The sequence below is a fragment of the Pelmatolapia mariae genome, linkage group LG7, assembly GCF_036321145.2.
Source record: "Pelmatolapia mariae isolate MD_Pm_ZW linkage group LG7, Pm_UMD_F_2, whole genome shotgun sequence".
Classification (NCBI taxonomy): Eukaryota; Metazoa; Chordata; class Actinopteri; order Cichliformes; family Cichlidae; genus Pelmatolapia; species Pelmatolapia mariae.
Genome location: NC_086233.1, coordinates 3340869 through 3476515, shown reverse-complemented (window position 1 = coordinate 3476515; position 135647 = coordinate 3340869). Strand labels below are relative to the sequence as shown.

At 40.2% G+C, this 135647-nt stretch overlaps 10 protein-coding genes across 10 annotated transcripts; all 10 read right to left on the bottom strand.

The window, feature by feature from the left end:
- Positions 1 to 14993: 14993 nt before the first annotated feature.
- Positions 14994 to 18730, bottom strand: LOC134630332 (troponin I, fast skeletal muscle-like). The gene is made up of 6 exons (XM_063477534.1): positions 18653 to 18730; positions 17268 to 17354; positions 17034 to 17162; positions 16292 to 16381; positions 16031 to 16204; positions 14994 to 15071 (listed from the first exon to the last, which is right to left on the bottom strand). The coding sequence occupies exons 1-6, from the start codon at positions 18728 to 18730 to the stop codon at positions 14994 to 14996; spliced, it is 636 nt and encodes a 211-aa protein (XP_063333604.1).
- A 1500-nt stretch (positions 18731 to 20230) lies between these two features.
- LOC134630331 (troponin I, fast skeletal muscle-like) lies at positions 20231 to 24106 on the bottom strand (the record flags this gene model as incomplete). Its single annotated transcript, XM_063477533.1, has 5 exons — positions 20231 to 20305; positions 22481 to 22654; positions 23300 to 23389; positions 23840 to 23968; positions 24053 to 24106. Coding segments are annotated over 5 exons (522 nt in total), but the record flags the coding sequence as incomplete, so codon positions are not given.
- A 4645-nt stretch (positions 24107 to 28751) lies between these two features.
- Positions 28752 to 30056, bottom strand: LOC134630370 (troponin I, fast skeletal muscle-like). Its single transcript, XM_063477589.1, has 6 exons — positions 30049 to 30056; positions 29876 to 29915; positions 29621 to 29749; positions 29208 to 29297; positions 28920 to 29093; positions 28752 to 28837 (listed from the first exon to the last, which is right to left on the bottom strand). Exons 1-6 carry the CDS (start codon positions 30054 to 30056, stop codon positions 28760 to 28762), a joined length of 519 nt encoding a protein of 172 aa, XP_063333659.1. The 3' UTR covers positions 28752 to 28759.
- Positions 30057 to 34949: 4893 nt separating this feature from the next.
- Positions 34950 to 38746, bottom strand: LOC134630369 (troponin I, fast skeletal muscle-like). Its single transcript, XM_063477588.1, has 6 exons — positions 38615 to 38746; positions 37985 to 38021; positions 37085 to 37213; positions 36778 to 36867; positions 35272 to 35445; positions 34950 to 35180 (listed from the first exon to the last, which is right to left on the bottom strand). Exons 1-6 carry the CDS (start codon positions 38620 to 38622, stop codon positions 35103 to 35105), a joined length of 516 nt encoding a protein of 171 aa, XP_063333658.1. The 5' UTR covers positions 38623 to 38746; the 3' UTR covers positions 34950 to 35102.
- Positions 38747 to 49104: 10358 nt separating this feature from the next.
- LOC134631894 (troponin I, fast skeletal muscle-like) lies at positions 49105 to 51295 on the bottom strand. Its single transcript, XM_063480459.1, has 5 exons — positions 51251 to 51295; positions 51010 to 51138; positions 50787 to 50876; positions 49760 to 49936; positions 49105 to 49185 (listed from the first exon to the last, which is right to left on the bottom strand). Exons 2-5 carry the CDS (start codon positions 51130 to 51132, stop codon positions 49105 to 49107), a joined length of 471 nt encoding a protein of 156 aa, XP_063336529.1. The 5' UTR covers positions 51133 to 51138; positions 51251 to 51295.
- A 9515-nt stretch (positions 51296 to 60810) lies between these two features.
- LOC134631893 (troponin I, fast skeletal muscle-like) lies at positions 60811 to 62644 on the bottom strand. The gene is made up of 6 exons (XM_063480458.1): positions 62599 to 62644; positions 62429 to 62465; positions 62221 to 62349; positions 61952 to 62041; positions 61470 to 61646; positions 60811 to 60958 (listed from the first exon to the last, which is right to left on the bottom strand). Exons 1-6 carry the CDS (start codon positions 62604 to 62606, stop codon positions 60863 to 60865), a joined length of 537 nt encoding a protein of 178 aa, XP_063336528.1. The 5' UTR covers positions 62607 to 62644; the 3' UTR covers positions 60811 to 60862.
- A 3257-nt stretch (positions 62645 to 65901) lies between these two features.
- On the bottom strand, positions 65902 to 75264 carry LOC134630368 (uncharacterized). The gene is made up of 4 exons (XM_063477587.1): positions 74636 to 75264; positions 74469 to 74549; positions 73200 to 73384; positions 65902 to 72717 (listed from the first exon to the last, which is right to left on the bottom strand). The coding sequence occupies exons 1-4, from the start codon at positions 74709 to 74711 to the stop codon at positions 71836 to 71838; spliced, it is 1224 nt and encodes a 407-aa protein (XP_063333657.1). The 5' UTR covers positions 74712 to 75264; the 3' UTR covers positions 65902 to 71835.
- A 6359-nt stretch (positions 75265 to 81623) lies between these two features.
- Positions 81624 to 103065, bottom strand: syt8 (synaptotagmin VIII). The gene is made up of 9 exons (XM_063477529.1): positions 103023 to 103065; positions 102481 to 102681; positions 101076 to 101239; positions 99971 to 100066; positions 99638 to 99805; positions 99315 to 99482; positions 83937 to 84054; positions 83149 to 83282; positions 81624 to 81884 (listed from the first exon to the last, which is right to left on the bottom strand). The coding sequence occupies exons 1-9, from the start codon at positions 103063 to 103065 to the stop codon at positions 81624 to 81626; spliced, it is 1353 nt and encodes a 450-aa protein (XP_063333599.1).
- A 6708-nt stretch (positions 103066 to 109773) lies between these two features.
- Positions 109774 to 117753, bottom strand: dldh (dihydrolipoamide dehydrogenase). The gene is made up of 14 exons (XM_063477586.2): positions 117624 to 117753; positions 116476 to 116551; positions 116094 to 116173; positions 115908 to 115976; positions 115297 to 115366; positions 114619 to 114719; positions 114386 to 114529; positions 114004 to 114105; positions 113674 to 113864; positions 113349 to 113519; positions 112750 to 112939; positions 112181 to 112318; positions 110750 to 110839; positions 109774 to 110591 (listed from the first exon to the last, which is right to left on the bottom strand). The coding sequence occupies exons 1-14, from the start codon at positions 117660 to 117662 to the stop codon at positions 110526 to 110528; spliced, it is 1527 nt and encodes a 508-aa protein (XP_063333656.1). The 5' UTR covers positions 117663 to 117753; the 3' UTR covers positions 109774 to 110525.
- Positions 117754 to 133706: 15953 nt separating this feature from the next.
- On the bottom strand, positions 133707 to 135281 carry LOC134630330 (nuclear factor 7, ovary-like). Its single transcript, XM_063477532.1, has 2 exons — positions 135020 to 135281; positions 133707 to 134737 (listed from the first exon to the last, which is right to left on the bottom strand). Exons 1-2 carry the CDS (start codon positions 135279 to 135281, stop codon positions 133707 to 133709), a joined length of 1293 nt encoding a protein of 430 aa, XP_063333602.1.
- Between the last annotated feature and the right edge of the window lie 366 nt (positions 135282 to 135647).

Genomic DNA, 135647 nt, shown 5'->3' with positions numbered 1-135647 from the left:
AACACACAGGTTCACAGATGTCAACCACTCTGGGATTCCTCATATAGTACAATTTGTTTGACTAACATAAAGATCAAAGCTAAAACAAAAGGCAGTGAAATAAACATGAATGTGTATAAGGTTGTTTTGGGTATGTTAAATTATGTATTTCAGCTACATACCATAAACACCAGAGAGAGAAGCCACAGGTGCCTCGCATTATCAGGCCCTAATTTGAGATTTGTTTCGGAAGGAGTTAGGACTCAGGGTGCGTTCATGAAAGCGTGTTCATGGTAATGCGTTCACTGACACGGACACTAGGCAGCATTCTCCACCACAAACATCACAAACAACAAGTACTGAAAACAAGCCAGTGGGTGTGTCTGTATGGGTTTTTCTTTTCTTGGTTTTCCAAGTTGGGATATAGTCTTTTTTGAAGTCCTCATCTTAGGAATAGTTACTGGTAAATATTAGTAAGTCCAACAGAGGGGGGATGTTACTGCTTTCCATGCAGCTCAGATTCCACTTAACTCAAACTCTGGACCCATGATCATGTTCATAAATCAGTTCTGTTTGAAGAGGTAAAGTTGTGTACAAAATACTCAGATAGGCTCTGATCAGCTGGGGAAAAAAAGGCTAATGGCATCATAATACTTTTCATTCTGTTTAAAGAATGAAATCTGAAGTAACTTATTTCGAGAAATTAACCTGGGTTATTTGTCTCTTGTGTTTCAAACAGCACAAGAACTGACTGCTTTGCTGTATTAAAGAACCGGACTGACTCAGTGACATGTGGAGGTGGTAAATTTAAACCATTTGCATCGTTTTCTGTTTTTGTTCAGTTGTGCAAGCTCCAGGCCTTTATGGGCTTTAGTCAGGATGGCTTTTACTGCACTCAGACCCCACTGAGAGCTTAACAACATGTATGAGAGTAGTGATAGCGCATTCAGGTAGAGGAATGCAGCCTCATTAAAACAGCAGTAAGTAGAAACAATGCATTCCTGCAGAGTGAGGTGAAGATAAACCAAGCAAGTAATATCAAGCTTGAGAAAAGCATTAAAATACACTCAAAGAATCAAGAAAATATATAAAAGTTCTATAAAATATGAAATCAGAAATATCAGTTCAGTGAACATCTCATAAAACTAGAACATTTTGTAGCTCAGGTTTGGTCTCCACCAGCTACTAAAAACAACATTCATGATATTTCTATGACAGAACCAAACCAAAAAGAGGACTAGAAATATCCTAAGAATGCATATACAAGCCATTCTTACCCCCAGGTGCAATAATGATGCTTTGATGCGTCAGTTATTTGATTCACCACCAGCTGTGACGATATTTGCTCCCTGGAGAATATGGTCTTGTTTTAGAGATCTAAGAAGTCCATGTTTGGAGGTTGGAAGGATGGTAAGTTGCTGGTTTACCTCCCAAAAGGCCATTGTTTGTGGCACGTTAGGACCAAGGTGTTTTGCAGAATTCTTTGCTTTTTTACTGCATATTATTTTTCTTGCCATCCACTTGCTTTTAGTCGCTGGTTAGGTTTACACATGAAAACCACTTGGTTAAATATTGCATTTTTTGGTAAAAAGGCCACAGTTAAGTCATGGCAGCTGCCCAAGCATTAGCTGGATACGAAGCAACTGAGAACTAGCATGAATACTCAAGAGATATCTCATGGACTAACGTGATTAGTCAAAAAAAGATGTGCATTATGGGAAATTATGAGATATTTTCAGTCAAATTTAATTGAAATAATGGGCACACAACAAACTGAAAAAATGTTCTCCAGAATCATTTATTGCTTAAGCTGTTAGTTGTGGCCTTTACACAAAGCAAAAAGCATTCAAACATCAAATCAGTGTAAAGAGGTTGCAAGCATGAAAACCTTTGGCACCTCTGAGGAGCCACACTCGACCCTCACGCGCTTGTCATAGCTCATGTTAGGTCCATGACTGTTGGCACACTTCACGCCCACACGACATTGAAAAGTGTAGTTACTGGGCCAGATTAGGTCCAGATGTGTCTGCTATCTCGGAGATGTGGCAGTCACTGCGACGTTTTCAAGGCAGAAGCAGCACAGACACATGTGATCAATGTAATGACGGGTCCAAGGTGTTACAGCGTGCTTCCTTACAGTTGTGTGTTCCATGCATGGCAGCACATCACCCAGCTGCATCACAAATTCCTTATAAAAAAAGAACATCTAAACTCGTCTTTATAAGCTTCAACAAGCCAGACCACAAATTTCACACTGCTTGCTGTGGTCTGGACTCTCAGCAGGTATTTAGTTGGATTAGGGGTGTAATTAGTGGTGAAGACCAAACTTATTTTGCAGGTAACTGGATCAGCCTTTAACAACCGAAGGATTTGTGGCATCTTGCTGATGGTGCACATTTTGTTCCAGATGTAAATCCAGAGGCAAAACATTATCTGTTATTATAATACATTTAGAAGATTGTATATTAACTGTCAGACTGTGTTCTCATGGAAAATTACATTTGTCTGAAAGGAGTCACTAGTGACGTGCGATGCCACTGATTTCCTGTCTGATCTGATACCAAGTAAAATTCCGGCTTGTATCAGCGATACTGATCCGATACAGATACTTTGTACAAAAACTTGATGTGTTTGGAAAATCTATTTTTAAAATTAGTGTATTTCAAACTCTTTGTAATGAATACAAAACATTAGATTTCATCTTATTAAATATTTTGAGTTGTATTTTTATTTTTAGAGTGTACGCTGTATATTTTAAAGATACCTAGTCAATATAATGGCTTCAAATACTCTACAATTTAAACAAATACGATTCTATATTTTTTAAAGCTGCGGTGAATTCCCATCATGTAAACATAGACACAAAACTCTAAGCCTGGACTAAGTCACTTTCCAAAATTCAGCAGTGTTACACTTTGCCAACAGCTCCACATTTTCTCCCTCCGTACCTGGATAGTGCCCGCCTGCAGCAACGTTTGATTCCCCCTTGCAGCACCTGTCGCTCTCCTCCTCTTCAGTTTGCCTCATCATGAACTCATCATCATCATCTGTGTTATAATTTACTTTTGTTTGTGTTTGACAAGGTTTGTGTCACAAACTGCATCTTGGCTGTTTGTGGAGCTGAAGTAGGGCCACACATGATTCTGCTTACGATCATCATCTGACAATCCCAATAGTAAAGTTACTTTCCACTGTGTTCCTGTTAATGATAAACTACAAATTTACCCCAAATTACTTAAATGTCGATATTTTAATATGAGAATCAGTTTAGTAACGGAAGAATCCATATTTCAGTATGGATCCACACACCACAAGGCCTTGTTTGCAAAAAGCAAAAAAAAAAGCCTTGTTAATGTCACAAACCATTGACAACACCCAGGACTCCTCACTGTCAAGAGATTGTTTAATGTTAGAAATCTCCTTGTCCATCCATCCAGTATTTTCAAACAGACTGATTTAGATTTTCGATGACGCCAAGATGTGTCATTACGCTGATGCTTTATATGTTATGTCTCACCATGCTAAGAGCACAATCACTCAACAAAATTCTACTTTGATGCCAAATCTGTACTACCCCGTTCATAACTAAATAATCACTAGATAGCAGTACCATCCACCTAAGGTGTGTGAAGGCTTAGAGTTAAGAATGTGGCTGGTTTAGGTGACAGGTAGATTTGTGCAAAAGTCCCTGTAGCTAGTCGCCATCACATATGCCTAGAGACAAGCCCACAATCATCTGGGAATCACTGATCACTGTGGAAAATGCGTATTCCCCAACCAGTTGGCGAGTTTCACAGCGACTGCCATCATCTTCAACAACCACTAGCAGCAGGCTTGCAGCCTGTGGATACCAGGAAGCCGCCAACAGGTCTCCAGATGTGTGTGATTCAGGAACTGAACTGAACCTTTTCACTGTGTTTCTTAACAGGACGTTTATAGTCTTTAGCTTATTACAACTTTCAGCACCACTTATTAAAAGATTTATGTGTAGCCTATGCATATATTTGAGGTCGTATTTATACTTTTGAGCCAAACTTGTGAAGCCAATTTTTTCTTTTTTTCATGGTTGCAGGTGGGATTACTCAGAAAGTTATGAACAGATTTGCACAAACAAAATTACCAGAGGTTCTCAAGCTGGTGGCCTGTCCTAACACGGCACTTAACCATCCAAGTCCAAGTGCATGTTTACACATTCTCTAACAAATCTACATCTAGATTTAGAAAAATCTAGTTTTTATGCATTTTGTGGCTTAGCTATGAAAGCGGTGACACACTCTCCTCTCACATATTTATCAAGAACAAAACAATTTTTACCGCAGCAGCTCTCATTGAGGAAGCATCGTAGATCCGTGCTGGGGACCACATGTGGACCGTGCCGAGTCCAGCTGAACTGCACCCGTGCCCATCTTTTCAAATAGTTCCGGGCATTGTTTGATTATCCTCGAGCAGGCACAGCATGCAAAAATCACACGAGTCAAACAAACTGGAGGCTCAGATGGACTGCAGAGCACCCAGTCACCCCAAAAGTTTATGTGCATCTGGGAATTTTTGAAAGGACAATAGCTTAACGAAGGCATATAAAACTCAAATAGATAAAACCGGGAGACTAATCTGGAACAAAGTCTGGTTTCATGTATGTTGAAGGAATGCTAGGCTTCACACTGCTCTTGGTAAATAGATGTGTTTAATAAAATCAGCAACCAGCAAACTTTGGGCTCAGATAGCACCAATAATAAGAACAAGTGTACTTAGTGGAGGGGTATTAATCAGCTCAAGCATTACAGTTTTGCCCACGTGCTTCCTTACAACCTAATTTAGCTTTATTTCCTCAGTTTAAATATCCATAGTATCTACAGCTGGCATCTCTGAAAGGCAGCAGTACAGTCTGAAATCAGATAAACCTTGTTCTGTCTGCTCTGACTGACTGATTTACACCAGTTCAACAGTCTGTCACATTCACAATATAAAAAATACAAAAACGTCCTTCTCCTCATAGAAGTGAGTGGACTGCAAAACTGCTCAGTTCAGAAAAGAAATCCATCACCTGCCATCCAGTTATGACAACTAGCATGCAGAGAGGCTGTGGGCAGCTGTGGGAGGAAAAGGAGAACTGCTGCTCTCCATCTGAAGTGAAGCCATATGGGATCCAGGACAAATGGGAGAAAGTTAATGGGGTTTTGAGCAGGCACTAAATGTAACAGTGCTCCTTGAACTTTTACGACGACCTCCGGCAGGCTGGACATAATAAACCCAAATGACTTTACAGCCTGGGTCAGTTATTAGGACCTGCTTGGGTTACAGTCACGAGGCCTGTGGCGAGACGACCTGCTGCTGAGCGATATTTCTGATTCAGCAGAGTGAGGAGATGGAAAATCACCTCAGTAGTTTTTTTTTTAATATGCAAGAGTGAGTGATGGCTGCAGGAAATAACGTGAACTGAATTTACTTAAAAAAGAAAAGAAAAGAAAAGAAAGGTGGCAGTAACAGACACGGTGCAACAGGAAAGGGAGCAGGAACTCACACCTTCAGCAGTGTTTTCATGCAAGTGCAGTTTCATTTCAAAAATGTTCGAAGAAATCATTTAAAAAACCTTTAAACTGATCACAGAAAGACTGTTACAGAGAAAGACGATTATTATGATGTTTTTATCACGTGCTCCTGGATGTTTGGGTCCCAGCATAATAAACACATTTATGTTAATCGATTTTTATAATGTGGGAAGGTTACAAAGAGAAACATTTCAGCCTTATGTCTCCATACTGGATTAATGCTGACACCCAATTAAAATTGTATATGTCAGCACACTGCATGACCAGGTTTCCACTCCTAGCTACGTTCTCTCATCATGCTGCCATCATCTTTTAAATAAAAATTCATGATAATAAATGTCCTTTTTCCATGTGACAGGGAGGTTTTACAAGTATGAATCCCTGTGGATTAAAAAGTCATGCCTGAAAGAATAAAAATGTTCTTTCTGCAGACTTAAGAAAAGCACACCAAGGTGACCTTATATTGGCGTGGTGCAATTTCCAGTGAGATCGATCACATTCCCAAATCATTTAAGCTCACCCTTCAGCATCATTTTTAAACATACAAGTTAACTGTTGCATATTTTAACCCAGCGGTTTTAAAAAGGTTTTGGCCCAAAGGACACAAAATATCAATATCAAAATATGAGTACACTTGTATTCATATCCAGCTAAAATAGACACCACATTATCTAACATGGCTTCAGTCTGAAGGCTGTACTTCTGACAGCTAGTTTGTGGCATGATGTCTGCACTGTGAGCACTACTGTACGCTGACAATTGTCTCCCTTTTTGAAATAACTGTTTTTAGAGGGGATTTTTGGTGCTTCTTTAGCTTGCTTTGCAGATTGGTGGCATTAGCTCAGACCTTCCCAAAGTGTGGGGCAGAGCCATTGCAGGGGGGGGGGGGGGGGGGGGCGGTATGAAAAGCGAAAAAAAAAAACCCCCAACGTTTGGACACTGCTAGCACGGGGCGCCCACACAAACGCAAAGCAGGAGATGAAGCATCGCTGAATATGTTTCCAAACCAACTTCATTCTAAGCCAAAGACTAGAAAATATGGTGAAGCACATCTTCCCTTTGGCTTCACCTGCACAAGTGCCGAGGTAGGTCTTCCCTGCAGAATTGGTCTTCCCTGCGTCGGGAGCAGCGCTGGGCTCTCCAAATCAGGGACAAACAGTATCCCACATTCTTGATCTTTAGTTCACAAACACTTGTTGTAATGACTAACTACTCCTGACATTTTGAAGATGTTAGCTCTTTATACAGTAAAGTTACAGCGGGATACAAATAACATCAGGCTGATCCTGCCACGATTTGTTCCCCCGGTTCAAATCACGGACAAACAGTATCCCACAGCTGTTTATGTTTTTAAACCCATTTTGCACAGAGAGGCATTTTTTGAAAAATGTATTGATAGCAATGTTGAATATTATTACACAGGAAAACAACAACTACACGTAAAATAATGACACCGTGACGCCTCTGCCTTTCTAAATGGAGGGACAGTAACTGCGTGTGTATATGTAAGCGTGTAAAACCTGCAGACAGTCAGATTAACAGTATTTTGTCTCTATCTGCCATTCTGCAATTCATCTCATGTAAACAATAACATGGCGCACAGCGTGACGTGAAAAAAGGCACATACCTTTGTGACGAACTCTGTATTCCTCGTCCACACGTAAACGCAAAAAAGGAGTTTTAAAAAAAATCTCCGTTTTCGGTGATTCGAAACACCGTTTACGTGCGGACGAAAGGTTTTCAAAAATACCCTTGTAGGTGTGGACGTAGCGTAAAAGAGTTAGTAGTTTATTTTATTACTACCTGTAATTTATTGCTGATTACTCGTATTTGCTTACTAAATGTTTGAGTTGTGAAATAAATCGCAATGGAGCAAAATGTGGCTGTTTGTGGTTGGAGGATGTGTTTGTGCGTGTGCGTGCACGCGCGAGAAGGGGGGGGAGGCGCGAACATTTTTCTTGTAAAACAAAGGGGGGCCCAGCAAAAAAAGTTTGGGAACCACTGCCTTAGCTGATGATGACAGATGGATGCTGTCCAGGTAATGCCACAGGACAGGCAGCGAGCGCATGTGCAGTTTTTCCTCCTCTTTTCTTTAAGCGGTGGATTTTCTGGTGGTGAACCTCTTTTTCCTTCTGAACCTCCACATTTCCAAATTGATACTCACAAAGTACTGATAATGAACCTTATCAAAGTTTTTTCTGAAACCTATCTGAATCACTTGATACTTAAGTAAAACAAAAAAAGACAAATCAGTCTCCTGAAAAACAGGTCTGTAATCTGCTGTCCTGCCTCATTGTGCACTCAGTATTTCTACACCTAGTGTGTCACAGCACCAACAGTGAGGCACATCCTTTGTATATATTTCAGACATCAACAGCATCTGACAAAACACCCGTATTTGATGTGACAGACTGGGAGCAGGTTGGTCATGCTGGGTGGCTGCACCTTACTCAGCTCTCTTCATAGATCCACACACTCATGAAACAGTGATTTCGAGCAGCTCAGTCTGAGACTTCTTAACCTTTTCAATCAGTCATCACTTTTCTGATTTCCCACCCAGATTTCTTATGGCGCATACTTCTTTTTTTTTTGACCTGGGAGTTTATGTGGACTGGCTTGCTTTTGGAGTCTGCCTCAAGTGGACATTAGAAAAACTGCAGTTTTTGGCACTTATGAACCAGCAATCTAATTTCTCTAACCTTTGGGTCCCTTTGAGTCTGTAAAGTAACTACAAAGTATCTGATGAATATAATGGGGTTAAATGAACATCTATTCTTTCTGATGTGCTGTAAAAATAAAACAAACAGGGAAGACTCAACTAAGTTAGTTTCCACCCATGAACAAAAGCAAATAGCAGAAAAGTAGAACAGAACAAAGAAAGACATATGCACATAATACAGGCACAGCTTTGAATTCTCATATGAAAAACAGGCCGTTTGCATTGAGTCAACATTTAAAGTCTGTCTGATCTAAACGGCTGCAGAGCCCTCGCACTGTTGAGCTTCCACTCAAACCAAAAAGCGGTGCAAACACGCCCTCTTTTGACCACAAACCTCCATCTACATCAGCACCTCAGATCTGAGCTTTTTTTCAGCTGTGGGCAGGAACAGCACAAAAATCATGGATTTGCACGATGACTGAACGTGTAAAGCGCTTTGGGGTCCTTAGCGACTAAGTAAAGTGCTATACAAATACAGGCCATTTACCATTTGACGCATGAAACATGGCCACGGCTAATGAGTGCTACTAGCAAAGTGTGGTTTAATAAACCAGCTCCACTAAACACCAGTGCAGATGATCAAGGAGACACCTGTGTGTGCGTGTGTGCTTTTAAGAACTGCATTTAAACAAAAACTCATGCTTTGGAAGATTGGACTGTGCAAGGATCTGCATCAGACTCGTGGCCTTAACTTAGGAAATTCTGTGTAAAATGATAAAGAACACCAACTATAAACCCTTATTTGATGTTACGATGAACTATTAACCCTTGGATGTACAACCTAGCAATACCTACACTCTTCCATGAGTGAGGTCAATAATGACCCTAAATACAATCAATGCATTTTGCTATAAACTCGGTGTTTATTCTTCAAAATCTTTAAAACGAAGAGTTGTAATATTTTCATATTTGAGGTATTCCTCATAAAACATGTTTGTGACATGAGGCCCTTTGCATTTTTATTTAGTTTTTCATTAATTTTAAGAAATTGCAGTTTTTGTATCACTTGTATCACTTTTGTATGCTTGCTCTGCATATACTGCAGAAGCTGGGTCTTCCCTCTGAAAGGCACAAGTTGTTCATCCACTGTAACACAATCACTGAGGATGAATTTCTGCCTGCAGTTGACCAGGAACAGGCTGTAGCAGAAAGCTGCCATGTGGTTTGTTTTCAGACGGTAGGCTCTGGTCCTCCTGTCATCAAAGTGCAAGACGGGCGAATATCTTCAAATCTTTGAATTGACATAGTGGCCTTGTACAATGGGTTATGCAGAGGACTCCCAAAAAACACACCGACTGGTACATCCCAGTTCTTCTCACTTCCTGCAAGAATGGTCAATCAAATGAAGGCCATGAGCTTATGTTCGATTACATTTTTCTACTCTTTTCCCCTGTCTGTGGCTACTCTTCATCCCCCCATTTTTGTGCATGTCAGCACCTCTTCTATTATATTATCAGACATGAACATCTTCCACCTTCCAACATCTATTAGGGAGACAGTACTAAACCCAGGTGCAAGCCCTTGCAGACTATTCAGAATATTGTGGCTAGAGCAGTAAGAGGGGCTCATTCTGTTAGACACAATGTCCATTTCCTCTTCAGAGGACTCATCAGAGGACTCCTCTGTATCTGACTGGCCTTGTTCAGTGGGGGGGACAAAAGTCTGGGTCCTCTATATCTGAGATGTCAGTCTTCATCCCATCCGTCCTGGATCATTTGTAGGGGAAGGTCCACAGGGATCCTAGCTGGCCTCATAGCAGCCATGTTACTGTCACGGTACTGGGCCGTGAGGCCCAGTGTTTGAGTTCTAATGCATATTTTTGTATCCACATGTTGTAGTTTAACACATCTAGTTGTTTTCTAGTTTGTTTAGTCCTTGGTTTCTTAGTCCTTTTTGTCATCTCTCCCTGGTCCGTGCGTCTACCTGTCATGTTTCATGTCTGTATGGCTCTTGTTGTCAAGTTCGTGCCACGTCTATGTCTTTGTGTTTCCTGTTTTATTTTGGAAGAGTCTGTTCTTTGTTCATTGTAGTTAGTGTTACTCTCCCCTGTATTGTCATTATGTTTCATTCTAGTCAGCTGTGTTCTCATGTGTCTCCACTTCCCCTGATCACCTCATGTGTGTATTTAAGTCCTCAGTCTTCCTTTGTTCGTCGCCGTGTCGTCTGTTCAACTTCCCCCATGTTATGCCAGGTTTCAGGACTCTGTGCTGGTCATGTCCATGTTACTTGCGTGTATACGTTTCATGGTTCTTTGTTGTTCCAGCACAGAGTGCTGTTCATAGTTGTCTCTGTCATGTGCATCATTGTCACCCTGTCTTAGCCTTCCCTGCTGTCTGAGTTAAGTGTCAGTTCTTAGTTTTCCCAGTTCAGCTTCTAGTTTATTCTTGCCTCAGTGCTTTCTGTTGTTTGCCATCAAACAACAGCCCAAATAAAGGCTCGCTTTTCGTTTCAAGTTCAGTACAGTCTCCTCGTCTGTGTCTGCACCTGGAACCTCACGCTCCCACACACGGTCTGCCCACTGCAGACCGTGACAGTTACTTTAGATATTAAAAATAAACATCAGAAAGGACAGTGTTTGAAATGCACAAAAAACTATAAATCATGTATGTTACTGTGTAAAAATGAATTCCTGATCCATCAGAAGTGTAAGTGGGTCAGTCAGAGTTGCTAAGAATTAAAGGTTCATAGAAGATTCCACAGGAACTGCTTGGGGTCATTTTTGACCCCACTTGTGGAAGAGTGGGGTAGTGATACAAAAACTGCATTTTTTTTAAAAAATTAATGAAAAAAGAAATAAAAATGCAAATGACCTGGAATTTGAATATATTACAACTTTTCATTTTAAAGATGTTGAAGAAAAACAACCCGTGGCCCCACATGTGCATCTAAGGGATAAAGAAAAAAAAGATGAACTGAGACTTCCGTTTTCATCGTCGCTAATCTTGAAGCCATGAGATAACGGCCGTTTCTCAATTCTCAAGTATGCGAGAACGCGAGCACGGACTCGTGATATGTACAATTGGAACACCAGCGTACGTGATGATGTCACAGGTCCAGAGTTTTTACTGCCGTCCCCTCTTAATTTAACTGTGAGTAACATGTTATGAAGCTTAACTTTAATCACAGCCAAACCGGTTTACTCAGGAACAAATAAAACACTGAAATAAACCAAACATTAACATTTAGAAGTGATCTAAGTGACTTATATATCATTTTTAACCTCAGTAGTGAAACCTCTATTAATAAAAATAGTGTACATGTACATACGTGTACATACCTTAATAAAAACAAGCAGGTGAGATGTTAGAACGCTTTTAGTTTTATTTTAGTGGACATTTAATACAATAGACAGCTGCTGGGGTTTGTTTAACCTGAGTAGCGAAAAGACCGCGGGTGGGCGGGTTGAAAACGATGTGCCGGGAGTCCGCTGTTCTGGACGAAATGCATTCTGGGATATTTAGCTGTACCAAGTCCACACCGATGCATGCTCGATAAAACGGGCGGAGCGAGAACACATCCGGGACTTTTTCGCGTTCTCGGCTTGATGCGTACTTCGAATTGGAACAGTACTTGGTCTCCGACTGATGACGTATCACGAGTACACGAGAACGCAAGTACGCACAAGTACGCATATTGAGAAACGCCCAACATGTCGCCTCACTGTCCCTGTAGCCCACAAGATACAGGATGGTGTAGTTAGAGGACACCTGGTGGACAGATGGAGAACGGAAGAAAATCCAAGTAACTGCAGGGCTTCAGAGAAATGAGGGTGCTGGAAAGCTGAAATGTGGGTGAAAACAGGACGAGGAGCAACACCTCACCGAGCGGCACTGTTGTACTTTGTTTTACAGCTTCGAACGGTGTCATGAGGAGCTGCATTTATGTTTATGGGGTTTTTTTTTTTAATTCTCTATCCATGTGCGTTCCACAATCAAATGCTAAAACAGTCACAGTTACATAACGGCAGACAGATGTCATCGGAAAAGCAGCTGCTTGAAAGCACTCAAACTAAATTTAAAAGCAGGTGTCAGTCGCAGCCCTGCAGGCCGGTGATGGAGGGGAGACGCTGCAATTTTCTTTTCTTTTTTTTTCTTTAAGGAGTCTTATTGAAGTCAGATGATTCAAATATAACTCGTAGGCATCTCCTTCAAATTCCCCACGAGTCTCAGGGGATAAAGTTAGCCCCTCAAGAAACCAAAGCCTCGAGGGCCCCGGCAGGCTGGAGGCAGAGCTCAGAGCACCATACAAGGAGTGTGAGGGCATCTGAGGGAGGGTGGGGCGTATTTTCAACCAGTGAGATAAATCATTAAAGTCTCAATGGAGTGTTTAACTGATTGATGGCTGTGCATGACTCTTATTTTTAATCAAATTTACCCTTATTTAAATTTACTTCACTCATTTTTTATGAAAAAAAAAATAAAAAATAAAAACGCAACAACAGTCATGTCAAGGCACTTTAAAATATCCTATAAAGTTAGACAGGAAACCTGAATGATCAGACAATTTGAGATGAGGAAGAACTTTGTGTTTAATAAGAAGTAGTTCTCTTAATATTTTTTAAATACACTCAAAACAGTGCTGATCCATTATCAAACTTTACCTTCACATAAAAACATGACAAACAAGGTATTTTGAGCTGGTACACCTAAAAACATCCATCAATTTACTCTTACTTAATTGCAGCAAATGCTGGATGAAAATTTGAGTGGCCAAAAACTGCAGTTCTTCTAATGTCCACTTGAGGTAGACTCCAAAAGCGAGCCAGTGCACTTAAACTCCTAGGTTATAATTTTACAGCAGAAATAAAAATATTGACAGTTTTCTAATAAATACATAAGTAAAATAAAATAAAAACCTCTCCCTGAGTAATGCCAGCAAGGCTTTAAATTAGAATTTTGGCTGCTTTGATTGACAGTGTAAATGTTTATGCAAAACACTTTTTTAAATGTGTTACAGTTAAATTTCAGCATTATTAAGGATTGTTTCGAGTAACTACTGGGTGCTGTTGCCTGTTCAGCTGCATTAAAAGACTCTACAGAGAATGGCTCAGTTTCTCCAGGATGTACATTTCGCTTCTCAGTAGTTAAATATTTAATATCAAATAATGTCATATTATAAAACGCTATCTACACAAAATACCTTCTTGTCTTAATATTGTCTGATCATTGTGGCGGCTACATCCCTTCTACATCCCTGCAACCCATAAAGCGTTTTATGTTTCCAGGTCATAAAAATATTAGAAATACTGAAAAAAACAGATACAATGTCAATAAATTAACTCACTAGTTTAATTTATTGGTTGCTTCAGAGATGGACTGCTGGGCCTTTGTGTGATGAAACAAAGATGGACTGTTGTTAGAGGAACAGTTGTTGCCATAATTTGCACTTTACAGGTGGTGGATGGGGTTCTTCCTTGGGACAACAGCTGCTCTCTAATAACACTGAGGAACAAAGGAACTCCACCACTTACATACTGACAAGGCTCACCTGTTAAATGGAAATAATTCCAGGCTCATGCAGTTGGTTGAGATAGTGTTGATAGTGTTTAATGCTGTCAAGAAGGTCTGCTCTAGAAATCCTGTCTAGAAATCCATATTTCACACTTTTGTCTTATAAGCCTTGGTGCTGAATGCAGAAATCTAGATCTTTGATGCTGTTTTTCTGTAACTGTTTGACCCTTATGGTTATGTAAATGTAACATTTCTTCTCAATTTAGCTTCACAAAAGATTTGAATCACATCAGAAAATGAGGTGATTCAAAGCGATTCAACAAATGTCTGAAGAAGTTCCAAAAACGTTCAAGGACAAAGACAGAAAAAGAAATTGCTGGTACTGATGGACCTGATGCTGGAAATCTAAACACTCAACAAATAAACTGCAGCTAAGATAAACCAAAAACTCTTCCCATTATTATTTTTTTAAATAAAAAACTGTGCTCATACAATTACAGTGCACCATGAAAATATGATAGATGCATTAATGGTTCATAAATTACACAACAGAGAGCAACGGTTGCATTTAGCAGCACTGGTGAGAAATCTAAAAACCAAACTTAGGTGTCCTATTCTGACTGTATGGAATCTGAATTATTCCACAACTTATTTCATAAAAACAATAAAATACAACCTCATAGCAATTAAAACTATTCCCAAATAGATTTATGAAGAAAAAGCTCAAATCGTTGGTAAAAATCAGATTGTGCAGATTAGTTACCATTTGAACCAAGATTTCTTTGATCATGTATAGAGTAGGCTTGTTATAAGAATTCATTTTAATTTGAGGACGTTTAGGTTGGATAAAAAAGATAAGACATAAAGGTGGGAATCAGAGTTTCTTCCTGGCATCATGGTAAAAGCTTTAAAACAGATTCAGACAAAGATTTAAACTTCAGCATCTACAGTGATCCTGTAAATATGATGATGATGAAAGTTGGGCAAAAAAAAGACAAAAACAGCGTGATTTTCTCTGACACGTGATTTTATTGTGTATAATGAACATTGTGTGCGACTGTTTCCCCGACTGTGTGGAGTTGAAGACTTGGTGTTGGTGTGTGAACCTTCCCCTCCCTCCAGACTACGACAAAGTGCAAAATAACAACCCTCAGGTAAATTCAGCTCCCCGCCTCTCAGATTTGCTAACCTGCTCTTCAGACCTGTGTGACATAAAGCAAACGCGCTCTTCCACCAGCACAAATAAGACACATGGAGTTCATGTAAACAGAAAAACAAAGCAGAGCAGCGAAACATTTAGGAGGCCTCGAACATCTTCTTCCTGTCAGCTTTGTCCTCAATGTTCTTACGCCAGTCACCCACCGCTTCTGTAGGCTGCAGAGGACGGGAAGCAGAGAGTTAGTTCAAACAAATCGGGAATTTAGACATCTTAGTTTTATTAAAAAGAGAGACGATTGAACTTAATCAGCTGATTTCTGCACTTTGACAGCTGACACATGGAAATCGGGCCTTACATGCCCAATAAGGGCTTTTAACCCCAGTTACCTTGAAGTCATTGTCCAAAATTATGAAGTGTGACTTTTTTTTTTTTAAATGTTTCTAGAAGTAGAAAAATTCTGTAATACTGTAAAGACTGAATGATGAAATAATTGACAGGAATTAATTTTTTTTTGAAAAAGCAGTCTTTATTATGCTACTCCTAATAATTTTAAAAAAATTAAATATTAATTTCCTGAATGAGTTTTAATTTGCATCACAAACTGTGAGATTTATTCACGTTTTTCAGGAAAAAAAAAACACACCAAAGATGCAGAAGTCTCCAAAACTTCCTCCAAAAACTTGTGGACCAAATATGATTCAGTTGTTAATTACAGATTTAAGAGAAATTAAGAAAAAAAATGAATGCTTTTTAATTTCATCTGTGAGCAAATGTGTGGGATACAAGGCTCCAGTGCTAGTTTCTGATCAGAAGTCCAAAAACGTTCTCTTCCAGATTGCTGCCAAGTTTCCCTGGGTGTGCATATTATTTTTGGCTGTGTAAAAATTGATTTATGTTTGAAATCTGCAATATAATCTCAGCCTGGAATTCAAAGGCCACGGTGTATCGTCTAACCGTGTGACGCTTTGAGGTCCAACTCACCAACAGTTTTTGGTGCACGTCAGAATTATTTTGTCATGAATGCCAAAACTTTGGAGAACACTTGTAACATTATATATAATATTCTGATAGTGTAGGGTCATCACATTGATGATAACCCTCCATCACTGCTGGAACTAAAAGTGCAAACATGTCGATTTATCCTGACAAAACCACCCTCTGTCTGTGAACTCACCTCCTCCTTGACCTCTTTCTTGACCTGCTTCAGGTTAGCCCTCAGGTCCATGGTCACCTTGTGTTTGGAGCCCAGCAGAGCCTGCAGCATGGTGTCAGCAGACATACGCACTTTCTTCAGGGCAGGCTTCTTCACTCCTCTCAGGTCCACAACTTTGATCTTCAGGTCTTCAATCTATGCACAGAAAGAAAGTGTTATATTTACCCTTCTTTACTTTTTAGAGGCCACTCTAATCCTGTTATGCTCCCAGAGGAAGATTACCTCTTTGTCAGCCTTTTGCACCTTGGCTTCGGCGTCGTACCGCTCCTCATCGATCTTGTCGATGGCGGCTTGAAGCTTCTTGCAGAGTTCCTGTTGATGCATAAAGAAACCCCAGAAGATGATCTTCCCACAGCTTTAGAGTTATACAGCCTTCCCTTTTTATATCAAAAGTGCTGTTAAAGTAACAAAACCAGTGAGTAAATCATTTGTTTCAAGCTCATATAAAGTTTTAAACTACTTTTGCTTCTAAAAGTACACAAGACGGGAAGAGACATGCAAGTTACCGCATTGCTAGCAATGCTGATCAAAGCAGCTAGGTGCTAAAGGATGCACATTCCTCTGGCAGAGGAGTGCTAATGTTAGTAGGTCACTCAGTGCTTCACTTAACACTTTCAGGTAATTTATCTTTATGATGAATTACAGCAGCAAAGTTCAGGCTAGCTTCTCTGATGCTAATGAAATGATCCAAAGATCATTTCATTAGCATCCTTTAAGTGTCCAGTTTCCATGCTGCATTATGGTGGCACTTAAATGCCAAAATAATAATAACATGCATGTTTCTACTCAAAACAACAACATAATGAAATAAATACAGTAATAAACAGGATAAATAAATTAATTAAATGAATACAGGAAAAAAAGGCTATTACAGTAGCTGATTGTTTCCTGAACTACTAAAAGAAACATTTTATTCTTTTTTATTCTTTCTTTTTTCTCGGATAAACCCTGATGTCTCTCTCACCATCAGGGCGGCCTGGTCTCCGCTCAAGTCTGGAGGAGGACAGTGCTCGGCCATGTAGGCCTCTTTGGCCGTGTCGGTATCCTTTTTCTCCTGCTCGATCCAGTTCATAGCAATCTGCAGGATCAAGCTCTGCAGGACAGAAATCATCATCAAACAAGTCTCGTGTTTAATGGTCTGCACTCAAACATACTCAGCAGCAGAAAAACTCAATATTTTTTCATAATCCTTATTTACCTTGAGATGATGCCTGCGGCTGGAAGTCATCTTTTTCCTGTTTGAGAGGAAGTTGTGATCATTAATAGTTGTAAAGGTTACATTTTTCTAATTCACATCTTTTTTGGATCCAGATATTAAACATTTAAAGGGAGCATCTTTAAAAGGAGGCAGATTTCTGTGCATATATAAATGAGGTATAGTGTGCATCAATCAGACAGGATGTTCTTCGCACTTACTCAGACATCTTGGTGGTTTTTCGGGTTCACAACCTGCAGTAAGACAAACATAAAACTGAGTGACTGGAGGAAACGTTGAGGTCTTTCTGACCCCTGCTGAACACCAGAGATGTTCAGATAATCAGTGTGAGGTTCTCTGAGATCAGCATGTTCTGCTGCTGTGATGGAGATGGATAGAGGGGAATATTTGTGCCGTAACGCGATCTGAGGCCACAGCTGAAGAGCAGCGACGTCAACTGAACTAAACTGGGCTGGCCGGGATCGTGTGTCACGTCTCTGCGGTTTACACGTGATCGAGTGAAGGATTAATTTGAAAAAATCTGCAGTGGAATATCATTAACTAACATGACATCATGAACTAACTGACAGTAGCTAACCTTTAGTAACTATCCATAGTGTCTCTGAGGTACTCTGACAGCATGTCTTCATGACCAATTAATGTCACTTTTTGATTAGAAGATTAGGTTAGACATCTTTTTTTGTTTGTTTGTTTAGGCAAGGTATATATATATATACACAAGATTAATTAATGATTCAAGTGTTGTTCAGTTTTTAACTTTATACATAAACATTTTCAGGGAACCAGAAAATATTTACCAAACCAGAATCAGATTTTTGTAATTCCAGGCCTTCTGATCAGCTCATATTTCTGTTGTACGCACATCCAAAAAGTCAATGAACACTTTGAGGCAAAACAGCTAAAATCAGGTCTTTGACAAGACTGAGGCAGAGCAGCTGAACACGTCATATAAATTTAGGTTTGACAGAAAAAGGTCAAATGTCACCAACAAATGTAAAGAAGCCACTTGGATTGAGTGAGGAACAGTCAGAGCTGTAATCCTGCTTTAAATCATGTCTTTTCTAAACACAGTCGTTTTGAGACGTGGCTGCATGCAGCATCTTTTTATTCTATCTGATAAAATAGAAGATGCTGCTCTCAGAGAAGCTCAAAGATGATGGAGATAGAAGAAAAAGAAAAAAGATAAAATAAGGAAGATTTCTCACCTATTGAGAGGAGGAAGAAGAGGACAAGACACACTTGGTGGAAGAAAAGGAGACACTGCCAAAGCCACAGACAGTGAAAAATGAAATAGGTATATATGGTGGTTTGCGATGCCTCAGCAAAATGCCCAGATCCTCTTTATGGAAATGGATTCCCAGGCAGACCAATAGGCCTGCGAGCTCCTGAAATACACCCGGCCCAGCCCTGCTCTGCAAAACGCCCTCCCTGTGAGAACCCTTCATGCCTCCATGCTGTGTTTGTGTATATGGAATAAACTTAAAGGAGCATGAACAGAACACTTTTTATGTCTTCAGAAGGCTTTGGACAGATTTAATATATGTTTTGATCTTTAACTCAAAAGGAGCATTTTAAGCCCTGCAGCATCACAACAAATGGAAATCTTCAGCTTTCCTGTAAAACCCAACGTTAAATTATTATGTGTTTCCTTTTTTACTGTTTTATGTATTTTGTTTAATTATTTAATTTGAATTTTTCTATGAAAAGTGGCCAAAATTTCAAATAATGAGGACAGTGTATGTGTTTTAAAGTTTAGGCTGCAGATTCCTCTAAACACCCAGGTTTACAAAACAAGTGTCTATTATTGGCTCCGAATGACGTCATTAAGCTTGGCTAGCCCTAACAGGGTCATCACAAAGCTCTGCCTTTGACCAAATAAGCACCGCCCACCTGCTGATCAAAGCTTTTGTTTGAGATTCACAGCCAATCAGAAGAAAGTTCCTAAAATGAGGGGCTACACCAAGCCCAGCTTAATTTAAAGAAGGATTATTTTGAGCCACAAATTACACAAAGCTACGCTAACACAGTTTAAAAATAAAAACATGGAAATGCTTCCAACATGTGAACATTTCTGCAACATGATTTTTTACTTGCAACAGGGTAAGATGAGCTTACTTTAATAATCTCAATAGTCTAAAGTCTAAACTGTTTGGAATCAGATGTTTTTTCTTTACATGCAGAAACTGTTTGAAAACTAGAAAGACGAGATGGTTGAATCGTTGCTTCTTTGTGTGGAAAATATCTAAAAATGATTTTTTTTGCTTGCTCTCTGAAAACATGATGTTTTGGGTTCAATAGCAAAAGCTGCTTGAACTTTTGTAAATGTTATTGTGCATTTAGAAATGTAATTACTTTTTTAAAAGAAGTATCATTTATACAGGTTCCATTGTTTGCTCTCTTAACTATCAGACTTAACTATCAGTTTTATCGTCTTTATGCTGCAGACTGGAAAAGTCATGTCAGAGAATCTCTTCTCTCACCTGAAAATGAGTTTTCCTCTTTCAGAACGAGCCCAGGTCCTCTAAATGTTTTTTTTCTAATAAATTTGTCAAAAATCAAATTTCTTTGAAGTGTCAGTGTGAAAATGTTAAGGAATCAATTTAAAGGGCATTAAAGTGTTACTAAGTGGATAAAAGTAGCAACAAATTAATCCTTATTTCAAAACTTTTATTGCTAACGATTCCATGAAAAGCTGTACATTTTGAAGTGACGTTTCTCTGCCAGATGTTTTAACGACGACGAAGTTAAATTCACTTTGTTTTGGTTCAGTCTCTCTGACGCGCAGGGGTGACAGTGTGACAAAAACAGCCAAAAAATCATCAAGAAACTGTCTGAACTTTTGTCCCTGAGGGTCCAGACGAGACCAAGAGACACCTTCAGTCACTCAGACCTCAGTCTTAAACGCCCCCGCCGCTCTCCACCATCTCCGCCGATCCAGGCGGCTTTTAGGAGCTCTCGAACATCTTCTTCCTGTCGGCCTTGTCCTCGATGTTTTTACGCCAGTCGCCAACGTCTGCAGGCTGGAAAGAATGAGGAGAACTCGTCAACACCTCAAACTGAGACCAAACATTTTATATTTTCTATATTTTATGCTTGAACCTTTAACGTTTAACCTCCTTGGTTGAAGTAGCAGAGCTACTAGTAGCAGAGCTGTTGTCACCACAGTTGTGACAACAGCTCTGTATGTTTGATTTCACACACATGTATTTTTGCTCCACATCCTCCTGAGAAACTTTTATCTATTTTCATCCAGTAAATTACTCTGACTTAACTTTGTCAAGCTAATTTACTGATTTTATATCTCAGTATTTTCTATTTCATCTTCAAACCTTTTTTTAGACGTGCTCTTTAAGCAGTGATGGGAATAACGGCGTTACAAGTAATGGCGTTACTTTTTTCAGTAACGAGTAATCTAACTAATTACTATTCCTATCGTTACAACGCCGTTACAGTTACCAACAAGAAAATGCGGTCCGTTACTATTTTTCAACAAACAGACGGTTGAGGCTGTGTTCAGCTTACCGCATCTTATATCAGTTGCACGGAAGTAGCTGACTACGTAAGTAATCTGGACGCTACAGCTTTAAGCAGCTGCGCGCTCCCGCGGACGGTAATCACGATCACTGTCTAGCAAAACACCTGCAGCTCAGGGGGCAAAACAATCGCATGAGTGCTGCTGTTTGACTGAAGCAGAAGAATAAAGTAGTCGTGGTAAGTCAATCACACGACCACGTCAAGATGACAAAGCAACAAGGTGACATATACCAGTTTTCAAATTGTGTTGATAGGCCACGTAAAACCAGAGTCATGATAAACAAGATATATGCGGCGTTTTTTCCTCAATAGTTTCGTCACGTTTACTGTCTGAGGACAGCGCTAGCAAGCACTCTGCTTATGAGCAAAAAACCCCCCCCCAAAAAACAGAAGTTTTAGGAGTGACGGAGAGAGAGAGAGAGTTTTGAGATGTGAGAGATTTGTGACGTTTAGCGTGTTTGGAGTGTGTGTTTAATGAGTTGTCTTGTGTAGTTAGTGTGTAGTGTTGTGGATAGTTTTGTGTTGTGTGTCAGAACAATGAGGCGACTGCTGTCTCCAGGTAGAAACAGGAGTGATACACCTGCTGCTGTCAGACCTGCAGGTATCAGGCTGTGATCTTCTCCTTTATAGTGGACAGAAATTATGTTTTTGGAGTGGCACAAATAATTTGTGTGGCATCTTATTGATGCAGAACAGCTGATTGTTCTGTAAATAGTTTGAAATGGTTATTTTAAAAAAGGGTAAAAGGTAAATGGCTGCAAATAACTTTGTTGTTTGCAAAACTTGTGCATAGGATTTTAAAATTGACAATTTATATTTGCATTTAAAGTTATGAAATATGATTCATTAAAGATGTTTGTGGTTGTTACAGTAAAAATATAACTTTTTCTACTCTGATTTTATGTTTTTTGTCTGATGTTAGATCAATTGTGTTAATACAGTATGTCAAAATGAAAACATGACTGTAAATTCAGACACGTGAGGTTGTGCTGAAAACAATGACACCGAACAAGGCAAATAAATAGTTTTTAAAGGTGAAATGTGGAGGGAAAATCAAAAGTAGTTCAAATGGCCAGTTATACCCTGGACCCCAGAGGGTTAAATGTTTTTTTAAAATAACGCAATAGTTACTTTTCAAGTAATTAATTACTTTTGGAATATTGTAACTCAGTTACTAACTCAGTTACTTTTTTGAAGAAGTAACTAGTAACTATAATTAATTACTTTTTCAAAGTAACTTGCCCAACACTGTCTTTAAGTAACTATTTGTACTATTGCAAAATATTGGCTAACTGTCGTTTTATTTTTTTATTTTATTTTGTGTAGCAGAAATCTGATTTCACAGTTTAGAGAAGAGAGGAATCATTTAAATTTAGATAATAATTAAATTATTTCATTTAAATAATGAAATCACTCGAGATCCACTGTATTGAGCTTCTGGGCCAAATGTGAGGCGTGATAATGACGCAGAGAAGATCTGCAAACCTGCTGAATCAGCGTTCACCTCAGATCAGTTCCTATCACGTGGCTACGCTCTGTTTCTTTCGATGAATTCGGTCCAGTGAGCTAAACTGAATCCTGAAGTTGTTTAAGCTGCAGCAGTAGGACACAGTGATGATGAAACAAGCCGATTTCCTTACTGTGAAAACCTCATGTCTCACCTCCTCTTTCACCTCCTTCTTGACCTGCTTCAGGTTGGCCCTCAGGTCCATGGTCACCTTGTGTTTGGAGCCCAGCAGAGCCTGCAGCATGGCGTCTGCAGACATGCGCACTTTCTTCAGGGCGGGCTTCTTCACACCGGCCAGCTCGATCACCTTCAGCTTCAGATCCTCAATCTGGAGGTCGACAATCGTTCGTTAAAAGCTGGAAAAGCAGCCAGTCAGAGCCGCAGGTACTCCAGCTTCCTCCCACACTCCAAAGACATCCAGGTTTCTAAGCTGGTGTGAACCATTCACGTGAGTGTGAATGGTTGTGTGTCTCTCTGTGATGGACTGGCGACCTGTCCTGGTTGTAACTATCACCCTATGAAAACTGGGACGGACGTCTGCCCCCTACAGTCCTGAACTGATTTAGCAGCTAGGAATATAAAAACCATTTTAAACACATGAAACATGTTCCAGCAGCACACAGCTTACTGAGTTTCAGACTTTTATGAAAATCAAAAATGCCCTCATATCAAACTTACGCCTCCTTTTTCCTTCCAGCTCTTTCATACTTATCCAGCTGCCTCTCAACATGCATTATAATAGTTACAATTCATACTTTTTGAGTAAAAAAGACCTGCTCACTGTCAGCGGCAGTCGTCACTCAGTAGTGTTAAAGCCTCTGATTCTGATATTTAGCACTGAAATCTACACCTACCCAGTCGAGAATGATCAAAGGGACTAGATCTGGAAATAAAGCATGCACACACGATGACATTAAGATTAAAAACATCTGAAAGTAAAGTGAGTTTTCCATAATCTCGCTCAAACTCTCACCTCTTTGTCTGCTTTCTGCACTTTGATCTCGGTGTCGTATCTCGACTCGTCGATCTTGTCAATGGCGGCGTGAAGCTTCTTGCAGGCGTCCTTTTAAAGTGCAGAACGAACGCTTTTCATTAGCAGTCAGCATGGATGTTCACTTTGGAGGTATTTATCTGAATTCCTCTATTTTTTATATATTTCATGTTTATTTCTCTTTTACCTCATAGATGTGGTTTCTAGCTAAAACATGAACTTGTAAGAAATAAATGGTTGGCATCAGTACATTGCATTAAAATACTTTTGTTTTGAAAATGATGAAGTTCAGTTAAATGTAAAATAAGGTCACATAACTGCTTAGAAAATATTCATAGCTTTTTAATCATGGACATGTAATGGAATGTAAGATTTAACCGGCTCATAACACAAATGTTTCACCTTCCTCTGATGTCCTAAACTCAACTTTTTACAACTTGCTCCACTACAATAAGGAAAACTCCCCGATGTTTTCTTGTGGTCATAAGAAAGTGTAAGCATATGACACAGTTTTGTTCTAACCGTAAGGGCAGCCAGGTCTCCGCTGAGATCAGGAGGTAGGCAGTTCTCAGCCAAGTAGGCCTCCTTCGCTGCTGCGATGTCTGTCTTCTCCTGCTCGAGCCAGTTGGCGGCGATGTGCAGCATCAAACTCTGCAGGAAGACGAAAATATGCAAAGTGAAGAGAAAGCCTCCAAAAATTCAAAGGTTTTAGAAAACAAAAGGTTTAAGCCTCACCTTCAGATGATGCCTGCGGCTGGACGTCATTTTCTTTCCCCTGTGAGACAGAGATTAGAAAATTACCATCAGAGCTGAAATGACCGACTGTAATTTTTCTGCATTCTGGTAACTCAGTTCCTTATTTTACGCAATACTTTTCTATGTCTACAAAATCTGCTTCTGCGCGAAGCTATAGATGTCATGGATCGCTGACCCAGGGTTGGGAGTTTGTTTTGAGTTTTCTTTAGCTTTTAATTGTGATAATCTTTCTCACATTATTCTGTGCTGGTTTCAGTTCCAAGTGCGAGCAGCTGACCTAGAGTTTGTCTTAGAGCTGTTTGTGTTCTGGTTTCATACGTTCTGGTGGTACTGCAGCATTTCTTGGTTTCAGACTGGTTTATTTGTCCCTCGTTTTTCCCGCTTCGCTTATGTTTCTGTGTCAAGCTCATATGTCTTCGTCCAGGTCTCACTGTTAGGTAGTTCCTGTTTTATTTTGATAGTCCCTTGTCCTGTGTGTGTCATGTTCAGTTGGCTTGTTCCCTCGTTATCCTCTGTGTGTATTTATTGTCTCAGTTGTCCCTTCCCTTTTGTCATGTTCTCCCTTAAGCTGTGCGCCTCGTGTGTTTCGTGGCTAATTTCTGAAGTTCTGCAATAAAGCTGCTTTTGGAGTTTACATTTTGTCTGTGGAGTCCTGTGTTTTGGTCCTAAACCCGTCTGCCACACAGCAAACCTGACAATACAAATCCACCTGTCAGCACCTCTCACTCTTACTGATAAGTGCTATTTTTCTAAGTCTAAAGTGCTTCATGTGCAATCATCTTAAAGAAGGTGAACCAGAAGCAGGAGTAAGAAGAAGAAGAAGATGGGGGAGAGACAAAAGGAGGTAAAGAAGAGGAGGAAGGAGAAGGAGGAGAAACACAGAAGAAGGGGAAGACTTGGAAAAAAAGATGGAAGGCAAGCAAATAAGGAGAAAATGAAAAAAGTAAAATTGTACTCACTCAGTCATTTTGGCTGTTTGTGATCTTCACACCCTGCAGAGACAGAAAACACTCGTCAGTCAAATGCGAGGAGTGAAAAGTAACAGAACCCTGACTCTGCCTGACTCACAGCTCAGCTGGACACGCCTGTTATTGATTGGGTGCCCTTTGACCTCCAGCGAGAAACACGATGCGCTTTACTATCATGGAAAATCACACTGCCACAAACCAGCTAATTTTGGACAGGCGGGGTCAGGCGCCCAGGAGCACTCGACAGTTGTCCCCTCTGAAGACATTTCTGCCTGGAATTTAAGTTGTTGGAGCGAGCCAACGATCTGAGCACTAAATGTCACCGGCAGATGAACCGAGTGTGGCAGCGAGTGCGCAGTGAGAGCAGCTAACAGATTTCAACATCCTGCAGCCATGCCAGGCACCAAAGTGTGTGCCCAGGTCACCGTCTGGAGAATGAGGCTTTTTTAAAAAGACATATAACAAATAAAGTCTGCATCCATCATCAAAATACAAATCCTCACTTTCACAGCCCAACCTAAAAGACACAAACTGAGTCCTGTGAGCTAAGAGTCACTAATTTAGTCACTCAAATCATTTAGGACTGATTATAGAAAAACACGACACATTCCTTAAACTTGGAGGAAACGTGCAGGAAACGACTCTTCTTCACCTCTAAATAACACCATTTTCTCCATTTTTTTCATGATGGTATGATCTATATGATCTATCCTGATTTGATGTGATCTCTAAATGATTTGAGGAATGGCAGGTCTATAATATCCAAAAACTCCAACCAAATCTGTGTGCAGATTTAAGCTAAAGTGGTAAAACAAACGCATCTTCGAACATTGTTTCAAGCCTCAAATCTTGACAGTTTCCTCAACAGCGTGCAAGCTGCAAAGCAAACATCAATAAAAGCTCTGCAACACCAAAATCCACATTTTAACCCTTCTGCATGTCCAGTATCGTCCGCTGTCTGAATAGCCATCGTAAGTGTCAGCTCCAGCTAACTGCTCCTTCTCTCTCTCTCTAAACACAGCATCAGAGGTCAGAGGTCACATCTGCAGCAACATCTTTAAAAACAAAAAAAATTAGTCCTTTGTGCTTAAAAAGCCTCTCCAGAACGCCCGGACGCCCCACCTCTTGAGCAGCCCTCCCTGTATTGTTCCCTGACAGTGAGTGAAGCTACAGGAGAAATTCTCACCTACTGAGCAAGACGAGGAAGAAAAACAGGGAGGGAGACACCACTAAGTCTCAAACAGTAAAGATTAAACAGAGTATATAGGCTATGAAGTGCTGGCTCAGCAGGAAAGCCAGCCCTCTTTATGGTAGCAGAGCTACTTCAGACCAATGGGTCATCAGGCTCCAGAAATACCACGAGGAACCTCATAAATTTCTACTTGAGGAAGTCGCCTCCCTGGATGGGAGGCTGGACGGGAGGCTGGACAGACGCTATCAGGTTCCCACCCACAGAGGCCAGCGGAGGGACGAAGCAATTGTCACACAACAGTCAAACGGAGTGGCTGACATAATTCAATCTCACTGATTCCCACTGAGCTCTGAGAACAGCATGTGAAGCTGTTAGACACAATCAAGTTCAGCTGTAGTTAAAATGAGGCTTCAGCACCAAGTTACTCTTCACACACATGACATCACTGATGTCCTGTCTAGGGTTAAGGTTAAGGGTTAAGTGTAGGGGTGAGGGGGAGAGGGAGGGTGAATTAAATTCACCCCTTTTTAAAATGTTAATGCCAAAATGAAAGTACAACTGTATGTCAAAGGTAACATCCTGTAATTTCAGAAAATGTCCCTATAAACTGTGTGAATGTTGCAAATCAAAAAGAACCATCTCCCTCGATGGGTCACCGGTGACGTGGTGAACGTTAAGAGGCTAAATACAAAATTAAATCATAAAAACTGACAGCCAATATAACTTAAAATCAGCTCTTTGAGCAAAGAGGGCTGTGGATTTTGTTCCACACCCTTGGTAGAGTCAGTGTGCCAAATACAGAGCAAACAAAAACAGAAAAACTACAACAAAACTAAATCTGACGAAATGGCATCAAACAAAGTCTGACTTAAGAAGACAGTTTAATACTGATGAGTTTTATGTGCTTGAAGCCATAATGCTGATGGTCATTTTGAAATTTGGACATATATTTTGTAAAATTTTAAAAAAGTCATAAATAAAAATCTAATATTTAAATGAAACAAATTAATGTGTAAATGTAAGTTAAAATGTATAAACATTTATTGTGAAGCAGAACAACTAATTTGGCATCATTTTGGCTTTTTCCTCTTTGGTTACAGACGGAAATCGGAAGAAAATTTCCTTCCTTCAGTTTTTGGTGGATTATATTACAAATAAAAAAAAATAAATTATATAAGCCATATTATTATCCTAACTGTGAAATAATATTTGATGGTAACTTAGTTTTTGCAGCAGACTACTTCAATTTAATAAAAGTATGTCTTAATATTTATGGTTACCACATATAGATGCAACACCAGTATAATACTAATGTACTACACTGTGCTACTACCTATGATAAGTACATTAATAAGCACTAATATTTCAATACGAATGTACTAAAAGTTCGATTTTGTTTTGACTATCCAAATATTAGTATTTGAGGGGTTTTTTTTAAATGCACATTAAGTTTGAAATTCATCACACCAGGTCGCTGCCTATGAGAGGGAATCAGGAAAGTGAAAGTAAGACAGGGAATGTAACTTGACCAATCATCATTTTGTTTCTGGTCTTTATGTTCTGTTTCTATCACTGAATGCATTAATGATGACTTATTGTTATTATTGTGGATTTATTGTTAATAGAAGCTGAAATCAGTCTGACTGATTGCATTCTTCCTTAGAACTTTAAATCAAAAGAGAAACATTTGAAAGTTTAGAAAAAATCAATTTCTGATGTTTAACACAACTGTTGTTAGCTGTTCCCCTCTCAGCCATGACATTTACAAATGTAAAGATATCTAAACATACCTGATACACCAAATATGTTGGGAAAACCTACTTAATTTATATGAGACGTACAACATGAGTTATTTAACATAAAAACTGTAAATATTGTAAGAAATAAAGACAAATTTAATGCAGTGGTTAAACAAAGAGTGATGAAGGTCAAAAGAGTAACAGCACTCACCATTTGTAGAACTCTGTGTGGCTGCAGCTTTATTGGTGATCAAATATGATTTGATTACAAACGATTGATCAATAAATTCCAGATATGACGAAAAAAATCTGGCAGCAAAAGTTGAGTCTTGAGTCAGATAGTTGAGTCTTCTAGGACTCAAACTAAAAAGAGAAGATGTAAAAGAAGAAAACGGAGCCAGCAAATAAAGGATGAAAAGGCTCTCTACTGACATCTGGTGGTTCAACATCAGCACAACACATCTCAGTTTTCTAACTGCCTATTTGGAAATGTAAGTTATGTTAAAGTCGTCTTACACCTGGAAAAAAAAAAGCTTTTTCTGGTTTAGATTTCTGATTGAACCTGATTGAACTCAGGAGTAAGTGAATATACAACAGCCTGTATAAATTAGCCCAACTTAAATTAGCCGTTAAAATAAAAAAAGACCGCCTTGAAAAAAAGTGCAGCTTCACAGCATTGCCTTATTCCAATAAGAACATTTAATTGCACTTTAGAGATCAGATGCAACAGTGATGAAGAGCTGTAACATCCCAGAATGAGCAAAACAAAAGTTGGATGAGAAAGTCTTTAAGAGGTCTCAAACATCTTCTTCCTGTCAGCCTTGTCTTCAATGTTCTTGCGCCAGTCGCCCACCACCTCAGCAGGCTGCAGGACACAAACACAGCCCACCATCAGCGACAGTTAACTGTTTTTAGCTCTCTTAAACAATCAGCCTGCAAACACTCACCTCCTCCTTCACTTCCTTCTTGACCTGCTTCAGGTTGGCCCTGAGGTCCATGTTTACTGTGTGTTTGGAGCCCAGAAGAGCTTTAAGCATGGCGTCAGCACTCATACGCACTTTCTTCAGGGCAGGTTTCTTCACTCCAGCCAGCTCGATGACCTTCATCTTCAGTTCATTGATCTGAAGTCAAAAGGAGAAGCTCAAAGGCTGAACAGAGCAGATAAACACAGACCCACGCAGTATACTGCAGCACAAAATCTGCTAAAAGGAGGACAGATGCACACAATACTCGACCTCTTTGTCGGCCTTTTCCACTTTGACCTGGGTGTCGTATCTCTCCTCATCAATCTTATCAATGGCCTGATGCAGCTTTTTGCAGACGTCCTGTCGAGAATTAAAAAAAAACCAGATGCAGTTGTTGTCATATAATCAGCCCATCATGTAAGAGTGAGGTTATAGGCCAGGGGTAGGCAACTCCAGGCCTCGAGGGCCGGTGTCCTGCAAGTTTTAGATGTGTCCTTGATCCAACACAGCCGATTCAAATGGCTAAATTACCTCCTCAACATGTCTTGAAGTTCTCCAGAGGCCTGGGAATGAACTAATGATTTGATTCAGGTGTGTTGACACAGGGTGATATCTAAAACCTGCAGGACACCGGCCCTCGAGGCCTGGAGTTGCCTACCCCTGTTATAGGCTGATGTTCTTACCATCAGAGCTGCCTGGTCTCTGCTCAGGTCGAGGGCGGCACAGTTCTCTGCAAGGTAAGCTTCTTTGGTGGCGATGATTTCAGCAGCTTCCTGCTCGAGCAAGTTAGCAGCGATTTGCAGCATTAAACTCTGAAAGAGGACGACAAAGAGCTTCCACATTATTACTGCTGTATGTTGTACTGTTGTTCTTGATGCTGCTTTATTTACTTTTGGGGCCACTTAGATGCAGCGCTGATAATCTTAACAGAGTCTTACCTTGAGATGATGCCTGCGGCTTGACGTCATCTTCTTTCCCCTTTAATTCATAAAGACGCGACATATTTAAAACAACATTCAAGTATTGTGATGTAAACTCTTCAGAAAATGATGAATGTGATATCCTGATTGGCTCTTTCAAAGTGTTTTACATAGAATAAACATATACTCACTCAGACATTGTGGCTTCCTTCAGGCTTCTGAGTCTGGTAATAATTGGAAAAAATAAAGAAGAAAATGAAAGCAAAGATTTGAGACAATGTAAGTAAAAAAAGATTATATTCAGTAAATTCAGTGAATTTATTACCTCCACCAAAGAGGTCATGTGTTAACCATGGGCAATTGAAACGTGACAAAAGCCTTATAACTTCTTACATGTGTGGTGTGTACCATACCATATAAAAATCTTAGATGTCACACCACATATGACCTCTAACCTCTTCTTCAAGGTCAATAGATTGATCTGAAGATCAAAGTGATAATAATCCAATATAGAGCTGTTTAAAACTACGTTTCCTGCTGCCTCTGTTTGTACTGACAGCATTAGGAATATAGGGAAATATGGGAATTCTAAATCTATTCCAATTATAGTTTAAATCCAAATATCACGTCACCTCTGACCTCATCTTTACACACACATCTGCCTCGTCTTTATTTTTACTGCACTACAAACTCCATAAAGTAGATTTAAAAAGAATAAAGAGAACAAAATGAATGTGAACAAAAAACAACACTATTCCCAAAAAAGTAAACACTGCCCAGAGAGTGAGCTGAGGTTTGGGTGCCTGTCAGTTACCAAAGATGGTTTTACAGGCTGAATCGTGGGATGTACTTTTCACAGGACTCTGTTCTCTGGACAATGACATACAAGCCACGCTTTTCTAAATTTAGATTTGCTATTAAAATGCAACTTGGTGTAGAAATATGCGTTAAAAACAATAAGTACATCACAAATACTTTTAAAGTTCAGTTTTGTTCTGCTCTTTTTCTGATGTCTCCCTCTGGAAACTTCCCCCGACAGCCTCCACAGGAGGTTTGTGCATTTTTGGTCATTTAAGAATAGAAACTTCAGGGTGAATCTTGTGCCAGCTGGACCACTGCTAATCCTGGCTCAATGTCAAAGGTCAACCATCACATGTCGGAGAGAAACGCAATCCAAAGGGACGACATTGAGATGTGAAAATTATAAAACTATTAAAAAAAATAATTTAATTGATATTTTCTGTCATTTGATCCCAGCTGATTAACTTTAGGACAACACCTGAATCAGACTGCTGCAGGCTTTTACACGTGTAGTTTATTAACTTTCACATTTTACTAATTATTTTACTGGCAGAGAAAATCGCTCATTATCTCTGTGCAGCGACATTTTCTCTTTCCTTTTGCCTTTCAGGTGAGCTCAGGTGGATGTGCTGGAAAGATAACGACGGTCTTGCACCATCTGATTTTTCTGTTCTTTGACCCCGCAGGCTGATAACTGTTTGAGTCGATTTATTTACAGATTCTAATGCAGTTGAATAAAACTATATGTGCATTAATCACGAGATTTAATACCATTTTAATAATTTTAAAAAATAAGAAGAAGCTTAATTGTGATGTTCAGTGTGAAAATGAGATAGAAATGTCTTTTAACCACTTTGGAAAACTCATTTTTGAAACAATAAATCAGTTTCTTGTTTATTTATAAATATGGAAATCTAGTTTGTTTTTTTAATCTTACAGTAGTTTTATGTAGATTTTTGAGACCATTGCACATAATGTAAGGGTGCAAGATGGTAAAACCATAATATATAAACAGGAAACCTCCAAAAAAATATGAAAACGTTACTCACTACCTCAGTTATGATTGAAAAATTCAGTAATTCAGGTAATTCTGTACATAATAATTTTCTTGTTGAATACATTCATTCAAGATTTATATATTGAAGGTTTTTTAACCTGTTATAAGATTAATCTGCACCAGACTCACTAAATTCTATTTCCTGTGAGGATCAGCTTCACTTTAAGCATTAAGTAAAAGAGTTTCTCACCTACAAAGTGATGATGAGGAGGCCGGCAGAGACTGGCTGAAGGGCTGGGACGCAGTGAGGGAGTCACTGATTAAAAAGCTAACTCTGTGGGGTATATATGGGCTTGGACGGGGGTTTGGCTGTTCAACTTTTATGGCCATGAGAAACTCTGAGACCGAGCAGGCCAATCAGCTCCTGAAATGCCTTCATCCTTTGACCAGTCACCTCATAAATAGTCAATCCAAGGCGGTCAGCAGTCCTCCTTGGGACAGGTCAGGCTGACAGCTGGACATGAGGCACTATGCACAGGGAGATAAGGAAATGATGAGACTTAAATCATACTTAATATGACTTAAAGTTTGGGATAATTTCTAGTTTAGGGCATTCAACAATCAGCAAAACCAGCTGTGACAATGTCAAGAAATCAAAAGCGAGGGGATGCAAAGAGATAAATTAAAAATAAAATAAAAAAAGCATTTATTTTGGGCATCAAATTAAAGCATTAAATATTTGAAATGGAGTCTGTCCACACGGGCTTCAACCTTCACTATGTTTAAGCACTTTCTTGTGATGTAAATGCCGGATATATCAGAGATTCTGGACGTTTTTTGCAATTATCTACAAAATGAAACAATGCACTTAAACTGCACATACACCCTTTGTCATTAGGAGTGCGTTGCCTTAATAATTCAGAGATTTGTGCAGAAACATGCTCTAAAATACAATCAGAACTTCTGTGATCCACAGTATCCGCTGCTGTGGTATGAAGTTCTGGATGCAGACATTGTAAAGACCTAACTTGTTTTTTACATTTTTAAAATACTCACGTTAGATTGACAGCAACTGAAAATAAAAAAGAAACTGCAATGAATAGAAACAGTGAACATTTTCACATATAAGGCAAAGAAAGACAAATATGATAAAAACTGTGACTCACCTGAAAGTGTCCATTTGAATGTGGTTTTGTAATCAACACAAAAATCCAACATTTTTAGTAAAAACAACAAAAAACAAAAACAAAGAACGTCTTAAAAACAGCAGGAAGTTACCCATCCTGTTCAGTCAGTTAGCATCATAGTCAAAAAACCAAAGCCAAACTCAAGTGTTTCAGAAGTCATGGATCAGTCCTCCCAGATCTGCTTTGATAGACTGAAAATCCTAATTTTACTTTTATTTGAAACATTTTGACTGGATACATTTTTATGAGTTGATGGCGTTTGCAGAGGACTGCAGATAGAAAACTTTAAAGAAGTCCAGTGCAGGAAATCCTCTGCTGACCCCGTGTGGTCAGAGATGTGTATTATCTGTTCTTCATCGTGTTAATAGAGATCTGAGAAAAATCTCAGATGTGACTTAAACTTAACTGTTTATTTAAAGAGCCATACCGAATATTTATAACCAGCATTCATGGCTGACTGAGGAGTATATATATAGTAATAATTAAGAATAAACACGCTACATGAACAAGTATTTTTTAAAAAGTGTAGAGGTCTGTCACATGACCACATACAACTACATTCTGCTATATATAAATACAAAAGGGAAGCTGTATTGTAAATGCAGTATGTATATGCAGTATGTCTGCAGTTCTATAGTGTAATGTTCAGATGTATAAAAAAAATTATGAATTTTAATTTTTCAATTCCAGAACTCATTTCTTTTTCATTATTGTTATGTTGTCTTTTTGTCAGTTTTTGTAGACTGTAACTAAAAATGGTCATACAGAGGTTTTATCTAATAAATGATAAGTGTAGAGCAAGTTTCCAACATAGCCCAGACTGTCGTGGTTAGACCACAATTCTACACAGTGTGAGATAGTGGCGATAGTGTATTAGGCCCAACATTGTAATTTTGAGAAGAAGGGATCTGATTTAAGGAAAATGTGGGTGTTAAAAGAAAAAAAAACTTTACAAAAATAATAGTTTTCTTATCAAATAACCAAACTTTGCAGAGATGCATCAGTCTTACTAGACCACAGACAGCACTGCCTGCCATTTTTTATGGCAATAAAGTACTTTCTTGCCATAAAAATATAAAATCATTATATTGTCACAAGCCTTCTTCAGGTTAAAGTTTAGCTAACTGGAAGTATATCACATTTACCTACTGAAGGCTGTCTGGCTAAATGGGAATCTACCCAACATCGGGAGACAACTGTCAGGTCAGTTTATCTGATTCATTGAGAAACTGCTTCTCAATCCTGGAGTTGTCTTGCCTCTGGTAAATCTAGCTTTCCTGCTAACACAGACATTTTTGCTTTTGTACATCAGAAACTGTAGCATTCACTAGAGTTTGCGTATTCTGTTTTTAACAATGCAACTGTGGTCTGATAAAATCAATTCAATATTGCAAAGTGTGGGATTCTAGGTTACTCCTTTGAACATAGAAGAGCCCTAATCCACCCAGCGTAGATTCACTGTCCATCTTTATATACAGTCTATAAGAGGGAGGGGCCTGTATTTTCTAAAACCTATGAAGTGTGAATTACAAAAGGAAAAGATTACATTCACTTTTCACAGCTCCCTGAACACACTATAACCCCTTCTATATAGTGATAAATGGCTTTTCCAATTGCAAGTAGTCGGCATCACTGCTACACTAATGATGCCATAGGAAAAACATGGATATTGTGTCTTGTCCCTCACTGACATGCACAGCACTACAAAGAGCACCTTCAAACAGGACTCGTTAACAAACAGCTGCAAATTTTTGTTTTCAGTTTTTAAACTTTTTTTATGTAAAACTTCACTTCAACATGTCGTCATTACAGAAAAAAATGTGCTTTGGTTTCTGTTCCAAATCAACATTTGCTTTAATCATGGACAAAAACACAGAAAGACAAGCTCAGCACTGTAAAGTTTGAAAACAGTGCACTGTGCACTCAGTTTGCAGTGTTGTGCATCACTAAGTTAAAGACAAAATATCCAACGACAGCAGGGGTAGGAAATTAAATACATTTATTACAAAAAGTCTAGGAGCAGGAAGGTGCTAAAAGTGAACATCTGTACAGATGGAAACAGGAAGTTACACTAATGAAAAAGGTTTAAGCAGCTTTTACCCTTTCAGTTTTATAAAGTTATACAAATGTACAATAACAAAGCAGGCTGAAACTTACAAATTTAATGAGAAAAGGGGTTTTTCAATTCAATGAGCAATGCCAGAAATTCCATAAAAAGTGCAATCATCCCAGAACAGCTACGAGAGCAGCGAGCAGTTCTTTAGGAGGCCTCGAACATCTTCTTCCTGTCAGCCTTGTCCTCAATGTTCTTACGCCAGTCGCCCACCGCCTCTGCAGGCTGCAGGAAAAACAGTGACAGTCAGAGACAGTCAAGACTTTCTAGCCTCCTAAATTAATCTTAAATTAAAATATTAAATGCAAACACTCACCTCCTCTTTCACCTCCTTCTTGACCTGCTTCAGGTTGGCCCTGAGGTCCAGGTTAACTGTGTGTTTGGAGCCCAGCAGAGCTTTCAGCATGGCATCGGCGGACATGCGCACTTTCTTCAGAGCAGGCTTCTTCACTCCGGCCAGGTCGACCACTTTGATTTTCAGGTCATCGATCTACGAGCGACCAAGCAGTTTAAAGGTGAAACCAAGTCGAAATCAGAGCAGTGGGGACGCATTCAGAACCAGCGGCGAAACGCTGAAAACGCTTTACATTTTGCATGCACCCTACATGGGTGTTTTATCTGTAATGTGAGTTTATCACATTAGTAGTGTAGGAGGGGCTCTGCTTATGAAAACTAAACTACCACTGCTACTCAGTCAATGATATTTCCAGAATGTCTGATTTATTTATTGATTTATTTTAATTTGCTGATTACACAAATATCTTTGGCTCTGTGAAAAATTTGCAACTCCTCCTTTTGAACCTGATCAACTCAGAAATTAAAAAATGCATAACATAAATTAATTATCAGTAAATTTGAAAAACACACAATTCAAAGTATTGTATGTAAAAAATAAATCAAATTTAGATACTTAAATAAAGTGTTAAGATAGAGTGAAATTAAATGCCTGGGTGTGACGATAAATGACAAAATCTGCTGGAAATTAAATATACAATGTATTTTGTTGTTACTTTATTATCCATATTTAAATGTTAAAAATAAAACGGTTTTATCAATAATCAGTATTAATGAGAAAAAAATTATCTCTCAAACGCTGCTTCGCTCATAAAATGGACATGTCATGCATCTAATTGTAGAAAATATCAAGAATAAAGAATAAAGCAGACATCATGCACAAAGAGAAAGAATTTGTGCTCATCCAGATAACTTCAGGATTTAACCTTGGTGCTCAGTATTACTATAACCATGGTAACTTACACTGCAGATCTAACCTGCTCTGTAGGAGGTAATGTTCTAGATTTGAGACTAATAGGTATGAAATAACCACAGATCAGTCAATTCTGACTGAAATAACATGATTTCTGAAAGACCCTTGAAATATGGAAAGAAATATGGATTTCATGTGCAACAATTTATGATACTAATTTGGGACATCTGTTTATATTTGTTGAAATTATATCAAATTTGTATGTAGATCAAGCATAGAGTTCAATTTGTTCTTTATATGTCGTCTCTATTGACCCCCAGAACATTAAACAGCTGTAGCTGAACAGATAAAAACTAAAATTGTCTTTAAGACTCAGCTTCAAATAGGCTTTTAATACAGTAGCCCTACTCCAATCTTACCAACCTGACTATTACAGGGAACCTTTGTACTTGATGCTTTAACTCTTGTGCGATTCTTGTGCAAGAAAGAAGGTGAAAGAACAACCTGCCTTCCTGTTTTGTTTACAACTATATCACACTGAGTGATTTCAAGATTAACACGTTCTGTGGATGTGAAAAGCTGTCAGTCTGTTCTGTAGAGCAGGTGGAAGTGTACCTCTTTATCAGTCTTGCCCACTTTGATCTCCAGGTCGTACCTCTCTTCATCAATTTTGTCGATGAGGGCGTGCAACTTTTTGCAGGTTTCCTGAACGAACAGACACATGCAATGTTTTGTTACTTAGGACTCAGTTACAAATATCCTCACTAAATGAATATTATAAATAAGAGCTGACAAGAATTCTGAAATCCTCAAATAAAAGAACCATCATCTGCATACAATGAAATAACGATATAGGGAAAATAAAGAAGGATATTCAGAATGATTTCCATTCAGCAGCTTTCAGTTGAGCTTTGACTCTCACCATGAGAGTTGCCTGGTCTCCACTCAGCGCAGGAGGGGGGCATTTCTCTGCCATGTAGGTCTGCTTAGAGGTTGCAATTTCCTGTTTCTCCTTTTCAATCCAGTTCGCCGCGATCTGCAGCATCAAACTCTGCAGGACAAAAAAAAAGTCAACAAGTCAGTAGTAATGAACCGTTGAGTGCAAAAATGAAACCTGAATACTTTAAAATGTTCAGCAGAGGGAAACACCTTTGGCTGTATAGAGGTCTATGAGAAACTAGTCTTTGAGTCAGTTGACCTGTGACCTCAGAAAACACTTTGCTGTTGAGTTTATGGTTTATCTGTTACTTTTAACACTTGGAATATAGCATGAAGTTCATTTTGTCAGTTTTGTCATTTTGTCAATCGTCATCAGTATGTAGAAAGATAATAAAGTAGGGTTGGGTTCATGATATATTGGCCTGTATTTGCCAGTATATGAGTATGTATGTATGTATAATGACGGATAAATGAAAATTAAAAAAATAAATAAATAACAAAGGGACAGGACACAAAAAACTATGCAAACAATGTTGCATAGTCTGTCCACCAGAGGGCGCTGTGTAATTAAATGTTGACAACAGGTGCTTGGAAGACCAGAAACCCCACCAGCTGATCTGAGCTGAGTTGGGGAGCGCACAAAGGACTGATCTACAACTTGCTGTGACAATAAAGAAAGATTACTTTTCAACTGCATTGTCATATTATCTTACTAGCTCATAAATAACTACACATAAGCATTAGGTAACCCCATTTGCTTAACGTAGTTGACGTTACAGTATCTGCATCCATCTTTTATTTACAGTCTATGCAGAGAACATGCCAACTTTCTTTTTAAAGTAATAAAACAGTTCAAAGCTCAGCAAGACTGCAGGCGACATACCTTCAGATGATGCCTGCGGCTTGAAGTCATCTTTTTTCTGTGAGGAGTGAACACAACAGTCTCTGTCACAACTGTAACAGCAGTAATTCAAACAGCTGTACAAACACAGGTAGAAAGAAAATTACATGAAGTTTTTAAAGTTTTCCCTCCTAATTTTCTTCTTTGCACTTTCATTTCTGATCATTTTCTTTCTTTAGCCTGTTTGACCTTTCCTCATTCCTTTTCCCTGTTTTAGTAATTCCTCTAATTTTCTCCTTTATTTATTTCCTTCTTTCTGCTCTTTCCTGTATTTTACTTTTCATTCTCTCCTCATTTTGTTCTCTTTTCTGCTTTTGTTATTTCTTCCTTTTTTAAATTCCTCCCTTTTTTCTAAATCCTCTTTTTTTCTGTTTTTCCTTCTTTTTTGTCAATTTTTGCCTTCCTTTCCATTTTTTCCATCCTCCTTTTTCTTCTTTTGCCCTCTCCTGCCTTCTTTTCCTCTATTAACGTTTACTTCCTACGTAAGATCCATAGTAATCTTATGTTCTTAACTTTAAGTCTTAACTCAGCATTTTCATTTGATCCAGTGAAGTCCAGTAAAATACTTGCTCTGCTAAAATCACTGATATATGATGAAGAGACAGCACTTACTCAGACATGGCGACGGTTTCTGTTCTTCACAATCTGTTTGGAGAAAGAAACAGAAGAAAAACTCATCAGGATGGAAACATATGAGACACCTCCTTTGTATGAAATGTGATCTATTCAGCCAGTTGATGAGCAGCTGAGTGATGACAGAGCTAACTTTGGGGTTGGGGTCAAATGTGGCCACTGACGCCTGCGATAAGCTCCTTTACAGGGGTTCATAACTAAATATCCTTGGGGAGTTAACACTTCAATTCCTTTCCCAGAGAAGAATCTTTCCAACAGAATGTGCTGCGGCAGCAGCTTCGCGGCCAACACCAGCGGGTAAACACACCCCAAAAACAAGCCCGTCTCAACAAGGCAGCCGGTCCCAGAGTCAAGTTTCAGAAGATATATTTAATGAAAATAACACACAGGTTTAGTTTTCCAGCTGAAATATGACACAAAGAAGCTAATTTAAGGCAAGAAGGTTTACAGTTTTAGGCTATAAAACTTATAAAACTGTAAAACAAGAAGAAGAAAAAGGCACTTTTATATTTGTGCAGTCCACAAATCAAACCGTAAAACACTCAGAATCAGCTCCATGCTTTACCAATCAATATACTTTTAAAAAAAGTAACAAATAATTACATTTTGTGATGCTTATAGCAGAGTGACTTCACAGCTTGAGAAATGTTTAACAGTGGAGCACAAATTCCCTAAACAGTCAAAAGGTTTTTATATGATAAAAAAAAAAGGAAACTAATATCCATCATAACACCTCATTTTTTTCCATGTTTTTTTCCTTCCTTCCTTCAGGACATGTAGGAACACCCAGACACAGAGCTCAGGTTTAAAAACCTTTCAAGTCAAGTATAAAGGAAAAACTTAGCCATGAAAAGTAACTCCATGAGTTTTTGTATTTTTGTCCCGTCTATAGCTCCACATGCAAAGATCCTGATCTTTAAAACTCAGTCAAACAACAAAATACAATAAAATGTACTTTGATTTTACTTTTAATGCTTCATAAATTGTTTTTACAGAGAAACATTCAGAAAAAGAACAGATATTCCCAAACATAAATCTGTAAGACGTATCGCAGTAATAACTGTTCTGATTATTTTAGGAAAGAAAAGTAAACTCGTTCCATAAAATGCTTTCCAGTAATTTCAGCAACAGAAAACTCTTACACTAACCTTGAAATCAGTAGAAATATCCCAGCTTTGTTTTTGCTTTCTAAAAGAAATTAAACATCTAAAAAAATAAACCTAATGAAATAACTAAATAAAGAATGACTTCTGCAGATTGCGTTCATACATCTAAATTTTATCAAAACTTTCCAAAACTGCCAAATGTTCCCAAAATATAGAAAACTTCATAGAAAGTCAAAATCAAATGAGAGCATCGTTCAACCTCTGCAGCGCTGCTCAAACACACAACGTTCAGATCACCCTGGTTCATGTTTCCCTTCAGTTATTAACAAACCCCAGAGGTCAGGACTTTCATCACCTTAGCGCTTTCCCCCAAAAGATTCCACACAGCAGTGGTTTCATATCCGTTTACCAGCTCTGTACAGACATGCAGAGAGAGGAGGAGGAGGAAGATAGGGAAACTGGTCTCACCTACGACGAGATGGAAAGTCCAGGAGGAGGGCAGCAGTGGCCAGTGGCAGTGGGAAGAAATCATCCCAGGGGTGTATATATACGAGGTATCAGATATGGATATGGTGCTCCTGTTTATGGAAATGCAGAATCCTCAGACCAATCGGCCAGCAAGATCCTGAAATATCATCAACCCCTTCCAACTTCACCCCATAAATCATGGTTTATTGAGGAGGAGCCTGATTTCATTTTAGGACTTTGCTGGGTGCCACCGGGATGCTATAAAAGGGAGGAAGAGAAGGATGATGATGATTCACATTTGATATGAAACTATCAGAGTCCAAATATTTCATTGGGTGATCATGGGACTGCTGGAAATAGAGGGGCAGTAAAAACATTTTTGGCTTGTTATTGAACTGAAGATGCTCAAATCCAAAAAGTTGGTAAGAAGTTGTGGATACATAGACAAAACAAACTTTTCAGGCTGGTTTTCACTTTTGAGTCATTAATTAAAGGGTGATTTTTCTCTTTTTTTACATCACTACAAATTCTTAAGCAGCCAACACCCCTTAGTTCCATTTTATTCCTTTAAAGACTTACAGGTCCAACATGATTGCTTAAATGTGTCAAACCTCTCAGGATTCAAGGAGAAAGGTCTAAAAATGCATTGAATTCATTCTTGTGAGTAATTTACATCAAAATGTAACTGTATCTATATCTATGTGATAGTCAAGAAGTCACTTTGTCTTCTGGAGTCCTAAAGTGTCAAACATGGGTGTGCCAACATTGGAAACATGAGCATTTTATCACTAATTAGAAGGAGCATTTCTCACAAAGCACACAACCTTTGAAGCTGGCATGAACTTAAATCCCAGCATCTCCATGTTGTCACCTTCATCTCCACAGCTGCCTGACTCGTCTGAACGCAGGACGGGGCTAAAGCCTGGTTTTCCCGGCAATGACAAAAAATAAACAATTCAATTTAATCCTCAATGGACCAAAATAAAGATGCAAACATTGCTAATGTGGGATGATATCTCTTGTTTCAGCTTACCTTCATGTAACTTCCGAAGATGGATCACATGAAACCAATTCCTAAAAGCCAGAAGGGATGTGTTTTTAGTCTAAAAACTAAGTTTCTAATGGATAACTTAACCTGAGCACATAACTTGAAAAAGTTGTGAAAAGCTGATCTGGGATTCTACCGGCGATCAAACTGAACGCTGCGATGAATGAAGAGCGCTGGACCGAGCGGAGTTCAGGAATTGGCTTAAAATAATCAAACAAACAGGAAAACTTTGATATAACTTTTAAACATTGCTCCAAACAAAGTGCTTAACAAGCTCACATTTCTGCAGACTATAAATACCACATTAATGACTTGCTGGCCTGCTTACTGTTTCATATTGGACCTCTTATCTGAGCTATGGCTCTGCCTTCAGAAAGGCTTCCAGATCTTTCTCTGGCTGCAGAAGGGCCATGTGGATCAAGTTACGTGTCTTAGATTGAGATGGAGGTTGTTTTTTTCTTGGATGACATAAAGTCGCATCAAAGCATTTTACCTTCGCTATTTTTGACCATTTACAAACGATGGACACAGCTGCCAGGATGGGAAGCTTCAAGCTGAGCATTTTCACCATCACTGGAGACATTATAAAAGATGCTGGTGGGACACAGCAAACAAATTTAGATCATTCTTCAGTCTCAGTGCTTTGGTGCATTTCAAGATGGCTCTCTTTTTTGACCTAGAAACTGATATTTTAGACAGTTTGTGCTTTTCCCTTTCTTTTCCCCCTCTTATCTGAATACCATAAAGTTGGTTGAATATACTTTATTTGTTTATTTTTTTCAGCTTTCTGTCATTTCTTTAAGTTGTCTTCATGAATATTCTTCAGACTTCTAGAAGGACATTCAAGGCTCTTCGTTGGATGTTTCTGCCTTCTGCTCTGTGCTGTCAGGATGCTCCTGCTGCTCCAGTAACATTAAAGTCTGGCTCTGGGGAGGCCGATCCATGACTGATGGTGTCCCACTGTGTGTTTCTATCCAGCTTTTACTGCACTGGCAGTGTGTTGAGATCACTGTCATGCTGCAAAATCAAACTGTTGCCAATCAGATGTTTTCCAGATTTTATTGCACGGTAAATCTGACAGTGCTCTTCTGTTTTGTTCATTCCATCAGTTCTGACACGATCACAGACACAGCTGGCCGACATGCAGCCCTGAACCATGGCAGAGCCTCCACCATGCTTTACATACAGTATGGCTGTAGTCATTCTACCTCTCTCCTGACTTCTTCTCCACATATTGAACCAAAGTGTTCACATTTTCACTAATCTGTATTGGCATAAGTCAGCACTTTCTTCCTGTTTCCCTCCCTTAAGAATGGCTTCTTGACAGTCATCCTTCTACTGAGACCATTTCTGATAAAGATTTGATGAGCAGTTAAAAAGCTAAAGGGCCAGATGACTCTCTCAGTTACTGTGTCAGGTCTTTGCCATGTATTTTTTCCTGTTTCTTAAGGACATGACTTTCCAGTGCTGTTCATCGGCAGTAGATAGTTTTCTAGGTCTGACACTTCTTCTGTCCTCCACTTCTCCAGTTTCCTCATTTTTTAAGGGCACACAGCGCTCCATGCTGAGATTTGCCCATTTTTACTTGCTTCCACAGCCAGCATGCACCTCTCTTGTTTAGCCTGGTTAAATCGCAGTACTTAATCACTACTTTGTTTTGGTTTAGGAGCAGTTGGAATCATGCAGTGGTAAATGAAACTTGTACTTTACGTCCCATGTACAGACATATGTGGAAAAAAAAAACAATACAGCATTCTCTGATTGTAGTTTTAGAGTTTTAATAAATATTGTAAATTAACAAAATAATTAGTAACTGAAGCTCTAAAATGTAGTGGAGCTGTGAGACTGACCAAATTCTAAAAAGAGCCTTTTAGGAAATCAAATAAAAGCATAAAAAAAACCTGTCATTAGGAACAGAAGCACAAACTGAATTGCTTTGTTTGTTAAATTTTCACTGGCGATCACCTCAGGCCCACGAACGAATGTAAAAGAGTCTGCAGAGCCAAAAGCGTTCAGCAGATCAGACTATAGTCTTATAAGCTGACGGCTGAGGAGGAAGGTGCTGACGGGTCTGAGTGATGCACAGATGATGAAGAGTCATGCTGGGAATGCAGCATTAAGGGGCAACATTTGGGCTCAGGTTTACGGTCCCGTCACAGAGACCAGTAGGTATTTTCTATGAAAACACACGACCTACAACTCGAGCTTCAGGAACGCTCCATACCTCCGGTGTGACTTTAGAAACTCAAGTGAAGCGTGCTGCCTTTCCTCACTATGTGAAAGTATTAATAACTATATGTTTATGTTTACACGCAGTTTGATACATGCTCCTGATGCTTGTAGTAGTTTGCTCGGAGTCATCCACCATCTGTGTTCATGTGGCCTCCTGCAGGGATGGTTTGCAGTTAGATTTACTGCCTGTCACTAAGGCTTTCCCAGTGTTAAAATACCATGCATCTATCTAAAGGCATCTCGCAACCAGAGAAAACTGCTGACAGCGATAACATTTGGAAAGTGTGAATAGTTTATTATGCTTTGTTTGTTTCTACTTCAATTTTACAAGTTAGATTTACTAAATCACTGATTGGGCAAAACAGATGTAACAATTTTTCATGAGATATATACAAAAAATTTTTTTTATTAATACACATAAGACAAAGCCAGATGCCAGGTCATCCTCTTCAGCATATAACTGCAGTGTGTTAGCTGCACACTAAAAAGCCTTGTCCCAAAGGGAAGAAAAACCAAACCAAAGAATAAAAAATAAATCACTACGTTGGTGATAAAAATGCTTTTTTTTTTAAATCAGTTTCTTTCTTTAGAATAACTTTAGACTTTCAGGCTCAGGCAGGTGATGCTTGGTTTATACTTCTTGTGGCAGTGATGAGAGAGATGGACTGGAGCGATTAATGATGCCAGCATTCTGCTCACACCCCTATAAGGAGACAAGCCCAATGCTTAGGCTGGACCGGAAACTCAGCAGGTGTGTTTGGTCTGGTGTCATTTTCCTTCAACTCACTCACCTCCAGCCTGACCTCCTTTTAAACCTCCTTTCTGTCCCTTCAGATTGGACATGTCGGTCCGTGCTGGCTGCCGGCAGGATAAAGGACCAGACACAAAGTACAGTACAAATGCTGCCAAAAACTCACCAACACTGGGAGGTAAAAACAACTCCACCTCACTGATAAAACCACACAATCCTAAAGGTAAATTAGCTTTCTGGGTATACGGAATTAAATTAAATTGAAGAAAGTACATGTGGTCACCCAACAGTGTGCAAGATGCTCCGGTGACAACGCACCGAGGAGCATTTCTCACTTTTGACTGTAATTTAAAATTGCCACCCGATAAGTGCAATGTAACACTTTAGCACCACGGCTTGTCACAGTAATTTTTGGAGGAGCTGAAGTATGTGACATTGAGAGCAGCTGATTTCACTAATTAACAAGTTTGATTCAGAGAGGAAGAGCTAATCGGTGGGATCGGCTGCTGCTGCGTTGGACTGGAACTCAAACCTGCAGGTTGGACTGCATTACGCTCCACAGATGTACCACGAGCAATGCAGATGCGTGATTAGTGCATGCAGTGTTTCAACTCAGTATTTATCTGCCATCTAGTGGACATAGTTTATAATCTTCCCAACGCACACAGAGTGGGCCAGTCCAAAAAAAAAGGATGACATATAGTATTTCACATTAATGATAATATCAAAGCTCATTCTAAACCTGTGGAGAAACTGGCACAGGTAAAAATAAAGGAGGGCCTTTGTTTTTACTTGATTCTTATTCTCATACTTAAAAAGACACATGAAATGCCAATAAGTGCTTAAATTATATGGAAATTTGCAGAAACAGATGAATGTTGTCTTTTGCAACACTAGTGCCTCAAGAGAGGCATTTTAAAGATGGCCAAAACTTACATTCCTGCGTTTTAATCATGGATCGAACCACGGCAGGTTTCAGTCATCTTTGGGGTAGAGTTGGACTTCATGTTGGCTACATCCATCTTTTACATACAGAGAGTGATCACAGACTGCAGCCTCCCATAAATTAGCATTGGACACTACTGAACCTTGGTTTTTAATGACACTACAGTTAATAGCTGTTATTCCCCTGTTGTTACAATATATACATGCATGCAATCCATATCATCTTTGTCAAAATCCATTGGATTCTACCAACGCTGAACATGGATGACAATCTTTCATCAAGACAGTGTCTGTTATGTTAAAACAAGCCCTCAGATTCTCATCCATCTCTTACCTCTAAGTCCTGAAGACACTTATTCATGTTCAGGCCTCTGAGTATGACAGAGATTATGGTTCCCTTCCTGAAGGTGAGAAGAAGGATGTACTGTGAGCAGCACTTTTCTGTGGGTTACTGCAGGTCAGCATGGAGGAGACTGTAAACGCTCCTCTCCTTGTCTGTTCTCTCATTTCTAATTCTGGCTGGTGTGAATCTAAGTGTAGAGGCAGCTGTTATCTGAGGATATGATGCAGCCGTCAGCAGAGGTCAAATATAACCTGCGGTAACACTGAGCAGTGAGATGCCAAATGCACAAGACATTGTTGACGTGTCAAGTGGAGGAGAAAAGTGGATTAATAAAATCCAATCTCCAAGTGAAACAAAACGATTTTCTGACAGGAGAAACCTACACAGTAGTGTGAAATAGAAATTTTCCACAGGATTCTTTTTAGTCCTGTGAAAAACTAAATCCACCCTTACTCCTTCATTAGGAAATAAGAGAGTACTTATCAGCCAGGTGCTGTTAGTTAAATGCACTTGATTAACTGATCATCACCAACTATCAGCACCTCTCCAAAAGCAGAAGTTTGGCAGTTTGCAGGTTTGGAGCTTTCAGGTGTGTGTTAACACAATAACACAATCATGTCAGGAGTGGACATGCCAGCAAATTCACCCCAAGGTCAGAAACTGTGGAAAAAGAACCCTAGAGGTCCAGCTCAGTCTCTGCAGGCCTCAGTTAACATGTTAAATGTCAAAGTTTATGGCTTGTTTGGAAAGGCTGCTGGGAGGAAGCCTCTTCTCTCGAAAAAGACTCAAGACTTCTGGAGCAAGACAGGACCAAAGTGGAGATGCTTGGTCATAAAGCACAGCAGCACATTTGGAGAAAACCAAACACAGCATATCAACTATTCACACAGAGGGGGATTTATGTTTGTCTACCTTTTTACACTGTAAAGACCAGTGGGCCAAACTTTCCCCACAATAATGTGAAAGACTGAGAATATGGACAAGGAGTCCACTGCATTATTAGTTATGTCTAAATAAAAGCTTTTCTGGGGGGAGTGAATCAAGCATTATTCAATGAACTAGTGACTCTGAAGCTTTCTTTCTGTCTTTTTCCTAATTGCTCCATCGAAGGAGTAAAATTATTGCAGTTTTCATACACGGGGTCTTCTGCTCTGTGCTCATACTGTAAGTATCACAGTGTTTTGCTTCCTGCTGCCAGGAGTGACAGACATGAGAGGATGGATTTAAGGTGTGAAATCTGGTTACGATTTAACAAAATGCCACACGTGTCTGTACAGGACTGGGACCACCTGCACCTCCAGGTTTCAGCTGAAAGTTGAAACCAGTACTCCCAGTGGCATCTGCATGAACAACCTTTTATTTGTTTATTTTACTACCATCAAACTACATGAAGACTTTTAAATTTATGGATATTTTTGACTTCAGCGTACCTTTGCGGAAAAGCATGCTGTGTCACATCTAAGTGATCGAATCTGCAAAGAAAGGAAAGAAAATCAAGTGATTTGGGGGGAAAAAAGCTTAAAATCTAAAAATAGTAAGATGTGATTTAAACGCTCACCTTTTCTGCTCTGTGGAAAATAAGCCAGACTTCTTCATTTATAACAAAAACATTTAGGATTCAGGTTTTGGAAGTCAGCTAATTAAATATATGCAGTTATTACTCACTTTCTAAATATTACTACTATTTCAGCCTTTTCCACAAGCAAGCCAACAGCTTTAAGCATCATAATTCAGTGTTGTTTCTTCCATAAATTCAAACTAGGCAACTTTTTATAAAACATCACATTACTATAATTTTTAAAGTGTACAGGTAAAAAATAGCTCAGTTAGTATCTTACTACAATAAAATAATTAAATAAAATTAACCTCCAGTGTTTTACAAACTCAGGAAAACTGGGAACAAGATGAGCATGAAGCTTTTCTATTTAATGTGACAGCAAAATGATGTTAAAACTACATCACATTTTGTTTTAGAAACATGAAAATGCAAAACCATGAAGTGATTTAGTACTGTTACAGTTCTCCAACGTAGGAAGCACAATTATTCTTCTACACTGGCCTTGTGCCTTATTTGATCCATTATAGGCTGTCAGGCAAATGCAAGCCTTCTCAAATGAGTTATTTCCCACAGGTTCTATAAGAACTATGGATAAAGACATCGTAATGTTACAAACCGGCTCCCAAAGTCCTGTTTTTGATGGCTCGCCCTCCTATCTTTTTAAAACCAGACGTCACAACTGAGGGATGCGACTAAGAAACCATAACCATTTTTATACTGCTGTCCACTGGCGGGGTCCATAACTTTCATAAAGAGCATAATGTTACTTTAAACATGACTAGGACAGAAGCAACTGAGCCCACAGTCTCATTAGCAAAAGTCTGGAGGGGGTTCGCAACCTGTTTAAGGCGCTTCACATGGAAGCTACATGTGTGGCGGGGGGGTCTTCAAATATTTGCACTTGCAGACAACAATCAACTGTTACATTCACAAAGCAACTAGGCAAAATAATAAATGGATGAAATGAATTAATAAATGAAAGTGTATTACAGGAAATTTGTGTCCTCACACTAACATGCTGGCAGACAGAATAAGAGATGTAACTTGTGGGTCTGACAAGTTTTCCAGACTAGTTTTAGGTTATAATGAATGAAACATTAGGTCCATTTTATAAATTATCTCATTATAAGAGACAGAAAAGATAATTGTCCAGAATATGCTCATTGGCCACGTCAGTCTCAGTTATCAGACTGACAACCAGCTTCCCAACAAGACTTTACAAACCACTAAGTGATGTAATGGTGTCTGTCCATCTTTTGATATTTACAGTTTATGGTAACAGGTCATGTCAGACATGGCACGGTTTGCTTGGACTGCTCGAGATCTAATGGTTCTTGGACAGCTAAGTGGCACGAAACACTTGACTAGACGTTCTACAATCTACATCAAACAAGGGAGAAGTGAAGGATTGACCAAATGAATGTGTGTAAAGAGCATGTTGTAGTGTTTCATTTATTCATGCTGGGCCAGTTAGAATATGGGTCATGATTTATTTGCAAAATATGCGTCCATTGCATTTTGATTTTAACCTCAGACACTAACTAGAGTTTCAGGAAACGTACATCGTAGGCACATTAGTAAAAGCAAAAGGAGAAAAAAGTAGAATTGATTTATCTGACACATACTAACTGTAACACAGTACAAATATCACAGTACAGTTTCAATACAGGCTAAAGCATGAAGGAAGCTTAGTGACGAGTATAATTCAAAGTGAGATATCCAAAAACTACAACCATGCTTCACTGGCATCAGTGCATATCACAGATTTCCTACATTTCACTGCACCTTAACACAAGCTTAAAATTAAAGTAAAGGCCATTTATCACATACTGTACCAAAACAGAAGCTTAGTAAGCACCATAATCTTCCACCAAACATATGCCTTTAGATGATGTTTACTAAGATCAGGATCTACAGATCAAGTAAAAATTAAAGGGGAAATGCATCACTTTGGATTAAAACCCTTCAGTTAACAAAGACAGTAAACCTGATTTCTGTCCTGAAAGTCACCCTCGCATTTAGCTATCAAACATCTTCTTCCTATCAGACTTGTCTTCAATGTTCTTACGCCAGTCTCCCACATCACGCAGCTGCTTGTCCTGCAAACACAGATGATGCTCTGTTAGTCCAGACTGAAATCAGATGCAAAAAGGCTGCTAATCAAGAACAAAACTATTTGTTTTGATGGTTTTTCTGCCCCCTTGTGGCCAGAAAATGGATTGTTACAGTTTCTGAAGATTAAGTCCTCGTCGATGTTGAGAAGAAACTCTAGCTCCTAAACCAGGGGTCTCAAATCTGCAGCTCCAGAGCCACATGTGGAGCTGCTGTAGATGGCTCCCTGTGGACACCTTAGTATTGTAGGTCTTAGTATTGTTAATTAAGACCTGCTGTGCTGTAGAGCCCACTGAGGAACTCTGTGATCCTGTTTCGCTGAGTGTAATTCTAATTTGACTGTGCTGGCACTCAATCCTTTAGCCTAAATATGGGCTAAAAGTAACAACAGCACAAAGATAGCAAAAATACTAATGCTCTAGCTTCAACCAGTGGGTAAAGTAGGCACACTCCTCTTTTTTCTGTCTGTGGAGTTACTTCTCATCGCTGATAAGGACTTAGACCTCACAGGTATCTGTGATTTTACTGAGTGAGGACCAAATGAACCAGGTAGCTGCTCACCTCCTCTTTCACCTCCTTCTTGACCTGCTTCAGATTGGCCCTCAGGTCCATGTTGACAGTGTGTTTGGAGCCCAACAGAGCTTTGAGCATGGCGTCAGCAGACATGCGCACTTTCTTCAGCCGGGGTCTCTTGAACTTTCCTCTCAAATCCACAATCTTGATATTGAGGTCCCTGACCTGAAGGAGGATTCTGAGGATTACTGACCTGACAGATTAAATAATCAATCATGAAGCAAACAGCAGTGACATGCAGGGTGTTTGGTGCTGAATTCATCACCAAGTACCGCTAGCTTTAAAACAGTGTTGTTGGGTAATTAAAATGCTGACAGAAAAGCTACAGGAAGGAATAAGGATGTGAAATATTTCCAGTTAATGTTGCTATACGATTCACGGCAACTGCAGGCCTCACAAGAAGGTTTGTTGTGTCTTCCATCAAAGTCTCGAGAGTGTGGAGGAGAAGTCAGAAAATGGTCAGTTACTCAATGAAAGCCTGACAAGCATCAGCCTAGCAGCAAGATCAGTATCTGCTCCTTTGAGGAGTAACGGGCAGAGGACACAGGGAGGAGCCCTAAAAGATGACGACTACATGTGCATGTTTCTGGCCTGTGTACACAGAGCAGTGCCACCCAGATGGACTGCAGAGCCAGCATGCATGCACAAGCAAATGTGACTGCATAATATTATATTTGAAGTAAGCAGTTTTGTAATGTACTTTTTCCTTAGTGTCAGACGTAAATCCAAAAGATGGGGAAGCTTCTATTATGAAAATAACCGAAAAGCAACTGAAAATGACCGAAAAGGTTAAAAAACTTGAAGTCAGGTATGTGATACTTGTGTTCAGAATACTTTTTTGGTCTTTTTTTGTTTTAAGGTGCTCAGGAGAAAATACAAGAATTCATTTGATTGATATTAAAATATAGCTTCCTATGTTTGTTGCAGTTTGGTTAAAGACATATACAGATACAGTATCTCTACTCGGTGCAAATAAAGACAAAAGGCCAACCTGGTGCAATGAAAAGTGTCTCACCTCATTCAGCACCATGTCCAGTTTGAACTCTGTGCAGTATCTCTCATCTTCACTGATGGTGATCTGCTCATGAAGCTTCTGGCACAGTTCCTAAAGTCAACATAGTGATAAAAGTTTTTTCTTTTTTAGATGCTTCCAATTTCAAAAACCCACAAAAGAAATAAAATGCAATATGAAACATGTCAAAAGCATAATTGTTTGAAACAGTGCAGTTTCTTCTCACCAACAGCTCGTCCCTGGAGTACGGCAGCTCGACAGGAGGACATTTATCTGCCAAAAACGTCTCTCTCTCTTTGGCCTTCACATTCGCTTCAGCGTCCAACAAATTACCTGCCACCACGAGCATGCAGCTCTGAGGAGATTACATCATCACCCCATGTCAGGTAAGAGGAAGCACAGGTAAGCAGATGGGCATGTGTGAGGTATTTTGCACTGTTATGCTTATCAGTTAAAGTTAATCTTACCTTCAGGGTGTGCTTACGCCTCGCAGACAGCCTTTTCCTGCAGACGGAAACACAAATTATAAGGTTACAAAATGCAAAGCAACAAAGTCAGTAAACAAACTCCAAAAGAGCCGGGCAATCACGAGGGAGAAGACACATGGGACTGACAGGAAACAGCACTATTTATACACAAAAAGATAATCAGGGTAGACACAGGAGGGTGACAAGATGCAGTTGAAGATGACCAGTGACAAAGTGGCAGGAAGTGGAAGTAAAACTGAATACAAAACACAGAAGATTAAGGTATTAAAATACAAAATCGGACAATCAGGAAATGAAAAACAATTATAATGAAAGGAAAGGACAGACAGAGGATGTAAAGAAGAGCATGAGTCAGAGGGAAATAAAGCAGGGATTAATTAAAGTCTAGAAATACACAGTAACTAGAATTACACAGAATACCAAGGAATAAATGAAAATCAAAGATAAAATAAACAAAACTAAGAGCTTTTAATATTAAACAAGAATTAAAAACTTTGGAACCATCCAGGGATCGTGGAAAACACATGCATGTCTCATTAGTGACCCATAAATAATTTAATAATAGAGTAATCAGTGCAGTTATGATGAATGCAAGCTAAATGTCACACAATGAATAAAAATAAAATCAAACAGTCCTTGTGAGGGAACCGCTTGTTCCTTTGCACACTGGCTGGTTACACAAACAAGGAAAATAAACTTACATGATTTGCAGAAAATAGTAAAAATTTTACTCACTCAGCGGCCATGTTTGCTGGACGATCCTGAGGTTACCTGACAAACACAAAACAAGACTTAATGCTTTTTATTTGAAACAATTTAGATACAAATATACAAATATATACATTTTAATGTCCTTTCCAGCAAAATGGTGACAGGGACACAATAAAAAGCAAAACTAGAGAAAAACATAAGTCACAAAGGATAAGGAGAGAGCAGTAGTCTGGAGCCACCACCTGTTAAACCATCCCCTGTCTGGGTGTTATCTTTCATATTTATACCACAAGGTTTAGGATTGTGTTTATGGGAATTTTTGACCATTTTTCCCCAAGTACATTTCTGAGGTCAGACACTGACGCTGGCTCACACTCTGCTCTAATTCATCCCAAAGGGCTTCTGTCGGGTTGAGGTCAGGACTCTGTGCAGGCCAGTCAAGGTCTTCCACACCAAACTCTCTCATCTAATTCTTTATGGACCTTGCTTTGTGCACTGGTGAGCAGTCATGTTCAAACAAAAGCTGTTCCCACAAAGCTGGTAGCATAAAATTGTCCAAAATGTCTAAGGGATTGACCCAAACGCCTGAAAAACACTCCCACACCCTAATCCCTCCTGTACCAAACTTTACACTTGCCACAGTGCAGTCAGACAAGTACTGTTGTCCTGGCAACTGCCAAATCCAGACCAGTCCATCAGATTGCCAGACAGAGAAGCATGGCTTATGGAGGTCACACCTCCATTGCTCTAAAGTCCAGTGATGGCGCACTATACACCACTGCTTTCAGCGCTTTGCATTAACCTTAGTCATGTGAGGCTTGGATGCAGCTGCTCGGTCATAGAAACCCATTCCATGAATCTCTCTACACACTTCTTGAGCTAATCTGAAGACCACATAAAGTTTGGAGCTCTGTAGGGATTTAACGCTGCAGAAAGTTAGGTAGATGAGTAGAAGCACCTATGGTAGAGGTTGGCAACTTGTGGCTCCCTCATGAGCCACAGGTTACAATTAGGGTGAACGGTAATCCTATTACTATTCATACTATATGTAGTAATACTTAATGTATCCTCCCCAGTTACATCTGCAAATCTGTCACCTGCGTGTGCTGCTCTTTTTCTCACGTTCTTTGGTAGGAGGAGCTAAAATGGCTCTTTTGATGTTGGAGGTTATGGACACCTGACCTAAAGTATTAATTCTCACCAGGTTCTCGAGTTATCATGATCACCAATCTGGATGTCCACGGGGTAACAACTATACTCCAAGCCTTTTAGACTGAGGGGTAACTTGCCAAAGATAACCCAAGCAAATACAACATGAAGTTTTTAAATGATGATTTCTTTTATTAAAGGGAAAGAAAGCTGTCCAAACCACTTTTATGACATTAATATCTTCCCATTCAAGTATTATACGCAAACACTGTGTATCAGCATAAGCACCTCATACCAACTTTCAGTTTTCAGGGGCTGATTATTTAGAGACCTTTTAGTCACAGAGTGGACCACGAACTCCTCTTTATACTAAAGTATTCTAAAGTCAATTTAAATAAATGTGAGGTATACTGTCCAACAGCTGAAACCTGGCCTACACTGCCTCATGCAACAGGATAATAATCAAAGATAATGAGGAAATAATCATAAAGAAGAGTGGGCCAAAATTCCTCCACAACAATGTAAGCGACTGATAAACTCATACAGAAATCTATTATTTCCAATTATTTTTTGCTAAAAATGTACTTTTTTTACAGGACTGCAGAGAGTCCTGTGAAGACATTTTCCCTTGGGAGTAAATAAAGAAATGAACGCCCATTTTCTTTGGTATATTAACAGCATTGGCAACAGTGGCAAAGATCTAAGAATAGCACAGTTGTGTTATCTTTCCATGGAGCACTAACAAGGCAGAGTTTCAGCGTACTTGTTTTATTAAACGGACAAAGAATAAATCTTTGGAGCACTTTCAAATGTGGCCTCAGAAAAATTCATGCAGCTTTTCTGCTGACGGGTGGAGGAACGCTTCCTTTAGTCAGGCTGCCCGCAGCTGTCCACTGTTTGCTTTATAAAGAACTGAGGGTGAACAAGGAAAAGCCATAACCCACATTTTTATTTCAGTATTAAACCACATCATGTTTAAAATCATATCTCCGTTCTCTGATGCTGTCCTGCACCCACATTCACCTATCTCATATTTCATGTTTGGACTGTGTGAATTCTATCTTAAGACATCATGTTAATTCCAGGAAATTTCATGGAACGGCACTTTGTAACCCAGGACGTGTTAATGCCTCAAAGGAACCATGCCGCTATTTCTAGCAGCACAGCTCAAGGGATACAGGTCCAGCACTGCGAAGGGAAACTTTGCCATGACATTTGGTTTGTTGTCTTGTGCCTGTGCTTTCAGCACCACGCGCAGGTCAGATTTTTACTTCACTGTAGCATGCAATAAAAAATGAATTTGCATAGATTTTGGAACAGATTACTACAATGCTAAATCGATTTTATGTTAACTAACTAAAAGTCAGTGTTATAACATTGTTATAAGGGTCACAGTGTCATAACAAGCATATAATACCAGCACCACACCTCTAAAATAACCTGAACAGACGTGTACTTTTGGTGTGATGTTAACAGGACATGCTAATATTAGCATGATAATAAGATAATGACCTTTACAACGTCCAGCATATGAAATAAAGAACATTGAGGGGTTCATGACTATCCTTCCACTTCAGCAACCTCTCTATAAAAAGACAACTACTTTCTCCTTTGCTTCTAAAAGATTATCCCTACCATAAGTGTATCATGTAGCATGCTTTATAACATCCACCCACGTCTTCTTCTGTTTGTCCAAAGTTGGATATCACATCTTAAGCAAGGGTATTCTAGACATCCCTCTCCCCTGCAAAATTTTTTGGTCCCTCCTGGGCAACCTTGAGCCATTCCCAGGATAGATGAGACATGTGATACCCCCAGCTCAGGGTCTACCCCGGGGTCTCCTCCCAGCCGGACATGTCTGTAAAACCTCCAACGGAAGGCACCAAACCACCACATCTGACGTCCTTTTGACACAAAGGAGCAGATGTCAAAGCAACCCAAGTTCCAGGGCTGAGCTCTTGTAGCTGTCTCATTCTTTTTCATTTGTCACTAACTAGAGCTTATAACCATGGGTGAGAGTTGGAGCATAGATCTGCCTTTAAAGCAAACGTTAATTGCTTTACAGGTCAAGCTTTTCACCATAATATTCCTGTCAAACTCCTGCATTTCTTCTAATTCCAAATGAGTCAGCCTTCCCATCGGACACTCTACATTGCCATCACTTACAAGCAAGACCTCAAGATATTAAAACACCTTAACAGCAACCCAGCCCCAGAGGGAGCAATCTGCAGTTTCAGGAGAGAACCAAGGCTTCATACTTGGAGATGCTGACTTTAACACTTGGCTGCAAGATGTCGCAGTGGGTGCTAAAGGTTGGGGCCTGATAAAGCCAACAGAACCACGTCAAGTGGGAAAAGCAGAGCACGATGCCATGTCTCCATACTTGACATGCTACTCACCAAGGCCCAGACCTTTAAGCCTTTACTGTCTGAGAATACAGGTAGTTGTCTGAACTGTAAACAACCCCAAATTTTAGGGTTATTTTGTCCATTTACAAGCCATACCTAAGACACAATCTGTCAATTATGATGCTGCATAAGCTTCACTTCTGGAAATGTACCTTCTCCCTTTATTATCGTCACAGATATTGGTACATAGCTAGAAAACAGTTGCTTAGGCATGTCTGTGGATGGCAGTATCAGTCTGTCAGCCCATATATTCAGTTATTCTGGCTTTTCTTCCAATGTGACATCCCTGCTTACTAATCACTCATCTTATCAACAACTTCAATAACTTTGTTGAGCCTCTGAATTTTCATCTAGCCCAACCATTAGGTACTTGGAAGTTCATGACATGTAAAACTACTGACATTTCCATAGTATCAGCTGGAGTTTTTGTTTAGTTTGCAAATAGATCCAAACTCCAGGCAAACAAAATGCAAACTATCTGCAGAGTTAGATATCAGTGGACGGGTAAACCAACCCTTCAAGTACCAGCCACACGACACTTCTAGACATCCTCAGAAGTTAGACGGTCACTGCCTGAGCTGCTTGTAATGTTTAGGAGATGTGATGGAGGAGAGGATTAAGACTATTTCTGGAGCCACAGCTGTTCCTGACGTCTTCATTGTACAGGGGAAAAAAAAGAGGGACAGCAGGCTCGCCTTAAAAGAAAAGACGAGTGACAACCACTGCAGGCATCCTAACGCACATAACTGACCAGGAACACATGGTCGTCATCTGTAAGCCAATAAGAAGCCGGTGAGGGGGGTATCGCCGGGACTGACGGGGTATTTTAAGACACTCAAAACTCCGAGGGCACAACAGCATGTTGCTCTGGAGATAAAATCATATTTGTAGGGGCCTTGATTTTTAAGTGTGTGTGCGTGTGTGAGTATCATGAGTAGGATTGTCTCTGAAGGAGCAGGAGGATTCACAGTAACCCAATACTGCAGAACATCCCTCAGACAGCCAAGACACTAGAGCATATCACAAAAATAGCGTGCCCGCTGCCCTCAGACACACACTGCTTCACACAAAAATAAAAACAAGAAGATACAGGATACATTTCCATTCAATGCAAAATCCTGAATTTAATCTGCTGTAATGCATGTGTGTTAGAGAAAAGACTCAAAAGTGTTCAAAAAGTCTAAATGAAGCTTGTCTCAAACACTTGTAGCAGAGCATCAATAGATGAATGATGACTTCAACAGCGGCTAAAAAAGAAAAAAAGTTGGAAAGTATTTTTAAAAACGAGCCAAAACACAAACGAAATGTGGAATAAAATATTTTTCTAGCGTTGTGGTCGGGCTTATTCTGCACAAACATAGTTTCAGGTACTATGTTTCCTTTTAAGTCTCATCCATGCATTTCCATTTGAGTGTCCCAAACAGCTGAAAATTCCAGATAAAGACATAGATGTGAAGCTAGCTTTGAAATGAAGTTGATAAAATGAAGTTTTGCTGTTTCTTAAAACATTTGAAGATTATATTTTCCTCAAAAAATAATATTTCTACAAAATATAGACATGGGCACAACAAAAACAATATGACTTAAAGGTATATTTAAAATACACAACCTGTTGTTCAGAGAAGTCCAGAAAAAGAACCAAAAACCAAGCCATATTGGGCTTTAATGCTTTAACGCTTGTGGAAAAAAACAGGCTAAATTTGATAAGCAGGGATTAAACTGAAGTGTAAAATGTGAAGTCAGGTCCCCGAAGATTAGACCCAGTTTTCTTCCGCTGTCCCCCCGCTTCCCTCAGTGCTGACAGGAGGATAAACACTAACAGATCGACTTTCAGGTTAATGCCTTGTAGTGGTGTCATCTTTCAGCATGCCACATCACCACGCCATACATCATCGTACGCCAATGCAGCAGAGCGAGCACACGTCAAGATGGAAAACTACTCTTTCAAACTTTGAAATCCTAAAAATATGTCAAAGTAATTACATTTAACTCCACATAAACATTAACTACAGAGTGAGGAAATTGCTCAAATTCTCCACTGTCAACATTCGATATAATGGTGACTCCCAAAAGACGTAAAACCTCCAAGAACCTTTGGCATTTTATGGTCACTACAAACTTATCAAACTGACACCATCTTTAAATAGTTGGCCAGGCGCCAACAACATCCTCCCGTCAATGACAGCAAATATCAAATATTCTCCTTTGAGATCAAAGCTTCAACCTTCCACAGAGACATTTACATCTGCACTCCCAAGACGAAACAAATCATCTACAGCTGCAACCAACCAAAATGTGATCAACTAAAATAACATCAAAGAGGAAAAGAGAGAAATCTTACTTTAGCCAGGCCGAGCTGTTAGAGTCACGGAGACACAGACAGAGTCGCAGGCAGACCAAGTGTTAAGAAGGTATATATTGCAATCTCCATGGCCTTCTAAATCCTGCACTTTCTCTTTATGGAAGTGGATTACTGGTCAAACCAATGAGCTGGCAAGGTCATGAAATACAGTACACTGTCATCTGCCCCCTTCCACGGCTTGCCTCATTATAAATAACCCGCCCTTTAACATTGTAATCTGTATTATCTTGAGCCATCAAGTCTCTGACAGGCAGAATTCAAGGAAGAAATGAAACCACAGAGATATTTTATGAATCCCACTTAACACTTATATAAATACTTTGCTGAGAAATGATTTAGAGTCGAGATAGAGCAGGAAAACCCACACTGCTAACTTTAAACCGTTGGCTATGGAGAAGCTTTTTTTTCATTTTAATATTTGAAAACAGGAGGAAGAAGAACTCACAGTGTGCTGCTGCAGAGGTGAGCTTTGGAAGAGACTTGGTTAAATAAGAGAATAAAAAGAAACAGACACGTTAGCATCATATAAAACATTAATAAACAGTGTAATTCACATTTTAGATTATTTTAAACCTGGGATAAAATGTGGTGATAATTTAAAAAGAACTAAAACAACTTTAGAAAAACATTTGATAAAGAACACTTACCTGTGACAGTCAAACACCCTTTTTCTACTGATGGCCCAAAGTCTGCGACCACAATTAAAAAGTTGTCATATTTTCAGAGAAAATTCAAAATTAGTTTCAAAATTTCAAAGAAGTTTCTCAGAAATTAGATTTTTTTTAAATACTTGCATTGCCCGTGCTCTTAAAGGTGAGAGTGGCTGTTTTAATTCCATGCAGGTAAAGAGGACTCATCAAAAAGTCTTTAAAGGATGATCGAAATACACCAAGTCTAATAAGCTCTTTGAAAAGGAGCACCAGGAAATAAGAGGAGACAAGGAGAGAGACAAGAATATGGACACACACACAGAGGAAGGAAAACAAAGGAAGGAACAGACTCAGAAAGAAAGTCATTACCAAAATAAAACTGGGAGCAAAAGTGAAGGAGAAGGCCACTAACAAACCGGTAACCACAGATAACGGCAAGGAAACACAGTAGACATCAGGAAATTTTGATATTATATCAAAACCAAAATGTAAACACTAAGCAAGAAACCATGAAGCTTGTATTCTTTCATTTACTCAAAAAAAGCTTCTGCCCAAAATGCTGACTTTAACATATTAGGCGGCATGAAGACTTCAGCAATACTTGAAGCGCTAGGGAACAACTTTATTCGCTGACCAACACGTCTCGGCTTGTGGCCTTCATCAGGGACAGAAATTATTAGATTTAATGGATTCTGCTCAACTGAAATTCATTTAATACCAATCCCATTTTCTTTAAAGATTATGCATTTGAATAAATAAACCTTTAATTTTATATATCATTTTACTTCCAAATGAGACTCAAGTGTCTTTCTCGAGACAACATTTTTTTTTATTTCTGAGCATGATCCAAAACAACTTTAAATTTAATGTTCACAGGGACATAAAACCTGCATGTGAATGATCAGCAGTTAAAATGTTCATCTCTTTAATAGTTTTTTTCTCCTGGGAATAACACTTCTGCTTTCTTATATTATACTTTTACATGAGCCCAAAAGCAAGATTTTTTTTCACAGTATATTTAAATAGTAAATTTTATGAAGCTTTGTAAACCTTCATATGGTTGTAATATTCCGAGTTAAACACGAGTATTTCAGAAACTTTGTTGACACAGAAAGAATAACAACTAAAAGACGAGCCTGGCATCAGAATGTAGGTAAAAAGCAGAACTTTCATATCATTTAGCTTCTTCTGAGAAACCACTATCCTACATGCTGATAGGAACCTTGAAAGTTATAGACTTGTGGAGTTATCTCCAATCGTGTTTTCAATGAGAAAACTGATCAAACATCCAGGGTACCAATATGTTATACTCTGTGATACTGGTGCTCAGATTTCTTCATAGGCAAAAAAACAGCCTTAAAAATCACACATACAAGCTTCAGCCCATCCCTATGAATGTGTATGATTATGAGGGATGAGGATCAAACTTTGTGTGGCTTCATTAAACTTCCAAATTGTAGAAATAACAATCAGCTCATCAGATGAAAACTGGGATCACAAATAAATCTTATAAAATGACATACCTCTATATTTGCAATTTGTGGAACTTTTCTCACTCAGGATTCTTCGACTGAACTTTTATTGACAAAAGATCCAACCATCATTATAACTGTTGAATGGTGCAAATCACTACGAAAGGTTCTGCTGTTCCCAAAGCAAACAGGGAGGTCAAACACATACAAAGATATTCTGCTTTTTCTTAAACAGTCATCTTTTTTATCAAACTGTGAAACCTGTGGGAAAGATTCAATTCCAAGGTGATTTGTATGAAGTCTTGGTGTCACCTCTCTCTGTCACCAAAAATCAAAGAGCCATCGAAGACGAATTTAGAGTTTTAGTTAATCTGCCTGACACCATTAGATCCTTTGGGCCTCATAGGGCAAAAACAGCCACAAAACACGACTCAGTCCGGAACTCTGAACCGGATTAGAGCTGCTGCTTTTTAACATTCCCGCAAGCTAAAGAGAAACCACAAAAAGATCTTTTTTTAAGAAAAAATAAAGGACGTGTGTTTCATTTTCCCTTCACTCCTATTTATTGAAAACTATCCCAACCTCCACTTTGGTATGCCAGCACAGCCGGGAAATGCATATTCTTAAGACTGTCTATACTGTCATAGTTTGGTTTCTATTAGTGTAAACCAGAAATGCTTCAACCTGGTTGGCATTACCATAAGTAAAGACAGCACATCTTCTTCAGCAGGAATTGTTTGTTTATTCAGTAAAAATTGTTACAGGATCAAAAATGGTTGTGTGCTTTCTAATCGTCACATTAAGCCCGTCAGTGACAAACAGAAACTAAAAAGCATTTTTTAGGCCTCAGCCTCAAACATCTTCTTCCTCCCATCCATGCCGGATTTGTCTTCAATGTTTTTGCGCCAGTCGCCGACATCACGGAGCTCTTTGTCCTAAAACACAACCAAAAAAGAGAGCCAGGATAGGTGCTTTAATTAAACAGTGTCAGAGAATAATCTCAGCCTCATACACCAAGTTAGAGTCTAATAAACTGTTTTCATTTGAATACAGCGATAAAAGGCACATTTCACCAGAAGTAGAAATATTTGGGCATGATCTCGATCACCTTTTGCAATTACCGCTCTATTAGGGTGTTGACAAGTGTTATATGGCCAGATGTGGCCCAAATGTCACAACACATGGGATCTGTTCAGTACAATGTAGACCGATGTGTGGACCCTGAAACTCAACAGTGTTAGTCACGACCAAATATGACCAAAAGAAGAATCAAATGTCGTTGCTATTTAATGAAATTTGATTAAACGTTGGTTAAGTGACAAAATGTTAGAAACCTAAAAAAATATAGCATCAAATAATAAATGCACATTGATAAATATTACTGGCTGCTGCTTTTGAGACAACAACAAACACATTTATAAAATATGCATCCAACCAGGTCCTCACCTCGTCCTTCACCTCCTTCTTAACCTGCTTCAGGTTGGCTCTCAGGTCCAGGTTAACTGTGTGTTTGGAGCCTAGCAGAGCTTTCAGCATGGCGTCTGCAGACATGCGTACTTTCTTCAGCACAGGCTTCTTAAACTTGCCCATCAGGTCCTGGACTTTAATCTTCAGGTCATCGATCTGGAAAAGCAGATTACAGAGACCATGATGAAAGTTCTTCAGCATGGAATTTGATCAAAAGCACTGGATATAGTCCAGTTTTATTTAATCAAGTGTCGGGTGAAAAAAAGTAGAAGGTTTGCCATCTGGGCAGCGGTGCTGTGTTTTACATAATTTTATTCACACTCCCTAAATCTGACATGACATCCTTCTGCCCCATGGAAGACTTTACCATCAACCGATACCTTAGTTTAAATGTTCAAACAAAGCACAGCCCGAGCTTCTGATGATGGACACACGGCAGGTTCCGCAGGGTTATATTCTACCTCTTTGTTGGCTTTGTTGACTTTCATCTCCAGGTCGTATCGCTCCTCATCGATCCCGTCGATCTTGCGGTGGATCTCCTTGCACAGATCCTGAACACAGATGCAAAAGCCATTGTTACACATGCACTGCAACTTTCCAGACGTTACCCAACAGAGATGCATATTAGAACGCAAATGCTGGACACGAAATGGTCGTTAACGAGCCAGGTCGCTAGTCTGTGTGACATCCTCAGCACAAGTGTTGGTGTTGGTGTTCTTTTGTGACGTGCCTGCAGCTCCTGCATGGTCCTGGGCATGGACACAGGAGGACAGGTCTCAGCTATGTACCTCCTCTTTGCCTCCTCTCGCTCTCTTTCTTCCTCCTCCAGTATACCTTTAGCGATGGATAGCATCAAACTCTTCAAAAAAAATAACATACATGTCACATCAAGTGTACATGCAGATTGCAAATAGTTCCGATTGCAAAAAAGCTTTTACCTTCAGCTGATGCTTACGACTTGATGACACTTTTTTCCTAAAAGAAAATCAATCCGTTTGTCATAAGCAAACTTCAAAATTCAAAATCAGCTTTGATAAATCGTTTTTTTTACTTCAAAATGTTTAAGAACTTTTTCAGACTTATGTAAAAACAAGACAGAAGTACTCACCCCGACATCTTGGTGTTTGTTTGGGTTCAAAACCCTGCAGAAAAATATCAGGGGAAAGAAGAATGGTTAATTATTAGGAAATAACTGGGAAGTCATGGGCTAACAGAAAGATTGTGAAGGAAGGCAGGTTAAAGTGGGGTCAGATTGAGAAACAGTTCAAGAATGCTTCTATTGGAAAGAATAACTCCACTTAGGAGAAACACGACACCGACTTGAGGATCAGCGGTACTCCTCGAGGAAAAGCCTCTAGGCTAAATTAGGATCAGGATTTTGGGTCCTGTTGTCCCCCCCTGGGTTCCCTTGTCTGTCTTCTGGAAGATTATCAAGAAAAACCTGATACCTCCTCTGTTGGTGCAAACATCTCAGACATGACTAAGTCATGAAATGCCTTCTCTGAAAATAGAGACTGAGCAGAACAATCCAGATCAACAATCACTGCACCCAGACCGAGAGAAGGGAAATAAGGACCCTGCCATTTTTAACCAAGAAGAATGAAGAATCTTCCTTAGGTACTCAGTACTCATTACTCAACTAGCAATAAATGTTTAGCGCAAATGTGGTCCACAATCTGCAGTTTCTCTGGGCCACATTCAGCCCTGATTGATGGTACAGACTAAGGGTGAGTCCAACTGCCTTAACTTAGGTGCACCTTATATGGCATAGATGGCAAGATTGTTTGTGGCATTTGGACCGCATGTGGTCCACACAATAATTGCAAAACCTTTCTTGCTCCCAGCTCATGATTTTGGGGCTACAAACAGCACACACTACATTTGCTCTAAATAGTATCAGGCCTACATCGTGACTTTTGGTCCAGGTTGGACCAACAAGACATTCCTGCAAATGACAAAATTAACCCAGATTCAGCCCAGAGTACAGAATCGTAGCGTCACTTTGCATAAAACTGCAGTTTGAACCTTTCTTCTTTTTTTAATCTCATCCAAGCTTTCTAGCATTCAAAGTATTAAAACAGAATCCAATAAAAAGCTTAATATTTCTATAGAATAACACACACACACACACACATCATCATCATCATCATCAGTTAAAAGATGCGGATCTTTTCATTCAACCAAAACTGATATGTTTTGGTTGAATGATGGTCTCAAGAAAAAGCAATAAATTTAAAGCTATTTTGATGCCTCCAAACTCCCACCATTTCTCAACAACACTCAACTTTTTTGAACTCGCAAACTCCAAACATCAGAAATTTAAACCATGAGAAGAAAAAAGTACTGGTGATACAAAAGGGAGAGCACATGTTTGAAGTGACTTTAAGCTTTTCTTTTGGGATAATGACACAACGTACCACAAAACAACCACTGAAGGATCACAGAGAGTTGAAAATGTAACGCATTTCTAATTACTCGCAAGGCAGAACACCATCGGTGCACTTCTTCTGTGCAGCTGTCGCACTTTGGTTGGACTGGTGACAGCTACAGGTGCTGAAGCTCTCAAACTGTTTACAGGTGACTCAGTCCCACTGAGTTACAAAAAGAAGAGTTTTGTTCTTTCTACAAATACAAAACGGATGACATTTCACTGCGTGCAATTATGTTTTGGATGCTGATGTTTCCCTGTATTGGAGCTTATCTGTATAAAACATGGAGTTGATTTCATTAGACCAGATAAATGTGATACATGACCTCTGTGATGACACAGCGAGAAACACTGGGACTATCACTTTCCAAACGCAAGAGTCCATTTGCACCAGCACACCTCATCACACTGCACTTCACACCTGGAGCGCTGACAGCGTCACCCCCAAAACAAACCATACTGGCATTAAAAAGCTTCTCATCACCATCGTCATCATCATCATCCTGCAGTGACACTTTCTAATGAGCTCGTTTCTTCTCACCACATCACAAGTTTAGCTTTAGCTTTTACCAAAACCTCAAAAAAGACATCCTCAAAAAAGATCCCTTCAATGAACTGCAAAAGAACGAGATCTGTCCAAAAAGTAGTCTAAGAGATTTCTCACCTTTTGGCTGATGAGGAAAACAGAAGGGACCAACCGATTTGGGAAGCAGCCTCGTTCCTGGCGCTATAAGTTGGTATATATACTGCATTCCCAAAAGGCAAAGGGAACCCCATCTTTCTCTTTATGGAAGGCAACTTTTTCACTGACCAATGGGATCCAGCACCTGAAATATTATATCTGACCTCCCCTCCACACCCCCTGAGAATCTCCCCGCCCTATCTCGTCATTATAAATAACCCCTTCTGCCCAGATTGCTTTGCTTATTGAATTATTCTCTTCCTACCCCCAAAAAGGAAGTCGCTCCTGTACTGAGTAGAAACGCAGAAGTTGCAAATCAAACAGCATATATTCCTCTGGTATATTCACAGGGTCGAGGGGTTTTAGGTAGTTTTTCAGGAGATCACAGAGCAGGAGTGATGAAAGTTAAGGAGACAGCAGGTGGGAGGGCAGAGCAATGTTGTCAAGACCCTGGCTGAAGGATACAATTAAGAAGCTGTTAACAGAAGGTGGCCAAGCACTTTCTACTTTTCAGTGCAGGAGGGAAAAAAAACAGAGCGGGAATTCCCCACTGTTTCCTGTTTTTCCTCATAATAAGGCAATAGATGAGAAATTTAAAAAAAGGTTTATCTGAGGAGAGGTGACATGACAGTCCCATGCAATCTGCTGTTTTCATGCTCTGATATGCTGCTGAAGCTCTACCAGTGGCTCAAAACGAGGCTTTTTTGTTAATGTGGCAGCAGAGGGAGAATAAAGACTACACTGGGAACAATTTTCATGCTCTTATGCAGCCCTGTGCCCTCATTCAGGCGTATTACACAGAAAGTGGCACTGCACACGAGTCTGATAATTGCTTTGCATTACATAAGTGTTTTGTATTCAGAAGCGATCGTGCAGCTGTTACAGCTGGAACTCATTTCAATATATCTGAAATCTGCTTGGTAGCTTCATCGTTTATACTATAACCTTTTATTATATTTAATGTTAAGATTTAAACCTGGAACATAATTAGTGGAGCAGAAAGTACAAAATGTGACACTGCAGGTGAGCGGGCTGTACGAGAGGAAGTGGACAGCACTGTCGCCACATGGCCGGGTTCTCTCCAAATACTCCAGCAGGAACCTGGAGATTTTGATCATTCGGATCTCATATTGTCTCATATTCTCTGGACGTCTGTCATTTTCTTTCTCTGGCTCCACTGCAGGAAATTTCCTGATTGAAGGAATTTAGTTCTTTAGTGTATGTCAGAGGAACCAGGGCACAAATGAAGCAACAGGAGACAGTTTGACTTCCACATTGTGCTTATTCAGGGAACTTCCAGGATGGGAGTGGCTTACAAATCAACATTTAGCAATGAGCTCATTTCTGTCTGGTTATCTTAAATGGTAATGGGTGACATCACAGTGGCTGTGTCCATTATCAGTCTGTGCTTCTCACTAAGCGTGTACACAACACCAACTCTGAACAGCTTCAACATAACAGAGCTGTGTGTGCTCAAATCACTTCCAACACATGAGGAGCTGTTAGATACATCAGTTTCTTTAATGTTTCAACAGTACAAATTAAATCTGATTAATAAACACGACATGAGAAATACATTGCTTCACATTTCTGAATCACATCGTATTCATTGAGAACATTCTGGGATACTGAGAAATCACCTGAGAGAACGAGTTAGAAAACCTATTCAGTCTGATATGATGATTGTGATGGCGAGTGTTTACGACGACGGGGAAAAAAAGAAAGAAAACGAATTTGATGATGTTCGTTTCCACTACATGAGCGTCAAAACATCTGTCAAATATAGAATCCGTTTCAGTCTCACCGCTACTATACACTAAAGTCTGCAAATATATCACAGCAAGGACGAGTCACACAAATGTCTTTTTTCTCCTTCTTTTTCAAAAAACATCCAAAAATATTCAACATCTTACAAGATATCTAGAAGTTAAAGTCATACAAAGTGTGCAAATCTCACCAAACGCTCATGAGATGACTCCAAATGAAGGCACCATACTTTTAGATTCTACTCCATCACATGAACTGTGATGCCAGGGTCACCGTGGCGGCCTGTCCGATACCAAATTTGACCAAGGCCCCCCCCCAAAACAATATGGAAAAAATGAAAATAAAAATGAAACTACAAGCAAAATAAAACCCAGTCAGTAGTGATGGAGTACCAGTTCTGCCTTGATGCCATTTAACAACCAGCCCACATTTTGACAGACTTCAGATAGAATCTGAGCTAAATATGGAAGTCATTGGGGAATTTCTTGCGGTAGTTCACATGATACCCACAGCAGTGGTTTCAACATTGAAACCAGTAATTCTGACACTTTTTGCAAAGGACACTGGTCCATTTTCCCCCCTTACAAAAATACATGGACTATCCGATGTTACACTTCCATTTAAGTGAGAATTTGGCAATGAGCTAATTTCTGTATGGCTAACACTCTGTCCTAACAATATATATTTTTGTACAAGGGTTCAATAAATTGGCTAAAAAGGAAGTGGCTAGCAGTGATGTGGCGACCAAAGACCATCAAGACTCAATGACATTCAACTTTTTCAAGCAATGACTGGCAAAATTACCGCTCGGGGTGAGAAGCGGGAGGTTCAGCACTTTCCTCAACTTTGAGGCAAGCAAGTGCGCCGCTTACCAATGAGAGGGCAGGATAGTGCTGATTGATGAGAGCAGGTGGTAAATACATCCCCACTAGTGTTCAACCTTTGTTACCGTCACCGTCTGCTCACTCACTGACATCCAAACAGTATGGCTCCTTAAAAGTCCTTCCACCTGGCTCTACCTCCTACAGTTCACAGATGATTACTACAAGCAGATGAATGTATGGAAGACCAAATTAATCAAAAATAAAAGACCTCATATATACATCTATGTTATTACACCTAAAATATCAAAATGCACATTAATTTAAAAAATGACTTTTTTTTAAATTTCCTTTACAATTAATTTAAAATTCCTTATGTTTTTTTGTTTTTGTTTTTTTTTTCATTTCAGTGGTCTGTCCCAGGTCATTTGATGTGTCGCTTCCTCTCATCCTTCTTTCCTCTGTACTGCACTGTCTAATCAAAGGCCTGAAAACCCCCAAATTAAACTTAAAATTGAATAAAAAGAAAAATCGAAAAAAAAATGGTAAGTTTAAGAAACAAAGATATGATTTCATGTCACAGTTTATGAAATGAAGCCTACATTTGATTTTAATATTTTTAACACTTTACTGAGTCATTATTTCATTTTTAATTTTGGCAGTTCTGGTCCTCCACAATACTTGCTATTTTTGATATGCATGCCTGCGTAAGCGTTAAAGATATAATTAAATTAATTACAGCCAGAAATGGTGATGCTTTCCTGGTGCAAATGTTTTTTGTGTTTATTAATTAATTAATTTAACACACGCAAAAAAAGGCAACTGCCAGTGCTATCCTTTTAGCCTCTTAGTAGATATGTCTATTGTATAAACTTGAAATTTCTAGATGATTTTCAGAAAAGCTGACCTCTGACCTTCAGGTCAAGGTCACTGTGATTCAAACTTATACAAGATTTTTATTAGATACAACTATAAAACTTGACTTCAGAAACTTGGCTGAGTGATGACAATACACCATCAGCCTTTCACAGCTGAGGCATTAAGGCTGCTAATATATTTACTTAAAAACCAACTACATCCACAGAATGTAAAGAAGCAACTGCTTTGAATTTGTCAAACACATCTGCCGTTGTTTCGTGTAGTACCACAGGATGGCACATTGAGTTACCCAAGAGCAGATTCCCATTTCCACAGCTAACCTGGTAAAATGCAAATCGTCTAGAGGAAACTGGGCTGAGAGAAACGTTGGAAGTTTAAAGAACAGCAGCACACATATGAACATGTTTTAATACACCTGCTGTTAAAAAGCTGCTCCCTGGTGGTGACATTTGCAAAGCGTAAATAAAAAGGGTACCTTTAAAGACAAAACAGTACCTCTGAAAAGGTCATTTTCACCATTTTCTGACATTTAACAAAATATTTGTAGGTTAAGAAGAATTTGACAGGGGAAAGACTCATGACTTCAAAGCCCTGACTACTGTTAACACCTTCATCTGGTTACTTTTAATGAACACGGTCTCCTTTTTCCTCATTGTGAAACTCAGTCATGTTAAGTGTCTTTAAACATTCACAGGGAAACTTTAATACTCTTCTTTTTAGACAGTTCTGTAAGCAATGGAGCGAAAAAGTAAAGAAAAAAAAAAAATTACCTCTTGCCATGCATAAACCCCGAATCGCAGTTCAGCAATGATGGTGCACTAATACTGATAAGAGATGCATGTCACTCAACTTCACTGCACACCAAAGTTCAAATTCACAGAGCCACGCTCCTAAAGACATTTCAGCCAACTGTCACTAAAAACGAGGCTCGAGTCTTCCTCACAGAGGACAAGAGGGACCGTTCATCCTCTGTCGAGTATGACCTCAGGGGGGAAAAATAAAAAAAAAAAAAAAAAAAAAAATAAGCACACAAAAGATAGATAACGGCACAAAAAGGTCAGAAGCAACACAAAGTGTCCATGTGCAAAAGTTCCCTTTTAAGACAGAAGAAGATGAAACTGCAACATAATCCAGGAAGCGGCTGTAGATCTAAAGATAACAAAAAGCATGCATGTCCTCCATTGGCTGGAGTACAGACGCTTTGTTTGGGTTTCAACCAAAGTCCATATTTCATCTACTATGACACTCCAAACTAAGACTTTATCAGCTATAGATCTCCAAACAAGCAATGCCTCCTCACTTTGCCCAAAAGTCTACATGAACCTGATGGCAGGTTACAGTTGGCACTAAAACTTTTTCTTAAATGGATCTCAAGCATCAGCCCAAGTCTGCAGCTCACATTAAAACTTAGACAGTAAATATGTGAGGAGAGGTTCTCTGGGTAAAAACTAGGGTGGACATTTCTAAGCAAAGAGTGATGATTTCTCAAACGACTGTGTGCAGTTGTGGCTAGCTTGCAACATGGTGGACTTTGCAGTGGACTTACTTAGTAAAACAATACCATTCTCATCGAGCTGAATCACTGTCTTCCACTCCACTGCATCAATTCAATGTGTTACAGTAGAAGGTTTGCAAAAACTACATACGTGGAGAGCAGCAGTATAAATCCACTGATATACATACACGTTTCTATGCAGTGCATAATTAAAGTCAATGAGCTAAAATAATTAACAGAAGACAGTCTCGTGAGCAGCTTCTGCTGAACGGTCCGACCTTTCCTACACAACAAGATGAGCTCTGGCCGTCCTTTAGTCTATTTAGTTGTTTAATGGTGACCACCAACTACGTCTTATAGCCATCTGCACATAGTAGTAACATGTTACAGTAGCTCACTAGAAAAAACAAAAATAGGGGAAAATATGTATTTGAAGATAACAGATACACTTAGAATTTAATAAGCATTCAAATATTTGAAAGCCACGGCCATTCCAAGCACAGCTGAAGGAATTTTCAACTCCTACTGGTGCAATTCCAGTTTTCTAATGTGCATATAGACAACGCAAAGTGACGCTGCGCTGGGTTAACTCGCTGAGAAACTAATGTACTAGTGGGAGAGTACTGAATCACAGGTGACTTCATTTACACACAGCAACAGTTATTTTATCAGGACATTGCTGTCTTTTTTCTATTAGTCCTACTAAACCTTTTGGGCTGTCTTTACGTAAAATGATTCGTGTAAAAAGGGCACTAAACAGATACATTACACCACTTGCCCAATATTCAGGCTGGTAACAGAGTCCATGTTGTAAGACGTTCCACATGGTCGCTTGCTTCTACAGTTATTTAACATCTTAAAGCGAGAAAGAAAATCATCCTTTACAGGCTTAAATGTCTCACCAGTGGAATTACCTCCACCTGAAACACACGTGAGATGTCACACTGGATTTACACGACTAGGTTACACCTGAAAGGTCGTTTTCAACATGCAGCAGTGTTTTTGTGCATCCAGGCATACTTTGCTTTATTGAGTCGTCCATAAAAGGCAAACTCTAGGCTGAGCAATTGGGCAAACATATTTGCGATAACCCGACTCAATCTGCAATTGGTTTGATTTTTGTAATTCAACTTTGCTCACCCAGCAAGTGCCTCCTTTCTTTTAGTTGCACTGAGCTACAGTTACGAGTTGGTGCTCGTCTTACTGAACCTGGGCAATAGCCCAAAATGATGCAGCCCTCCAAGATCAATTTTGCTGAATAAGTATTTTTCATCGGGAAATGTTAATCTTGATTTTAAGAAAAATAAAGAACACACAAACTATATATTTGAGTTTAAAAAGGCATTTCTGTGAGTATTAGAGACGTCACAGCACGGCTGCTACTTATACAAACATGGAAGAGCCTGTTTGGGGGTTTAACTATCAAGTTATTGTTTAGAAATGGGTGCTATCCTATCAGACATCCTTATCTGACCAATCAGGACCAAGCTATTTTATGGACCAGATCAGCTTCTTAAAAGACATAAACGCATTTTATTCAAGTTCAGAGACTTTATCATTATCCGTTCACCGTTTGTCAAAGTTAAAATCAAATGTGGGCTCTTGTGGGGACATAACCATTTTAGCCTTTTGGTTCCATTAACTCTTATGCGCTCTCGCCTGATCTGCAGCAAACATCGGTGCAATAGAATTAACAGGAAGTGGAAGAGCTCCTACAGCAGCCGTGGTGCCAGCTGGATGCATAACGTGAACGGGCAACGGCTTTATAACCCTTTTGGACCTGTTGCGGAACCCTTCTCAACTCTCCGAGCTGCATTTTTGATTCCACGTGTGAACGAAGCTGCAGGATAATCTAACGACCACTGACACGGTTCTAGTATGACATCAATAATCTCCTGAGATCACCCGGTAAGAAATTCCCCTGATATAGAACAGCAACATGACGGTGTGGCACAGAACTGAAGCAGGACTATATCAACTATACAGCCAACACTATCACACTGTTATACCGAGAAGCTTTGCACACTACAGCAAAGTCTATTGCATCTCCTATTTGGCGAGTATGAAGGAGGAAATCACGGCCAGGTCACATTTACAGGTCTGAAGAGGAAATACATCAAATTCTCACAACCACAAGTGGGGACAATAATATCCATGTGATCAGTCTACAGGGAGGAGTACAGCTGCCCTTGGTTATCTGTATGAAAGGATCCAATACTGTGGGAGGAGCAGAGAGGGTGTCGAGCAGCAGCTGAGCACAATGGGAAACAAAATCAGGTCCACGCCACTTTGCGTGAGATGGCCTGTTTGAAGCACTCAGGGTCAATGTTCCCGCCGGGCCGCAGCGCCCTCTCCAGGCTCACCAGGACGTTTTGGTGGCACTCTCTGATGTTGACCGGGTACTTGGCCCTCAGCAGCTCATAGGCAGCGATCAGCCTCATGTTCTGCTTCACCATCAGGTACTGGATGATGCATGTGGGTGCCAGAGAGTAGCCGTCTCGACAGTGGACCAGGACGCGCTTCCGCTTCTCTGTGGAGGCATTGATGCACTCGTTGATATCCTCGAAACAGCGCTGCTTCAGCGCCGGGCCATCGCCCAGAGCGTCCGGCACATCTCCGATGTCCACTTTGAGGCGGGACCAGCTGTGGCGGGCGCCACGGGAGCAGGTGCAGGGTATGAGGCTAAGGGAGGGGGCCGATTCTCCTGGCGCACTGCTCATGTCGATGATGCTATCGATGTTGTTGCGGCACAGCGTACGGCCATTGTACGCTGCGTTTAGGTTGCCGACATAGATGTAATCGGTCACCTTGGAGATGACGGGCTCCGAGTATTGGAAGTGTTCGGGACCACTGGGTTTGGGCTCTGGCGTATCAGGGCCCCTCGCTCCGGCCGGCCCCGTGGCGGCTCTCCGGCTGTAGTTGCGGAGCTTCTTAGAGCCGGAGCGGGACGGCGGGTTGGAGTCGGACTCTGAGCTGCTGTTCCAGGGCGGCGAGAAGAGAGAGAAGCGGCTGGAGGACTTGCTCTTGTTGAGTATCTCCACAGGGCTGGACAGGCCGGAGCTGGACACTGTGGTAGAAGCAGAGGCGCAGAACAGGGACGCTCGTTCCAGAGAACCCGTGCTGCTGGCTGCTCCTGCACTGTGAGCCTTCTCCATCTGCAACACAGACACAAATGAAACATGGATAACAACTCTCACAGCAGTTTGTCACACCAACCAGACCTGAGAAGTCCATAGCAGTGCCGCAAGCTTTAAGAACCCTGTCACCTTTCTGCAAGAAATAGAGGAACCTGTAGTCAGCATCTTCTGTGACCTACACTGCTATCAGATTGATTTATTAAGATAACATCCATCACTCAGACGCATCTGTTCTACTTTCAGTTCATTCAAATATTTTCAGGAAGATTTCCAAAATGTTCCCACTTCTTTTCATTCTTTTCTTGTTGTTCTTTAATTGATTAATATGGTATTTAGTTATAGAAATAAAAGCATGGATGTGCCTATTTTTGTATGTGAACACTAGTCCACAGTTACAAACTCATTCTTTTAGAAACGCCGATTTTTTGAATATGAAGATGTTTCAGGATCCAGATGTACCTCAACTCCTGCTGAGGACATAGCAGCAGATGTTTGTGTACCTGAGCTTTGAGGTTGTTCTTCCACTCCTGCGTCTCCAGAGCCTTGAAGCGTCCGCTGCTGTCGGAGGACACCGACACACAGAGAGGCCGGTGGGCTCTGGCAGGGAGCTGGGGGGTGAGGGCCACGGGCACGGGCCTCGCATCGGCATGCTCGCTCCTACTCATCATTAGATTCGGACAGGAACCTGAAACACCCAGGAGGATGCATGTGAGATCAAAAGGCAAACAACAGAACTTCTCCTCTCCAGTATTTGTGGAGACGACATGAAAAGAATTCTCATAAACAGACAACAGTTTAAAATTGTGTGTTACGGTACCATTTTCCCCAAATCTGCAAACACGCCAAAGGTTTAAAGTCAAGTTGAGGAATAAAGGATGAAACACTTCTCCAAAACTACGCTTTAGTTCATACTAGTTTTACACAGACAGTTTGTGAACTGAAGATTTGAAATCAATTATATTATTAGATTTATATTCAATTTAATCTACCTCTTTGCAGTTTCCTGTCAGCATCTCGTTCAACCAACAAGTTCAAGCTGTGCACTCTAAAACCGAGAGACAACAGAAGGAAGGTGTTTCTATCTGTAATAGTTTCAGTTTTAAATTCGAACTTCACTGTTTGCAAAGATACTATTCTATCTGTGCTAATGCACATGTATTCTCCCGGGCGTGTGCTTCTGTCACTCTGTGTGGGGAGAGTGGACGTCACTGCCAGCAAAGATGTTACTGCCAAGCTCACAGGAGGTCAATAGGACAGTTGGACAATGAAGGATGGAAACCCGGTTCATAGCTCGATTTTTGGGTTTAGTACATACTTCAATTTCTTTAGAATAGATAAATACTTTGACTTTCACCGTTTATGTTTAAAAGATAAAAATTAGAGCTTTATATCTTTAAAAAAAAAAAAAACTATAAAACCCGTCTGAGCTCAAACTGGACTTATGCTGCATATAAATTGACTCTGCCACCCCAGCTGCAGACCATGAGATTCTGCACAACTTTTACAGGTTTGCATCTTACTTACATTCATCAGAAAGAATGCGGAACGTTATTCAAGCCCAGGACTCGTTCCTTCTGTTTGCCCACAAGTTTGAAATCAGGAAAAAGAAGGCTGGGATTTGCTGCTCCCTCCTTTTAAAATCTGCTAATCAACTAAATCTTAATCACCTGGTTTTTAATGACCTGGAAGTACCGGAAATGACACCTTTTACCCGCTGTGGTGACACCTTGTGAATAAGGGAGCTTCTGCCCATGCAGGATTTGACCTACCAGCACATTCTGAGTGGGTGATGGACTGAATCTGCAGTGTGTTCTGGGTTTTCAGCAGGCGGTGGAGAGTTCTCAAAGTACCTGCGCACAGACAGAGAGGTCACCTTACACAGAACTTAATAAAACACAGAGGCGATATTAAAAAAGGACAGCGGCACCAGTCTTACCGATCCTTCCGTTCTGCCTGCAGGGCACCATTGGATCCAAAACTTTGTGTGCACTCCGCTCTTCCTCTGCATCCATGTTCCGCCTCCTGCAGGCAGAGGCGCATCATAACCCCGGCCCTTCATCTTTTGGCAAGCCGAGCAACACATCAGCTACATCGGGCAGACATGGCTTCAGATAGTTGGCGGTACGGACACCCGAACGGCTGCTAGCATCACCGCCTAGTAGGTTAGCTGCTAACGAAAGAGCTAGCCATCCAGCCAGCTGGTCGGCTCACTGTGTGTGAGTCATATCGTGGAGCTGGTGGAGGCTCTGACCGTCAGGTAATCCTAGTGGGGAAGCGAAGCTGCAGCAAACCAGGGCTCGCTCACGACAGCATGACGACTAGAGCCATTAACCACAGTAAACCTTAAAAATCCCCGGAGCGTTAGCCAGCTAACCGTAGACTGCATAAGTATCCGTTGCTTACTGCTTGTACACGGGTGGTACAGCTCCATTACACGAAACGACAACAAGAACATGCACACGACATTATGCGTCCATCTGCCGTCACACAACGCGGGTTAACGTGGATGTTAAAAGCCGTAAATGTCACCACTTATCCGGAGCTTCAGTGATTAGCTGCCTGGCTAACCACCAGCAGCAGCAGCAGCATCAGCACCGTGAGCGCGCCATGGGAAATTGTTGTCCTGGGATTGGCCTTACAGGATTTACCCCGCTTAATGACAACGTTTAACCTTTAAACAAATACGAAGAAGTATTATCTGAGTAAATTATACGGTGTATTTGCAAAACTAGATTAACAGCAAGTAATTATACGCAATAGAAATTCCCTGCGAGACAAAACCCGGGGGCTAAGGAACGCAAATCTTGTAGGCTTTCATTAACTCTCGAGTGACTCCCAGGGCAGTGGGAAAAGCAACAACAAAAACCCAAAACAACCTCATAATCTTTTCCAATGCACTTAAAAAAAACCAAAAAAAAAAAACCTTAATGGAAAACATGAGCGGGAGAACTGCCAAAATCCTCACTTGAGCTGACTTCAAAATGCTCATCTTACTTCACTTCAATATACCCCCCCCCCCCCCCCCCCGTGGCCCTCATCCTCTTCTGTAGTTTTGCTACCGAAAGCCGTGCTTATGGGTATTTTTCACAAAATCTTGGGCGACATATTTAAATAATTCACGCAATTCTGATTCACTAGGGTCTGCGGCATGCCACAAAAGCATGTCTGATTCTGCTTTGGCTTTGTCCTGCAGCTCTTCACTCAGCCCTCACACTGAGTCTTCGGAGCTAAGCATAATTCTGCATCTGTAGTAATAAAACTCACCGAAACAGAGCAGAACTGAGCTGGAATATTTTCTCAGCAATGCGCACGCGCTGATGGACTCATCATATTGAATCTGTTTTGAACCAAAGTGAAATGTCTGTCAAAACGCACTAACCGTGTTAGTGCAAATGCGACTGCTGGAAACCGGTACGTGAAAAGAGCGATGCGCGCATTTACGCGTGTGGCTTAGTAACATTCGTTTCATCAACACACTTATTTACAATATTATGCAAAATATTATTTACAGTTGTTCTGCACGTCACACAGGTCAGCTGTTACACTTAGATTTCGGTGGAATAGTTTATAATAGCAGTTCCTAATAGAAGAGTTATCCCTTGTATCAAAAACACACCTGAAAGGACTTGCTGTTTTCAGAGAGATCTGCGCTTATAATATTATTCGGTTAGTGTATTACACTCTTTCATCCCGTCTACTGGTTTTTGAGCCGCTAATTTTCCTCGCTCTTTGTAGAATCATTGGATCATTTATCACTGAAAGCAAACTAGTTGAGCCGTCTTTGTCACCCTTGTCTGTCTCATAGCATATATAATTAAGTAAATCATTTTTTTATATATATATTGTTCTTGCTGTTGAGTGATCCATTGTAACTATTTTGTTCTTCCGTGCGTACTATTTCAGTGAAACGGGCAGATATTTTGTTTAAAGGCTTAGTTGTAAATGTCGTTAACCCTGAACAGGTTACCAGTGAACTAGTGTTTGTTAGGTGCTTAATCTACCAGTAGCTCATTGTACCATAGCTTCCTTAAGATCTATTAAATCTATTTGACTATTTCGTTCTATTTTTTATGTAATCCAGAGTATATTTTGTGGTTGTGCCTAGTTAAACAAAGACAAAACCTTACAGAAGAATTAAGGATTAAAGATGGAAACATTCGTTTAAAGTTCCAAATATTTCACTAAATAAATATAAATTCACATTTATGGCAGAAATGGTCAGATGACGTCTAAAGTGAAGTCTGTAGCATAAGTTTATGGGATCTACTCACCGTGTGTATGTGTGTGTGAGAGAGAGAGACACGCAGGCTGCAGCTGTTTCTCAGACTGAATGACTGAAGCAGTTTCGTCTGAAAGCAGAGTTGATCCTGTTCTTCTTCTTCGTATGCTTTAATTGGATGGTCTGGGCTTCTCTTCAGGTAACCTGGTAACCCACCGATCTGCTGATGTCACTGCTCTCCATAATGAAGTGTGAGTGTATCCAGCCGCCTTTGTCAATAAGCAGGAGGGTAAATTCACAGGAGATAAGCCGGACAATGAAGGCCATGGCTGGTTTAAGCTGATCAGGAGACACTGAATTTATCACAAACAGGTGACCCAGTTTATTCTCCAGTTTACTTTTGCACCTTTATTAACAATTCATCGACTTCAAACACAGATAACACTGATATTGTTTTATTATAGAATGAATTGTTATTCAAAATAATCATTAAAATGTGTGGTATTTTGGGCACATTTTAATTATTACTGAAAAGGGATGGGATTCATCACCAGTTAGTGATTATAATAAGCACGAATGTCCACCACTGGAACAGAATATTGACACAAAATAAGAAAAAGAAGATTGTTTTTGACTCGAGGCTCCTTAGCAAAATTATGAGAGCTACATTAGTTTAATTGTTACGTTATAGGTGAGTCTGAAGCAGATTAGGAACCCTTTAATGGATCATTTTCATATTTAAGGGCTTTGTTAAGGAGGTAAAATATAAAAGCTGTCCCATTTTGACCCCTGTGGATCAGAATTTTTGTTTGTTTAACTTCATTTATTTATTACCTTTATTGGATAGGAAAGTGTAGAGAGACAGTGCAGGAGAATGACACAGAGGAAGCAGCCCGGAAGACACTCAAACCCAGGCATCTAGCCTTCTGTACTTCAGCACATGGGTCACCTGCTCAACCAGGTGAGAGAAAGAGAAAGTGAAACAGAGAGCAAATTCACACCAAGTACAAACACAACAAATGGCATGATGGAGATAAAGCAAGGAAAATAAATACACAGAAGCCACTGTAATTAAAAAGGAATAAATGACAAAATACTGCATGATGTTACATTAAGGTATAGAGAGAGAGTTCTTGCATTAGTGGCTTAGTGTAAAGCAGGGGTCCCCAATCCCAGTCCACGAGGGCTGGTGTCCCTGCAGGTTTTAGATGTGTCCTTGATCCATCACAGCTGATTTAAATGGATAAATTACCTTCTCAACATGTCTTGAAGTTCTCCAGAGGCCTGGTAATGAACTAATCATGTGATTCAGATGTGTTGACCCAGGATGAAATCTAAAACCTGCAGGGACACGGGCCCTCGTTGACTGGGATTGGGGACCCCTGGTGTAAAGGTTTGCAAATCCTTCTAACAAGTGAAAGATCGCTGGTCGGAGAAGACACAAATCCCCCATTTTAGGTGGAGTGAGTAGGAAAGATTTTTGTTGTAATTGCAGCAGAGTTGAAGGAGGCTGCTGCTTAAAACACTTTGCTGTTTGACCGGTAGGTCCTTTAGGGGATGTGAGGTGTTGTCCAGTATGTTCAGCAACAATCTTTGCCCAGGAAACACCTGTAGGGGCTCCAGAGACCCCAGAGCCAGGCCAAGCCTAATCAGCTTGATCAGCTGGCTCTGTTGCTGCTGATGCCCCAACAGAAAATTGCACTAGTAATGACAGGTTAGTTAAAAAATGTGCGCCAATATTTTTTTTCCGACTTGTATTCCTGCAACTGATGTTCCCGTTATTCTTTAACGTTTATTTTTAATTAGACAGAATAAAATCACTAATGCTCAGACTACAAATGTGTCCTTCCATTGTCATCTCAGTGTCATCTGCAGGTGACAGAAAGTGGAGAGAAGATCTTGTGTGTCCTTAAGTGGGTGGGACATTTACATTTCAAAGAGAGCTTTCAAGCTTCTTGGCTCGTCCCTATCAGGTCTGTTGAGCCTTCACTGGCCTCCTGTAAATCACCCTCGGAGGTAGCAGCAATATAATGTTGACCAGTAAAATAGAAGCCCGTAGATCATTTGTTATTGAAGCTTATTGTGATGGTACACTCTAGCGGCTGTGGTAATTATGACAAGAGCAAAGCAGAAAGTAAGTGGCGATTGTAGGGGGATGGATGGATGAACGAAAGAAATTAATCAGTCAATCTGGGGTGACTTTCTTGAGCTCATTCCCACTCTGATAAGGATCTTTCTTCCTTTGCCCTGTGAACCTACAAGCTCTTGCTTCCTGAAGTTCTCCAAAAAATACTACTGAGTTCTCTGAAGGCCCTCTGGGCTTTTCACACAACAGGAGAACATTAAGGCAGGTCCTTTGACGATGTGACAACATAACAAAGCTTCTATTGGGATTGAAGGGTTGTAGAAGTTCCACAGAAGGTCCTCCAGGTGCTCTGCGCCATAGTGCTCCTTTAAAAGGGACTGTTGAGATTAGGGTCCTCGTAAGGTCTTGAGGGCTTTGCAGAATAACCTTCAGACGGGTCCCCTGAAGGTGCTCTGAAGGTTTCCCGGAATAACTTTCAGGGAACGTTTTCTGAAGTTCCCCTGAAAGTTCTGAAAAAAGAAATAATCTTAAAAGAATTATTTGTATTCAGCATTGTAAGCAATAAGCTAAACACCATCGATTGTGGTTAAGGTTTGAAACGCTGAGAGATGATGGCGTCTTTTTTGTCCTGAGGAGCCACAGAGCAGCCTGAATCCATTTTAGACCCATCATCTTACATCATGAAGCCATATCGCTTCAGTTGATCCTGGAGAAACATTAAATATCCAACAAACAAACAATCTGTAGCAGAAGTGTCTATATCACTCAAAGAAGCCAGTATCTTTCAATGTTTTCAAACTTTATTAGAGGTAGGGCCATTTTTGCTTATGAAATCAAAGTTTCAAGTCAACAGAGGCTCATCATAGCTGATGTTTTAACATCAGATGCTGACAGAGTGAAAATCTCCCGTTTTGTGAATGCACTGAGCTGTGCATTCACAGAGCATTTAATGAGGATGGTCTCTGGAGGCCTGAGCCAGCAGGAGAAGGCACCTGCTGAACTCGGCTTGATTGAGCTCAGTTTTTGTTTGAATCGTCGTCTGTCAGGGGAGACGAGTGAGAGTCTCAGACTTGTTTGTCCATAAACGATTGTGTTTCTAGCTTTTAGATCATATTCCAACTGTGTAGAAAGTTAAAAAGATATTTTCTTAAACAACTCTATATGTTTTTATTGTGTTTTGTAGACTAAAATACATTTCACTTTCAGTGTGCTTACATAAGAAAAAATGATATGCATTTCCAGGTCAATAAGTATTTAGGCACTGACGCAATTTTGCCTTTGCCTACAGGGGATTTGAAATCAAACAGTGAAGATGTGGTTGAAGTGGAGAAGTTCAGCTTTAATCCAAGGGCTTTAACAAAAATATTGCATTAAGTGTTTAGGAATTACACCCAAGCTGCTTTGCTGAATCGAGCTCGGGTAACTGACTTGGCTACTGAAGAATATCCCCATTTCTTTGCTTTGAGAAACTCGAGGGTCGCTTCTTTTGCAGTCAGCCTTGGGTCATCATCCATCTGCACTGTAAAATGTAGTCCGATCGGTTTTGTAGCATTTTGTCAGAGTCTGATCACAGAGTATAGCCTTGAGTGCCACCCAGTGCTTTGCAGCTTGTCCTAAACTTTCTGTATTTCCATTCAGTAAGACATCTTTGGTTTGTAGACCTTGACAGAGATACTCCTGCCTCCTTAAGAGTGGTCCTGGCTTGGTAAGCTTTTGTGAAGCTGTTTTTTCTTAACCATAGAAAGAATTCCACAACCATCAGTTGTCTTGCATGGTGTTCACAGTGCTGCTGAGCTGTTGACATTTTTGTACCTTTGTTCATACTGTACGAAGAAATATAGTACTGCCCCAGACTGCATGCATGAACAAATGATGAAGCTCTGGTTATATTACAAAACACAAGAAAAACACACCTTTATACTGATTAATACTAAGAATTGCAATACTACTACTAATAGTAATAATCTTATCTTATCTTAAAAAATGACTTATTTATTTCAGCCTTTCTCCTGCTTTCCTCCTCTTCCCTCTTTTACAGCAGCATCACTCCTCTCCCCGTTTCACCTTGAGATAAACTTGTTTCCTTCTATAGAGAAATAAGTGTGATGGTATTCAGATTGCAGACAGCCAGCACAAACGATGCTGGTGCCCACTCATCATGAATCTGGCAGAAGTTTCACGTGCAAGCTCATGTCTTTCACAGGGTAAAAACATTTACTGAATGAGGCTCATTCAGAAGTTCAAGACTTGGAATCCACTCTGGATCTTTTATCCACTTCATTTGTCTTGGAATAATGAGTGAACATATTGACTGTTTGATTTAAAATCCACCATGTTGTTGTTGTACTGAGGGAAAGTGTGTACTTAAGCTATGGACCTAACTGTGTTACACAGTACAGCTATCTTACAGAGGCTAAACTGTGTTTATAAAGAAAAAATAAATGCTCCGAGTTAGAAAATATATTTTAGCACGTTTTGATTTGATACCAAAAAATAATAATTACAAATCTTAATATACAGTATAATACAAAGTAATCTTATTCAATAATTTCCATATCAGAAGAACAAAGGGAGAAATGGTTATCAAAAATATTTGAATCTCTCTTTTTTTAAATGGTTTCATTTAGGGTACCACTGCTGAGCGCTTTCCTTCATTTTGCTGGGGATGGGCATTTTCTTTTTCAGGGTTAGAGTGGAGTTGACCTGCTCGGCCGACAGCAGGCTGTGCCACTGAGCCACCGGCCGTCGCGGGTTGGACAACATGTCGGCCCAGTGCCTTAGCTGGTTCCCTGTGGCATCACAGCCCAGGTAGATCTTCCCTATCGGATCATTCCTGGTCACGGCGTCATGGTCCCACACCGAGACCACCAGATTCACCCTCTGAGGAAAGAGATTCAGATTTAAAGAAGCCTCACTATCAGAGCAGCATTAAAGTGGTAGTTTTTGATATGGGAGACAGACACTATCTCTACTTTTAAGATTAGGCTTCAACTTTCCTTTTTACTAAAGCATATAGTTAGGGCTGGACCAGGTGACCCTGAATCCTCCCTTAGTTATGCTGCAATAGGTGTAGGCTGCTGGGGGATTCCCATGATGCACTGAGTGTTTCTTCTTCACCTACTTTGTATTTATACACCTCTCTGCATGTAATCAATAGTTATTAACCTCTGGCTCTCTTCCACAGCATGTCTTTTATGCTGTCTTTCTCCCCTCCCCTCCCCTCCAACCGGTTGCAGCAGATGGCCCCGCCCCTCCCTGAGCCTGGATCTGCCGGAGGTTCCTTCCTGTTAAAAGGGAGTTTTTCCTTCCCACTGTCGCCAAAGTGCTTGCTCATAGAGGCTCACAGGATTTGGGGTTTTGTCTCTTATGTATTATTGTAGGGTCTACTTTACAATATATATAGCGCTGAGGCGACTGTTGTTGTGATTTGGTGCTGTATAAATAAAACTGAACAGAAGTGAAGTAAATTTTTCCACAGGGATGCACAATCCATTTTTTTAGTTTGATGTGATACCTTAAGTGTGAATATGTGCTTATAATAAGTGTCAGTCTTATAACAGTGTTAAACTAAAAAGCTGCCTCCCTCACTGCATACAGCTGAGGATCATTCCTTTATGTGTTAGGCTGCATTAGGCTCTTCTTTGAGAAAGGAGCTGAATCCCTACACCAGAGGCAGAAAACCTTAAAGCCTTCAGTGCGTGACGGTTTACAAAAGTGTGTGCGCAATGTTCATCAGAAAATCACAGCCACTAAGAACAACAGTAAAAAGGGTATCAAACATATTGTTAAAGTGGCAGGAGTCTGTTTCCCTTCTCAACAATTCGGCATGTATTATGTAACCACTTAGACCAGGACTGGAAAAATAACAGGTTGAATTTTATTTTTATTGACACACAGTGTTTGCGTCAGCCAGTGCAGAAGTATAAATGTCAGGAAAGAGGAAAACATTCTCAAGTTAGTTCAATCCAGGATCTGTGCTGATATATATTCTTTATATTCTAAACCATCATCACAAAATGTCTTCATAATTACTGTTAAAATGTTTTGTGTTTATGTAAAATTAATATCGATGACCAGTCTATTGTTTCGGATCGTCTCAAATTTTGTTAAAGATCTGCTTCAGCCAGGATGTCGTGACACTCACCTGGATTTGATCCAGTGACACGTCAAAGACAAACGATTCGTTGAAATAAGGGTTTAGCGTCTTCTTTTTGATAGATGTCTTCTTTTTCTTCCACTTCCTTTTGTCCAGAGCTAGCTGCATCTTCACATAAGGATCTACAAACACAGCATGGAGGAAAGTCACTCGGAGCGCCTATAAACTGCATTTCTTCATGCAGATGCATAATACCTGCATAAAATACCTGAGAAGAATTAATGGGGTAAAATAATAAGGTAAGCAGGAATCAAGAAACATGAATATTGTAACAACTGTAACAGCATCGATGTAATCATGTCTGAATTGCATCAATAAAGAAATTTTAGATAATCAACCTTTTATTTAAGATAATCCATTATGGCTTTCTTTAAATAAATATACAGCTAGATGTTTAAATTAAACATGGTCAGCACTTAAGCATTACTGCTCAAACCTGTTTAAGAAGACAGTTTGTTTAAAGGGGGAGGAGCTAAAAACATTGTTAGTGCTCAGGGGCTGCATTAGACCCCAGTGTAAGATAAACGAAGCTGCTGTAGTCGAGTACAGCTCCCACAATATGAAGATGGAAATGACTTTAAACTTCTCCCATCTTCACTGTTTCTGTAGTTACTGCTGTCAACCACTGTGAGGCAGTGTTGTCTTCTGTTACACCTCCAGTGGATCACCCGTTGGTTTAATGGAGAGCAAATGTGTTCTTGGATTTGCTGTAAATTAGCACGCTGGAACGTTTTTGAAAAGTTACATTTTTGATTAAGATCCCGTCTCAGTCTGACCTGAGGATCCTCCAACGTCCATGCTCTTCAGGTTTTTGGCCTCCAGGATTACCACAGTCAGCTTGCTGGCAGAGGGAACATAGCGCAGGGAGAAGCAGATCTCTCCTAGATTTTCTTCCTGCAGCACAAACGTCATACAGAAATCTGTAGTTCTTACAAACTGAATCAGCTCTGATATATTTCAGTAAACTGAAATGAATAAAAATGCAAATAAAAGGAGGAAGCTGAAGGAGAAAGTGACCATCTACCCATTATGAGAGCCTTGTGCTAGTGACAGTACAAAATGACTTAAATAATATTCACATTCCTCTTGGATAACCTGCGAAACCTATAATTTTACTAACAAGTATAAAAATAAGAATAATACGTTTTATCTTAAGTGCCTTTCAAAATATTCAAGGTTATATAGAAGAGTTTAAAAAATTTAAAAAGCCAAGAAAAATGTCAAAGTGAATAAAACAAATTTACAGTATATAAAAATCATTAAGAACAGAGGATGCATGTGACCGGTGGAAGATGGTAAGAAAGAGTAAGTCACTTTAAAGCAGGGGTGCCCAATCCCAGTCCTCGAGAGCTACCGTCCTGCAGCTTTTAGATGGATCCTTGTTCCGACACACCTGAGAAGAATATATATGATACCTATTTGGGGGGGGGGGGTGAGGGGGGGGGGTGTGGGGTGGGGGGTGAGGGGTCAGAGGTCAGGGGAGGGGGGTTTTGCCTGGGGGCATTGCCCCCCACACCCCCTTTGCCGAGCTTAAAAACTGACATCTTGTGCACGTACGAGCACGCGCGCATGCACTCTCATGTACGCGCTTTCACTCTTCCGAAAAGGGACACTTCCTGTGGTCCCACTGCGCATGCTCTCTCTCCTCCTAGCAGGGTGTTTTTTTAATTAAAGGTTCATCAACCGCTGTAGGCATTTCGGGCTTTTCACGGTAAATTTACACAAACAGGAATGACTTTGTCTTTTATTCTATAGAAAGACTTTTGTTGTCAGAAAATCAAGCTGAAACGTCAGTGTGTTTTATAAGCAGATTTTCTACAGTTAGTAGCTAGTTAGTTGGCTGTTTCAGACTTTAAGACGCTGTTTATCTCAAGAAATGGTGAATAAGGATGTGGAGAGAGACCAAACTTTTATCCCTTTCATTAAATAACTGCATCCCCCCCCCCCCCCCCCCCCCCAAAAAAAACCTTTCACCTAAGAACAGCGCCGTTAGTTCGCATTCATTTTCAGTTAAAATTTAAAATAATTAAAACAAAAATAGGCGAGGGCTTTCCCAGACATTCTTTAAAACACAGATGTGCAACGCATTATTTAATTAGTGTTTATCAGCCGATGCGTTTTAGTTTTCAGTGTGAATATATACAAACAGGAGTTACTTTTGCAATAGTGTTTTACACACTCTAACCGAAATGGTAGATTTTGTGTGTTTTTTAACAACTGCACTTTGGGGAGGGGGATAGTTAAGGCGAATTTGAGGTCTGTGCTTTGGGGTGGGGGAAGAGGCATAAAGGTTTATAAAAGCCAGCAAACTCTATCCTTGAGCCTGACACCCGCACGTTAGTTTGTGTATTCGACCGTAAATTTTTAGAGAAAATACGCATTGAATTTTGATGCAATTTTTAAAACATAGATGTGCAATACATTATTTTAATGTCGTTTATCAAACGCTGTGTGCGTTTTGGTTTTCACTGTGAATGATTTACTTTTGTAAATGCAGGATCACATTTTTTTTTAATGGTGCTTTTGAGACACTGATCTGAAAGATAAATGCTTTCGGTAGAAGCAGCTTTGCTGGATTTGTTTTTTAACTTGGTGAAACATAGTGCGAAACTCGTAATTTAGTATTTTTACAGGTTTTAACTGCGTTGTCTTTCTGTCTTTCTGGAAAATGTTGGTAAACTTGTGACATGAGAGCATGCACCGTACTCTTCAGACCTGTCAGCTTTGCTCGTTTCATAGATCCTCTGTTGATAAAACTGATAAAACTCTAGATGTAAAATTTTAAGGCTACATATTATTTATCTCGCACTAAGTCTGCTTGGCATATGCTATGTATAAAGGCTCTTTCCAAAAAAGTGTAGAGGCGACTTTAGCGTGATTAATTTATTACAATGTCAGTTTTCCCTCCTTTGTCTAGCTGGTGCAAGTTTTTTGTTTATTTGTGAAACTGAGCGCGGTTGTGGACAATTCCGACTGTGCTGTTTGATTTGTGTTTCGTGCTGGATCACTTTCTTTAATTGTTACTTCTCTGCGAGCAGTGAAGAACCAAACTAGTACTTCAAAGTTTAGAATCAGTTTTGCCCCAGTGGCCAGTGCGAAGTTGTGCTGCAGATCCCAGTATGAAAGCTGAGGGTCCAGCCAGCCGGCAGAAAGGCCAGTTGATGCCTCGATGGGCATTGGAACCGGTTTTGCCCGCACAGAGCGTTTCTGACATGCTGGCGTTGCTTATGCATAAGAGAAAAGCAACAATACAGCGTGTTCTCTGCTCCAGGACATCCTTTCACACGGTATGTATGTATGTCTGTCTGTCAGCGCTAATTATTCAAACCCTGTTTAAAAGGCGACTCATTTGTTGTCCAAAAACATTTCCTCTAAATTTGCAAAGTTACTGATTTAAAAATATATATTTTCGATTTTAGCTGGATGTCACACTCTAGACTCTTGAGCATATTTATATAGCAAAATTCACAATGGTATAACCATGTTAAATAAAAGATGCCCAAGTGTCCACCAATGCACTCTAATGCATGCCATTAATTACCTCTATAGCTGAAAAGAGTCTGTATCTATAATTTGTGGATCTGCTGATTTGTTTTTAATGTGGCACTTTTTTTTCCACGAAATGCAGATGATGAAATCCTCTTTATTTGAGAAAGTGTCCCTAAGCTATTGTTGTTCATACTTACTGAGTTCCCTAACCACTTCTTTGCTATGTCAGCAAACTTTCTGAACAGGAAAGGTATCGTAGATTTAAAGACACATCTTCATTGAAGCAAAGGCAAAAAATTGGAATGAATTTTATGTTCATATTAAAGAGTGAAAATCCAAAATCTGCTGCAATCTTTTGTATTAATGATCTCTCTCTCTCTCTCTCTCTCCCTGTGTGTGTGTGTGTGTGAGTGAGTGAGTGGGTGTGTATAATGCTGCGTGTGTGTGTGTGTGTGTGTACAGGAGAAAGGTGATGCCAGGAGCTTTTTTAATGCATTTCGAATCAACTTTTTTTTTTTTGTTTTACAAGAAGTGTATTTCATACATTGGAACAAATGTAATCTTTTCTATACTTTATAACTATGAAACTCTAAAGATTTTAAGTTCATGCACATTGTGAAACAAGAATCTAAATCTTTCTGTCACAATGATTTCTATAAACGCATGATGTTTATGGGGATAATGTGAAAAATCTTTTGTGGGCTCTAATAATGATCAGTGGTGATTGAAGAGGAAGCTTGAACCCTGGCTCTGGAGATTTTCATGACAAGTGACAGTGCAGACATTTGTTAATCAGAGAACATGTTTTATCATCATAACGACTGTGAATTTAAGCGTCGTTAAAGTGTCACTTCAGCAATGCTGCCAGGAGAAAGAAGTGTTGACTGATGTTTTTTTAATAGAAGACTTAAAACACTAAACTCTAATTTCTGGGGTTTATTTTAAGTTTACAGAATATAACGTCTGGTATGACAATGAGTTTTACTCCTCACTGTCTGTGTTATGTGTATCCATTTATCATGTATGCTACTTTGCTCTGTGGACTAAAATGTTTCATTGTATTCATGAAATAAACCAGAATTTCAATGTCCGAATCTTTTTACTGTTTTTCTGCTTTTGTTCACTCCAAGTTTGACGAAACCCACAGCTCACTAACAATGTGGAGCAGTCTCAGTGTATTTAGCTGCTTTTTCCCTAAACACAATCAGTTGACTGGGAGAAATGCCTGTAGTCCTCACTTTGGTCATTGTGAATGTTGAAGGAGATTTGTTTCATAGACACCTTATGCTAGTGTTTCCTACACTTAATCCAACACTACTATGTTCTATTTAAACCCAGATTCCTTTTATAGTTTGCAGTGAAATTTGTTAAACCGTTGCTTAATGGGACAGCAGTACAAGTCACTCTTTCCTAACACATTGTAGATAAGTTTATCGCTGGACAACACAGCTAGCAGTCTCACACACTCTCTAGGTTTTTGAAGTTTTGTGTGTAATGGTTTAGTCTATCACACCTTACCCTTTTCTCCCAGTATCACAACAGTATGACTCCCAAAGTACAGAGCAGTAAACAAACAAGGACTCTGAAGTCAGAACAGAAAGATACAGTTGGAAGATGAATGATTGTGTTTTTATGATGCGTAGTAAACTACCCCGTCTTCTTTTTCTCTGTGTTGTTGTTCTTGTGTGTGTGTATGCTTTTAAAAGTCAAAGTATACATTAGCCACACTTACAAAAAACATTTTGAATTTCATTTAGAACTGAGATTCTACGTTGTAAGCAGAAATCTTATGCTCAGCCAGAAGCGTGTTTCCCCACTTTCACAATGCTGAGGTGTCAAATCCACAACCCCCAACAGATGGTTTGTCACACACTGGGTTCAAACACTCAAAAAGCAACACAACAGCAGGTTCATGAAGGACAAGCCCCCCTTTATTTGCACAGCCTCACACACTATAGATTTTTAAAGTTGTGGTGTACAATGGTATAGCCACAGATGTGACTTCTACTTTTGATAAAGATCACTCCACATGCATATTTCTTAAGAAATGAAGCGTCTTTATTAAGCTCTTATTTATACCTGTCTACACAATAATAGACACCGTGTGCTCTGTGACATTATAGTCTTCTACTTCTGCGTCCATTGGTTTGCATTTTCAACTCCCAACCTTTCAGGTTGTTATGAACGGCTTATATTTCTAACATTTTGTGATGTAAAAGTGAATCATGCAGCTTTTTTATTTTCTGTCTGATGGAAGGACTTAAGACACGAGTTATTTAAACAATTCTAAATGACAGTGTGACGGCCATAGTACTTTATGCGGGTGAAATATGTTAAGGATAATGTTTCTCAATGTAACATGGCAAAGAACTTTTGGTTAGGATACAACATTTTGTAAACAGTTACCTCAGAACCTGTACTGTCAGATCTATGTATGTAAGGTTAAACTTTCCACAGTACTTCCACTTAAGTAAGTAACCAAACACATAAAGTCACCCTCACCAATAATCAACTGTTCCTCGAAAAAGGTAGCACAAACAGACAACTGACTCAGCAATGATAAGTAGAGCTACCCTAGGCCGATACTCAAGCAGAAGAAAATTAAAAGTTGTTTTGGCTCGAAAGATTGAAGAAAAATATGTTTAATAATTCAACAAGACCCTGCACCTTCAACACATGTGCATTCAAATTTTGGAACAGGCTCAACATTGCTGTTGTTCAATAGTTTTTATCCACTTTCAAAAGTCATTTTATGGTTTTAATATTTCCAGCTGATAAGGAGACTTACAGCATTTCAAATGCCCGTCCAAATGCTTTAAACATCCGCATTGTCTGTAACAACAGCATCAAACTGCAGAGCATTGTTTTTACTCAAATTCAGCATTTTCTGATGAAAATTTAGCTGCTTTTTTTTTTCACTGTAACACCCCCTCAGTGCCATTTTTTTAGGATGATATTCTTGGAGATTCATTTTTTATATATATACACTTATGCTTTGGGAGTGAGGGTATCTAATACGCACGTTGTCACTGTGTTTTGTACTACCAACTGTGAGGGCTCTGCTTTTACTTTGAGAAGTCTGGTTTTAGTCTCGTGAGTGTGTGTGTTTTTCAAAGGAGATCTTCATCAGTTTCATTTTGTTACCACAAACTTTGTGTAAAGTTCACAACAGAGGTAAAGAGATTTAAACACACCAGTTTAAGGAGGCATGCAGGGTTTTGGACCAGTTGCACAGGAGAGGTGAAGAAGAGAGTGTCAGCGGAGATGTGCAACAGAAGCAGAGGGAACATTTTACAAGATGATAAATGGCAGATTTAGATGATTACGAATTATGTTGACAAGATTAAAAGACACGTCCATCACAGTTTAGCAGCATTTCAGTTTGATTAAATTAAAGTTGTTGTTTTTTTTTTGTTTTGTTTTTTTAAACTACACAGGGTTTATTTTCTCCTTTGATAGTAATCATATTGAACATGTCAGTGATGGAAACAAAAATATAAAGAAATGCTAAACGTGTGTCTAATTAAACTGTTCCTGTGAACCATAAATCATCCTTTAGTATGTTCGGTGTTACAAACTTGAAAAAGCACAGAAAAGATCATCGGACATTAATCTAATCAGTTTTCAGCCTTCATTCATATTGAAATGTTGAAATCTTTCCTGCTAGACCGAAGTGTAGCGTTTGATACCGTTGGCCATTACATTTTATTACATCTATTATTAAATGGAGAGTCCTCTTCACACACTGAAGTCAATTATGAAGCTCCACGGCTTCTGTGCAAAGACTAGTTCTGTTTACATTATACTTGCTTTAGAAGGCATAGCATATATTTTTACTGCTATGTAGATGATACCCGCTTTTATTGGTTAAACTGCTGGTATGTCTTAGATACATAATGAGCTTTAATTTTCTGCTTCTAAATTCAGATAAAACTGAGGTTATTGTAATATGGCATAAAAATCTTAGAAACACTGTGGCTAACAAGATCCTTTCTCTGGGTGGGATCGTCTGTTGTAGGGATTAGACACATTATAAGTAAAATTGAGGCACACAATCCCGTCGCACAACATCAACATTTATTTATATACAAAAATAAAAATGCTTTTTTTACATAAAAGAATTGTAACTTTACAATTCATCACCGATTACGTGGGTACATAGTCCTCATCCTTAACCCATAGTGGTTTGGGTAATTCCTCAGGGCCATATCAGGATACATGGTTGAAAACAGGATACATGTTTTTTTTTTTGTTTGTTTGTTTGTTTTTGAATGTGCTAAAATGTAAGATACATGCTTGAAAAAGCGTACATGCTTTTAAAAGATGTGGCAAAATGCAGATTGCGTTTAAAAAAAAAAATCAGTCTTTCAGAGAAAGCATTAGCGGCCTCCTTTGTAACATTCTGTGACCATCCACAGCTGTCCGATTTTCACCACATCCTCCCCCACTAGATTGTCGTAGGCCTCGGTAATGGCGTCAAAGACTTTCCTCACTGATTTGAGCTCATGCAAGAGAGTCTCCGCCACTGTGCCGACTTTGAGGTCGTCCGTTTTGATGTTCCGGGCAATCAGCAGGCGTTGAATGGAAGGAATGAAACGAGGGGTGAGGAGTCTTTTTCTGATGCTGTAATAATTTTCAGCGTAAAAGTCATCCTCCAACACTTGCAGACACTCGTGCTGTCTCTGGCTGGGTTGATCGAACTTACAGCCGTTGCATTCTTCGGTGCGGTACTTGTTGATTACAAGGTTGACTAGATGATACACCGCGGTTTTCACGGTATCTATGAATAAAGAAGGTGCCCAACCATCAAGCTCGTCGGCTTGCTGCAGTTTCTCCAAGGGGCGATAGTAACCGGGCGTGTCGGGTACTATTGTGCCCTCAACCGAGGAACTGGCCAAGGAACTGTCCTCCTCAGCGCGACGCAGGGGTGCAGAGTCCATCTTTCTTTCTGTTTTTGAGCTAGGTTTTTGAAAGAATGAGAAAGCGGTCTTCTTTTTAGAGTAAAATAAGGCGGGCGTGGTCTGGAAGTGGGATGTTCTTAGAGGGGCAGGTAGGAGTGGCAGCGATTTTTAAAACCGGAGAGCTGGCCGTCAACTTTAGAAAAGAACAGTAATGTCCTTTCTTATCTGTTGGGGTTGAATATCTCCATGAAAAAATGACACCTTGCAGCCCTTCTGCTCAATCAACCATCAAAGTGGCAGAACTTGGTACATACTTGGTACTTGGTACTATCAGGGACGCTGGGCAATCTTTAGTCTCTGAAGATCCATCCACAAACCCTACATTTGAAGATTGGAGTGAAGACGCACCGTATTCACCAGTATCAGAGTTGAGCCCACCCCCTTCACCGCCACAAGTGTGGACTATGGACACCGACGACGAGGAAGATTTTTTGTATTTCGGCGACTCTCCCGACATTGATGAGATAGACTGGGCATGGCCGCCCTTCCTATGCCCTGAGGAATTACCCGAACCACTATGGGTTAAGGATGAGGACTATGTACCCACGTAATCGGTGATGAATTGTAAAGTTACAATTCTTTTATGTAAAAAAAGCATTTTTATTTTTGTATATAAATAAATGTTGATGTTGTGCGACGGGATTGTGTGCCTCAATTTTACTTATAATGTGTCTAATCCCTACAACAGACGATCCCACCCAGAGTAAGGATCTTGTTAGCCACAGTGTTTCTAAGATTTTTATGCCATATTACAATAACCTCAGTTTTATCTGAATTTAGAAGCAGAAAATTAAAGCTCATTATGTATCTAAGACATACCAGCAGTTTAACCAATAAAAGCGGGTATCATCTACATAGCAGTAAAAATATATGCTATGCCTTCTAAAGCAAGTATAATGTAAACAGAACTAGTCTTTGCACAGAAGCCGTGGAGCTTCATAATTGACTTCAGTGTGTGAAGAGGACTCTCCATTTAATAATAGATGTAATAAAATGTAATGGCCAACGGTATCAAACGCTACACTTCGGTCTAGCAGGAAAGATTTCAACATTTCAATATGAATGAAGGCTGAAAACTGATTAGATTAATGTCCGATGATCTTTTCTGTGCTTTTTCAAGTTTGTAACACCGAACATACTAAAGGATGATTTATGGTTCACAGGAACAGTTTAATTAGACACACGTTTAGCATTTCTTTATATTTTTGTTTCCATCACTGACATGTTCAATATGATTACTATCAAAGGAGAAAATAAACCCTGTGTAGTTTAAAAAAACAAAACAAAAAAAAAACAACAACTTTAATTTAATCAAACTGAAATGTTGCTGAACTCTGACGGACGTGTCTTTTAATCTTGTCAACATAATTCGTAATCATCTAAATCTGCCATTTATCATCTTGTAAAATGTTCCCTCTGCTTCTGTTGCACATCTCCGCTGACACTCTCTTCTTCACCTCTCCTGTGCAACTGGTCCAAAACCCTGCATGCCTCCTTAAACTGGTGTGTTTAAATCTCTTTACCTCTGTTGTGAACTTTACACAAAGTTTGTGGTAACAAAATGAAACTGATGAAGATCTCCTTTGAAAAACACACACACTCACGAGACTAAAACCAGACTTCTCAAAGTAAAAGCAGAGCCCTCACAGTTGGTAGTACAAAACACAGTGACAACGTGCGTATTAGATACCCTCACTCCCAAAGCATAAGTGTATATATATAAAAAATGAATCTCCAAGAATATCATCCTAAAAAAATGGCACTGAGGGGGTGTTACAGTGAAAAAAAAAAGCAGCTAAATTTTCATCAGAAAATGCTGAATTTGAGTAAAAACAATGCTCTGCAGTTTGATGCTGTTGTTACAGACAATGCGGATGTTTAAAGCATTTGGACGGGCATTTGAAATGCTGTAAGTCTCCTTATCAGCTGGAAATATTAAAACCATAAAATGACTTTTGAAAGTGGATAAAAACTATTGAACAACAGCAATGTTGAGCCTGTTCCAAAATTTGAATGCACATGTGTTGAAGGTGCAGGGTCTTGTTGAATTATTAAACATATTTTTCTTCAATCTTTCGAGCCAAAACAACTTTTAATTTTCTTCTGCTTGAGTATCGGCCTAGGGTAGCTCTACTTATCATTGCTGAGTCAGTTGTCTGTTTGTGCTACCTTTTTCGAGGAACAGTTGATTATTGGTGAGGGTGACTTTATGTGTTTGGTTACTTACTTAAGTGGAAGTACTGTGGAAAGTTTAACCTTACATACATAGATCTGACAGTACAGGTTCTGAGGTAACTGTTTACAAAATGTTGTATCCTAACCAAAAGTTCTTTGCCATGTTACATTGAGAAACATTATCCTTAACATATTTCACCCGCATAAAGTACTATGGCCGTCACACTGTCATTTAGAATTGTTTAAATAACTCGTGTCTTAAGTCCTTCCATCAGACAGAAAATAAAAAAGCTGCATGATTCACTTTTACATCACAAAATGTTAGAAATATAAGCCGTTCATAACAACCTGAAAGGTTGGGAGTTGAAAATGCAAACCAATGGACGCAGAAGTAGAAGACTATAATGTCACAGAGCACACGGTGTCTATTATTGTGTAGACAGGTATAAATAAGAGCTTAATAAAGACGCTTCATTTCTTAAGAAATATGCATGTGGAGTGATCTTTATCAAAAGTAGAAGTCACATCTGTGGCTATACCATTGTACACCACAACTTTAAAAATCTATAGTGTGTGAGGCTGTGCAAATAAAGGGGGGCTTGTCCTTCATGAACCTGCTGTTGTGTTGCTTTTTGAGTGTTTGAACCCAGTGTGTGACAAACCATCTGTTGGGGGTTGTGGATTTGACACCTCAGCATTGTGAAAGTGGGGAAACACGCTTCTGGCTGAGCATAAGATTTCTGCTTACAACGTAGAATCTCAGTTCTAAATGAAATTCAAAATGTTTTTTGTAAGTGTGGCTAATGTATACTTTGACTTTTAAAAGCATACACACACACAAGAACAACAACACAGAGAAAAAGAAGACGGGGTAGTTTACTACGCATCATAAAAACACAATCATTCATCTTCCAACTGTATCTTTCTGTTCTGACTTCAGAGTCCTTGTTTGTTTACTGCTCTGTACTTTGGGAGTCATACTGTTGTGATACTGGGAGAAAAGGGTAAGGTGTGATAGACTAAACCATTACACACAAAACTTCAAAAACCTAGAGAGTGTGTGAGACTGCTAGCTGTGTTGTCCAGCGATAAACTTATCTACAATGTGTTAGGAAAGAGTGACTTGTACTGCTGTCCCATTAAGCAACGGTTTAACAAATTTCACTGCAAACTATAAAAGGAATCTGGGTTTAAATAGAACATAGTAGTGTTGGATTAAGTGTAGGAAACACTAGCATAAGGTGTCTATGAAACAAATCTCCTTCAACATTCACAATGACCAAAGTGAGGACTACAGGCATTTCTCCCAGTCAACTGATTGTGTTTAGGGAAAAAGCAGCTAAATACACTGAGACTGCTCCACATTGTTAGTGAGCTGTGGGTTTCGTCAAACTTGGAGTGAACAAAAGCAGAAAAACAGTAAAAAGATTCGGACATTGAAATTCTGGTTTATTTCATGAATACAATGAAACATTTTAGTCCACAGAGCAAAGTAGCATACATGATAAATGGATACACATAACACAGACAGTGAGGAGTAAAACTCATTGTCATACCAGACGTTATATTCTGTAAACTTAAAATAAACCCCAGAAATTAGAGTTTAGTGTTTTAAGTCTTCTATTAAAAAAACATCAGTCAACACTTCTTTCTCCTGGCAGCATTGCTGAAGTGACACTTTAACGACGCTTAAATTCACAGTCGTTATGATGATAAAACATGTTCTCTGATTAACAAATGTCTGCACTGTCACTTGTCATGAAAATCTCCAGAGCCAGGGTTCAAGCTTCCTCTTCAATCACCACTGATCATTATTAGAGCCCACAAAAGATTTTTCACATTATCCCCATAAACATCATGCGTTTATAGAAATCATTGTGACAGAAAGATTTAGATTCTTGTTTCACAATGTGCATGAACTTAAAATCTTTAGAGTTTCATAGTTATAAAGTATAGAAAAGATTACATTTGTTCCAATGTATGAAATACACTTCTTGTAAAACAAAAAAAAAAAAGTTGATTCGAAATGCATTAAAAAAGCTCCTGGCATCACCTTTCTCCTGTACACACACACACACACACACGCAGCATTATACACACCCACTCACTCACTCACACACACACACACACAGGGAGAGAGAGAGAGAGAGAGAGATCATTAATACAAAAGATTGCAGCAGATTTTGGATTTTCACTCTTTAATATGAACATAAAATTCATTCCAATTTTTTGCCTTTGCTTCAATGAAGATGTGTCTTTAAATCTACGATACCTTTCCTGTTCAGAAAGTTTGCTGACATAGCAAAGAAGTGGTTAGGGAACTCAGTAAGTATGAACAACAATAGCTTAGGGACACTTTCTCAAATAAAGAGGATTTCATCATCTGCATTTCGTGGAAAAAAAAGTGCCACATTAAAAACAAATCAGCAGATCCACAAATTATAGATACAGACTCTTTTCAGCTATAGAGGTAATTAATGGCATGCATTAGAGTGCATTGGTGGACACTTGGGCATCTTTTATTTAACATGGTTATACCATTGTGAATTTTGCTATATAAATATGCTCAAGAGTCTAGAGTGTGACATCCAGCTAAAATCGAAAATATATATTTTTAAATCAGTAACTTTGCAAATTTAGAGGAAATGTTTTTGGACAACAAATGAGTCGCCTTTTAAACAGGGTTTGAATAATTAGCGCTGACAGACAGACATACATACATACCGTGTGAAAGGATGTCCTGGAGCAGAGAACACGCTGTATTGTTGCTTTTCTCTTATGCATAAGCAACGCCAGCATGTCAGAAACGCTCTGTGCGGGCAAAACCGGTTCCAATGCCCATCGAGGCATCAACTGGCCTTTCTGCCGGCTGGCTGGACCCTCAGCTTTCATACTGGGATCTGCAGCACAACTTCGCACTGGCCACTGGGGCAAAACTGATTCTAAACTTTGAAGTACTAGTTTGGTTCTTCACTGCTCGCAGAGAAGTAACAATTAAAGAAAGTGATCCAGCACGAAACACAAATCAAACAGCACAGTCGGAATTGTCCACAACCGCGCTCAGTTTCACAAATAAACAAAAAACTTGCACCAGCTAGACAAAGGAGGGAAAACTGACATTGTAATAAATTAATCACGCTAAAGTCGCCTCTACACTTTTTTGGAAAGAGCCTTTATACATAGCATATGCCAAGCAGACTTAGTGCGAGATAAATAATATGTAGCCTTAAAATTTTACATCTAGAGTTTTATCAGTTTTATCAACAGAGGATCTATGAAACGAGCAAAGCTGACAGGTCTGAAGAGTACGGTGCATGCTCTCATGTCACAAGTTTACCAACATTTTCCAGAAAGACAGAAAGACAACGCAGTTAAAACCTGTAAAAATACTAAATTACGAGTTTCGCACTATGTTTCACCAAGTTAAAAAACAAATCCAGCAAAGCTGCTTCTACCGAAAGCATTTATCTTTCAGATCAGTGTCTCAAAAGCACCATTAAAAAAAAATGTGATCCTGCATTTACAAAAGTAAATCATTCACAGTGAAAACCAAAACGCACACAGCGTTTGATAAACGACATTAAAATAATGTATTGCACATCTATGTTTTAAAAATTGCATCAAAATTCAATGCGTATTTTCTCTAAAAATTTACGGTCGAATACACAAACTAACGTGCGGGTGTCAGGCTCAAGGATAGAGTTTGCTGGCTTTTATAAACCTTTATGCCTCTTCCCCCACCCCAAAGCACAGACCTCAAATTCGCCTTAACTATCCCCCTCCCCAAAGTGCAGTTGTTAAAAAACACACAAAATCTACCATTTCGGTTAGAGTGTGTAAAACACTATTGCAAAAGTAACTCCTGTTTGTATATATTCACACTGAAAACTAAAACGCATCGGCTGATAAACACTAATTAAATAATGCGTTGCACATCTGTGTTTTAAAGAATGTCTGGGAAAGCCCTCGCCTATTTTTGTTTTAATTATTTTAAATTTTAACTGAAAATGAATGCGAACTAACGGCGCTGTTCTTAGGTGAAAGGTTTTTTTTTGGGGGGGGGGGGGGGGGGGGATGCAGTTATTTAATGAAAGGGATAAAAGTTTGGTCTCTCTCCACATCCTTATTCACCATTTCTTGAGATAAACAGCGTCTTAAAGTCTGAAACAGCCAACTAACTAGCTACTAACTGTAGAAAATCTGCTTATAAAACACACTGACGTTTCAGCTTGATTTTCTGACAACAAAAGTCTTTCTATAGAATAAAAGACAAAGTCATTCCTGTTTGTGTAAATTTACCGTGAAAAGCCCGAAATGCCTACAGCGGTTGATGAACCTTTAATTAAAAAAAACACCCTGCTAGGAGGAGAGAGAGCATGCGCAGTGGGACCACAGGAAGTGTCCCTTTTCGGAAGAGTGAAAGCGCGTACATGAGAGTGCATGCGCGCGTGCTCGTACGTGCACAAGATGTCAGTTTTTAAGCTCGGCAAAGGGGGTGTGGGGGGCAATGCCCCCAGGCAAAACCCCCCTCCCCTGACCTCTGACCCCTCACCCCCCACCCCACACCCCCACCCCTCACCCCCCCCCCCCCCCCCAAATAGGTATCATATATATTCTTCTCACCTGAATCAAATGAATGGCTTGTTATCAGGCATTTGCCAAACTTGATGGCATGCTGAAGAGGCAATCAAACCATTTGATTCAGCTGTGTTGGAGTAGGGATGCATCTAAAAGCTGCAGGACAGTAGCTCTCGAGGACTGGGATTGGGCACCCCTGCTTTAAAGAAATGCATTTTGTGTTGGGATTTGAAAGTGGAGAGAGTCAGGCAGGAGATGTCTGGTAGGAGAAAGCATCTGATGACTCTAACCTGAGAGGAGGGGGAAACCAAGAAAGGAGAACCTTTTATAACCTGGATTTGGTGCCAATGAGGGAACCTCAGTTTTAACACTATTCAATCTGATAAAGTTCCTGGAGACCCAGGATTCGATTTCCTTGAGGCAACGAAAGAGAGAGGTGGGTGGGAGGTTTGGTGCACAGGTAAAGCTGGGTGTCATCAACATAAAAATTGAAATTAATATCAAATTTACAAAAGAGAAGAGACCAAGAGGAAGTAGATTATTAATAGGAGAGGTCCTGGGACAGATCCTTCAGGAAGTGTAAATCGGTTGTTTTGATATTTTTGAGTTGAATGAAATTAGTTTCAGGATGCGTCAGTGATTCCGCTACAGGCTAGTGTCTCAAGAAAGATGTATTGGGGTATAGTATAAAAAACCAGATTAGATTTTGACAGTATGAAGAGAAGAGTAAACAAAACAAGCTTGAAAAACTGTTAATCCTGCCATTAATCCAACAACTATTGGTCCCAGGAAGCAACATGACTGCTTTTTCTTTTTGAATGACACAAGAGGTTTGGATTAGGAAACTGAATCCTTAAAGAATATGGAAATACATTTGACAAAAATTGATTAAATCCTTCCTAGATGCCACCACTTGGACCATGAAAAATAAGGAAATGTGTGAAAGCAAACCTCAAATTTGGCGGGTGCTTCCAGCTCCTGCCACTCCTCGATGATGTGATTCCAGTCAACATTGCAGAGCTGCACCCGGATCTCGCCGATGATTTCGTGTTTGGAAAACCGGTTAAAGTCAAACACTTTCATCACAGCTGTCGACTTCATGAGGGTAGACTTTGGTAGCTGGGGGCATATAACTAAGGTTGGAAGCTCTTTCTTTTCGAGGATTTGCAGCATTGAGGTTCAACTTCAATAATTCACCACATACACAACAACTTTTAATTATAACTGTTTTTTAAGCAAATGCAACTAAACAGGGCAAGTCACCCAGGTCCTACCTGGAAGGTGAACTGCTCGTTGAAGACAGGGTTCAGCGTGCTCCTGAACACTTTGGTCTCATAGGTTTTGCTCTTTTCGGGGAGGATGTAGACTCTGACATATGGGTCTGAGGTTCCTCCGAGGTCCATGGCCATCAGGCTGCTGGCTTGTTTGATCCCCAGTTTGAGCTGTAAAGGTCGACAGGAAACAGATGGATATTGACTCATACCACAGCTGAAAACTAAAGAGGAGCTGAACAAATTTCACACATTCAAATGTTTAAAATAAGAATGCAACATTATAGAAGTGCAACGCTGCATGAAAGGTAAACAATTAGACATTCATTTAATCACCTCAGACAGAGGCCCATCATATTCCAGAGAGTAGAGCAGCTTTCCTCTCTGCTTTTTGGTTGAGCCATAATCAACATCTGCCACATCTGGCTGAACCTGTCAGAGGAGCACAGGAAGCACATTAGCTGAGACCCTTTAGGCAAAAAAAAAACTAGTCCAAGCCTTTTCAGGGGGTAAAGCCATGTTAAACTTTTAAACTAAAACTGTTGTATACTTTGAATTAAAAAATTAAAATTATGTCACACTCAGAACCAAATAAATCCAGAGTAACGACACAACAAAGAACATCAAGTCTGTTCTTTGAGTCTGAAAAATAAAGTCATGTGGTGCCCTAGTGTGCATTACATCTAAAGGACAGCAGGGGTCACTGGTTCTTACTGAAAAAAGTAAGCGATTACACAGAACTCTATGATAAAATTACTCTACTGCTCTACTTGATCAATAACTTCAGTGAACATTTTCCTGATGGGTTTATGGCATTAATTGTTAGTGTCAGGTCTTATTTAACACAGTCTCATGTTGACTCAACGGTTTCTTTAAAGTGCCAACAGCATGTTCCCAGTGACGTAAAAATACAGGTTGTGTGTGCCAGTTCCTAACACCTTGATTATATTTTGTTGTGGACATGGACAGCTGGAGACCCAACAACGAGGAGTCATTCCTGTGGCACATGCACAGCTGGTGCACTGTAAAGTAAATTCTCCACAGACCTGTCAGTGGCATAGACCCTCGCAGTTACCAAAAAGTTATTTCACTGAGCGCTTTCAAACCTATCAAAAGTAAAATCAAGTCAAAGGTTCTGACCAGTTGTTTCTTGACCCAAAAAGTAACTAAACTGTTCAGCAACTTATATCTGTCCAGTTTACAAGGAGCCTGTCATTAACCAAGGTCTTTTCACAGGAATTCTTGAGGGTTGGCAAAGCCCAGGAATACCTTGGCATGCTGAAAAGTAACACATGAGACATTCCAATGGTTATTTCCATCTTTTATGTGTAGTCTGTAGTGTGTAGTTTTAATCAGTTCAGTGGAAATAAAAAACAATAGAATACATTATGTTTTTGTGTTGTGTATCAGTCAAATTTATATCAGATACTCTGCCACTCACCAGGGCTGTGGTTGTTTTTCCATTCACCGCCTTCAGATTGATCTGCTCGTTCTTCTTCTTTTTCTTCTTTCCTTTGCAGCAGCACTTGATGCAGACACACAGGCAGCAGAGCAGAATCAGCAGACCGCCAGCTGCAAAGATGGTGTAGATCGCCCATCGAGGCACTGTGGAGATAAGACGAGTCCACATTATCTCACCAACAAAGACTGATTCTGTAAACAAAATGTCCATTTTATTCTCATTGAAAATCTATGAAAATATTTGTTCCTTTGATTAAAAGTTGAACATATGAGCTTTATGGTAGAGTTAGAAATAATGGTAAACTTCACATTCAGTTCACATTAAAATTATTTTTTTGTATTTGCAGTGACAAATAGTGCCAGTGTTTAAATCCTTTTGATGTCCCAGTGCTAAAATATAATTCATCAGAAGATAAATATAAATAATTTCTTTGGACATAATATTAATTGACTGAGTAATGTTAAGAATGTAGTTTAAAGAGAATAATTTAAGACTGGAGATAAAACACTCTGGAAGCAGCTACGTCTCTAAATCGTACAACTCTGTGCAGATGACACACTTTTGTGTGTGACTAACTTTAACCCTCTGAGATCAAAGTCATCATTAGTGATAACTTTGACTCTAGATTTTGGAGAATGGCTAAACGGACGTTTTTGAAAATAAGAATAGGTTTTGATGCATTTCCAAATATTCATTTTCTTGGCCTCCTGATTACCGAGTCTTCAGAGACCAATTAAAAGAAAAAACAAAAATGACATATTCAGATTGCAGAGGGTTCAGATTGAGGACATCAACAACGATGAAATAAGAGACTAGCTTGGTTGTGCACTGAGCCTATGCACAACTTTGCAGAGCATCGTATACATGTAATAACTTTGTGCTATCATAAAAAAAAATATGTGCAACAATAAGTTTGTGTGCTGCTCTTGTTTGTGCTGTTGTTGGTCCTTCAGGCAGTAGAAATTACAACATCTAAGTTTTAGTGAAATTTCAAGACACGTTCCAAATAACAGCTAAACCAAGGCATCTTATATTACAAGACACGCCCCTACAACGCTAAACAGAAAACACCAATCAGAAAATCACTTGTGAGCAGAACTTGTCAACATGAGGAAGGAAGATTTTTGTTTTTAACAAGAAGAGACCTCCAGCAGAACCAGGCTCAGGGAGGGGCAGCCATCTGTTTTGACTGGTTGGGGAGAAGGGGAAAGAAGCTATTATTGATACCCTTCTCATCATTGTGTCTTTCATCAGCAACAGGGGGAGATCACTAGCATTTGTATCTAACTTATTTGCTCACCTGATAAGATCAAAACACGTATTTAACTCTAGTTATCCTTTGGCTACTTGGGAAATAATTCATTGCTGCTGTTGAGTAACTCACAGGGTATCCGGTCCAGCAGGCCATTGATGAAGGCAACAGCTGGGTCGGCAGTGGTGTTAGTATATGTGGAGGTGGTGGAGATGAGGGTGGTGGGGTGATCTGTGACTGTGAAGCTTTTTGCCTTTGATGACAAGTTAGATTTCACATGGGAAGAATGTTGTGGTGGAAGGATTTTAGACATGATGAAGAGGATGAAGATTTCTGGAAGCAAGAGATGACAAATGTTTACATGTGTTAACAAAAAAGTCTCTCAGCCTTTGTGCTTAATGAAAACTAAAGGGAATGGCTTCCCTCAAATTACCACAGGCTTGATAGATATGAGTCAAAGTGACCGCATGATGCACGTGCAGTTACTTTAAAAACACACACACACACACACACACTGAGCCACATCCTTTACAACTTAACGAGGTACTGTTACTAAAATAAACCATCAAAGTTAAGGCTGTTTTACTGGTAGTAAGAACAGAAATCAAGCACTGGGTTAGTTGGGCCGCAGAGTCCATTTAAATGTTAAGCGACCCGCATTAAGCGATGATCACCCTCCACAAGGAGACTAAGCCACTGAGCGCTGTACTGGAGCATAATTAATGGAGATTGAAATATAAAAATTTAAATTGTGGCAGGAAAAGGGGCACAGGAAGCACCGATGAGTGCAGCCTTAAGAGGATTGTTAGGAAATGTTGACAGAAATATGGTGTCTACATGCACGGTGGGAACCATGCATGTAGACACCATCCGTTCACCTTTTTTGCGTCCAACAAAGAGACGGTGAGTGGAACCTAAAATCTCAAATTTGGACTCATCAGACCAAAGCACAGATTTCCGCTGGTCTAATGTCCATTCCTTGTGTTTCTTGGCCCAAACAAATCTCTTCTGCTTGTTGCTCTTCTTAGTCGTGGATTCTTAGCAGCTATTTGACCATAAAGACCTGATTCCCGCAGTCTTATTACATTATATTGTATGGTAAAGACCCTACAATATTAAAAAGCCATCTGCTGCAATCGATTGGGTGTGACAGGCGACAGCTCATTGGTTCCTGAGATGAAAAGCCGCCTGCTATCTTCCAAGAAAGCACCTAGTTAACAGAAATCCTGACCTTTTATTGATACACTGAGTTGATTTTGTTCTTAAACATATTCAAAACTCGCCACTGCACTATAATTTTATAAAAGTGATTTGTAACTATACCACTGGTGATACACTGTGGTCAGATTACAGAGAGGCCATGGTTTTACAACCTGGTCAAAATATCACCTTTTAACCCATAAAACTTTTCAGTGTTGAGATATTTTTGGACTTTAAAGGAAGTTTCCCAGCAACAGTGACGTAAAACAAATTTCAACAAACATCAGAGCCATCAAACTCTGCTGATACGACCGAGTGGAATTCCAACTACAGCCCTCCACCATGAACAAACAGCAGCAGCACATTAAACCACAGTCTGATTCATGCTCCGATAACAGCACTCCACACAATGCTTCAGTACTGTTTCTCTTTGTAGAAATACCCAAAAGCCAGGCATACATACTGAATTTACTTCTACTGCCCAACTCCTGTTCTGTGATCTAATGTTCACCCTAAAATTAAGCCTGGAAACCAACTTTTTTAAACATGTTGCTTAAAACACTGGGTAGCGTACATGCAAATAGTTTTAATGGATCGCATTTTAGAGAACTGTTTTAGCAAGTGTTTTAGTGTTTTAGACCATCGCAGGGTTTCTGCAGCTTAAGGCAATTTAATTTAAGACTTTAAAAACAATAACAAACCTTTTTTTTGCCACTCAGAATGAAAATTATGAACAAATTAAACAACAACTCAACTTGAAGGAAAAGAAAGATAAATTCCTCTGAGTTAGAGATACAACTTAATGTTTTTGAATTGTTTGAAAGATTGAGTTAAAACATTTAATATTAACTCAGGCCTTATTTTAACGGAACAAATTCAGTGCTTAGAAATATTTTTTTAAGCATCAGCAGGATCCTTGCTAATCATCAAAGTTAAACGACGACAAACAAACAAAAAAGAAAGATTTCTGCTCTCTATTATGGGTCAAGCACTTAAAAATTGGATTCTCTATATCCTGTTTTATAAATGATCACATTTCCTGTGAAATCACTAAGCATAATGATTTGAAAAAGACAAAAAAAAAAATAGGATAAAAGTAGTATTTTACTTACTTATGATGAATTTAACAGAAATTTTGACATCCCTGCTCAGTCCATACAGGCGACTGGCGAAGGCTGATAGTTTTCTGTGCTCTACCACTCAGAATAAAAAAAGTTCTGTTGAAGAATAACTGAAGAGGAAGGACGGAATCTCTAACAAAGGGACTTTTCCTAAAAACAATCTTTAAACTGCTGATTAAAGAGAGGAAACTTCTCCTCCCTCCAGCTACATCCACTCTGTTTTCCCGGTAATCAGAGGGGGAAACACAACAAAAGCTTCAAAACCAGGATTTACCAGGGGACAGGCCTTCTTCTAATCTATATACTTAAACTGTGAAAGTGCTTAGTGGCAAAAAGTCCACTTACTGTTCGACTGGAGCTGAAAAACTAAAAGAGCTGTACTGACAGATCCCTTTATAAACAACGATAGACTCCCTTTGGCGAAACAAAACTCGTAGTTGGATTTGTCAGGAAACTGCACCACCAAGAAAATAAGGGTCTGCATATATGCATATATATATATATATATATATATATATATATATATATATAGCTGACAAATCCAGCTAAGAGTTTTGTTTCGCCAAAGGGAGTCTATCGTTGTTTATAAAGGGATCTGTCAGTACAGCTCTTTTAGTTTGATAAGCACGCATGCAGGTCAAATTACATGATAATAAATAAAATTCTTGTTGAAGAGACATAACAGACTACATGGCCGTCTGTCAGTAATTAAAGTTTGCCGTCTTTCATGATTATTGTGACGTCACTGAAAGGAGAATATACTGAAGCCTTAAAAAACTGCTGTTCCTCTAGCAGACACATGAGGCCAGGGCTGCCACCAAGGTGGGGCCAGAGGGGCTCCGGCCACCCCCCAAAATTTGCTGGAGGTGTCCCTGCATGAGGCTGGTGACAAATGTTACCGAATTTAAAAAGCATGTTCACAGGCTGTTACAATTTTTTTTTTAAACAGACTTTGGATAGTTTCCCACTTCATAAAAACAGTACTGATGATTTTTTTTAAAACATCACTGAGTGAGTTATTGGGCTATTTTGAGACACAGTTGTTCAGATGAAGGCAAATATGGAGCTTCAGGCTCCAACAAAGACCATGGTGATGACTAAAACACAAATATTAAAGCTTTGAAATGAAGAGTCCAAAACCACGGAGTGGCATCATGGAGGCTACTGAAAGTGAGGACAATAAATGAAACTAAATTAAACCTTGCCCAGTTATAGTCAGAGTGACCAAAGTCTCTGAAAGCTAAAACACTGCCTTTTCTCTCGCTCCTTCAAAGATCAGTCTGAGAGTTAAGATTTGATCTCAGGGTTAAAGTTGGAATTAGGTTTATGTTTGGGTCAAGGTCTGGCCCTAAGTTTCAAGGGTTAAAATGAGATGTAAGAGTTCCAGGAATTCATTAATGTAAATGAATGACAAACATGCCTGTGTCTGGGGAAGGCAGAAGTCTCTCTAAAAGTGAAAAAAGGTTAGCCAAAGTATGAGAACCGCTCATCCAGACAGTCTCAAATTTAACAATGCACTTATTCAGGGCTCACAAGTTTCTAGCAGATAGGATGAACGGCTGTGTCCTAATAATCTGAAAGATTACTTAGATTAGTACAACAAGATTACCTAGTTATCTAGTTACCTAGATAACTAGTGTCTGATGTTGTTCAGCTATTATTGAAAGGAAAGTATTTCTAAATATTCTATAATATGTCTCAAAGCGATCTTTGAAAAGTTGCATAAGGAGTGTGACAAAGTAAAACTAGTAAAACTGAAGTGTTTTAGTACACTGAGGCATTATTGTTCACTGCTGAACTCCGTTTACATGTTCTTCTATCAAATAAAGTAATCCAATAAAGTACCAAAACCTCTGAAATGTTTTGAATGTATGCACCTCCATTCCTGCAGCTTTGCAATTTATGTTCATGTGCTTATATAATCACACAGACACAATCACGCAAATGTTCCTGAATGTCATGTTTGGTTAACTAACACACACACACACACACACGCACACACGCACACACGCACACACGCACACAGCAAAAGAACTGTGACAAAATGTGAAGTTAGAGACGTGCAAGAAACGAAGACAAAAAAAAAGTACAAAAAAGGAAAAGCAAAGGAAGAAAGGGCATGGACAGGGAAAGTTTATGATATTGGGAGGGTTACATGGAGAAGAAGAAGAAGAGAAAAGAACAAATAGAAGAAAGAAAAAGGAGACAGAGAAGAGTGTGAGTGGTGAAATAAAGAAAGAACTAACACAATTACAAGAGCAGAGTAGAAAAGAGCAAAGGAAACAGGAGGAGAGAAATGAAATGGGTCGAGCTTTCAAGATGAAAGTTTAAGAGACAAAATCAGAGAAGAAAATAATTTATGGGTAAACTAAGAATGTAGACATAAAGCACATCCCAGATTCTCCAATAAGATCCCAGAACAAAAAAGTAAAGAAGGCGATCACAGAAACAAGAGAGAAGAAATGAAAGAAAGATGGGCGAAGCCGGCTAACAGTGAGTGTGTCTGTTATTTTCTGCAACTGATACAAACGTAATTGGACTTTATCAAACACTGACATTTCCCCTGACACTCAAACAGTCACATAACACAAATTTTTTTTAAAAAAGAGAAGAACAGAAGCAGCAACAATACCCCAGTGTAACGAGGACTTTTCTCTTCTTTTACTTCATTTCTTCTCCAGTTGTTTATGGGGCTGTTAAACAGCTCGAGCCTGCAGAGTCTATGACTCCTCAAGCGTGGCTAATTCAACCTGGAGCAGCCGCCACACCTGCTGAACACACACAGAAACAGTAGTCAGAGTTTAAACAGAGGTGGAGTTAGTGAAATGCTGCTTACTTAAATAAAACATGCGTCATCCAGCAGCAAAAACAGCTACACGTTACTGAAACAGCAAAATGTGTACAGTGAGCTGCAGTTCAGCTGTTAAGATGCTCTGATGATTTTATCACTAGAGCCGCTGGATGTTTATTTGTATGCTGCTGAAGAAAGACAAGGATCCCATTCTTCCTGAAACATTCATTCTAACAGAGTAGCTTTGCATAATCCACAGTTCATAATAATCCTCTGAGCCAAGCTGCATCCCTCAGTTCGTCCTGTGTCTGAAATAAGCTGTTAAAGCCCTTCGTCCTTTAAAGCCAGCTCTGATTGGCTGCCCTGCGGAATCAGAAGATTTAAACTAAAAGTAGGTGGGGCTGCATACCAGGACAACTATAATCAATAACTTATTAACCTTGCTGTTGTCACCTGGACAAATACGATTGACCAATTATTAGAAGATGAGTATGAATCAGTGTTATTATGTCTTGAGTTTTAAATGTTAACAGGAGGCTATTTAGAGTCATCACACTTTCTACTCGTCACACATTCCGCTTATCGACTGCACCTGTGTCAGAATTATTACTTTACTTTTAATTTTACGTTTTTGAGTTGCTGTTCAATATAACGTAGATGATGTCAGTGAACCATAGACAAAGAAACGCTTGTCCAACATAGACAAATAACCTCCTGGTCTGAAGAAGACTGAGATCTTACCTTCCTAAAACTCTTTTTTAGCATAACCATTCCACAGGCTTGAGCCACGCTTCCATTCTTTGTACAGTTCTAATGAGCTTGAAAGTCAATACCTTTATTCTTCAGTACAACCTGAACTCTCTTAGGCGGCTTTCTGTTCAGGAATATTTCTCCAGGCTTGTTGAAAGATGTTGGCTGTATTTGGTTCTCTGTCAGGATGATTCCCCACTGCTTTAATAATGTTCAGCTCTGGGCTCTGAGGAGGCCGATCCATGACTGATAGTGTCCCACTGTGTTTTTCTATCCAGGGGTGGGAAACTCCAGGCCTCAAGGGCCGGTGTCCTGCAGGTTTTAGATGTGTCCTTGATCCAACACAGCTGATTTAAATGGCTAAATGACCTCCTCAACATGTCTTGAGGTTTCCAGAGGCCTGGTAATGAACTAATCATTTCATTCAGGATGTTAACCCAGGGTGATTTGGGTGGGTACTTTTACTGCTGTTTGGGATCATTGTCATGCTGAAAAATGATGGCATTCCCCATCAGATGTTTTCCAGATGGGATTCCATGGTCTATTAAAATCTGATGGTACTTTTCTGGGTGCATAATTCAATAAATTTTAAAAAGATCTCCAACATTTGGGGTGGCTGTAGCTCGGGAGGTAGAGCCAGTCACCTACTGATCTGAAGGTCAGCAGGCTCCTCCAGTCTACATGCCAAGAATCCTTGGGCAATATAATAATCCCAAGTTTCATCCATCGGAGTATGAATATAGTTAGGAAGCACTCAGTTTATTAAAAAAAATGATAGGGTGAATGTAGCATAGAGTGCTTTGAGTACTACGGGAGAGTAGAAAAGCACTATATCAGAATCAGTCCATTTACATCACTGGCTGAAATGCTGTCCCAAACCATAACAGCACCTTCATCATCTTTTACAGATGACTGTAGACTCTCTGTCCTCCGATGATTTGGATCCATCACTCCATCAGATCTTCTGCCACTGATTTTCAGTCGGGTTCATGTGTATTTTGGCATACCTCAGCCTGTGCGCCCCATCACACTTCTTTAAAAACGCCTTGACAGCCACTGATGTAATTTCTGATGAGGCTAGATGCATCAGCTGAAGGGCCAGATGCATCTCTCAGAGCTGCTGGAATTCTTTTGTAAGGACATGATTTTCAGATGTTGCTAATCTGCCCGTGATAGTTTAGGCCTCAAGACCGCTTTAAAAATCAAAGGAGGGGAAATATAAAGAAACGAAGGGTGGCTCAAGACTTTGTCACAGCACTGCATAACTTAACAAAAGCAGAACAACTTAGTATGACATATGTTGAATATTTTAGCTAACATCTATAAGCATTCCTATTGGACTCAGTCTGATGCTTTAACATTACACACACCACTAACATGAAGGCATCAGTTTAACTTCATGGTCCTGTTGCAGATCAGTTTCCAAATGCACTACATAAAGTTTCAATTTTATCCCCCCCCCCATTTAGTTTCACACTGCCCATCTACATCATCCAGTGTGCTGCTATCTGCACTGAAAGTTACTTCAAAAATAATGTCGGCACATGAAGCTACACAGCAGTGTCTGATTTAACTGCCTTTATTGGTTGAGATGGTGAGATACAGGCCAGAACGAATCACAGCAGAGTAATCTGAGTAGGAAACAGTCACCCGGCAACTATCAACAGCTCCCCTCCAAATGTGAGCTGATGTTGACCTAAAAGAGTCCTTCAGTACTTTAGTTACACAGGAAGCAGCAGCTGAGCTACATTCATTCTCATCACACATCTTTTTCTGCACAAATCTGTGACATCAGTCGGAGCGAACATGAAAGAAAGATAAACTTAACAACCACCACACCGGCTATGATGTCACCGATTTGAGATGAGCCAGAAATCCATCTTAAAATTGAAAACATGCAGATGTGAATCTTCGAGCAGCTCCAGTTTCCTGCTCTGATTACCCATCAGATTTGTTAAATTCCTCCATGCTGTAAAACAACAGAGACATCCCCGTCTGCTTGCACAAACAAAACAGCCAAAATAATATTCATATCTCTCTCTGACCTGCAAATGAGTGCATAATGCTCTGCTGAGATCTTTTAAACTACGTGTGGAAAACAAAAAGCCTGACAGCGGTCAGTGTTTATTTACCCACCAAACCACCCGTTTATCATTTTATTGAACATTTAAATAACGTTAGAGCTAAACTGGTACAGTCTGGATGAACACCGAGGATCCCAGGTGGGTCGAAGTCAGAAGGTTTTTGAAGCAGACACGCAGCTTTTCTGTTTCTCCACTGTCATGTCCGCTGAAGGTGCGACAGCGGCTGGCGGCTCAGAAGTTGATGGCTTTGCCGAAGGAGGCGGCCAAGTTGGCTTCTCTGAACGCCTCCGACACCGTCTGCAGGAGGAGGACGAAGCAAAAAGGCGTTTGAAAGAGAGGTCACGGTGCAACAGGACTTATCACGTGTTGTGGAATTTCTCATATCTTTACTACAAGATAAACTAAGAACTGTGCATGTGCACTATGCTGTGTCGCGTGTGATGAAGACAACGCACCGGATGGGCGTGGCAGACTCTGGCGACGTCCTCGCAGGAGGCGCCGTACTCCATGGCCAAAGCAGCTTCGTTGATCATCTCTCCTGCGCCCTGCAGAGAAACACACAGCAGTGTCTGGTTTAGCAGGTCTGTAAACAGCAACAGCTTCACATGGTCTGTTACAACAATTAACTTTCCAGCAAGCAATTTTACTTCTCAGATAATTACAATCACATGCGCAGCAAGACAAACACAGTAGCAAACTTGGCCACTTAATTCAGGCACTTATCCCTGTGATGGAAAAGAAATGACTGCCTGAGAAAAAAAAACAGTCCCTTGTTCCTGATCATGTCCATTTTCTTTACACGTGGGTTCACTGCACCAATCTTCTGTCTAAGACTGTCCAGCAAATTTAAGGGGGGAGTTTGAGACACATTCAGAAACATGAAACAAAAACGTAATTGTGCATGTAACTGAGAGCTTTAACCTCCTAGGACCTGGCATCCACATATGTGGATATCACATTTTGGGTTATTTAGACCAAAATACTGAATTTTGCTCTACAACGGCCTGATATCCACTTACGAGGACATTATACTGCTACTGTTCTATCAAAATTTTAAACGAATATCCTCATATGTGGCTCTCATTTTTCTTAAAAACAAAAATAAGGCAAAAAAAAAAAAATCTGGTAATTCTTTGTTTTTACATTCATCGGGCCCCAATATGTCCAAATATCAATGAGAAATTAAAAAAGCATGTAGTGGAAGAGTTCGGGTCTTAGGAGGTTAAGGAAAGCTGTGTTCCACTAAGAAGTTTCTGGTCTCATAAAGGACCAACAGAGATGTTAACAGAGATCCGGACACTCCATGGAACAGGGTCACCATGAATGTCAGTCAGTCCACCTGCACTCCTCGGATCTTTGCACTGACAAATATCTGCTTTATTGTCGCCTCAGAGTTACTGTAAGTCTAATCTGAGCTGTACAAACATGGATGTCTCGTTTCTGACACAGTTAAAGGTCATTAACGGGGAAGTGTGTTCATCGAGAGCCAGCCTGATGGTTTTACAACACTCGCATGCGTCTGTCTGGGGTTAGTGTTTATTAGGACAGATGCAGTAATGAGACAGACACAAAAACCGTTAACTGCCATTTTCATAGGATGCTGATATTCTACATAAACACTCCAAAGCTGTAAACACTCGATTCCCATCATCATCATCCTCCCACGTGGCTCAATGTCTATTTGATTGGGTAGATGATCCTCTACAAAGACAGTCTGAGCCCATTAACACCCGGTCCACCCACACAGGTGTTTTTACATTTAAGGCTAACGCGGGTCCAAAGGAGGCTGATGAACTCAAGACTGTTTTCACTGATTTATCAGCTTTGTATTCAAAGCAGGACTGAGTCTGGCAGTACTTCGTCTGTGTTTAGGACGACGTTCTTACAGATCCAAGGATGTGAGCTCCCAGCATCCTGTCGGTCTCCTTGTGGCTGAGGATCTTCACCAGGCCGTCGGTGTCGGCGTTGGTTTTGGCTCGGCTGTTGGCTGCAAAGGGGAATTTGCCAACTTTAAACGGGACACCCTGTAGAGGAGAAGAGAGGAGGATTCAGACTGAAGTGAAATGACACAGAAATATTAGTTTTAAATGTTGCGCTTTTCACACACTTTTCCCAACTTATGGGATGCTTCGAGGCTGTCACGTTTGTGTTTGTCACTTGTACATTATAAATAAGCACAAACAACCAGGATGAAACCTTTCTTTTGGCTTGGATCTGGATTGAAATGTTGGGAAATATCACCACCAGGTGGCTGATGTCAATGTCTGAAGCAGCTTAGTTTTAACAGAGACACATATTTACATTTAAAGCACTTTATGCTGCATGGCTACTTTGTGCATGACCTCTGCTACGATGGTTTAGTGACATTTCCTTCAGTTGCCCCTAGAAGAACAACGCTGCACCCAGAGAGCTGGCTATGCATCGTGCTGGAAGCAAACACCTTCCCAACTCTCACCTCCTCTTTGAGCTGCTCCTCGCTCTTGCCCACCCAGGCCACCTCGGGGTGCGTGTAGATGACGGAAGGGACACAGTTATAGTCGATGTGCACAGCGCCGCCCGCCATGCCCTCCACGCAGATGATGCCCTCGTCCTCGGCCTTGTGGGCCAACATCGGCCCGGCGACCACGTCACCGATTGCATAAATGCTAAATGAGGAGAGGAAGAAGCAAAGAGGGAACAAATGTCACTGAGCTGTCTTTTGCAAGGAGCGATACATATAATTTAATTTTTTTGGTCTGGGTCATTTACTGACTTCAGCAGCTACATAAACACATAGAGAGGTTCTCTTACAGAGCAACAGAGCATCCCAGTGATGCGATCAAAGGTCTTTTTGTAACAGACTTGTTACTTTATTTCTCCTGTTACTAACACTACTGACATTTTTACACTAATCTATTTGTGCTTACTATTTTTAGAGATTTTAATATTTTTTAAATTGGACACAAAATTTTAGCAGGGGTAAACTGGTGAGGATGCACCAAATTGGTAAGTCTACTTTCAGAGATTCGATCACATCATTTTAGCTTAAATTCGGCAGCATGAGCTCGGTGGTACCTGGGGACTTTGGTCTGGAAGCGGTTGTTGACGGGGATGCGACCCCTGTTGTCCAGCTCGATGCCGACAGTGTCTAGGCCCAGGTTCTGGGTGAAAGGTCGTCTGCCGATGCAGACCAGCAGCACGTCACATGTCAGAGTCTCGCTCTTCCCTCCAGCTGCCGCCTCCACTCTGAAACACACATAATACCCATGTGGTTACATGACAAAGCTCCCCAGCCATATTTCAAATTTCATGAGTTTAAATAGCACCTGGGTAAAACACAGCCCAAAAGAAAATGCATCAAAGAGAGTCCTGAAAGTCTGAGTCTGGTTTTTCCACTCACGCCACATCGATCTTGCCATCGGGCCTCTTGGTTGCTCCCATGACTTTGGTGCCGAGCTTGAACTTGAGGCCCTGCTTCTGCAGGATGCGCTGGAAGTTCTTGGAGATCTCCATGTCGATGCCCATACCACCCACGTGGCCCAGGAACTCCACCGCTGTGACCTTGGCACCCAGACGCTGCCACACTGACCCCTGCAGGATGGCAGGACAAACACACGTCTGACAAGTGCAACTCGCCTTTCTAAAGAAGCAGAGCTGAGGCAGGAAATGTTGCCGATGTAGTCGACATAATCATGTGTTTGTGGGTGAATCAGTCTGTAGTGATGCTGACCAGCTCCACCCCGATGACTCCAGCTCCGATCACAATCAGCTCCTCTGGTACTTTCTTCAGGGAAAGAGCTCCTGTCGACGACACGATGGTCTCTTCATCAATCTAAACAAACATATTTGAACACACTTCTTTTAAAAATCAACCCAGAATTATCCTTTAAAAATCAAGTGCATGTGAGTTTTTATGGAGGGGTGAAAGGAGGGTGACATGTGTGAGATATGATAAGGCTCTTGAGACGAGGACGCCTTTTGTTAGACATCTCCAGCACTGACTCCTCTCTTCATGTCCCTTCCTCGCCTCCTCCACCTCCTTTGGTGAATACGACAAGCAAAAAACCTGCAACTAGTGAAATGAAGTATGAACAGGTCACAAATTCTCATACCTGGATGCCTGGAAAGGGCGTGACCTCTGAGCCTGTGGCAATGAGGATGTTCTTGGTGTTGATGACCTGCTCGGTACCATCAGCTGTTGTGGCGGTCACTTGGTTCTTCCCGGTTAACCTTCCAAAACCATTAACGTGGGTAACCTGTGGGAGTGATGTCACACCACAGACACTGTTAAAAGTGGTTCAGATGTTACATCTGTGTAAACCAGCACTAAAGCAGAGAGGCTGACTTTGTTCTGCTTGAATAAATGTGCAATTCCTCCAGTCAACGCTTTGACCGCCCCACTCTTCTGAGCCATCATCTTCTCCAGGTTCAACGAGATGCCTGAAACTGAAAGACAAAGACTTTATTGTCAATGCGGTCACAAATGTCAAACTAAGAAACCAATGGAAAAACAAGTTACATTCAATTAAAGTGTATTGTCGAAAACACACGTTCTGTGCCATCAGCATCCAATACTAAGGAATACAGACACAAGTGTTATAATAACGTATATGCTTATATTAAATATGGCTAATGCTGCAAACAATGACCTTCAGTGTAATCTTGGCCAAAAAAAATCTACTTGAAAGGTTTAAAGACAATGGATTTCTCTATTATAGTCATTTCAGGCACACAGAGCATGTACTGCTGGTCAAACCTTTTTTTATGAGGGGCATCCATTCATAAGAGGGTTGGTTGGCTTAAAGCGAGGGGAGCTAACACAGCTTGTTTCTGACAGGATTAACTGAGAGGCAGCACAAAAACCTCTATGACATAAAGAAGGATTATTTTGAACTTTGAATCATGCAAAGCTCTACTAGAGCTCAAAATTATAACACGTAACTGGAAATGAGCCCCCTTTAAGGATCAGTGAGCTACACAAAATGTACAAAACGTCCCTTTAAAGCCTGATGGTGATTCTTACTTTCGATGCCTCTGCTTTCAAAGTCCTTCCCATGAGCCAAGTGGTACAAGTAGGAGTTGTTCAGCAGAGCCTGCAGAAACAAAACAGCAGCTTATTCAGCTGGAGGAATGACTTTATACACGTTTACATCATTTTACGGATTCAATATAGTTTAATCAATCTTACGTTCAGTGCTTATCACCAAACTGAAAAGTTATTTTTAGGTGAAGTTTGTTCTGCTTTCCTCTCTCTGTGAAATTTAGTCCTTATTATGAAGTGGAAAATGTTTTTCCCACTCTGCTTGGCTAAATCCAAAAGTATTGGCTTATTTTTGAATTCATCAAGACAATAAAAAGATGCTACCAGTATGTGCTGCTGTTCTTTCTGGCAAAATTTTTGGCTCTACTACTCAAATGTGTTCCATGGAAGCATTTACCCTTTATAATATATCTATGGATAGAAAACCATCACTGGATTACTTTTATACTAAAGGTGTACAAGTTCTGAAAGAGAAACCAAACCCAAGATAAAAACATCCTTGGTATCTCTCCTTCCTCTGTAAAACGATCATACTGATCAAACCTCTTACAAACAAACCTGTGAATTTGTGGAGATTAAAAGCAGTTTGTTACCTTTGAGGGGATGCAGCCGACATTGAGACAAGTCCCGCCGAGTGTGAGATTTTTCTCGACACACACTGTCTGTCAAAAAATAACAAATGTAGAGACGGGGGATACATTATTCACCAAAAACTTCCACTTGTGACCATCTGTGGGATCTGTTTAGACAGCAGGATATCTGTCGGGCAGGTGGGTTACCTTGAAGCCGAGCTGTGCAGCTTTGATTGCAGCGACATAGCCTCCTGGACCGGAGCCCACCACTGTGACGTCTGCATCAACTGCAGAGAGGCAACACAGCAGCTTTTAGCATGACTTTACGCCACCAGAGCAAAACTACATGATTAAAGTCTGGTGTATGTAAATGAACATTTTAATGCAAGCTCTCTACCACCCCTCTTTACATAGTCCATGAAGTCCTATCCCCACCCAAATCCAGCACCCGAGACTCTCTGCAAGTCTGAATTATGAGACAACTTTGATACAAACATCAGAGATCAAACCGCACAAACATGTGGCTAAAGTTCAGTAAACACTGTGCCATAAATAAAACCCTATGATAAGATTTACAGCACAATCGTACTTGCTGCTTTGTCAGCGTAGGTCCGAACAGAGAGCGCTGCAGCTCCGTGCACTTTGCAGGGCAGGTGGTGGCTCCGCTGTGAAGCAAACGAAATGCACAGTTAGAAAATACGCACGCACAATACAACTAGGCAATGCAACACAAAAACAATGTTATAGTGCATCACAAGCCAACTTTGCAAACCAAAAGTATCTGTCTTCAGTGGCTTCTCTCACTTCCGTAATCTGCTGCTTAATAATTTCTATTTACGTCACTACTATTTCCTTTTAAAGCTGCATACTCAGATACTGAAGCCTAGTGAGTCACGAAGGAGCAAACTCAACTATTAAACTAAAATTTGAATTGTCATATTTAGTTTAATATTTAGACTCATGCATTTGTTCTCATGGAATTGTACCACATTCAGCTGGTTTGCTGTTGCAGTGCCAGCTCTAAGCAAGGACACCCTCAGCCTGTCCACTAGCAACTCTGAAACTTTCCCCTCTAGCAGACTACCAAGTTAGCAAATAACTACTATTTAAGTGTTATAGAGTCACAAAGCTTCTAAAAGCCCCGAAACAATTCGGAATAATCTGATGCTCGCCGTGAAGCTGTGAGACAACAGCTGAGCTTACGACATAAATTATGAGTTAGGCAACCGCTGCTAAACAGCTAAGCGAGCTAACATGACACCAGAGTGGGAAATGTCAACTGTAAAGTCATAGAACCTAGATGCTTTTCTTCTAGCTTTGTGTGATTTAAGCCCCTTTAATATTAGCAGAATACAAATATCACGCTTCTTTTCATTGCAGGTTTTACTTCAAAATACTGCGGCAATATTTAACCAGAAAAGTCGTGATTTAGTTTAAATGTGGTGAAGGTTGTTAGTCTAACTCATGCCGAATTAAAAGGAAAAAGGTATATGAATAGGAAACACATCAACTGAAAATCAAGCAACGTGTTTAGACATCGATAACCACAACAACTCCAAATTGCATGTCTTTTCCAGCACAGTCTGATTCGCCTTCCGCTGTTAGCCGAGTAGCTAGCCAGGTGCGGGCCGCAGGTCTAACATTTCCCCTATCCTCTAGATCTGCAGCACGCAGGACAGTTTACGACACATCCGGGTTTCGCATACTGGTTATCGCGAAAATAATATGAATGCTTACCGTGGCCAGGGAGCGGTATAACTGTGTCCAGCTCTGCATTTTGTCGGTGTACCCTCACTGGCTCCGTAACCTACAGCAGGCCGAGCAGCCAAGGACTCCTGTCATTGCGCAAGCGCAGTATGGGTCCAAACCGAAAACGCTTCCGGGTCGCATCTATTACACGTCACAGTTTGCGAAGGGTAAATAAACGTTAACAAATAACATCCAGGGTGCTTGTTTTGTAAATCTACGTCACAGACATTAAATTGGTGAAGGTTTTGAAGAACTGAATAAATAAAGATAATAGAAACAAGAGAAGCCTATATGCAATTTATAGAGCTCATCTTGGAAAAGCAAAATGTATTTGGTTCAACAGATCCTAATTTTGATTGCAAAAGCTGCCAGACAGGACAGGATTTAGGAGTGGGGAGAAGTTTTATTTGATTTACAGCCACTCAGTTCATGCCTTATCCGAAACAAGCAATTTCAGCTCATCTCCCTCTAAAAGGAAATGACAAAATCGAAGCCTTTGCGAATTTTAATCTGGTCTGCAAATTGCCATATGTTCACTGTAAATTTTGCACAGTCCCCCATGCTCACAAAAAACTAGGAGGAAATGTCCACTGCAGCTGTAACAAGCAGACCAACAAAGAATGTAACATCACAGAAAGATGATGCTAAAGGCACACAATCGCAACCGACATGGAAAATTAAGTGTGAATTCGTTTAACATGAGCATTTCTGCATCGTTGTTTTAATATCTGAATCAACACATCAGCAGAAATGTGGCGTCACAGAGAGGAAACAGAGGTTTACAACTTTTGCACAAGTTGCTTCTATGAGACAAATAACAAAGTGTCAGAGATGTAAAGGCAGGGGCACATTTATCAGTGTGGGATAAACTCCACTAGGTGGAGACATTTAGCTCTTTAAACCACCTGCTGAAATCATTGTAGAAGGTGTGAGATGATTGAGTTAAATTAACACACAAAACACTTAAAAAATCACTTTATTGAAGCTTAGATTTATAGTATATAATATTTTAAAAAAAGCAACCCAGATATACACATGCAAGTCTTAAGTGGATTAACCTTTCCCTCCTCTACTACCCCACATTTATTATATTTATAGTTTATATTTTATGGTGTATAAATTATATCTTTGTCAGAGAAACTGCCTCCAAAATGAAAGTTTTCTATTTTAGATTGTATTAAAACATTTTCATAGTTTCTCAACAGTGTAAATCACAAAATGTCATCATCAAAAATGTTCATCTTAATACAAACCTGTGGCAGTTGTTGGGAGGTTTACGGGTGTAAAATAAAACAATTCAAATAGCAAAAACTCTTTTTCCCCCTTATTTATGTAGATTTATTTTAGAACACCTTTTAGGACACTTATCTATGATATCAAACATTTACCGGTGTGGATTTGAACTCCATTATTTCGGTAGGAACTGGAGAACATAGTTTCTCAGTGAAAGAGCAGCCAATTAATGAGTGAATAAGAGCTACACCATGGATGTCATAAAAACTGATCAGAACTTCATCATTCACTATTAACACTCCCACCTTCTCAGTTCTTAAATTCACAGATGGATCAACTGATCACCATCGCCCCGAGCAAATAGTCCAGTAACCATTTTCAGGGCTCAGTTTGGTGCTTTCTCTCTTTAGGTTGCTCACATATCTGGCCACTCCTACTGTCCATGTACGATGGGTTTTAACATTAACCTCAAAGTAAAATCTTTGAGAAGAGAAACCCTGGTTTGACAAAACACATTTACAATTATCATTCGCAGACTGGGGGGGTCTGGGATGAACTGAATCAGGGACAAAATCAGGGTTAAATATCAACTTAACTGTGTAACCCCCTCTTCAGCTCAGCCTCAGTCACTTTCCTTATCTCACTTCTGAGATTCCTCTCCACCTGATTTATAATTCTCACCACCATCCATGTGTATGATGGTAGATGGACACTGATGTTTGTCCAGTCTTTGGTGGGGGGAGCAGCTTTCACTGAAGATAAACTGTGGATGAGGTGAAGGATGTCTTCAGGCCATGTGAGCTGCTCCACCTCAGAGCTTCTCTGCATAAGCTCAGAAATCTCCTGCTTTAGCTCCTTCATGAGGCCTTCAGCCTGTTTCTCTGCTGCTCTTCGATTGTCTTGATCAGCTCTTTCATGCTGCTCTTTGCAAACTCTATTAAAGATGTGAAGATCTGAACACCTTCTGAGGTCACTCTGTCTGCCTCTTTCTTACTGGGCAGCACAGAGTGTTTCATTTCCCCAATCTTTTTTTTTTTTTAAACCTGTCCCGTTTGGTTCTTTTGCCATCAGAATTATTGTCTAAAGGCGAAGAAAGATGCCCAACGGATTTACTTTACCAAATGGACCATCCCAGCCTTGCCGTAATGGTCCATTTGATTTACCTTTTATTGTTTATTTTATTTTATTTTATTATTTTTTTTACTTGCTAGATACGGGACAGGGGAAAAGAAAAGGGAGAAAGAAAGAGGGGGGAAAAAACAAAACAAAACAAAAAAAAAACAGCGGAGAAGAGGGACGGGGATAAGGGGCAAAAAACAAAAACCAACAAAATAAGCAGACAAAAAATACATATATCGATCACCTGGATCACCTGTTGAGAAAGAAAAAAGAAAACAAGCAGAAGAAAACGAGAGTAATAGAATAAACAACATCACAATGATATATGGGAATATAACACTAAATACTTAATATTAAACATTATTGTGCAGCACGTAAGATCGACAGCGCACAGTGTGCTTTGAGGTAGGAGCCAAAAAGGGTGTAGTTTGTGTGTGTGATCACCTGTGTGTACACCTGTGAGCATGAGCGTGCTTGTATTTAAAAGGTTCCTTAATGTAATGATCTGCTAGAGGGTGTGGGGGGCCACAGTCCCATCCTCCAGGGCATGAAGCAGGTATGGAGGAGATCAAAACTCCAGACATCCAGAGGCCCCCAGAACACAAGAGACCAAGGAAGACCAACAGAGGGGCAGCCGCGCCACTGTCCCAGAAAGAGCTGAGGAGAGTCCCAGATGAGGGATCACTCAGCAGCCGCGGAGCAGAAGCCAGGGGGGGTTGCAGTGACGTGCCCGTGAGCTCCGCCGGCAGCCAGCTGTGCCTGAGTGACCGAGCCCCAGGCCGAGAGGCCGAGGGCACCCCACCCCCGAAGTGGCCTGAGCGAGCCCCAGGTTCCAGGCCCCGATAAGCAGCCACCAAGGAGTGAGCCGGTGTGTACCCGGACGCCCACCCCCGGACACAAAGAACCACCAACGCATCGATGTCTGAGGGCGTCTGCCACCGGCAGGGGAAGTGGTGGGGGGAGATAGGCCTCCAAACCTTGGAGGGCCTGAGATGTCCCCAGAGAGGTGGCGTCTGATACCCAACCTGACATATAGACACAGACATACAGGCACACTCAAATACAAACATCCATTCCCACCCTCATGCTCTCATAGGCAATTACTCCACACTCAACCAACGTGGAGACAGACATAAAGAGACGCTGTACACACAATCACACTTCCCAAGCGTACTCTAAGAACCGGGTCTAGGTACCCTTGCCCCTGGAGGGGGAAACTGCACCCAGACCCAGGTGGTGTTACCCTTTTCCCTGCAGTGGGGAGAAGCAGACTGCCCCGACTCCGCAGCAGCAGGGAGGCCCCACACACCAGACCCCGGTCGGACGGCCAACTCCTCCTCCTAGCCCCCCCGCTCCAGCAGGCCGCAGAGACCAGGGGTGTGAGAAGACTCCAAACCTCCCTCTACCCGCTCATATGTAGTGTTGATGTATATGTGTTCTAAGGTGCAATTAAAACCCGGGAGGGCATGGAGCTACCTGCCAGAGAGCAGCAGGTAAGCGCATAGCCCCTCCTGATAGCCCTCAATGTCTACGTGTATTTAAAATTGAGAGGTGGGCAACGGCGCCAGGGGTGAGGTGTACACCCTGATGGTAATTTGGAGTCCGTGTTGTGAGCCCACCCCCAAGATCCTATATGTATGTGTTATGAGAGTGTGAGTAATGTGAATGTCTAAGTTGTGAGATAAAATTGAGGCAGAGGCAGCCAGAGGGGGACAGAGGGGGGGGGATGCCTCCTCTGCACCCTGGTGACACACCCCTACCCCAAGGCCCTGCATGTGTGGGTGATTGTGGTGGAGCGGGAAGAGGGAGGCAGCTGGAGGTGGGGAGGGAAGAAAGGGAGGGGCAAGTGACCCCTCCCTGGGGCCAGCTCCCCCGCTGACCCCAGTAGGCACCCCCATGCTCTGCAACCCGCCAGGGAAAGGGGGCCCAGGCCCATCCGGACCAGGGCCCAGTGCAGCAGCGCCGCCCGGCCCCACAGAGCCCGGGACAGCCCACCCGACCCCACTACAGAGAAAACTGCACCCACCCCATCATCCACTCATCTTCCAGACTACACAAGACAATAGACGCCCAGGCTGAGATCTTCCTCCACCTCTCCTATATCTCCCCCTCCTGCAGAGAGAATTCCTGAGGAGGGGAAAGCTCCTGCAAGATGTGACAACCTCCCCCACCAGTTGAAGAGTCCCCCAGGTGGCTCGATGCACTGGCGGCGCCCTGCGCCAGGACTGGGCCCCCATATACCCACCCGCCCACAACCCCAGCAACACACCAACCAGGACCCGAGCCCCCGAGGCCCGGCCAGGGCCCCAGCCCAGAGACGGAGCGCCCCCAGAACCTCACGCCCGTCCCGGACCCACCCAGGGGCAGCCAGGCTACCAGGTCAGTAACCCACGTCCGTCAGCACAGACCCTCCCCTAGCCCCGCTGCACGCAGCCACGAGGAAACCGTCACCTAAGAGCCAACAGAGCCCTTAATTGGCCATGACCGCTACCCCGGGTTGAGCCCCCCAAGGAAGATGCTCCTGGGGAACCCCCCGACGCCCTAAGCCTGTCCCTACCCCCACACCAATCACAACAGTGAAGGTGGGACCAAACTATGACCCCCCACCCCCACTAGGTGATGGAGCTGATCAAAGGAGCCCAGAGCAATTGATCTGATGTGGTGGCAGAGGCTGTATCAAGACTAATGTAATCTAATAGATAATTTCTATACTGGTTAGAATTAAGATTATTTTTATTTTTCCAGTTCATGAGGACTGTTTTCTTGGCTATGCATAGGGCAGTGAAAACCATGTGGGCTATATTCTTTTCTGAAGTGACATTATCTAAGCTGCCCAACAAACACACTAAAGGAGAAGTTGGAATGTTACATTTCAGACACTTCGATAAGTCTTCACATATCTCACGCCAAAACTTCTGAACTGGTGGACAGAACCAAAGAGCGTGGATATAATTGTCCGGTGAATTGGTTTGGCAGTGTGAGCAGTTGTTGGTAGACGTAAAGCCCATCTTGAACATCCGATGACCTGTATAGTGCACTCTATGTAGTATTTTGTATTGAATTAATTGAAGACTGGGATTTCTAATTAGATGAAAGGTTTTTAAGCAAATCTGAGACCAGAAGTTTTGGTCTAAGTTAACTGATAAATCCGCTTCCCATTTTGCAATAGGAAGTGATATTGATTCATCTATTTTAGAAAGCATTCTGTATATTTTGGATAGTAATTTGGGGGTTTTAAGAGTAAGAAATTGAACCACACTTGGTGGTGTTTGTAGTTCAACTTGACCCGGTTTAAATTTCTTTTTTACTATGGATTTAATTTGTTGATATTCTAAAAATCTTTTCTTGTTGATCCCATATTGTGTAACTAGTCTGTCAAATGAAATAAATTCTGTTCCTTCTAGTATATGTTCTAAATATTTGATTCCTTTACCACTCCAATCTGAAAAGTTTATCATATTATTGTTTTGTAATATGTCAGGGTTGTTCCAGATAGGTGTACGTTTGCATGGGATTAATGAAGACTCTGTCAACTTCAGAAACTCCCACCATGCTGTCAGAGAGGAGCTAATGTTGACGCTTTTGAAGCATTCATGTCGTTGAATGTTTGAGCTGATAAATGGTAGATCTGAAATCTCTAGATTATTGCAAAGTGCTTGTTCTACATCTAGCCAAGGTTCATCTAAGAGGGTATGTTTTAGCCATCCTGAGATAAATTGGAGCCTGTTGGCTAAGAAGTAGTGCTGAAAGTTAGGTAGTTCTAATCCTCCTTTATCCTTGGTCTTTTGTAGTGTTTTTAAGCTTATACGTGGGGGCTTATTTTTCCAAAGGAATTTGGACATATATGAATCTAGAGATCTGAACCAATCTTGTGGCGGTTTAGTTGGGATCATTGAGAATAAATAATTTATTTTTGGTAAGACCATCATTTTTATAGCGGCAACCCTTCCCATGAGTGATATGGGTAGACATTTCCACCTAGCCAGATCGCCTTCTACTTTCTTTAAAAGTGGGATATAGTTTAATTTAGTTAGATCTGCAAGCTTGGGAGAAACATTAATACCTAAATATTTTATATTTCCCGATTGCAGTGGAGTAGAAGAGGAATTATGGAAGGAGCAATTAATCGGAAGGACTGTAGATTTTGACCAGTTAATTGAGTAATCTGATATTCTTGCAAAAGAGTTTATCAATTCAATCACCCCAGAGATATTGGTTTGTGAATTTTGGAGAAAGAGTAACACATCATCCGCATAAAGGCTGATTTTATGTTCCACGTTCTTGCATTTTATGCCCTTAATTACTGAATTCTGTCTAATTGCTGCTGCTAGTGGTTCAATAAAAATTGCAAACAGTGAAGGGGAGAGTGGGCATCCCTGCCTGGTGCCCCTCAGGAGACAGAAGCTGGAGGATGTCTGGTCATTTGTTCTGACACAAGCTGTTGGGGAATTATATAATATTTTTAACCAGCTGATGAAAGAAGATCCAAAACCAAATTTGTGTAAAGTTGCAAATAGAAATTTCCAGTTAACTCTGTCAAACGCTTTTTCTGCATCTAAAGAAAATATTGTAGTTTCAAGGTTTTTACTGTATGAGTAGTCTATCAAATTAAGTAATCTACGTGTATTTGTTGATGAGTGCCTACCTTTTATGAAACCAGTTTGGTCAGGATGAATTAAGAGGGGGGTTATTTTCTCTAGTCTCTTCGAGAGAGCTTTGCAGATTATTTTAAGGTCTACATTTATAAGGGATATTGGACGATAGCTTGAGGGATATACAGGGTCTTTGCCTGGTTTTAGCAGGAGATTAATGTTTGCAGAATTCATATTTGATGGGAGTCTGCCATTTTCAAATCAATCAAATCAAATCAAATCACTTTTATTGTCACATCACATGTGCAGGTACACTGGTACAGTACATGTGAGTGAAATTCTTGTGTGCGAGCTTCACAAGCAACAGAGTTGTGCAAAATACAATAACGTAAAACAAGCAAAATATAAAAATGGCTAATCTAAAAAGTAATAAATATATGTACAATATGTAAAGGTATATACATTACTGAATGTGTATACTAAATATGTTTTTCTACGTGTGTGTGTTTGAGTGTGTATATAGTATGTATATACATGTTTTACAAATGAAATAAAGTAAACAATAAAATAAGATATATAAAATATACAGAGGTTGGTATGTGCAGAACAGTGGTATTTATATACAGTATGGAGTGCATAATGTTGAAGTTCCAGTAGTGAGGGTGAGGTGTCTATGAAGTGTTCAGCAGTCTGATGGCCTGATGGAAAAAGCTGTCTCTCAGTCTGCTGGTACGGGACCGGATGCTGCAGAACCTCCTTCCTGATGGAAGTAGTCTGAACAGTTTATGGCTGGGGTGACTGGAGTCCTTGATGATCCTCCCCGCTTTCCTCAGGCACCGCTTCCTGTAGATGTCTTGGAGGGAGGGAAGCTCACCTCCAATTATCCGTTCAGCACACCGCACTACTCTCTGGAGAGCTTTGCGGTTGTGAGCGGTGCTGTTGCCGTACCAGGTGGTGATGCATCCAGTGAGGATGCTCTCAATGGCACAGCGATTTCTTTGATTTCCAACAGCGTTCTGTAAAAAATTGGGGCTAAAATCGTCCAGAATTCTTTGTAGAATTCTGCAGGAAAGCCGTCTGGACCTGGAGCCTTATTATTGGGCATACTTATCAGGGCTTCCTGGAGTTCACCTGATGTCAGTGGCGAATCCAATGCCATTGCTTGAGAGTCTAATAATTTTGGGAGAGTTATGTTGTCTAAAAACTGATCAATTTCCTTTTTAGATGGGTTTATTTGTGGTGAATACAACGTTTTATAGAAATCCCTGAAGATGTTGTTATTTGTTTCGGGTCATATACTGTATTCCCAGATGAGTCTTGAACAGCACATAGAGTTGTTTTTTCTTTATTTATTTTTAGCTGGTTTGCTAGAAATTGACCGGATTTATTACCATGTTCATAATTTTGTAAGCGTAGTCTTTGTACTAAGAATTTTGTTTTTTTATCAATTATCTCATTTAATTCTAGTTTTGTTTTGCGTATTTTGTTCAATGTTTCCTGATCTTGGTCGGACGCATAGGCTTCTTCTAGTGATTTGATGGTTTTTTCTAATTCCTGGATATTTTTGTTTTCTTTTTTCTTTTTATGTGATGAGAAAGAAATTATTTTACCTCTCATCACAGCTTTCCCTGCTTCCCATAGAACAGAAGCTGATGTTCCGGGAGTGTCATTAAAGTCTAAATATGAAGTCCACTCTTTTTTAAAATATTTAATAAAGTCTTCATCTTTAAGCAGTGATGTATTAAATCTCCAGTTTTTACTAGGCGTAGTATTATTCTTGTGCATTAGTGTTAAAGATACAGGAGCATGATCGCTGACAGCTATAGGGTGAATCTCAGTGTCTGAAATGTCCCTCAGCAGTGAGCTGCTGACCAAAAAATAATCCAGACGAGAGTAGGAGTGATGGACATGTGAGAAAAAAGTATATTCCTTACTGGTGGGATGAAGGGAGCGCCATGCATCGCAAAGCCCAAAGTCGCTCATATACTGTTTGATTATATTTATGGACTGCCAATTACGCTGAGTTCCTGCTGTATTGAGCCTATCCATTTCTTCATTTAGTCCAAGGTTGAGGTCGCCTCCAAGAACAAGTGTGCCATCTAAGTGTTCAGAGAGTGCACTGAAAAAACCGTGAAAGAATGAGGGATCATCAACATTTGGACCATATACACTTACAATACATAGCTTTTTATCAAGTATAGATAGTTTAATGATTAAGAATCTGCCCTCTGGATCTATAACTGTATCGAGTACTGTGAAATTAATTTTTTTATGGATTAAAATTGCTACTCCCCTTTGTCTAGAATTATAACAAGCTGAGAACACATTAGGAAACTCAGGTGTTTTAAGTTCATTCGAACCTCTAAGAGGTCTGTGGGTCTCTTGTAAAAGGACAACATCTGCCTGTAGTTTTTTGAGTTGGTTAAATATTTTTAACCTCTTTTCTCTGGAGCCAGCTCCATTTACATTCCATGTAACGAATCTTAGTGCACCCATAGATGTCTGTGTATAACTAGGGGTGTGCGCTGTGTGTGTCGCTTAGACAGGTGGAGAGAATACATCACTTGTTCGTAAATAAAAAGAGGGGGAGAGAGAAAAAATGTGTGGTGAGATGCTCCCTGAGTCTGACTATGTGTGTGCATATTTACTAATATGAGTACGCTTGGTTTAAGTGTGTGTATCCTATACACTGTGTGTGCTGTCTGATGTAAATGTGCTGCCGTTGAGCGCATGGCTGTGCGTGATCGTGCTGTGCGTATGTGTCCAAATAAAGGATGTTGTTTGTGGATGAGTGTGGAAGCAGGTGATCGAAGCAGTGAAAGAACGAAAAAAGAAAGAAAGAAACCAAGGACAAGGGTGAGCAGCATAAAAACAAGAGGGGGAAAAAAGAGAACAAAAAACGAGAAGAAAAAAAAAATCCGGAAACATTCCGATCAAACCATTGACGGAGAGTGACGGTGTTAATTCTGCTATGAAATCACACCTAAGATGTGATTTGATACTAGTAAGTTAAACAGATGTTAATGCAAGTTAGTGTGAGTGGGTGGGGAAAGGGTGTGGAAATAAAACAATTCAGCCAAATATTTAATTTTATATTAAATCAGTAGACTGCATATTTGAAATTCCAATTAGTTAACCACACTAAGAATAAGCATGCAAACTGACTGCCAAATTCAAAAATCCAACAAATTCCATTGGCCTTAGATACCATAAAGATTTTCTCTGATGCTTCTGGCCTACACCTGAACCTGGACAAATGTGAACTCATGAGTATCCATAATTATTCTCACTCCTCCTTGTATGATATACCTGTCAAAAATGAAATCAAATATCTTGGAATTTGGATAACTAAATGCATGGCTGACAGTGAAGAAAAGAATATTCAGAATACAATTGACAAATGCAAAAAAAACTTTAAACAATTGGCTACAGAGAGATTTCATGTTGTTCGGCAGGATAATGTTAACCAAGGTTGAATCTTTGTCCAGATTAATCTGTCCAGCTTGTTCCCTAGCCATCCCACCAGGGATATTAAAAGAAATCAATAAGATTCATTTTTTTTCATATGGAAAAATAAACATCACTATATCAGAAGCAGGGACTTTATAAAAGACTATGAAGAGGGGGGTTTAAAAGCAAGTGATTTTGAAATAATGAAGGGAATGTTAAAGATTAATTGGCTAAACAATGATGATGAGATCTGGTTCTTGATACCATCTCTTATTTTCAACAAAGTTGGGGATATCAAATTCTCATAAAACTCTCCAAAGTTCATCAACAAGTTTTGTTAAACTGGAAATTAATGTTCAAACATAACTTTAGTCCCCACAAAGTTCCACTGTGGAATAACAGGGTGATATTGAATCGGGGGGAAATCTGTGTTTGTGGAAGAATGAATGACAAAACAAATTTGGTCTGTCACACATATAATGGTTGAAAACAGAAATATACCTGAATTAAACAGGTTTGATGAGAAACATAGCACGAGTTGCTCCATTGAGCTCAACAAAAACGTTTCACAGAATATCCCGATAGTTTTTATCAACGCAAAATATACCAACTCCAGATTTACGTAAAATTAAATTAGGTGGTCCAGACCTTGTTAATGAAAAATGCAATAATCAGTTTTTGAGGAAGTATTTGGTTAACACCTTATATTCAAGCAGGACAAAATACTCACTCATTCTTAAATATTATAACAAATCTGAGATTTCTTTGATCAGAACTAAATATTTAAAATTCCCAACCCCCCAAATTTAAAAAAGTTCATTTTAAAACTACAAAGATCATCGACCCCTCTAATGAATTCATGAAAGAAAGATTTAAATTTGTGTCAGACAATTGTTATATTTGTAAAACAACTTTGGAAACAACACAGCACATGTTTTATGAGTGTGTAACTATCCAAAATGTGTGGAAATCTCTCCGTGACTTAATATCGTCCTGGTCTACAAATGTTGGTTTTTGGTCTTTTCAGAATATTCAAATAGGAGTAATCCTCAAGGACAAAAATATTGAGTTCTTAGTAAACGATCTCATTATTACAACAAAATATTACATTCATAAATGCTGATATGCCAAATCCCCCCCTTCATGGCTTGCTCTTAAAAATGAACTTTCCCTGTTGCGTAAATCTCTGAAGCTAATAAATAAGCCCCGGGCAATTAAATTGCATAAATCTTTAGAAGAACGTTTCTCTCTTTGCCCCTTATTTAAGCTATATGTCTTATTTATAAGACCTCACTTTTAATGATTTTCATGCTCCCCCTTATCTCCTTTATTTTTGCTCTTTAATCTTTTTCTAATTTATTTACTTATTTACTTATTTTTACTTTTTTATATACTTAGTTACAATTATTGTTAGTTTGACTGTGACATACCAACTACAATGCTGCAATAATCCTCTGATTAAGAAAAAAAGGAGGTGTGATATACTGTTGTGAAAGATTCAATGATTCACTGTTTGTTTGAGATTGTCATTGTCTTTGTTCTAAATAAAGTTTTTAAAAGTGAAAAAAAAAACAATGCTTCCGCGCACGAGACATAAGGACGTTGTAACGCAAAACTGCATCAGAGCGCCCCCTTGTGACAATAGTAGGCTTTAGCTTTAGATGACAAGAACATGACATTTTGAAATCTAGAAACCAGGTTGATTATTGCTTCTCAACATCAACCGGGGGTGGAGCTTAGCAAATGTGTCAGACGCCTTTAGAATGCTTTTTGTTCAAATGAATGTTGTCATCGCAACATTAATAGAATGAAACATTTTGAAAGGTGCTTGCAGGATTTACATACACGTTGCTGTGGACTACAGTGGAGAAAAAGAGAGAAGAGAAAAGGAAAAAATGATCATTTTCTCAGGTAAGGACCGCTCGGCAAGTGACAATTGCTAAAGTGGAAATTTTAAGGGGACATGCAGTGTCCACGTTAATGTTAAACTTTTCTAAACACAGTAGGGACTTGTACAGGTTTTTACACAACGGTTACAAAATACAACTTTTGCATTGCGTGTATTATCTTACTGGATTATTAATAATTTTACTGAAGTAAATAAGTTTGGCTTAGTAGATAGAGGCATTTGTACTTGGGTGCTCACATTCTGTAATCCCTTTAGTGTCATATGACAAAGCAAGTACTATCTTACAGCCCGTTCTTACACAAACCATGTTTGTTTTCATTTTCCTGCCTACTGCTAGCCTCTGAGTAACTGCTAAAATCTAACAAAGAGGAATGAAAATGTTTGTTTCTTAGGATCTGTTATCTTTTGTTGTTTGGCTGCAGAAACTGTGTGTGTGTGTGTGTGTGTGTGTGTGTGTGTGTGTGTGTGTGTGTGTGTGTGTGTGTGTGTTTTAATTTTATTTCATAATTAAAAGCACACTTGAATTTGTGTCATCCATCAGTGAAAACCCACACTGACAGTTTAATGCTTCTCTTTCCTGAAAAAAAGTGAGATTTGTGCCATAAACCAGGTCGATTATTTTAATTAGAATGTAATTTGTTCAAATGAATGTTGTCATATTATTAATAGATTGAAACCTTTTGAAGAGTGCAGTAAGGACCGCTCAGCAAGTGACATTTGCTAAAGTGGAAATGTTAAGGGGACATGCAGTGTCCACGTTAATGTTAAACTTTTCTAAACACAGTGTGGAGGGGACCGGAGTGTTTTTGTGGCGTGGGAGTGGTGTGATCCTGTGCGCGTGCAGGAGCAGCTCGGAGTTGTAATCTGCTGCGCGTGCGAGAGGTGGCCCGGATTGAGTGGTGGGCTGGGTGTGGCCCCCTCTCGCGCGCGTGTAGGAGGGGCTTGGAGTGGCGTGATCTTGTTGCGTGTGCTAGAGATGGGCCAGTGTGGCACTCTCTTGCGCGCGTGCAGGAGGAGCTCGGAGTATGAGGTTCAACGCTGGAACGTTGAACCTCCTCCCCCCCCTCCCGGACCAGGTTATGGATCGTTCCTCAGTGGGTTTGTGAGAGGTGGCCCGGATTGAGGAGTGGGCTGGGTGTGGCCCCCTCTCGCCCATTTGCAGGACGAGCTCCGAGTGGCGTAATCTTGTGCGCGTGCAAGAGGTGGCCCGGATTGAGGAGTGGGCTGGGTGTGGCGCCCTCTTGCGCACGTGCAGGAGTAGCTCAGAGTGTGAGGTTCAACGTTCCAGCGTTGAACCTCCTGAATCCCCCCTCCCGGACCAGGTTATGGATCTTTCCTCAGTGCGCGTGCGAGAGGTGGCCCGGATTGAGTGGTGGCTGGTTGTGGCGCACTCTCGCGCGCGTGCACGAGGAGCTCGGAGTGGTGTAATGTGGTGCGTGTCTGAGAGGTGGACTGGATTGCGTGGTGGCGTGGGCGTGGCGCGCTCTTGCACGCGTGCAGGAAGGGCTCAGAGTGGGTAATTTTGTTCCCGTGCGAGGACGGGCCTGGATTTTATGTGATGGCGTGGGAGCAGCGCCCTTTCGCGCATATGCGAGAGGGCGCTGCTCCCACGCGTTTTTCCTGTCCCCACAGGAGCAACAGGAACTGAAGGAGGAGCAGGAGCGGCTGGAGATGCGACCGGAGAAGCAGGACCTGCCGGACGAGCATGAGCAGCATTCTTCACCTGATGGAAGAGACAGGAGCAGCAGCCATCATTAATAAATGCAACATCATATCAAAGTAATAAAATCAATCAGCGTCATTCATAAAGTTGAAGTTGTGTCACTTCAGTCTTCAGCACTTCCTCAAAACATGAAGAAATCCTTTCTCCTTACAAATATCTCTGCCTCAAGGTTTTATGACAACATGATTCTTTGATTAAAACTTATTGTTTAAGTTTATTGGTAAATATTGACCCTTGAACCACATCTTCACACTACAACAACACTGATACACACTGTGAATGTGTATGCCAGTGTTGGTGGTCATCTCAAGTTCACTGTACAGATAAATCCTGTGAGTCTTTGGGACACCTTTGTGTTCATTGAACGTCTTCTTCCTTTTGATCAACTGATGGTCAAGTGTGTGGTGTTCCTGTGGATAACCAATCCTCCTGACATCACCACTGCGTTCCGTTTACAGGATGTCTTCACGCAAATTATGTGAAAGGAAAAATGACACAACAGCAGCAAAGACAAAACAATGTTTACAAATAAATACATGAAATACTTTTAGGTTCATGGTCATTCAGTTGGCCAAAGAACCCATCTACTTATACAAAAATGATGACGGTGTACGGTGAGTGATGGCTCAAATTTTGGTATAAAAATGTGAATTCTGTTTATTTGCCTACCAAACAGTTTTCTTCTTTTAAACAGATTTTCTTTTGGCAGATTTAAAAACACTTGGTCTGATAAAGTTCCTAAGCACTGTACATAATCAAAACTAACAGTAATAAAACTATCATGACTGTTATAAAATTTTAATTGTACACATTTTCAGAAAAACACAAACTTGTCATAAAAACCATTTTAAAGCACTAAAATCTTTGGAACAAAGTTTCTGACAGTTTGCTTTTCGTTTAGTGTTTGTAATGTGCTGGTTCAGAGGACACTGTGGATGCTGGTAAATGTTATTTGTGTTCTGGTTTGGAGCTTAACCACTTTTGTGCTTCCAGTTCCATTTCTTGATCACCACTGAATTTATTTATCTGTGATGGCTGGAACAGAAATGCTGCAAACAGACTTCCTTACGACTTCTTCCCTTGCAAAAGGACATTTTATTTGCAGTTATTTGGTCAAGAAACTTCATCAAGAGTTGCTGAAACAAAGCAATTCTTTTTATTTGCTTCTCCCAGATCAGAAACCTCAACATATAAATGAACAGGACGGGACAATTAAGTAAATAATAAACTAAGAACCAAACAGAACATAGAATAATAATCAAAGATTCAAATTCCACAGAAACTCAAAACTCTGGCTTCATGACCCAGGATATACCATATATAGACGATTCTTTACACACACACAAAAAAAGAATCCATATTTTTTCCACTTTTCCCTTTTCTGTGATGTTTAAACAGTTTTAACTTCCTAGGACCTGGTGTCCACATATGTGGACATCACATTTTGGGTTGTCTAGGGTCCGGTGGCACCAGTGTCCGGCAGCCTCGCCTCTATCAGTGCGCCCCAGGGCAGCTGTGGCTACAATGTAGCTTGCCATCACCAGTGTGTGAACGTGTGTGTGAATGGGTGGATGACTGAATGTGTAAAGCGCTTTGGGGTCCTTAGGGACTGAGTAAAGCGCCTTGAGGAGACTTTTGTTGTGATTTGGCGCTATATAAATAAAATTGAATTGAATTATACAAATACAGGCCATTTACCATTCAAAATACTTAATTTTGCTCTACAAGGGCCAGATGTCCACTTACGAGGCCGTGATACTGCAACTGTTCTATCGAAATTTAAATGTCCTCATATGTGGATCTCATTTTCCTCAAAAACAAAAATCAGGCTAAAAAAAAAAAATCACATAATTCTTTCTTTTACATTCATCAGGTCCCAATCAGCCCAAATAGCAAAGAGAAATTCAAAATGCATGCCATGAAAGAGTTTGGGTCTTAGGAGCTTAAAGGAAGTGCTTGTACATCACAAAAAAAAAGATTATGACACAAAATCTTGAAAAAAGTTGATAAATATAAAAAAGGTGTGCACATCATTATCATTCTGGTTATTGTATTACGCAGCCGAACCCACCAGTGTGGATGTTATTACCATCATTGGAACAGGGACTGAAGAACAGGTAGAGCTTCTCAGTGAAGGAGCAGTCAGAGAAGGAGTAGATAAGAGCTGCAGTGCTGACGTCATAAAAGCAGACCAGACCCTCGCCGTAGTGGACGTACACGCCCACCTTCTCAGGCTTCGACCTCAAGGACAGGTGGACTGCCGGCTCCGTGGAAACTACATACCCATCAGAGCACAAACATAAAGTCCAGAAACCGTTGCTGGAACTCAGCTGGACTTGTCCTTTCACATTATCCTTTCTGGTCACTCCTAAAGTCCACGCAGACCACTTGTCAACCTTGACCTCAAAATAAAATCTTCCAGCAGAGTAACCCAGATTTGATAACACACATCTGCAATCATTCCCTTTATACTGGGGGGGTCTGGGGTGAACCGTATCAGGATCAAGCATGGCATAACATCTGTACCACTGGACTCTCTTCAGCTCGTCCTCAAACAGACTCTTCATCTGGTCATTTAGCTTCTTCTCCACCTGACTCACAGCTCTCACCACCATCCCTTCATATGAAGGTGGATGGATACTGGTGTTGGGCCAGTGTTTAGTGGGTGGAACAGCTTTCACAGAAGAGAAGTTGTGGATGAACTGGAGGTGGTCTTCTGAGCTTGAGAGCTGCTCCATCTCAGAGCTTCTCCTCGTCAGCTCAAAGATTTCCTGCTTGAGCTCCTTGATGAAGTCTGCAGCCTGTTTCTCTGCTGTTCTCTGCTTCTCTTTGACCGCCTCTGTCAGCTCATTCAGACCTCTCTCTATAGACTCCATCAAATCAACAAAGAACTGAACACCCCCCTCCAGCTCTCTGTCTGCCTCTTCCTTACTGAGCTGCACAGAGCGTTTAACCTCCTGAATCTTCTCCAGTCTCTTCAGGATCATTCCTTGAATTTCAGCCTGTTTCTTCTCCAGCCCTGCCTTCTTCACTTTGTATTCCTCTTTCAGAGGAACAACATCATGGCGCTTGTGGTCTGAAACAGAGCACACAACACAGACACACATCTGATCGGTCTTGCAGAACATCTCCAGCGGTTTATCATGTTTTGAACATATCCTTCGTTCCAGGCTCTTAACAGGGTCGATCAGCTGATGTCTCTTCAGGCCTGAAACAGTCTGATGAGGCTGCAGGTGAGTCTCACAGTAGGAGGTCAGACACACCAGACAGGACTTCAGAGCCTTCAGTTTGGTCCCAGTACAAACATCACAGAGAACTTCTCCTGGTTTAGCAGACTGTTGCTCTGATCTCCTGCTGCTGCTGCTGGCTTCTTGCTGAGCTGACAGCTTGAACTGAGCAGCCATCTCAGAGATGAAAGTATTGACATGGAGCTCGGGTCTTGTGTAGTACTTCCTTTTACAGATGGGGCACTCACACAGAGGACTGCTGTTCCAGTGCTGAGTGATGCAGTTCTTGCAGAAGTTGTGTCCACATGGTGTACTGACTGGATCTGTGAACACTTCCAGACAAATGCAGCACAGAAACTGGTCTTCAGACAGCAGACAGCTGGCAGCAGACATGTCCACACTGGGAGGATAAATGGAGAGAAAAGAAAAACTGTAACTGCATTATTGTTCAATAATTCAATAAACAGTGAGACAATGTGTGGAGGCTATAATTTAGTTGATTTCTTTGTTATGTTTTCTTCCTCCTATTCACCTCTAATTTTGGAAGTAGAAGTACAAATACTACTGTTAAAAAAGTACTCTAGTAAAAGTTTAAGTGCTGTTTACACCTTGTCAGGCCAGGACTCTGCAGTCTATTTACACCTACAGGCCAGTGGACACTCTTTCACTCTTTCTTTGTGTGTGTGTGTATGTGTGTGTGTGTGTGTGTATGTGTGTGTGGATGTAGAATTTGTGTGGCGGAGGTGTGGTCCCTAGGGG

Excerpts from the sequence above, each read along its gene's own strand:
- LOC134630368 (XM_063477587.1), bottom strand. The coding sequence starts at position 74,711 with ATGGATGCAGAGGAAGAGCGGAGTGCACACAAAGTTTTGGATCCAATG. Across the intron at positions 74,550-74,635 it reads CAGGCAGAACGGAAGGATCG|GTACTTTGAGAACTCTCCAC; the intron begins GTAAGACTGGTG and ends GTCTGTGCGCAG. Across the intron at positions 72,718-73,199 it reads AGAACAACCTCAAAGCTCAG|ATGGAGAAGGCTCACAGTGC; the intron begins GTACACAAACAT and ends TCTGTGTTGCAG.
- LOC134630330 (XM_063477532.1), bottom strand. The coding sequence starts at position 135,281 with ATGTCTGCTGCCAGCTGTCTGCTGTCTGAAGACCAGTTTCTGTGCTGC. Across the intron at positions 134,738-135,019 it reads TCAGCAAGAAGCCAGCAGCA|ACCACAAGCGCCATGATGTT; the intron begins GCAGCAGGAGAT and ends GCTCTGTTTCAG.
- LOC134630369 (XM_063477588.1), bottom strand. Across the intron at positions 37,214-37,984 it reads GCCGCAGGCATCATCTGAAG|AGTTTGATGCTGCAGATCGC; the intron begins GTATGTCGCCTG and ends TTTGTCCTGCAG. Across the intron at positions 35,181-35,271 it reads AGAAGGAGGTGAAAGAGGAG|CCTGCAGAGGCGGTGGGCGA; the intron begins GTGAGTGTTTGC and ends TTTTTCCTGCAG.
- LOC134630370 (XM_063477589.1), bottom strand. Across the intron at positions 29,750-29,875 it reads GCCGCAGGCATCATCTCAAG|AGTTTAATGCTGCAAATCGC; the intron begins GTAAGACTCTGT and ends GTCCTCTTTCAG. Across the intron at positions 29,094-29,207 it reads TGGAAAAGGCCGACAAAGAG|ATCAATGAACTGAAGATGAA; the intron begins GTCGAGTATTGT and ends TTTTGACTTCAG.
- LOC134631893 (XM_063480458.1), bottom strand. Across the intron at positions 62,042-62,220 it reads GGACCATGCAGGAGCTGCAG|GATCTGTGCAAGGAGATCCA; the intron begins GCACGTCACAAA and ends ATCTGTGTTCAG. Across the intron at positions 60,959-61,469 it reads AGAAGGAGGTGAAGGACGAG|GACAAAGAGCTCCGTGATGT; the intron begins GTGAGGACCTGG and ends GTTGTGTTTTAG.
- syt8 (XM_063477529.1), bottom strand. The coding sequence starts at position 103,065 with ATGCTCCAGTACAGCGCTCAGTGGCTTAGTCTCCTTGTGGAGG. Across the intron at positions 101,240-102,480 it reads CCTGCTGGACCGGATACCCT|TGCCTCGATGGGCGATCTAC; the intron begins GTGAGTTACTCA and ends TTATCTCCACAG. Across the intron at positions 99,483-99,637 it reads ACGAGCAGTTCACCTTCCAG|CTACCAAAGTCTACCCTCAT; the intron begins GTAGGACCTGGG and ends ATATGCCCCCAG.
- dldh (XM_063477586.2), bottom strand. The coding sequence starts at position 117,662 with ATGCAGAGCTGGACACAGTTATACCGCTCCCTGGCCACG. Across the intron at positions 116,552-117,623 it reads TATACCGCTCCCTGGCCACG|CGGAGCCACCACCTGCCCTG; the intron begins GTAAGCATTCAT and ends TTTGCTTCACAG. Across the intron at positions 110,592-110,749 it reads GAGTCTGCCACGCCCATCCG|ACGGTGTCGGAGGCGTTCAG; the intron begins GTGCGTTGTCTT and ends CTCCTCCTGCAG.
- LOC134631894 (XM_063480459.1), bottom strand. The coding sequence starts at position 51,132 with ATGCTCGTGGTGGCAGGTAATTTGTTGGACGCTGAAGCGAATGTGAAG. Across the intron at positions 50,877-51,009 it reads ACTCCAGGGACGAGCTGTTG|GAACTGTGCCAGAAGCTTCA; the intron begins GTGAGAAGAAAC and ends TGTTGACTTTAG. Across the intron at positions 49,937-50,786 it reads TGGACATGGTGCTGAATGAG|GTCAGGGACCTCAATATCAA; the intron begins GTGAGACACTTT and ends ATCCTCCTTCAG.
- LOC134630332 (XM_063477534.1), bottom strand. The coding sequence starts at position 18,730 with ATGAAGGGTTCTCACAGGGAGGGCGTTTTGCAGAGCAGGGCTGGGCCG. Across the intron at positions 16,205-16,291 it reads TGCAAAAGGCTGACAAAGAG|ATTGAAGACCTGAAGATCAA; the intron begins GTAATCTTCCTC and ends TTCTGTGCATAG. Across the intron at positions 15,072-16,030 it reads AGAAAGAGGTCAAGGAGGAG|CCTACAGAAGCGGTGGGTGA; the intron begins GTGAGTTCACAG and ends CGTCCTCTGCAG.